Source organism: Ostrea edulis, chromosome 6, assembly GCF_947568905.1.
Source record: "Ostrea edulis chromosome 6, xbOstEdul1.1, whole genome shotgun sequence".
Lineage (NCBI taxonomy): Eukaryota > Metazoa > Mollusca > Bivalvia > Ostreida > Ostreidae > Ostrea > Ostrea edulis.
In genome coordinates, this window is record NC_079169.1 from 68,823,035 (window position 1) to 68,967,213 (window position 144,179).

Genomic DNA, 144,179 nt, shown 5'->3' on the forward strand with positions numbered 1-144,179 from the left:
CATTGTGCGCCAATCCAGCTAAAATGTTAACTGGACTTGTCTTCTCCGAGAGGAAGCCTTTGACTAAATATCATGGAAATATCTGTATCCATAATGAAAAAATCCCGGAAACTGTCTTGACCTATTTTTAGTCCAAAACTAGGTCAAGGATGGACCAATCCAACTGAAATGCAAACTGAACTTGTATTCTTCCGAGAGGAAGCATATGACTAAATATCAGAGCAATATTTGTATCCGTAATGAAAAAAGCCTGGAAAACTGTTTGACCTATTTTTAGCTGAAAAGTAGGTAGTGGATGGACCAATTCAGCTGAAATTCAAACTGAACTTGTATTCCTCCAAGAGGAAGCCTTTGACTAAATTTCAGGGCAATATCTGTATCCATAATGAAAAAAAGCCCAGAAAACTGTTTGACCTACTTTTAGTCCTAATGTAGGTCATGGACGGACGGACCAATCCAGCTGAAATGCAAACTGAACTTGTATTCCTCTGAAAGGAAGCTTATGTGTAAATTTCAGGACAATATCTGTATCTGTAATGAAAAAAAGTCCGGAAAACTGTTTGACGTTTTTATAGCCCTAAAGTAGGTCAAGGATGGACCAATCCAGCTGAAATGCAAACTCACTCTTGCAATTCTGGAGGGAGATATTGCGACCAAATTTCAAAGTTGTAAATGCATCCGTTACGGAAAAAAGTCCGGAAAACATGACCCGGGACGGACGGACAACGCCATAACATAATACTAATAACGGGCGTATAAAAAAGTACACATCCATTCGCAAATAATCTGGAAAGAAAAATTAACACATCTTTAATATGCATGATTTTTCTTACTATTAACATAATTAATTACATTTTTTGGTTTTCTTGGTTTTTTTTTATTTGATTATCATTATTTTTTCTTTCTTCTGTTTTGTTAATGCTACAAATGAATAGTCGTGGCTTGTCAAATAAATAAGACTTGCAAGAGCTCTGATATAAAACCCTAACCCGAATTACTTCAAAATTTAAAATACATGTAGCAGTCTGTGTGAGATTAATAGTAAATAAAAAGAGTAGACAAGGCAATGAGTAGAGAAATTAACACGATTTACAGAATGTGGAATACGTTTCTATTGGTAATGCACGGTTATTCACAAGCAAGATTTACAATCATTTGTAATTTAGCAAACTCGTGAGTGAACGCACGATCGTTGATATTGGCTGCTGCTGAGTTGCTGCTATATGTAGCTTCAGGCTAACGTGGCCTGATGCCGTTCCCTTTCAACAGACCTTTCCAGTTGAGTGGTATAATTTACTAAGGCGCGTTTTCTCTGTCTCTGTCCTCGGACTCGTTCAAGCAATTCCTCTTTCTAAATAATCAAAAACAAAATGTATTTATTGGCATAAGCTGGGGGAAATGCCTGTTTTCATTGACTGATTGTACGTGTAACGTCCTGCTCGAGAATCTTTCACTCACATGGGGACGTCTGCCTATTTTGTAACAATTCAAGGAGTAAATATAATGAACAAAGACGACATGTACTGATAATCGAAAACAATGCACATGTATAAAACTTCATACATAGAATGCGTTAGTGGTGCCTGAAGGTATCGTATCTGCAGCAGTTAGACTGGTGCGATCACCGGTGAGCATTAATTGGTTGTGAACATATAACCTTGTACCGGACCAGAGATTAAGGAGTCCCTGTTTCGAATCTGGTATAGTCATTTAATTTTCTTTTGCACAAATCGTGCTCCTATAACTGATAAACATTGCTGCCAGGAAAGGTTCTAGTATTCTCCGTGGATAGAAAACACGGGACCGAACATGGCGGATCGTTGTTGCTTAGATAGCTGGGTAATCGAGTGTATACCGACGTGGAGATTATGTGCACGACAGACTCGAATCTTGTTCTCTTTGGCCTTAAAATCTATGATTGAAAAACTGTTCATATTTCTTATAATTCGGCTAATGGGGAGCAGTGTCTTTAACAACTTTTCAAATAAAATAATCATTTAACCTTGCAGTTGCTTATGCCTGCTCGCTAGTCTTAATTCTCGAGCATTCTTATCTCTATGATATATATTTTTTTTCAATAGAGAGCGTTGTATTATTAAGAGCTGTTTTGTAGACCATTCTGTTTTGTAAGCCATGTATTTGTATTGTTTATTTCCAAAATCAGTACTGCTTATAGGTTATAAAGAACATACAAGTATATTACAATGCTAACAGAAATGAGAAGACATCAATAAGTTAGAACAATTTGTTAGCGCGAAATTTAGAGCATAAAGAACATGTTTATTGATATGTTGAGGATTATAAGACTCCCTTATGAGTAGCCATGAAATATAAGGTGATTCCACCCGAGGGTTGCAAAAAAGCGGTGAAACCCGAGGCTTTGCCGAGGGGTTTACCGCTTTTTTGCAACCCGAGGGTGGAATCACCTTAATATTTCATGGCAACTCATAAGAGAGTATTTTTCTCTCATATTTCTAGATTTTTTCGTTTTCCTTGTGCCTAGCGACGCCATTTTGAGAATTTTCCAATTAATTAATTTTTCGCTGTACATTAAAAATAACACCAGAATCGAATTCTACAACCTTCATTTTGGCAACTACGTTGCAGACAAAAAATCGGCCGACGAGTGTATAAGTGAATTGTATTAGAGTTATTCCTCTTTGAATAAATCAATAATCAGGGTGATGCGTGACGTACAGCGCTGCCTCAGAAGTATTCGCGGAAAAACAAAATGGCGGCATGATTTTTTTTAGATAGTAAATTAAAAAATGATTCACAGCTAGAATTCTTTGATTGTTTACTAATTTTGAGTTCTCTCCCGTACATGTATCACATGACTAATCATCTGACTAGGTGACGTACCAATGTTGTCGTCTGCTATTTTTATCAACCGGTGTTTTCCAACATGGCACGAAAGTCGAAAGAAATTAGCACTGAGCTTAGACAAGTGGTTGTTGATTTAAAACGGGAGGGACACAGAAATTGTGACATTGAGAGATTGTTGAATATACATGTATCTGAGTCAACAATTCGATCTATATGGCAAAAGTTTTGCATCAAGGGAAATGTGGAAAATTTGCCCCGTTCCGGGAGACCTCGAAAAATGTTACCAAACGAGCGGAGAGTAGACTTTTGCGCTTAGTAAAAAGAAACCGTGGAAGACAATTACGGGACATAACGAATTATTTCAACGATGGAGGTGCAGTAAATGTTCATCACAAGACTGTCCAAAGGATTTTACACAGGAATAAGGGAATAAGGTTTTTAGGCAAGTTGTAAGGAAGAAAATGGTAGTCAGGGAGGTAAACAGAAAAAAAACGACTTTCATGGTGTCTTGCGAGGAGAAAATGGTCAGTTCAGAATGAATGGAAGCAAGTTATATTCAGTGATGAATCACAGATTGTGATAGGACAGAATAATCGTGTGTATGTGTGGCGGTCTGCAAATGAAGCTTGCCGTCCGGAATGCATGTGTCGCACATTTCAGAAGCGAGTGACTGTAATGATATGGGGTTTGCATATCTTGGCATGGTGTTGGCACTTTATGTAAAGTAAACGGAAATATAAATGCTGTAAAATATCAAGAAATTCTCGAAAATAATTTTTGGCCTGTTTTAGCCCGTCATTTCTCCAGTAGAATTTATCGGTTTCTGGATGACAATGCCACTGTACATCGAGCGCGAATTATTGAGGAATACAAACACAATAATATTAACTGTTTGACCTGGCCTGCCCAGTCACCAGATCTAAACATAATTGAAAATATATGGCTTCGCATTAAAAGAGAACTTCAATATACCACCCGGAACATAAGGACCCCAGATTAACTTTTTAACGCCATCAACGAACTGTGGACTTCTTATCAACCCCAGTATGTCCAAAATTTATACAATTCACTTGCAAGGAGAATACTGGCAGTCATTCGCTCCAAAGGTTGCTTGACAAAGTATTAAAGGAAGTCTGTTTATCATTTTAAGTATTTATTTCAGCTCTAAACTTTGGAGACAGAGTTTGTTTACAACGTCCGCCATTTTGTTTTTCCGCAAATACTTTTGAGGCAGCGCTGTAACTCGACAGTCCATCAGCGCGAAACATTTTGAAAAACCTCATCAGAATATGAATCCACAAGTGCACGGTTTTTTTTTTTCTTAGAGGAGCATTGATATTGATATTAATTGAGCAGTTATTTAATGACGAGTGTGTGAAGAGAGATTCCAAGTGGTGAAATTACTTCAACGTGTGCAGTAATAGCCGTGTTTCGAGTTACTCCGGAACACCCGGGATTTTTCGTATTTAGCCACGCCGGTCACGTGATATGAGCAAAATGTTCCACAGGGGTACTTCCGGTTAATTTTGTTTACACTGGTAACAAAATTGTTTTTGACAAAATATAGATTTTGCGGCACAAACTGTCGCAAATCAGATAAAGGATAGCAAGGGATATATATTTACTTGGGAATATGTCAAAGTTTACCTTTTCCCAAACCCGGGAAAAGCGTTCACGCAGAGGAAACGATGGTGTCATTTGTGTAGAAAACCACGAGCAGCCGAAATTGAGTGCGATTATTACATTCCGTGAAAGCTGAACCAACAAAGAAACATCATTGTTCTAGCCAGTTTGCTTATATTAACTTTTAGGAAAACCAAGAGGTTATAATATAGACTGTGCAAAATCTTGTCAATCTTTAAGAATAGGTATACTTGTACCCTCATCCACATCTGAGTAGTGTATGTATTTTACAACGGTGTTCATATGACATTAAATAGAGAATTTCAATTATGAACTTATGGTTCAGGCTCATAAAAATTATGAAGCAATTTCACAAGGGAGTGAGGGGGGGGGGTATATATATCTGCTAATGAAATAAAATATGAGAACACCAGATAATATATCCCTACGGATCTATACTAGAATTTGCATGATCATTTATTCAAGCTCCATACTGATGGTTCATTCACTGCAAAATTTTGAATTATATCAAAGAACATTGATCTTTTCTCCAACTTTTAATACCAATCAAGCACAGGCAATATGCATCGCTTGGGGTCGAATTTACTATTAAAGAGTACTCTTTAATAGTAAATTCGAACACAAGTGATGCATATTGCCTGTGCAATCAAGGTACTTTACATGTACATCAGATATGTACATTTCCACTCAAACCACTTGTATACAAGAATGGAACCAGCTGAACATGAGCCAGGTTATATATTATATATTTGCTCTCCTACCCCTTTGATTCAGTACTGTGTAAGGAAATATACTATTGAGTATACATATTTTTTAAAAAGAATAACAAAGAACAACAATTTTCATTCATATTTTATTCAACATATATATACACAGGTTGAAAACAATGGCTGATCTGCATATAATGACTGCTAGTTATTGGCTGGTATGCAGTGAAAGGGAGCTAAAAAGGAGTAAAAAGTTCATATCAGCCAGGTGAGAATTAATTTCTTCTTTTTTGTGTGTTATACATATGTAATTCTTTTCTTTTGCTGCTTCAAATCTTGTGTATTTGAAAATTTTCAGTCTAATATTTGGCAATGTTATAGGTAGTGTGGTTTAAATAAACCAGTGTTAAGGAATATCCAGTAATGACATGACATCATGAGAGTTTGGCATACCGACATTCAGATGATTAATGATGAAACTGAAGACCTCAAATGAAAGGCATGGAAAATTATCCTGTTCCCATTAACCTGAAAAAGAGGAGGGATGCCACAATATTGATAATAGACTTTTGTCAATTTGAGAAGCAAAGATGTAAAAAAAAAAATAATAAAATAAATAAATAATGATGAAATTATAATTCATGTATTTGTTAAAAATACTGTTCACTGTACATACATGTATATTTTTTTAACTTATTTGGAAATACATGAAGTAATTCATATTAAAACTGAATGTATGAGTTTTCATGATTTTTATCAATAAAGCTTACCATATTTATTGTACATATATCTGATTTCCCCTATACATTGTAGTCATATGAGAGCTTGCTTGCATTCTGTATAAAGCCGAGTTAAACAACTTCAAAATCTACCCAACATGTTTTAAATGAAGAGAAAAGATTCTTCCTAATTTCTTTTTTTTTTTTTTCAATTTTGTTCATAAATTTATATTTAAGTCAATTCACCTTTTTCAAACTTTTGATGCATATGACGGATTTCCTCTGTATTGCTATATCTATCAGGCCCAGCACAATCTCTATATTTAGCTATATAGTTTTATAAAGCTATTTCAAACAGCTTCATTAAGCTAGTTTCGATTAAATTTCTTAAGTGCAATGACACATAACAATATACATGTACTTTGAACTAACCACAACACTATTCTAGGTATAGATCATATGTCATTTTAAGAATTTTCATGAAAAGAGAATTTCTTTTGTATTGATAACTGTCCACTGCCTTATGTGTGTCGAAGCTTTGATAAGTATATGATGACTTTACAATGCTGAATCTGTAACAACTTAATAATCCTAAACATTTGACAATTTTGAATCAAAATTCTTCCTAAGGTACATAGTTTAAGAAGCTTTTTTTGTTTACAGTGTGTTGTTTTAAGTACAAGGATGAAATATTTTAACTTAGAAATTCAATATTTATGCTTTAAAAATATATTTGATAGAAGATTTGAAATAGTTATATCAAGCAATTTCAATTAGCTTTAAAAAGCTATATAGCTTGATTAGCATATTTATATAGCTAATTATACTAGAGATTGTGCTGGACCAGTCTATGAGCACATAATTGAAATTATGTTGCTGAAAGGAATAATATTACCTTAATCATGATCAGATATATATTTTGTTCAGTGATATAAATATGAGCAGTAATCACAAATACCTACTGGATTGTGAAAAGTCAATAAAATTACTACAACAATAAATAGTCATGCTAAAAATTCTTCCAATTACATGAGTATATCATTAGAAGTCAAACTCCAAAGACTTAATTTGTAACACAAGTATTAGTTGATAAATAATTATTTTCAAATTCAATCTAATTAAAATTATATCTTTGATCCGCTCATGCAATCGCTACACAAAGGACTATACACCAGTTTCATAACAAGTGCAGTCTTTTCTTAGAGATCAGCTGAGCATAGTTAAAATTCAAGTAAATTAAAAGTCGAATCAATCTAATTAAAATTAGATCTTTGATCCGCTCATGCAATCGCTACACTCTGTGTAGCGATTGCATGAGCAGATCAAAGATCTAATTTTAATTAGATTGTTTCAAATTAGACAGCATATTGACTATACCCAAGTAGATAATTTTATCCTCACTCACATATGGCTATACCATTGCACTCAGAAACCCAGTCTAATTCAATCTAAACTAGCTTTAAATAATAAAGACATTTCAAATACCTATAATATTATAGCTAATCTATTACTTTTCACTGTGTATTGTCATTATCTATATTTTATATCAATAATTATCAGGTCCAGTCCAAAGACTATTTCTACCTAGGTAGCTATAAGTAGCTACATAGGTATTTAAACCTACTCCAGGTAGCTATTTTTACCTACGTTTTCCTTTACTTGCATTTCGTGGCCAAACGCAGGAACGGCGCAACATGGTGTGTACCAAATTTCTTGATTCACTTGTACTGACAATGAATACCACAAAAATATTGGACAAAAAAATGATTACTTTCAAATTTGCATCAATAACTGCACCCACTTCCATTCTCTAGGAACTTAGGATCAAAGATACATGATAAGAAGTCTAGAATGTTTTACAAATCTTTATTAATTTTAAAGTTAACATTCATGCACTCTTACATTAAAAGTTTTTGAGTCGATTTTTCATGCAATTTCCTCTACATTTTCCACCCTCGTAAAGTATTTAAATTTACACTCCGAATTTTGTCATGTACATGCACAACATGATACATAAAACGACTGACCTGTTTAAAAGATGTGCCTTAATTATTATTTATTTATATCTTTAAAAACATGTAAAAGTAGCTACTTTAAGTAGCTTTAAATACCTAGGTAGCTATTAATAGCTACGTAGGTAGAAATAGTCTTTGGAATGGACCTGGTTATATATGTTACATGTTTATGCCCATTTTGGCCCTGATTTGGTAACGTAAATTCTATTTCACATAGGCCCTATAGACTGTACTGGACCTAATGCCTGCTTTATGAAGCAGTGCACATTGTGTTTTGTTTAATCATATATATATATAATGTCGTCATAATTTTCATTTTACCTGTTTGATAGGTTTCAGTGAGTTTAATACGTTCTTTTCCTTTACCCCTCCGGTTACTAGACAGCTGGGCCTTGTGTGAGTTACACGACATCGTCTTCTTCTGTTCTTGACGAAGTCTTTCGTTGTATTTCGTAGATCAATAGTAGCTTATCAAACGCTCATAAACAAATATGTACCGCATACACCCCAAACTATTAAATGTGTATTTCAATTTCATGATGATCGACAAAATTAAGCCTAGGCCTAATACACGAAGTGTCGACTGTTGGTTTACAAAGGTAAACAACGATAAACCGGAAGTAACCCTGTGGAACATTTTTGACGCGGCGTGACTAAACACAGAATAAACACTGTGTTCCGGAGTAACTCGAAACACGGCTATTGTTCAAGGAATTTGTATTTTTGTGTCCGGTCACATACACCTGGAGATGATCAGGGACATTACAATCTGTAATTTTTTGTACAAGAGCTTTGCAGACGCTTGTGTTCGTCAATCGAGGCGAGGTAAGTTGCAAGCTAGTTGTGTATTGATTATGACGTCACGGGATATGTAAGATAAACGTCACGTGATATGAAAGATAGAAATATCTTGCATACCTTTCTTTCATAGCATATCTGTATCTTACATACGTAGATATGAGAGAAAACATTAATTCTCTATAATACCAACCGCAGTAGCTCAGTGGTTAAAGTCACGTGTTCGAGTGTCATGGCCCTGTCAAACCTAAGACAAAATATTAGGTAGTGATTGCTCCTTCCCAAAACGTTCGGCATTTAGAAGTTGGAGCTGCAGATGTTTGGTATATGTTTTTACCAAGGCCTCGTGTCGCAACCCGGGGTTGGCACATTTTTAAAAGAAGCCTCTGCAACGGAACTGAGCGGTAAGCATAGGTGTGGTACCTCACCTACAGCTGTTGACGTCTGATGATCATTGTACTTTCGAAGGGACGTAAAAACAAACAATGAATTTCCTATGATAGATTTGGTATTGTCACAGTCTAATTAGAATCAGACTTCTGAGATTCGCGCCGTATATTCTGCGTAAGATTGTGAGCGTGTCTGAGGATCTGATTTTAATTAGATTGGGTATTGTCACTGTTGTGCCACGAATGAATATAATTGTTATTAAATTTGGTGATATGACACATGGGTGTTTTGATTGATTGATTCTTGTTTAATGACTATCTCGAGATTTTTTCACTCTTATGGATACGTCACCAAGACCGGTGAAAGGCTTCGAATTTAGGCCTTTGCTCGGCGCTTACGACCATTGAGCAGTGGGGGTCCTTTAGCGTGCCACGCCTACTGTGACACGGGACATCCGTTTTAAGGTAATCTCTGAGGACCCGTGACATCCACACCTGATGCCGAGGGTTTGACGATGGAACTGTCACTACCTGTTTTAACGACTTAGGTCTGTCGCGGCCGGGATTCGAACCCCGGCCTTCCACATGCTGGGCGAACGCTCTAACCTCTAGACCACCGCATTGATTTAACCAAGATGTGCTCATGGAATGACACCATTTAAAATTAGACTACAGAGGAGACACAATGAAGTTATCCTTTCTTTCAGTGAGTCGTATCTCTTCCTGGTTGCTTCCTTTTCCTCTTTAGGTACCCTGAAGAAACTCAGCAACTCCGTTTTCCCTTCATTGGCTGTAATTAATTAATTATGAACAATTGTGTTATTTATTACAGATTTGGGAATAAATAAGGCGTTTTTGCATACTTTGTGCGATACCAGACACAATGCGGATATTTAAGCCTAAAGACGAAGTAATAATGCGAATTAAAGGCGTGATGACATGAATCAAAAGCATTATAACATGAAACAGAGGCGCAATAACACAAAGTTAACAAGAGTACCGCCAACGGTACATAATACGCCCGTAAAAAAGCTAAGGTGTTTTCTTGCACCATGATTTGTAGAACTTGGCTTCAGGTAGTATCAGCAATCATCAGGGTGTGACATACTTTCACAGACAAATCATGTACTCTCTATGTAATTTCACTTGGCATTAGATATATGTGTACCAAGTTTGATGATCTTAGCCCCAAATGTTTGGTCTGTATTCTGCTACTACGATCTTGACTTTGAGAAACAATAGACATTCTCCACTTGGCATAAAATGTATGTGTACTAACGTGTATGCCCCCAACATTTCGGTCTGTATACTGCCTAAAAGGTTCTCCTACTAAGTGATACTGCGACCTTGACCTTTGACCTTGAAATATAATAGGCATCTTCCTCTCATTATGGTGATCAAATGTACCAAGTTAACTTACGGTTAGGTCTATATCCTACCTACAAGGTTTCCCTACTAAGTGATACTACGACTTGACCTCTGACCTTCAAAAACAAAAGGCTTCCTCCACTTGGCATGAGGAGTATGTGTACCAAATTTGACAGTCCTAGCCCCAATAGTTCAGTCTGTATTCTGCCTAGAAGGTTTACCTATTAACCGATACTACAATCTATGACCTTGAAAAATAAGTAGCATCTTCCTCTCATCATGGTGACCAAATATACCAAGTTGCAATATCCTGGGGTGCATTTTACAAAAGAACTTACGACTTACGACCAACTTTACATACTGGAATTATCCCGTTTATTGTAAGATAAATCACTCCAATGTAAAATAGTAAAGAAATAATGTTGAAAATTAAGTTTCAGAAACGTTTTAATTCCCTCATTTAAACTAATAAGCGTGCATGTAATACAATTTAAGACTTGCTACTTTGTCGCAAGATGTTTTGTAAAACAGGCCCTTGGAGCTTACGGTTCTGTTTGTAGAAGACTTTCTTACTGTTGAGATGCCTTTCTCGGAACCTCATGAGTGCGTTCTTCTGACTTTCTTATTGTTGAAATGTCTTTCTCGGAACCTCATGAGGGCGTTCATTTATCTTTCTTACTGTTGAGGTGCCTTTCTCGGAATCTCATGAGTGCGTTCTTTTGAATTTCTTACTGTTGTAATGCCTTTCTCGGAACCTCATGAGTGCGTTCTTATGACTTTCTTACTGTTGAGGTGCCTTTCTAGGAACCTCATGAGTACGTTCTTTTTTTTCCAGATTGGCGCACTCCTTCTGAAGCTGCAGTACATGACTGACGTGATACTTTTGTAGCCTCTCTCTCAATAGCTACATTTAAAAAGCAATAACTTTCTATAACATCACTCTACCTACATCTTTTTATGCCCCCGAGATCGAAGATCAGGGGGCATATTGTTTCTGTAATTCCGTAATTCCGTAATTCTGTCATCATGTCTGAAACTTTAACCTTGCTAATAACTTTTGAACAGTAAGTGCTAGAGTTTTTATATTTCACACAAGTATTCCTTGTGACAAGACCTTTACGTGGGTACCAACATTTTTGACCCTGTGAGTTTGACTTACCTTTTGAAAATGTTAACCTTGCTAATAACTTTTGAACAGTAAGTGCTAAAGCTTTGGTATTTCACATGAGTATTCCTTGTGACAAGACGTTTCCATGGGTACTAAACCTTTCGACCTTGACATTTGACCTACTTTTTCAAAAAATTGACAACTTTTAAATGGTAAATATTAGAGCTTTCATATTTCACATGAGCATTCCTTGTGACAAAATCTTTCTAATGGTACCAAGATATGTGTCCTTGTGACCTGTGACCTTGGCCATCGTTGGAATGACCATTATCGGGGGCATTTGTGTTTCACAAACACATCTTGTTTTTTTTTAAATTCCGAATTCACTGTGCATGGTAGGGTATGCAGAACTTTACAACGTAAGACGATACTGTGACATTAAACAATTAAAAGTCATTCTAGGAAGAAAAGATTCCTGAATATTTTACCGGTATCTTGAATTTGACTTGAAATTGTCATTAAGATTTGCATGATTCGAGAAAAAATAAGGCTATATAATTGAAAAAATCGAACATGTTTCTTTTTTCTGCAACTAGAGAGTACCTGTAGTCTGAATCACCGCTTCATCTTCTAAATTTTGTTCTTTGTAATCATACACGGCCATTGTGGCGGAAGAAACCGCTGTTCTAGTTGTTCTGCAAAAGAAATAAAGAAATGCATCACATTTATAATCACGTGTTTATGTTATTCAAATGAGCATTTTGCTATTTTCAGAAGGCAATCTGGGGTATTTATAGATAGCAACCCAGTAACAGTGGACTTTTGAAAAACACTGTAAGAGTATACATGTAATGGCTAAGAAAGTAACAAAATGGGCAGGGATTAAAAAGAGAAAAAACCAGGCATCCAAAGTAATAGATCACTAAAATTATTGGATGGGACATGGAAGGGGGTACACGGTCAAGGTAAGACATTTCCCCTTGATGCAAATAACAGATATGCATGAATTAAAGGGGAAGGCAACCAAAAGATGTTTACATGATAGGATTAATTATATGATATAGATTTGTTATACTATTCTGTTGATATACAGCCTAGATAAGCTTCAGTCTAATTTGAAAACGTTAAAAATTGAAATCCCACTATCTATATCCCACTATCCATATATCGAGGCTGCCATGATGTGGAACTTTTGTATTCAATAGGTTGATGCCTTCCTGTTAAGCAGTTAATTACACTGATGCGAAGGGGAGATGTGAAAAAAGGTTGGGGGGGTCCCGAAATTCCCGACCCAACCAAATCATTTGAAAAGAAAAGACTACGTAAACTGTGGATCCATCATTTGCGTAATGACAAGTTGAGGTTCGAAACATTTGTACGAAGAATCTTTTACCGTCTGCCTCGTCTGCGACTTTACTGAACATCTTCTTTTCTCAATTTCTTCTTGCGAAAGAACGGGCTCAAATCTATACGGCTCCAAATTTAACTGTTCGTGACTTGTCATGTTTACAGTGTTGCTGATGAAATAAACAGGAACAGACGATGTGGCGTCATACATTAAACATCGATGGCCGCTCTCTTAGCGGCAGGTAATTTAAAATACATGATAGAATTGTTAAGCAAGGATTTTTGTTGTTAAAGACTCATTTACAGTATCAGTAAGTAATACTTTATTCATAAAGCAACAATGTGGTTAGGGTTGCCTTTCCCTTTAATATCACCCGAGGGCCTTTACCACTGACCCATGGGTCATACATTTAACAATTTTGGTAGCCTAATAATACACATAAATCATATTGAAAAACTAAATAATCATTGTCACCGATCTCGAATCTTTTGCCAACCCCCAGACCTATGACGTCACATCGCGAGCAATTTTTGCACTGATGTTATGAATATTCATGACACAAGACATTTACAATGCTTTCTTTTGTTTGTATGAAATTTATTGTACAGAGGGGCTTGACAATCTCGTCGCTGCGCGACTTGACTGCCACACCCCTCTATACAATAAATTCCATACGAACGAAAGAAAGTACTATAAATATAATATACCCGGTATGGTGCATTTCTTATGTTTTCATCATTGATTAATATATATTACAAGATTGTTGTTTTCTAGCTCTGTTCATAGTTGGGAAGTTGTAGTACGGTTCCGTGGCAAAGCTCCGCCCCTGGAAGTTATCTATGTTACATTTCTGCCAAATGTTTCCTGACTGATTTAAAGTATGGCTAAGATGAGAGGAAAACCATGACACAATAGGGCACATGCAAGCATCTTCAAGTATTGCAGATTAAAGTTTGTTCAAATCATGACCGCCGGGGGTAGAGTTGGACCACAATAGGGAATCAAAGAATATATAGAGAATTATCTTTAACAATCTTCATCTCAACAACAACAGGTCATATTATCAGTGATTTTTTGGGGGCCAAAATGCCACCGATATTCGACTGTTTCCTCTCACAAAAATTAGCTATTTTTTCCAAATTATATATATTTGTTTTCCCCGAAGAGTAAATACATTTTTTTCTTCAGTTTTATTCTCCAAACCACTGCATATGCAAAAGGTTTTGTAAAGAATATTTAAAACAATGGAGGCATCCATATAAGCAGATATGCAGCGTGGTATATAGTTTCCAGATACACTTTAAGCCATATTGGTGACACTTTCAGTTTGACCGCCATTATATGCATACTACCCATAGTCCTCTGCGTCTCCGCACACGGTTTGTGTGCAAACGTAGTCTCGTTCAGCCAGACACTCGGCTGTCTCCGCAAATCTCCGACGATCAGAGTCTGGTTAAGACCCACGATAATAACTGTTACCGCTAGGGAGCGCTAATTTAGTGTCGGTTTGATTCTCTATAACATAAATAGTCCATTCCGAGATTTCATGCTAATTAGTTGATCCTTCATTAGTGATACTAATTGGAAAATCATTACTACATGTACAATAGAAAGAAAAATTACGGTCTTTGTCAGCTGGAAATTGTACTTTCATTTTCGCCTCCTAACGTAATTTTGAAAAAAAAAAAAAACAACGGTTTTACCATTTCCCATGGGTAGAACAGCAAATAAATCCGTTCCTATTACAAAAGTTTTTATCAACACTCTAGCTGTAAATCCTTAAACTTAAACGGCAAATTCAATCTATGACAATTTTTTTTTCGGTAGGCGTTATTTTGGAGGTGTGTTGAATCAACCAATCAAATCAAAGACCAATATTTTGGTAAGCCTCGTTCTGACGTTACAAACGTTATCGCGTGTCTTTACCAGACTCTCTGCTCTACCGTGGACCATGGTGAAAAGATTCAGTAAGGCAGGGGTTCTAGATTTTGGAAGCGATCGGTCTATCTATTTTTCTCAAAAACAACATAAATGAGTTTTCTTTGTCTAATACATATCGCACGGAACGCACAGAAGTATTACGAAACAATATGCTCCATACTTTGAATGAAAGTAGTTATTCTCAAACACTTTTCAAGTGTTTAATATCGAGTACCTACGAAAATTCGCACGGATGTTTGCTTCATGAGCTGAATTCAAGATCTGAAACCATTTGAGAAAGAACCATGATAATCTGTAACAAGAATATAAAAAGACATCCAATTTCTTACTAAATTGGGATTCATAATAGTCTTTATTTTGACGAAATGCTTGAAAATGAAAATAACCCAGGGTGAAAAGATGAAAGATAGCGTTACCAAGATGACGGTCCACGGTGTGCTCGTCGGATATTTACGGAGAAAGCAGAGCGTCTGGTTGCACGAGACTTGTGCAAACGACCTCTGGTGGAAGTTTGTCATTACATGTAAATGTATATGGTCAGGCTAATAACAGGAAGTGGCCAACAGTATAAGATTTTACTAAAAACCGAAAAATATAAACAGGAGAGACTATATGTCATAAAGAAATCAATAGAAACAGTTTTTGCCCTTGGATTCAATATTTTGAAACGTGTCATTGATTATTCATCTATAACTTAGACTTTTGAAACATTTCATTTTTAACAGATTATATATCACCGTTTATGTACGTCTCATATCTTAAAAAGTGTGATGACCTATGTATTTTATTTGATAATTTGTTAGTTAAAACTCTAATGAATGAAAATAAATACACATTTTAAACTTATATCAATTTCATGAAACTGTATCTTCACGAAAATATACAAAATGCCTGTAAAAAAAAAAATAAAGGAAATCTATCACATAATAGACTTGATAAAGAAATCAATAGAAACAGTCAATGCCCTTGGATTCAATATTTTGAAACATATCATTGATTATTCATCTATAACTTAGACTTTTGAAATATTTCATTTTTAACAAGATTTTTTTTACAATAACTTTAGGAAAAGACTCCAACAAAATTTATGTTCCTATCATGCATAAATCTAAATAAATCATTGATGTTGCAAAATCTGATGACATCAAAAGAGGGTGGAATTACTTTAATGGGTCACGGGAATAGGTTGGGGTCACAATAGGAGATAAAAGTTTTATATAGGAAGTTACAAAACCAATTCTTTTCGAGTGGAGTGGATTCAATTTTTTTTAATAACCCAGTCCGAAACTTTTTAACCTTGCTCATGCATGTGGAATGGTTAGTGTTACGGCTCTCATATTCCATTTCTTGTGACAGTGCCTTTTCTTTGTTTCCAGGTGAACTAATAAAAAACTCTAAAATGAGATTATGTGATAATATATAACCTTAATTCTTTGTGAAAGCTAATTAAACACATTAGACAGTCGATTTTGATTATTTAAATTGAAAAACAAAAATTCAGGAAAGATGGTGAATCGATGTAAGCATTGTTATCAATCTGATGTAGTACAGCTTCAAATTTGTTCCAATTGTGGTCCCCGGGAATCAAAGCTATATATAGGAATATATATAATTAAAAAAAACATCTTTGAAAATTCCATACCATGATTTTTTTATCTTGTGACATTGTATCATGGTTTCTAGTGTGGCCCTATGGGGCTAGGTTGGGGCCACAATATGAATGATATTTAAAAAAAACTTTTTAAAATTAAAATATCTGAACAACAGCAGAGCCAAGGGGACTCATGTGAACAATGTGGCCCATGAGCCTCTTCTTGAATTTACATCCAACCAGTAAATTCAAAAATTACAATACGACACCAAGTTAACTCTCTGAGAAGGCAGTGTTACATTAATGGAGACTTCAGTGAAATCGTCAACATGTACTGAATAATAACAAGGATACCACAACTATGAATTCACAAGTAATGAAAGCTTTTATTAATATTTTACAGCCGAAACCCAGAGAAGGAGCATCTTTCCTGATAAGCGTACGTATCCATTCCATAATTCCGAGCCCTTATCCAAACTTTATCATTCTTCTCCATATTTATGATAGCTGTTGCGGATGCTGTTTCGTGATTTTTATAACATGTCCGTTTACATGGTTATAACCAATCATTCTACCGTTGATGACAATACCTGTGCTAAAGTATTTTCCAGCTACGGTTGTGATGGTCCATGTAAAGGAGTAGGTCCCATCCTCGGGCGCTGTGAACTTTCCTGTACTAGTGTCATAACCTCCTTCGATATTTAATGTTGCGTTCCCAAACACGACAACATCATTTAAACCCACATTTTGCAAAGTACTCGATGTTCGTGCATGGAATGCAATGACACCTTTAGGAAGAAAGATTTATTTTGATACTACTTCACGCAGTGTATTGATGATTTTTAAATGTTTTGAAAAGTATATTCTGATATAAACCACATTGAAACAAATGGAGAATTTTGAAACCATTGTAGCAAAATTGAGGAATTCACCAATAACTTATTGATGATAATTTCACGATCGAAACAACAATACACACACACACACACACACACACACACACACACACATATATATATATATATATATATATATATATATATATATATTAAACGTGGGAAATCACAAGTAGATAATATTGCATAGAGGAAGGACTTTTTAAGTGCTTGGTTGAATTGTTTCGCACATGAATTCAATGAACGATATCTTATACAGTAAATAAAAATTGATTATTAGGAAGTCATTTGGAGCTCCAAATTAAATGTTCCTTATCTAACATAAATGATCTCTCTCCATATTGAAAATTAGATAATCATTTTACGAATGCAATTGTAATCCGTCATGCCGAATAGTTGATCAAAGACAAAATGAACGGTCGTTCATAATTTCAAAATTTAAAACTCAGTATTGCGAATGTGTTTATAGGGGTAGATTTTGTCCAGTGCGACAATTTAAGGGCAAAATTATGAATACATGTTTTTTCTCGTCAAACGCAATAATCGAAAACATAATGCATTATATGAATGACAAACAGAAAAACTGCGACATTGTCAGGTAGTGTACAACCTAATTTCGGTAAAATGTTTTAATTTTAAAGTTATAAGGCGAAAACTTCCCAGAACAGTCCCGAACCATTCGATATCTGACATATTGGACAGTTTTCGACTTTTTACTTACTTTCAAGATGTGTGTCATCACAAAACATGTTCAACCAAAATGAAATATTTTTGTGGTTATCCATGTCTTTGTACATACACAGGAACCGGTAATTTTGTCTGGAATGATAATAGTAGAGGTCTATACTATACCAGCCCTATTATAGACCCTTACTATTATTATTTCAGACAAAATTACCGGTCCCTGTGCATGGTACATATCAGTAACTATTAAAAAATTATTACAAAAAAATCGTAACTTACCGGTATATAATCACGGAAAAAATTAAACACTTTATCAATGTGTCAGATCGTTGGTCTTGGGGAGGGGGGGGGGGCGTCCAGAGTTGAATGAGATGTATATTAAACTAATATAATTATCAATCTTCATAAAATGATAAATGTGAGCCTAGTCAAAACTATTATAAGTATAACTAACACCGAACACGTACAAAATTTTAACTTCACGGTTTGCCGGAAAGGCCTGCGATTGGTTGCAGACCTAAGCGTCTATAATGATGTTGCCTCGTTCTTCTTGTTTCGTTCTGGAAATTTCCATAGGCTGATTTAAGACTGAAATCACGGATTGAAAAAACGAACAGGCATATCTTATTTATTCAACAACTATCAAAACTTATTTCTTCTGTAAGATCAAAATCAAGTATAGATAAACAACGGATTTACTGTATCTTTTAAGTAGTCATCAAAAAAAAAAGGAGAAAACTGGCTTCAATTTGCCAAAGCGTCTCCCGCCAATCTACTTTCATTTTTCGTATATTAGGGTAGTTTCTCGAAAACGAAAATAGGTTTTGGATTAATTTTACGATGTTTACTAATCAAGTAAATTTCAATCATAGCTTACGGACTTCACCTCACATATGAAACAATAGTAAAGGTGAAATCAGTAATTCTGGAGCAATCCTATCGCAGTATATATATACATATATATATATATATATATATATATATATATATATATATATATATATTACACCCCTACAGCAAGATAGTCTAGTCAATCTACGCCAAATATAGCTTATATCTAAACAAATTGCAACAGATATTATTTCAACAGTTTTTTAATGTCAAAGCATAGGACATTCATATAGAAAAAGTCTAGAAAAATCGTACGGTCGGAAAAGGCCATTTTTGGGGTAAAAACCTTGATTTTGACAAAAAATCTGTGAAAATTGTGAAATTATTTAAAAATTCAAGTACGGCAGTACTTGACCCACTTTAATTTCAAAAACTAAAATAACAAGCTAACTACACAACATTTAATATTTCTGATAGTACAATTACCACTTCAACGGTGATTTTTGGGGTAAAAACACGCTTTTTTCTAAGAAAAGCACTGAAAATTGCGAAAATATCAAAAGTATTATTCAAAGGGAAATTCACATTACCAACATTTTTTAAAAACGCTTTGCTTGGTTAGAGACGAAATTCAGTGTGGAATATATACATGTCATATCGGAAGCATTCAAATCTATCATAGGCAGGAATGAAACCGAAGATTTACCTGGGTAGTCTCCTCTGTGGACCATCTGCATGAAGCCTGACCACATAGGTGTCGGGTATTTGAGAGGCCAAATAACTACTGACAGCAGATCAATACGGAGAGTCTTATCCGGTGTTTTTAAGTTCTTTAACTCTGCATATGTTAATTTAGCCATATTATCTGTAAGAGGTTTGTAACATTTAATCTCTATTTTCGCCAGTGCTTTGATTTCCTCAGTAGATACAGTAATCCTAGGAATCGCTAATGTTCTTTTAGTTCCAGGCGTTATTCTAGCTGCAGAACTGTAGCTCTCTGAAAAAATATTTTGACATAACAGAGAGCTACAGAGCCACCCCTTATAAAAACCTTCGATTTACGGCGCACAAAAAGCTGCGCACGGTTGAGGCCTTATATCGTTGTATTCTTGAGTTGCTGTCTCATAAATTTAATATAAAAAAATTCTTAACATATTTCTCTACTATACTTGTGTCTAAACATACCTTCAAATATTCATCAAAGCCCCATACGACCTGAAACAGTCCCAGCTTCAAATGATTTCGTTTGTTGACGTAGCCATGTTAGGTAGCCGGTCAATTCGTACCCTGTTGTTGTTGGTATATATTCATAAAATTCTTTATATATTATGTATTCACTCTTCATTTATTATCAATACGAATAATTTATAGAAATTAAAAAAATGAAGTTTTTCTAAAGGTAAAATAAGCTCTTGATTCATGAAAATGCTACTAAATTCCTTAACACTCGTGTGGCACGGATGGAGACCGGACCAGACTAATGAAAGCCGCATTGCCGTGAGTTTAGATATTTGAATAATTATTATTTAAGGGTACTGGGATGATATATTATTTAAAATATTTAGCTAAAATGTTTGTGGGGATATTAGTTCACATCTAGACGTTATTGTGCTAGTATGGAAATTAACCAGGATTCGAATTGACTGGCTACCTAACATGGCTACGTCAACAAACGAAATCATTTGAAGCTGGGACTGTTTCAGGTCGTATGGGGCTTTGATGAATATTTGAAGGTATGTTTAGACACAAGTACAGTAGGGAAATATGTTAAGAATTTTTTGATATTAAATTTATGAGACAGCAACTCAAGAATACAACGATATAAGGCCTCAACCGTGCGCAGCTTTTTGTGCGCCGTAAACCGAAGGTTTTTATAAGGGGTGGCTCTGTAGCTCTCTGTTATGTCAAAATATTTTTTCAGAGAGCTACAGTTCTGCAGCTAGCGTTATTCCAGCTATTATCCCCATGCCATGAAACGTGTTGAGTCCGTCTAATGTTGCTGTGTTATGATCAACATTATCTGCAACAAATTGAACGAAGCTGTTGCTTATATCACCTGGAAGGTCAACTCCTTGCACGGCTGCAGCACTTGATTCAAACTTCTGAACTTTGTAGTATGAGGAGCAAAACCCTAAGCTATTCAATGTGGACACCAGAAATCGAGATGCAAAGTTATGATGAGATTGTACTCCTAGACCGAGTTGAAGTGGTGCGATGAGTGCTCTAGGTCGTGAAGCTTGCATAAGGGCAGGGCTTAGCAGTGTTATCAGAATAAGCAGCAGTCTGATGCTTGACTCTATACATGCTCTGTAGCAGACGATATTTTGAACAGGGAGACTGGCATGATTTATCAAAATAAACTAAAGTTTTCCCGCATTTTTCTACCACTCTGCTCGATCTGTGAGGCACTGAAAGGATATGTTTTTACTTTAACAAAACTTCACCCTAGGAACTACAAGATGAATTCATCATTGTTTTATCCATGTCTTTTAAAACATGTAGTTTTTTGATAATATACACAAATATTGGTATATTTGATATACTAATACTTATAATTTTCCTCTTGGTACCTTTCAATTATGAGAAGAATTTGGGAGGAAATTGTAGCTGTGCAATGGAGGACATGTGCATAGAAGGATTATTAAGAAACACTTTGTCCATTATGATATTTGGAGACGTACTATCTGTGATTGTCTCTTTTGACATTGTAAGAGTCCAGTTTGAGAGTAATTTTAGAGTGATGGTTGAACAATTGGACATATTTGTCATCATTGATGAGAGACAATGGGAGTTACACAACTGGCCTAGGAGATTGTTGCTTAATCAGACAAACACCATGCTTGACATTTTTCGAGAAAAGGTTCCAGCAATCCTGTAAAACTCTGAAACAACGATCAGACTGAACAGTCCTAATGAGTTATTTTTATAAAGTTAACCAATTTTTTTAAAGGAATGCGATTATATATAATTAAAAAATAAAATCTGGATTTACCGATGATATATGAGTAAGTACTTTTTTTCCACGTTGTACAGTGATTTGATTACATGTTTCCATTGGTGCAATCCCTCTTATCTAGAACTAGACAAGCATGCTCGTGCAATATGTGAGTCAACATCCGGTGTAAACAATAACAAAAGATAATCACACCCACAAACTGCCAATCTCTAGTTTGAAATACAAATTTAGCCCTGCTACAGATTTTTGAGGCCAAAATTAAAACTTCATGAGAATTTATATCTAAAATAGATATGACCAATATATGCACAGTTATGAGGGGAACAAGCATACCCATTTTAAAATTTCAGTACAACAACTTAATCTTTATTTTTGCAAAATAAGTGCTGCAATCTGAATGTGACCAGAAAATTCATATATTCCACCATTTTCACCGATTGGCTGCTTTTATACCCAACTGCTGGCCTTTAAGCAGATTTGTAAATATTGTGCAGTGTACATTTATCATATATATATAGTCATTCTTCCGATTTGATATATTCATGATGTACATGGGAGGTGATTTTTAAGTGAATGAACCGTGTTAGAAAGGTCAGTTTTGAGTGTGAATGGTGATGGTGGATTGATATGATGAGATGGGATGGTTATTTCAACCATTAGAGCTTCATGATTTATTCAGGAACACATCATGGTCATCTCCGAGGACCCGTGACATTCACACCTGATGCCGAGCGTTTGGCGATGGAATTGTCACTACCTGTTTTAAAGGCCGGCAATTGGGTATAAAAGCAGCCAATCGGTAAAAATGGTGGAATATATGAATTTTCTGGTCACATTCAGATTGCAGCACTTATTTTGCAAAAATAAAGATTAAGCTGTTGTACTGAAATTTTAAAATAGGTATGCTCGTTCCCCTCATAACTGTGCATATATTGGCCATATCTATTTTAGTTATAAATTCTCATGAAGTTTTAATTTTGGCCTCAAAAATCTGAAGCAAGGCTAAATTTGTATTTCAAACTAGAGATTGGCAGTTTGTGGGTGTGATTATCTTTTGTTATTGTTTACACTGGATGTTGACTCACATATTGCAGGAGCATGCTTGTCTAGTTCTAGATAGGAGGGATTGCACCAAAGGCAACATGTAATCAAATCACTGTATAATGTGGAAAAAAAAGTACTTACTCATATATTATTGGTAAATCCAAATCTTATTTTTTAATTATATATAATCACATTCCATTAAAAAAATTGGTTAACTTTATGAAAATAACTCATTAGGACTGTTCAGTCTGATCACTGTTTCAGAGTTTTGCAGGATTGCTGGTACCTTTTCTCGAATAATGTCAAACATGATGTTTGTCTGATTAAGCAACAATCTCCTAGACCAGTTGTGTAACTCCCATTAATTGTCTCTCACCAATGATGACAAATGTCCAATTGATCAACCATCACTCTAAAATTACTCTCAATCTGGACTCTTACATGTGAACATTACAATGTCAAAAGAGACAATCACAGATAGTAAGTCTCCAAATATCATAATGGACAAAATGTTTCTTAATAACCCTTCAATGCACATGTCCTCCATTGCACAGCTACAATTTCCCCCCAAATTCTTCTCATAATTGAAAGGTACCAAGAGGAAAATCATAAGTATTCGTATATCATATATACCAATATTTGAGTATATTATAAAAAAAAAAAACTACATGTTTTAAAAGACATGGATAAAACAATGATGAATTCATTTTGTAGTTCCTAGGGTGAAGTTTTGTTAAAGTAAAAACAGCCTTTCAGTGCCTCACAGATCGAGCAGAGTGGTAGAAAAATGCGGGAAAACTTTAGTTTATTTTGATAAATCATGCCAGTCTCCCTGTTCAAAATATCGTCTGCTACAGAGCACGTGTAGAGTCAAGCATCAGATTGCTGCTTATTCTGATAACACTGCTAAGCCCTGCCCTCTTGCCATATATGCTTAATTGCTGTAGGGGTGTAAAATTTTCTAGGTTACTCCCGGCCTTTAACGACTTAGGTCTGGATTAGAACCCCGGCCTTCCTCGTGCGGGGCGAACGCTCTAACCTCTAGAGCACCTCGACGGTTTGTATTATATATACATATATATTCCTTATGGCAAGAATTACATTTCATACCATGATCTTTGACCTTGGATTTGACCCAAATGCCAAAACATCAATTAAACATTTAATCTAGCTCAAAACTTTTGAATGTTTGCACTCATACTTCAGATTTCTTATAACAAAACCTTTCTTTTGGTACCAAAGTTTTAACCTTGTGACAATGGAGTTTGATCTACTTTTTAAGAATACCTAACTTCTAAAGGCAATAGTTCATGAATTGTTTAAAACTTCATAGTTATTTCGGATTTCAAACATTTCGGTTGAGCATCACTAAAGAGACATTATTTGTCGAAATGCGCATCTGGTGCATCAAAATTGGTACCGTATAAGTTTTACATTAAGGTAGAACTTTCATATTTATATATAGATTAATTGTGAAAAGAAAATCACCTATTTATAAGAAAAGTTAACCTAGGCAATATCTCCTGAACTGTTTTAGGAAGGGTTTTAAGATTTTACATATGTATATTCCTTATGGCAAAACCTCGCATTTCATACCATGATTTGACCTTGTGACCTTGTATCATGGTTATGTCGTGAATCTTTGGGGCCTGAGTATGGGATCAAAATTTTTCATGGGAATAAATATTGAAAAAATATTTTGAAAATCACAACAGCTGAACAACAAGGTGAGCTAAGGTGACTCAGGCAAGCGGTGTGAACCATGGACCTCTTCTGTTTGCATATGTTGTTTTACGTCACATTCGAGAAGTTTTCACGTGTATAGATGAGTCATGACGTCACCAGTTGTTGCTGTACACTTTTTGAGTGGGGGTGGGGGTCTCAAAAAGTGTGCTTTTTGCACACTTTGGAAAATGGTTGACAATTATGGATGACCCCAAAAGATATCTATATGTTGATAGTATCTTTATTTGATAAGCATATACATCACCATGATTATATAGAGTATATTGTAGATGTACTGTAATGAGCCTAAAAAAAAATTGCAAACTGTTGCAAAAGGCCATCCTAAACCAGAAATAAAACACTGGAATTGTTTTACTTGAGTATGACTGTACATAAGCCCATTTGAGGAAATTTGGTTTAAGGTGGCCCTCTTGTTGAAAATGCCTAAAATATTTTTTTAAAATCATTCTCAAAATTTACCTTGAGATTTAGCAGCCTGTCCAACGTGAAACCTTTAAACATGCCTGGGCGGCCTATACTAGTGGTTTAGGTGCTCGGCAATCTTAAAGCATACATTCCGAGTTCAAGTCCGATATTTTCCCAATATATATATATATAAATATATAATATATTTTGCCTTTCATTTTTTGGGTCGTTTTCTTTGGGGTGTGGGTATAAATGTGATGCATATATTTTAACAAATATTACTCATTTTCATCATAACTTCGCAATTAAGTTACAACATAAAGAAAAGGAATTTATTCTGAGATCTCTGTAGTTCCATTTGTTTACACTAACCTGTTCCTGTGTGCACAAGATTTTCAAACCGTAATGTGGCTGACGAAAAGCTAAACAAATACTACAAGAAAAACTGCACAGTAATAAGTAAAAATAGGTCAAGGGAGGAAAAGAACTGTTATACAGATTGACTTCTCAAAAGTAAATATAAAAACTCATGTAGCAACTGTCATATAATGTTTAGGCAAAGCTAAACACTCGAATTATGAACCAAAGGCAAATGAACTAATGAAATCTATTAAAGGTGCTGCAGCCATGTTTGAAAAAGACAGTGAGCTAAGTAATGCCATATGTAAAAGGGTTGTTGTGTGACATGAATGCACCTATAAAAATATTGTACTGTTTATCATTCCACATAGGAACATGGTTTATTGACTAAAGAACGAAAACGTTGGCCTATATCTAAAAATAACACGCCAGTCTATCATTGGAAACCGGTGTTTTCCCTTCAGATTTCTGAGTCGGCCGTTTCGATCGTCAGCAGGAGCGCTATACCTCTTTTACAGTTTTTACCCCAAAATTGAGGCCCCTTAGGGTGGGTGGTCGTGAAATTTACAATTTCCAGTCTCCTTCATCTACAGATGCTACATACCAAATTTCGTCAAGATTGGCCCAGTAGTTTATATACCAGTTTGCGCAGATTGTTTCAAAACCCTGTGAGGGGATAGAAAACGCACGACTTGAAAACCACATTTTATCACATGTTTATTCCTTTATCCAGTGGATAGCACTCGTTTAAAGTCAGCATTTCGCAAATTCTATGGTCGTTATAACCACAGGGGCTAAGCCCGTTTTGGGCCCGAACTCTGTGATAACCATCGTTATAACCACAGGGGCTAAGCCCGTTTTGGGCCCGAACTCTGTGATAACCATAAATATATTTATGGTTATCATAGAGTGCGGGCCCAAAACGGGCTTAGCCCCTGTGGTTATAACGATCTAGTTTGCCAATACAACCTATCATTGGGTCAAATGCTGTCTGACGTATTTCATACCGATTGTTAGACCGTTCCTGTCACACCAATTTTGACTATGGATAACTCCGTTTACCTGATTAAGATGTAGGGCTCACGGCGGGTGTGACTGGTCGACAGGGGATGTTAACTCCTCCTAGGCACCTGCTCCCACCTCTGGTGTGTCCAGGGATCCGTGCTTGCCCAATTATCAATTTTGTATTGCTTTAATATGGGATTTATGAGATTGATTACTGTTCGTTATCTTCACCTTCCATTACATATATTTTAATGATATTAAACCATGTTTTTCTACGCCATTTGTGACGTCACAAATTAACATCAATTTTACATAGTTCGTTTACAAAAATACAGTAAGGTAAATTAATAACCGGGGGAGGGGGGTAGCATGTGATAAAAAAGAATCTCCCATGATTTGTGGTTTGTTATGATTTACAGCCAACTAATTGTGTGGTTTCTATCCCCTATCTAGGCCTATACATCACAGGCACTTGTTTCTGTAAATGACTTATTACCTCAGCTCTGTATACTAATACAGAGGTCATAAGTCATTTACAGAAACAAGTGCCTGTGCTATACATATATTCGATTGAAGGATTTAATTCAACAAAAGCATTGCATGCCCTGATCTATAGGTCTACAAATACGGCGATTCACAAGCTAACTCTGGAGCGCTCTTTGTCCACCTGTACGTTTTTAAGTTTTGATGTTTTCAGGGCCGTAAATTAACCTTCAATTTGGAGGAAGCAGGAAATTAGGCGGGGGTCTGGGGGCCGCCCAGGCCCCCAGACGCTGAGCACATTTTGTGCACACTGAACACGTTTCGTGCAAAATCCTTGATTCTAGGGCCTTCTAAGATGTTACTTGACTAACTCATTCTAAAAGAAAGATTTGGAATGCTTTTTAAGGGAGGTATCATGTTCTTAGTTATTGGAAACAACATAAATTCTAATGAACTTTAAATTTTATTTTTTTTGGGCTCAAAAGTTGGAGGAGGTAGCTGCCTCCTCCGCCTCCATGTAATTTACGGCCCTGTGTTTTTATTGATCATGGATAAATACATCGTGTTGATAAAATTAATCCGTCAATTGATATCAAACTAAATACTTTAAATATCTTTCAAATAACATCTCTCTTAGTCAGCAAAAAGACATGTATTCTGTTTCGGAGGCTACCATGACGTCACGAAGTAATATTATTCGTAGCATTGCTCGGCCTTTCCCGTCAAGTCGAGAAAATACTTTTTCCGACTTGAGGGAAAGGGTCGAATTATGAACGCAGAGAAGCTGTAGGTAAAGTTTTTGTTTTCGTGGATATGCAGGATAACCTCATCGGTCTCGGAAATGTTTAGCTCGAGATAAAAGACACTACAGAATCCTCCACATCTGCTTAAATTTGTACTTACATATTTTATTGAAAATTGATATTAATAACAAATCAACTTTATGACAAACGGGATGGTTAGAGTTTCTCCATCGTCAACTTCCCATATTTATGTAGCAACATTCCATTATCACTTGCATATGTTGTTTATATCTCTCGACTGATTCGATACACAAGAGCTTGTTCTAAGTATGATCAGTTTTTAAATCGGAACAGGCTACTGACAAACAAGTTGATGTTACAGGGGTTTCAACAGTTTTGTTTAAAGTCAGCATTTCACAAATTCTATGGTCGTTATGATAATTTAGTTTGCCAATACGACCTGCCATTGGGTCAAACGCTGTCGTAAGAGGCGACTAAATGGGGCGGTCCTTCGGATGAGACAGCAAAAACTGAGGTCCCATCAGGTGTGGCACGATAAAAATCCCTCCGTGCATAAAAGTCGTAAGCGCCGAGCATCGGGCTAAATTTTGCAGCCCTTCACCGGCATTGGTGACATCTCCATATGAGTGAAAAATTCTGAGGGATGTTAAACAATATACAATCATGTTTCATACCGATTGTTAGGCCGTTCTTGGCACACCGATTTTTACTACGGATTACTCCATTACCTGATATGACAAGGGGCTCACGGTGGGCGTGACCTGTCGACAGATGCTTACTCAACCTAGGCACCTAATCCTACCTCTAGTATGTCCAGGGGCAGGGCCGTAAATTACATGGAGGCGGAGGAGGCAGCTGTCTCCTCCAACTTTTGAGCCAAAAAAAATTAAAATTTAAAGTTCATTAGAATTTATGTTGTTTCCAATAACTAAGAACATGATACCTCCCTTAAAAAGCATTCCAAATCTTTCTTTTAGAATGAGTTAGTCAAGTAACATCTTAGAAGGCCCTAGAATCAAGGAGTTTGCACGAAACGTGTTCAGTGTGCACAAAATGTGCTCAGCGTCTGGGCGGCCCCCGCCTAATTTCCTGCCTCCTCCAAATTGAAGGTTAATTTACGGCCCTGCAGGGGTCCGTGTTTGCCCAACTCTTCATTTTATACTCCTAAGAGTTTTTTATGCGATTGGTCACTGTTCGTTATATTCACCTTTCTGAAGTGTAAAAGCCTTGGCATTTTTAAAATTGGCTACATTTCAAAACAACATTTCGAAACAGGTCTACATGTACACTAGGTCCAAGTTATCCTGCAATAGCAGTTAAGAGAACATTCCGATATTTTAAAGCTTCATTTCTTACTCAGCTTCCTGGTCTCGGTATCTCAGTGGTAAAGCGTTCACTACTTAACAGGGCGGACGTGCATAGGTAGTGATTGCTCCTTCACCAAACACTCAGCATTTAGAAATGAGAATCACGGGTCTTTCGGATATGACCTTAAAAAACAGTAGTCCCGTGTTGCGGGAGGCGTTGGCACGTTGGAGAACTGCTACGGCCTGAGCACTAAGCATAGGTCTAAATTTGTGGTGCCCGACCTACGACTGGTGATGTCTCAATATGAGTGAAATACTCTTGAGAAGACATAAAAACAAGTAATTGGAGTTGATGGATTGCTATTTCACATGTCATATTGCGTGGGAATGTCCCATTTAGCAGACCATTCGTTTTGTCTTTTTAAACCATCTCCATTTATTTTCTTTTACACCAATTCACACTGAATGATTTTCCACTATAGATGTTTCTTTGTGAACAATAAAAACAACAAACTTGAAAAAAGAATTATGATCATTTTATTTTATAAATATTTGTTGCAAGAAAAATATTACTAATATTCTCAATACATGAATATCTTGAGGGGAAGAATAACAATTTGTAGAAAGACAAGGACTCTTCATCATCAATACAAATACCACATCCAGGAATACAGGCGACTAATTAAAAACAGACAACGCAGTACAAAAAACAGTCAAAATATTGATCCTAAGAATACCCTAACCACACATAAAATGGATACACAGGTACAAAATGTTAATCATCAAAGGTAATTTAAACCAATACATAATGTTCTTACTGGAATATAAATTTACAAAGTCTGTCCTCTCAAAAGGTATCCACCTTGCTTAGGTATGTATCATTTTATCCAATACTCTGAACTAGTTTTACCCAATTCTGGCTTTTTTTAAATGATGATTAAAATTCACGATCATTGGAAAAACCGCCCCAATTCATTCTTGATTGACTCAATACAAATCTTTGGCCCTTTCTGTATTTCACTATATTGATTTGAGACAAACATCCACCAATAATTGAAAGTTCATTCCAAGCACTGATAAAAAAAAAAAAAAAGGACAAAAATAGAGTTCTGTTGTAGGTTATATATGTACTTTTACAACATACAACACTCCGCAGTGAATTCCACTCTTCGTTTCAAATATACCCTACTATAATTTTAAACATACCCTACTATGATTTTAAACATACCCTACTATAATTTTAAACATACCCTACTACAATTTTAAATATACCCTACTATAATTTTAAATATACCCTTCTATAATAATCTCCCTCTGTTGTTTCTTGATATTTTAACTCGATAATTCAAACACTTATTTTTCCTCTAATGAAAAATAATTTCAGTCTTGAATTTGGTGAATCGCGTAACACCTGGACATTTATATCAACTCTCTTCTTTGATCATCAACATTCAGTATAAACATCTGTGGGTTTGGTACTCTCAATTCTACTCTACAATTAGCCCCATATTAAGTAATTGCCCTTCAATATAATGAACTTGTTTACATATCAATTATGGCAACTTCTAAGAACAGACTTAGAAAATTTGCACTGTCCATACCATTTATCAGAAGGTACATTTCCTGACATTCATTTACATGTCACTTTGTTTTGAAACTAATGTTTCTAGCCAACAATATTCAAGCAACACTAAGTTCAAATCTTGCATGTGTAAAATATCAAAATGCAGACACAACCCTCTTAATGGTTCTTCTTAAGACTTCTACACCAATAATGTCAGCCTTAAAGGAGTATTCATGGGAAATAACGCACATCACAGACTACAGAGCAACACTTAATGCATCAAAAGGGAACCTGAACACATGAACTACACAAAACTGGACAAATGACAAAATCTCTCCAGCAAATGAACAAATACTCCACCAGCATTATCATCACTGCCATTGGGAAACGAGGGCATCATTCACAGACATGTGTTTTTGTACAAATTATTTCATGCATATATATTAAACCTATGAACTGTATGGTTCATGGTAATAAACAATACAATACAGACAATCCAAAAATAACACAGGACACAGAGGAACAGAATGTCTCCATGGAATCAGGCTAACATCAAATGCTGTTCAGAGCATGAGCTGTAGTCATAGCAACAGACACATGATAACGCACCAGTTTACCATAGCAACATAGAGATGGACACACAATGAACACAGTAGATTATCAGAAAGATCAGATACTTCCCTTCAAGAGAAAAAATCTAATCAAAGTTTATGTACATTATGCTCATAATATTATAAACCATTGCTCACCCGAGTTACATTGGTCTTTACTGAGAAATGAATATGATACAGTTGGGCCCCTTATAGAGGCTACAGATTGAGATAAGTCATATGATTTCACACACCCACAGTATATAAAAGTGATTCAATAATGTGAGGCTTTATTTTTCTCAAAGATCATTTTATCCTTATCCTACTGCTATTCCTTGCACCCCGGATTATGGCCCCTGGGACAATGTTTAGATTGAATTTAAAATCACAAACATTTCACATCTAAAAATTTACACTCCTATTAATGCCAGTCCCCAAAAACCCGTAGCCATGATTTGGAAAATTTAAATCTCACAGTTCTTAAATATTGCTCCAAATCAATTTGACACAAATTATAATTTTGCACTTCTTGTGAGGAAATTTTCCAGATTTTTTCCTTTCCTATGTAAAACCTTTAGACCAGAGTTTACATGCAGATGTAATGTGACAATGTAACCTTGTCCTTGAGAAGATCATTTATAAGACATTTTCTATTCATTTAAATTTTTAATTTTTAATTTAAGGTAGCAATTTCTACTTTTTATTTAAATAAATATTTATAAATAAATAAATATTTAAATAATTTAGCAATTAAGAACTTAAATTTTAAACTTAACAGCCATACCCTGGCCCAGAGAGTATTGGTTTGATTAGACTTAGATATTACTTTAAAACAGAGTCTCTTTATTCGTGCATGAGAGAAAGATTTAAAAGATTAAGTTTTCTATTCCTATTTAAAACTTTGGCTCCTTATCATGGCATCACAATTCACAGTCGGGATTCAAAGAATTCACCACATGACACATCCTATTTTTGCTGAATTTTATATTCTTATTTCCCTTTGAAGAGGGAGTGGGCTTTCATGTAAACAAATCTGAGTTCCCTCTACTCTTAACAATGTTTGGTGGCAAGATCAGACTTCAATCAGGAAAACTTTAGTCGAGTCAGCATACAACTAAACTTATATACAATTACAGGAATTCCCGGATCAATAAAAACGTTATGTGCTAAATAAATCAATTACAGGAATTCCCGGATCAATAAAAAAGTTATGTGCTAAATAAATCAATTACAGGAATTCCCGGATCAATAAAAATGTTATGTGCTAAATAAATCAATTTCTACATGGCCACTATACAAGATTCATTTTGCTGGAGCCAGGAAAATTATCCACAATTTTTTCCACATAATCAGTTCGACGATTCAGATTTACTAACACCTCCGTACACTGCAATAACAATAAAAAAAATTTACTGAGTTTAATATAAGAGAGTCTAAGACCTAGAAAATTTACAGAGTTTAATATAAGAGAGTCTAAGACCTAGAAAATTTACTGAGTTTAATATAAGAGAGTCTAAGACCTAGAAAATTTACAGAGTTTAATATAAGAGAATCTAAGACCTAGGAAAACGGGAAAATTGGGAAAACGACAGACTGGTTTTACTAAATGGTTTTTTCTCCATCTTTTTCTCCTTAAGTATGCTTGGAGTTGCCTTACATCCACAATGAGAGGTGATGCAAACAAACACTTTTTTTAATGACTAGTAACTGAAGATCACAACCAAGTTAGATAACTCTGTCTGAAAACTCTCTCTCCACTGGAAGCCAAGAGGAACTGGTTAAGACTGGATAGAATATTCTCGGACGATCCTCATCATAAAATGCAGCACTGCAATAAATGGAGTCATTTTTTGATTGAATATATTGAAATAAACAGAATTTTCAATCGATTACATAAATAGAATTATTACTCAAATTCAAATAAAACATACAGAAAAAAAAAAGATTTATCACAACTGGTATACAATACACAATGTGGTTTAGTTTCAACTTTTCAAAAATCTTATATTCATTCAACAACTGCAAACACATACTGTACTTGTATGATCAAATTAATATCAGCATCACTTCAAGTGTGAAAAAATTATCAAAAACAATTGAAATTATTGACATTCTATGCAAAGGTTTAAAACTGCACAAAGATAAAATTAGTTGTACATATATGAACACCAATGTGTAAGAACTCGAAAGTCCAAGATTCTGTGACGAAACCAATGGAAGCCAACTTCTGTTATATCACGCATTGAGAGTAGTACTGTTACTGTCTAACTGGGTCTCATCAAACGTGTGGAGATCACTTATCACACACACATTACAGAAGACACGAGTGATATCAAGTACATACCATGGAAGAGTTCTGGTAAAAATGATCATTAAATGTTACTGTTACACTTGTGTAGATTACCCAAATTCTACGTGTTTCACTGACCTCGTGAATTTTGAAGTATTACTTTACATGGTGGACTAGGCAAGCAATGAAAACTTACGCTTTCCTTGGATTTATCCCTAGGTTCTCGCTCTCGCTCGCCCCGTTCCCTTGGCCGACCTCTAGCACCTTCAGCAGCTGGCCTTTGACCCTGTGGTTGCTCCTGTTGCTGTCTCTGTTGTTGCTCATTGATTGCTCTCATTGCCCGCTCATCCTCCTCAGCTTGTAGTTTGGCTGCTAGTTCATGACTGGATAATGGAAATACAGGATGAGTATTGTATCAAGTCTGAAGAATACTAATAAACTGCTGCAGATAGTTCAAAAATATTTGTTTTCCATTTCTTTAATGTGTAGGGTATTCTTCATTTTCAAATGCATGAAGAATCATTAAATGTTCAGTTGAACCTGTCTCACATCTGTATATTCCGGATCACTGAATTTTCATGTCCTAATCTCTTTGTGTCATTTTCTGTACACTGCACAATCTAACGCCCTGTCTAACCCGACAAAAAACTTATCTCCCACAGACGACTGTTTTCACTGCACTAAATAATTAACTATAATAATTAAATGCATATACTAAAATTATTTAGCAATAAGCATTGTAAATTTTCTTTGAAATTACTGGTATGCATTATAACTAATAATGAATATAGAGACATGTATGTACTATACACGATCAAGGACAGTAACTCTTACTCTGACATTTGAACTTGTTGTTCCTGCTGCTGGCTGTGTTTCCATGCCAACTCTTCGTCTGTCATTTGTTGTTCTTGTTGTAGAGACATTGCCAGTAAATAGCTACAACACAACAAATTCACATCAAATATTACAAATTGTGTCATGTGTGCACCAGTTCCACTGATTTGTTTCATAAAATACTTCTGTTCACTTTTTTAAAACAATTTATAGAAATCCCTCGTATCTTAACTGTAACGATTATAACCATTCAACCACCTGGCCATCATTTTTAGTCTTATGATAAGTTGTTCAATGAAAGATATAGATGCAAAATAATTGGGGTTCAATTTTCATGGATTTTGTGGGTACTTCACATATTTCAAATCACAACGAAATGCAAAATTTATATGTTTCAATGTAAAGAAAGCATGTCCACTTATGTCCCAACAAAACTGTAAAATCTTGGTGATCCACAAAAATATCTTTAGAAATTACTATATTTGAACAGGAATGAACAGTCCTTTAGTTTTTATTTAAAAAAGATGGTATTTGTTAAAATATCTACAGTTCACTTTTTACGGCTTCAAATTGTACTTGGCCTCATTAAATGAACCAAAAGTAAGTGCTGTTGAGCAGCACAGCCTTTCAGCAGAACACAATAAAAAATAGGTTTGCTTTGTGAATGAAAATGTCACACAATGAGGTATTCCTGATTCAAAAAAAGTTCATATGTTCACCCACAAGCCCTCCAAACATCTGGGTAGCCTTGATATGTTAGAGCTGTCACTGTCCTTTTTTGGTACAGGGTCCAGGTCCCATTAGATAAATATCGATGTTTTGGGTCAAATTGGGAAATTTTACATTTCGGGCCTTGTCGAAAAGCACGACAAGTCATAAGTAAAAAACGAAACTAACACGATTTAAAGTTTTTTATACACACAATGTAACAGTTTGTAATATTGGGAATTTCCAGGTAAGTAAATTGGGAATTTTGGGTTTTTTTCCCAATTGGGAAGGGTCCGTTTATCGGACCCAATTCAAAGAGATTGACAGGCCTGTATGTATGATAGAGGTACAATGACATTCGATGGACCTTGTGTTAGCCTGTAGGAGCACTCTTCCACTACTTGTTATATGGTCCAATTGGAAAAGCTGCACATGAACATCAACTCTGTGATGGTGAGTGAAGAAACAATGATTTATTATAAAACCAAGATGTGTTTGCACAACACTGATTCCATCGTATGTCAGCAAGGTAGTTCTGGTACCCAAAGAAACGCTTTGTCACAAGGAATACACATGTGAATAGCCAATGTCAAAGTTTTTCAAAAGTAGGTCAAGGTCACAAGGTAAAAACTTCTGGTACCAGAAAGAATGGTCTTGTTACAAGGAATACACACGAGAAATGTGAAAGCCCTATCACCAGCCATTCAGAATACACACGAGAAATGTGAAAACCCTATCACCAGCCATTCAGAATACACACGAGAAATGTGAAAGCCCTATCACCAGGGCTGTGTTCAAGATTGTAGCGGCTAGCCTAGGGGCTAGGTATGGTGGCTGATTTATGCCATTTTACCATGTGTTGTCTTTTTGTTATTTTGAGGCGAAAAGTACAAAATGTAGCTGATATTATCATGTTGTCGTTTTTTCGTTACGTCGGGACGAAAAATCGCTAAATATCGTTATGTTGTCTTTTCGCCCTGAAATAAAAAAAAGACGATAAATGTAAAATGACACAAATCAGCTGCCATACCTAGCCCCCTAGCCTAGCCGCTACGATCTTGAACGCAGCCCGGCCATTCACAATACACACGAGAAATGTGAAAGCCCTATCACCTGACATTCAGAATACACACGAGAAATGTGAAAGCCCTATCACCTGACATTCAGAATACACATGAGAAATGTGAAAGCCCTGTCACCTGACATTCAGAATACACACGAGAAATGTGAAAGCCCTGTCACCAGCCATTCAGAATACACATGAGAAATGTGAAAGCCCTGTCACCAGCCATTCAGAATACACACAAGAAATGTGAAAGCCCTGTCACCAGCCATTCAAAAGTTGTGACCAAAGGTTTTAGCAGACAGATAAACAGGCAGACAACAGACCAAAAACTATATCCCGATTATGGGGACATGAAAAATCAATCAGCAGCGATATCGATTTCTATGATTATAGTTTTTAAAAAATTCATACTGTTAGTAGATTCCTAAATTGAAGCAAGCAATCTATTATCACGTAATTTATTATCATGTAATTTAGCAAGAAGCACCATTCTCGAAATAAAATTACTAGCCTTTATTTTCATAAAGTTGAAATATATGTTTAAAAAATTTATCATCTGTCCACTTGCAAATTCATGTTCTCATAATTTTATGTCTGCGAGTCATTTCAAGTTACCGATTACTCTAAGAATCTAGAGTTCTCTATCTTAGTCAGTTAACACTTGTTCAATTTAGTTAAAGTTCTGCTGAAGTCAAACTGACAGTTCTACACCAATGTCCAGCTCATTGTATTCAGTCAGAATGTTAACTTAAAAACTGACACACTCAGGAAGGGCCCTGCCCAAAACTTAATCCAAGTAATACATGTACTAGTGATAACAATACAGAATTCATTTTTAAAAATGTTTGTAATGACGGAGAAAAGTGATCATGGTTATTCCCAGATGTGCATCTCTCCAGGATCAACTATGTTTATAGGAAATATAAAAGCTGTAAGTGTAGTAAACTTAGTAGTCTGATGTAACCTTGACCTTTATCCTCATGAACACTAAAATAGGACTAAAATATATTATGTTTGTCTTTCCTTAATCTATTATATAAGATATAAAAGCTTTCTGTTGAAAAAATATTCAAGATACTGAGTCACAACAAATGTAATGATGGACAAACAGTCAGGCCAAACCTATAGCTTTCTTCCTCTGATAAAAACCACCTTTTTGTAGAATATGAAAGCTATATCTTGAAAACTTTTTGAGATATTGTGTCCCAATGAAAATGTAATAAACCTGGATTGAAGGTCTGCTTGGTCTTGACCTTTGACCTCATGACTCAAAAGATAATTAAATGTAGGTGTATCTTTTTAATAGTCAACTACTTTTGTGCAAAATTAACAAGAGGCCCACAGGTCTTAATAGTCACCCGAGTATTATAGCCCATACTGGGTGTCTCAGATTCGCATTTAAGCCTCACTAGAAATTTGGTGAAGCAACGAAAAACTTCACATTGAATTCTGAATACATACTCTTGATCTACTTGTTCCTCAGAGCCCGGGGGACCGGCGGGGGGTACCAGTGGTTCTGCGAGAGGGGTCGGTTTGGTGTAGGTGTGGAACTGTGCATCTACAAAATAACCATCTCCCTCCACATTGTTGAGTGTCTCCCAGACGACGTTCTTCTCACTCAGAAATCCCTGGTCTGTAACTAGCAGGAACAGTTCACTCTGTAAATGTACATACACATGTAAAAGTCGCAGGACATCAGCCTGACCTAACAAGAAGGAAACTACGGACTTTGACAACAAGAGGTGCATTGTATATGGGCCTGAAGTATCAGACAATGAAAACTTAAATCAGAAGTGTTGATGTGGGAATGAATGCACAATTCTAAACTCTGAAAACTGAATGATCAATGTCAATTTTTTTATGGTGATCAAATGTGCTGTTCTTTTGTGTGTGTTGTTTTAAATTATTTTTTTAAAGTCTCTCTACAACTAAATTAAGGAGACAAATATTTCAAACTTTATTCGTCAGTAAATATTGAGGTTTCTAGTCATAAACAACCATTTGTGCCCAGAATAAATTTCTGATACTTCTACAATACATAGTAATGGCCATAAGGAATGGTATAAATTTCTGATACTTCTACAATACATAGTAATGGTCATAAGGAATGGTATAAATTTCTGATACTTCTACAATACATAGTAATGGTCATAAGGAATGGTATAAATTTCTGATACTTCTGCAATACATAGTAATGGCCATAAGAAATGGTATAAATTTCTGATACTTCTACAATACATAGTAATGGTCATAAGGAATGGTATAAATTTCTGATATTTCTACAATACATAGTAATGGCCATAAGGAATGGTTTTTATTGTTCAACTGTACCTATGTAACTTATTCTGTCAAACAAAATCTGGCCGCACTATACCCCAATCTGTCAAATAAATCAGGCTGCACAATACCCCAATCTGTCAATTAAATAAGGCTGCACTATGCCCCAATCTGTCAAGTCAAATCAGGCCGCACTATACCCCAATCTGTCAAATTAAATCAGGCCGCACTATACCCCAATCTGTCAAATAAATCAGGCTGCACTATAACCCAATCTGTCAAATCAAATCAGGCCGCACTATACCCCAATTTGTTAATTAAATCAGGCTGCACTATACCCCAATCTGTCATATACATCAGGCTGCACTATACCTCAATCTGTCAAAAAAATCAGACAGCACTATACCCCAATCTGTCATATAAATCAGGCTGCACTATACCCAATCTGTCAGTTAAATCAGGCCGCACTGTACACCAATCTGTCAGTTAAATCAGGCTGCACTATACCCAATCTGTCAATTAAATCAGGCCACACTGTACACCAATCTGTCAGTTAAATCAGGCTGCACTATACCCAATCTGTCAATTAAATCAGGCCACACTGTACACCAATCTGTCAGTTAAATCCGAATAATCTGTCAGATAAAATCATATTGTACTGATTCTGGTCATGTGTGAATGACTGATTTAAAGTCTTACTAATTGTGGCCCAGGAATTGATTGTGTATACACACTTATACTGTACTTACAACAGCTAATGAAATTATTCAGGCAGAATCACTCTGAATGATGTGCCTTAAAAATAAAATACTTTATCTTAACAAAACCAGGAGCTGTATCACAGTACCTATCAACAAGGCAATGCTTAGTCCCTAAATGATATTAACATTGTAAACTTAGAGATTTCATACATGGTGCCTAATTTATTTAGCTAATTAAGAATCCCCTATGATTCTCCCATCCCCATCCCAAACCTTAAGTAACATATGCATGACTAGAGACACTTGTCCCTCTCTAAGTTTTCACATTGCAATTCAATTAACACATTACTCCAATAACAACTATTATTATTCATCTTCATAAAAACAAAGTGATGTTTTCCTGCCTCCTTCCTTAGCGGAGCAGCCCAGAAAATTTTTTCTGAGGCCCAATGAAGGTGAATCAGTGAAGATTAAATAATTACAATGTAAAAATATTCAACATCATTCCAATAATTTTCAAGTTTTTGTAGCGGTGAGTGACAGTTTTGAGTTTTTTGATTATGTAGTAATCTTTTAATTACACATTAAGTGTCAGCAGTATAAGTCATGGCAGAATTATAGTACACAAATGCAAATATTGTCATGTTCTCATTAACAAGGAGTGCTGTAAACGTTGTTACTTTCAATGTGACAGATAAAACGACATTTCGACTGCAGATTTCCTTGGTGACGTCGAGTCCACAGAAGACATGTGATGAAATATTTAGGACATGGATGGGACTAATTTTTCTTCCATTTTGTCTGTGATTCTGTGTGTGGTTCTTACTGATATACAAACAGGTTGGTAACTCCATTCATCTTTCATGTCTTATTAGGAGGCAGTCCACATATTGATATACATGACAATTGTATGTCTGTACAGTTTGATTTAATCACTGTAGTACAAAATCTGACAATGTCTATTCTAAAAAATAGCATATCTAGTGTTGATTGGCCATAAAATCTGAAGGTCATAATGATGATTGGAAATAAAAATGAGGCTTCCAAAAAATGAAAACTTAATGTTTAATGTCGTCAATTCAAAATATATCAAACATGATAAAATTGAATGTTATTCCTTTTTTGACATTGATCTTATTGGTGTTTAATATATGACCCCATGACCCTGACTTAGGTAGGTCATATCACAGTCATGACCACCTGAATCAGTGGTCAGTGAGTCACTGTACTACATCACACGGATGTGAATGTACAAGTATGTCTTATGAATATACATGTATTGATATTCTCATGACTTTGCATGGATTAGATCCCTCTTCTTCAAAACTAACAAAAAAATTATTGACAATTGGAAAGAATAAGACTTGTATTAATTTACCTGATCAGAACATGAAAGGAAAGTACAAAACTAGATTCTGTCCATGGATATCAAAAATATATTACAAAAATTCTGAATATGTTTGTAACTTAATACATGTACACTGTACTGTAGGATTAAACCTGATAGGCTAACTATAGCAAAATCTAGCTCCAGTAAGAAGTATTGTATCCAAGGTGCCTGTAGAATGTCAAAAAAATCAAAGTGAAAATAACTTAAAGGGAAAGTAATGGCAACCATTTTGTTCTCAAAATCTCTCAATGGCTTAGGAATATATGTTAATGACTACTAAAACATTTATGTCATACAAATACAAGAAACCCAATAAAATTATGTTAGATAACCGCTTATAGTTCAAAGAAATATAAAAGGAAAGGGAGGGGCTATGTGAAAACTATGTGAATTTAGTTTTTTGTCAGACATTGAACTTTTGATCTCGCCACTTATCAAAATGAAGTTAAAATAACTAACTCTGATTGTAACAAGTAGCTTAAATATTGGCTAACACCTCATTTTTTGTATGTATTACCATCATTTTAAAATATTAGAAGTCATTTCTGCTGGAAATATAAATGATCAAAATGCAACTTTTATCCGTAAAATTCCACAGTTTTTTCTGTGTATTATTTCAGTTGATGCCGGTAAATGCTTACAAGACGCCCAGCGCCTGTGTCTAACACAGTCAGCGGGACTGATCCAGGCCGTCAGAGAACGCAAGGCTGTCTGTAGGTGAGGCACTAACCTCACTTAATCTATCTTATAATTCATTTACTTCATTAATTTATTTCATCCTGAAACTTTGAAGGAATCGAAACAAGCACATATTGCTAGAAAATAAAGCAATGACACAGGGTCTTATGTTTCTCCTCACTCCATTACGAAATTATTTTTAACCTTTTATCATTGACCTTGACGGCTTTAGTTTAGGATCATGACACATGGAATCAACACAAGCAACCTCTGTGCTACGGGTGAACTCCTAATTCTCTCCAATACAAAGTTATAGCCTGGAACAAATACTTTGAACTATTCTTAACCAATGGCATTAACTTTGGCCAATGACCTTGGTCCAGAGTTATGACACAAAGTTTGGTCATAAGCAACCTTTTGTCAAGTACACATGTACTAGATTCAATTACTTTCTAGCGACCTTGACCTAATTTAATTGACCCCGATTCAACATCATGACATATTTTCTGGTTAGTCTTTGTACCTAGTATGCAGTTCTATATGTCTTCACCATACAACGTTGGCATGACCCAAACAGTTATTTCTAAGCCTTTTTAGCCACATTCAGGTCAGGTCATGTTGTCTCTAGTCACAAACAAGTCCTGTTCCAAGTGTGAGTTTCTACTTTCTCATGATTACTGTTATAAATTGCCTGCAACAAATATTTCAAACTCTGATCTTATGCCCTGGCCAAATGGAGGGGCAGGATGTGCAGATAGACTTAAGTCTTGGTGATTCCAAATTACTCCTCTACGCTTTGTTCTCAGGAGTACAATCAGGGAAACTTGAAGGGGCAGGTTCATTTTTAAACAGGATGTGTTTGTGAAACACAAATGCCCCCGATAATGGCCAATTCCAAAGATGACCAAGGTCACAAAGACAAATATCTTGGTATCAGTAGAAAGATCTTGTCACAAAAAATGCTGATGTGTAATATGAAGCTCTAATATTTACCATTTAGAAGTTATGACCAATGTCAAACTTTTTAAAAGTAGGTCAAATGCCAAGGTCAAAAGGTTTAGTACCCATGGAAAGGTCTTGTCACAAAGAATACTCATGTAAAATATCAAAGCTCCAGCACTTACTGTGCAAAAGTTATTAGCAAGGTTAAAGTTTTTAAAAAGTAGGTCAAACTCCAAGGTCACAGTTACAGGGTCAAAATGTTGGTACCCACGAAAAGGTCTTGTCACAAGGAATACTCATGTGAAATATCAAAGCTCTAGCATTTACTGTTCAAAAGTTATTAGCAAGGTTAAAGTTTCAGACAGAATTACAGATTTACAGAATGAGAGACAGGACAAAAACAATATGCCCCCCGATCTTCAATCTCGGGGGCATAAAAATACATTTATCATTGAATTAAAATCCAATTAATGTACAAGTTTTAAGAAACAAGTACATATATGTACGGTACTTTTTTCAGTGCCTATGCAGATTACGACTCCTGTATCAAAGCTTCCATTACCAAACTGGGGTGTCGCCTGGCCCCAAATGAGGCAGACCTGTACGAGATTGATATCACAAACATCTATACCAAATATCCCTATGGATGTACCAAAACAGAGAGTGGTAAAGGCATACATTGAGTTTAATATATCATACACAGAACGGATATATACCCGAGTTTTGTCCACACTATGAAGACTGACATGATTTTACACTTGAATGAAATGTACACACTGACATTCCAGTGAGTAACTCGTCTTTTTATATATATCTATTATTCACAGGTTGGATAGCATCACTGACAGCCAAATCATCAGTCACCAGGATGCTGTTAGTATCACGAACATCACTCAGCCTCATGACCATTGCACTGGGATTTATCCTGTGTTTATAACTCAGGTTCACAAACTGTTATTGTTGAGCTCAAACAGTTCACTGTGATATATGGTAATTCTTCAATGTTGTATATTGTATGTGTATAGATATATCAATGAAATCATAAACTAGTATTTAAATTTCCAATGTTTTTGCCTTTGAATCTTTATATATTGTATTGATAGCCATTTCCTTACGAATCTGTTGCAGTTTGTAAACAATGCGCATATGGATCAGTGATGGATATATGTCTCTTATAGTTCTGTATGAAAAAATATCAGATAGTTCCCAAATGGACCTCAAACTGTGATATTTTCTTCATACAAAACTGTATGAGGGGAGGATACTGACACGGTCTGCTATTATAATCAATATCACATAGCTCACTTAATATCGGACAGAAATAGGTAAACTCTTAGACTGAATGAACAAAGGAATGACTTCACAGCAATGTTTTAATGATAAACATAGTATGTCTACTTCACAAAGTATGCTGGTACGAAGCTTTGCATTTCATACAAGCATGTACCCTGAGGCTCATGTATTTTCAATAACAAAATTTATTTCTTAATTAAATTTCATTATCTGTGTAATGGCTAGTCCACTCAATTAAACCTGACACACTTTAAAACTTCTTTTTATTTTGAGTAATCTGCCCCTGATTCAACAATCACGGTGTGTTCATTAACTGAGTGCCCACTAGATGTACACATTGTTGGTAAAGAGATATCAATATTGCCTGATAATCTTGCTGTTGTGTGTTCAAATCCCGCTGGAACTTTTGTGTCAAGAAATCAAATTTAATTTCAAGAAAAAAAAATTCTTGCAAACAAGTACTGTAAAAGTGGTCATTTACATTGGAGGTTAACTACGTGTTTTTCCATGTCCATTACACGTGTGTGTGTGGGGGGGGGGGGGGGGGGATATGCGGTAACTAAATTGAATATATATCATATCAAATATATATATAACTCTACGCTTGGGGGAAATTTATGTGCTTATTACGTGACCGCGTAATTAGTGTAAATCCCCCCCCCCCCCCCCCCCCCCCCCACGTAAATAACCACTTTTACAGTACTGATGCTGTAGCTATATGTTTCTTTGTATATCCATGACTTATCAGACAAGGGTTTACCGACATAAATTATTCAATCAACGTACCAGACCTCCTTAAGATTCCAGAATGTGACTTAAACAACGTACCAGACCTCCTTAAAGGACTATTTCACGATTTCCCCCCAAATTTTGTTTTTCACATTAAACAATCAAAATCTACAGTCTAATATGTTTAGAAGGTTTCACAAAAATATCAAGGTTATTCATCACGACAGAAGCTCATTATAGAGAGTTAATTATTTGTTTTGAAAAAAATATTGATGTGTGTTATTGTTTACGAAGTTTTCAAAATAAATGGATATTGATCCAAGTTTATCATATATATCACATCTCAAGTATACTGTAGGTAAAATGTGTCATTTAAAACTTAAAATTTGTGATTGTGCAAAATGAAAATGCTTTAAATTACAGAATTAATGTTTCACTGGTTTGTTTGTTTACATAAAAAGACTCGAGTCTTTGTTTACATAACACAGAATCAAAGCTAAAATATTGCTCTTATCTTCGCATTCAGACGGTCCAAACTTTGGTTGTCAACATTCAATGAGTTATATTTTCAATTTTTAACATCAAAAATGAAAAGTATTTCTTTCTAACAACATGAACCAGTCCCTTTAAGATTCCAGAATGTAACTTTAACATCTGTAAAGCCCCAGATCATCTGCTGCTCAGAGAATAAAGTGCACCGCTGTGGCACATGACAAGCCCGTCAGATGTTTATTCATTATAAACAGATAAAAGTGCATGACACAAAATCATGTCTACCTTAATATTGGTGCAAAGATTGCACCAAATATCTTTGATTTTAGGTTATTCCTTGTAATGTGTTTATTGCACATTGCAATTGACTTGTCAATGTATCTCTTAAATTATTCAAATAACTAAAAGAAATATTCCAAAACATATTTTCATTTCATTACACAGATTTAGATGATTTCTTTCATACGGTATGAATTACTTATTTTGAGTTGTACAAAGATTGTATTCATTCATCTTTAACTGGAAAAATGTAATCTAGCTCTTATCAAAATGATCTTCGAATCCCCAGCTGAACTCTGAAACATCATGACTTACTCCCAAGGGGCTAATGGAATCTTAATATTGGACAGACAGATTAAACTTCAAACACCATCAGCTTAGATTATCATTCCCATGAGACAATTCCTGTATCTGTTCTGTGATGTGCTTGTTAAGTCTTTGAAAATTTTGTAGTAAAATACTGCACATATTTATATTATTAATGTTAGAAACAAAATAAGTATTCATATTAATTGTTATGTAGCTACATTTTATGAAAAGAAAAAAAAAGTGTATTTTCCTGATGAAATGATTATTGAACAAGGTTGAACATTTCTCTCAAACTTATGTAGGGATTACCTCCCTTAAAATATTGGGTTTTTTTAAATACTAAACATTTTAAAAGTTTTAACTTAATTGTAAAGTTGTAATGAGCCCAAAAAAGAGTTATGCCATATCATCTTAATTGTAGGTCACAATGACCTTGATTTAGGGCGCGACACACCTTCTTCTTAAGATGCATAAACTTTTTGATGATTCTAGATAGGATTTTACCATATTTGGCCATATTGTCTTAATCAAAGGTCAATGTGACCTAACTTTAAAGTGCAACCCACCCTCTACCCAAGATGTATCAGCTGAAAAAGTTTGATTACTCTAGGTCTCATAGTATTTAAGCTACAAGCAGGACACAAAGTGGGACAGACGGACAGACAGACAGACAGACAGATGGACGAACAAGATTGCCACACCATAATAAGTCCCGTCTAAAGATGGGTGTATAAAAATGTCTTCTTCAAAGAAAAGTCTACTGCTCAGAGAAAACGGAGTTGTTGTCTGTCATTTCTGAACACTTCTCAAAACTTAGAGTGTCCTTGGACAAGGTTTGTCAACATGACCTGTGACACAGGTTAATGCATAATAAATATACTAATGGTAGTTCATAATAATACATATACTGTTAGTAGTTCACCGACCTTTTGCTTGTACATGGTACTGAAATGGTTGTTTCTAAAGAAAACACACAGCTGGTTCTCTTTGACTGTGGAATTGAGTTCATACAGGCCGTGGTAAGTTAGCTGGGAGGCTGTTCTGTCCAGGAATGCTTCTGCCAGCAGAGCTGAAGGAGAAAATTACTTACTGAATGTCGGTCCAAATCAAAATTTCAAGAATCTCTCACAGCGTCATGAAAACATTTAGAGTCTTTTATCAATATGTCTAAAGCTACACTAACAGTAGTCCTACTAAACAGAAAACCTTAGAGAACCCTGGGGATTTTTAATTATTACTAGTGTGTGAAGTTTCACTACATAGATCATTAACGACCTAGTGCAAATGATAATCAAACTAACAAATTTCCATTCATCTATACCCCGTTTCATTCAATTTATTGAAGAAATGTGCTCTCCCTTCGCTGCAATTTTATTTCTGTAATCTGTATTCAAATATAAAATTGGAATTATCACGAAGCTTTCAGTTCCTTGATATATTAATTAAATTGGGATCAAGATTACAGAAATTAACAACCAGTAAAAGGAGAACAATAAAATGAAGAAAATGGGTTACAGATGGATGAAAATTCATTAATATGTGTAATATTATCGATAATCAATGTAGTCAAACAGTGTCCACACTTGTCATAATTAAAAATCCCCAGGGTTCTCTTAAGGGTTCTCTGTTTAAAAGGACCCAACTAACAGTATTCTTGTTCAGGTCAGGATTGAATTCGAGATATTTTATGTAACAGTTCACCACTCGACCAAAATTATTCGATTTGAACATATCATATAACATATAGAAAGGGATTGGATACAAGAACATTTAATGTCCTCTCCCTACAAAATTATATATAACATAAAGATACCATTATATGTGTGATATGCATAAGCAAAGGTCAAAAGCAGACTAATAAGAATAAGTTATTGGAGTGTATCACAATATTATAGATATGTCAGTGTAAATCAGAAAAGATCTGACTTGATGTTACTATGTAACTACAAAAAAGATATGTGGATGGGTGAATGAGTGGGTTTGTGCATGCATGTTCGTTTGGGGAGGGGGGGTATAATAATGTCAAAATTATTCAGTAGAATTAGTACAATACATTATTTGTGTTTCCAACAAGAATTAATCCCCTTTTATATGATGTGAAACGTATAAATTTTCAGCGATTTTTATGGTCTTTTGAATTTGTAAAACTAGTTTTCATAAACACAAATTCTTAAAAATACTTATGTCCTTTAGCAAAAGATTAAAAAAAATTTGATGCACACAACTAAGTTTTACGGCTATTTGATCCACATTTGCAATGAATAAACATACAACTTCATAAACAAAGTCAGTAGCGAATTTTTGCAATTCATCTGCTGAATGAAAATTATATTTTCACCTGTGTTATTTTCACACTGTTATGATAGGGAAAAAAATGTTTCTGAACTTTGGATAGAGAATTTATTTTCACTCACACAAAACACAATTTTAAAAAACAATTTGTATTTTATAAATACACTGTTGTAAATATATATATAAAAAAAATATTTTGTCCAACTTCTGAAGTAGATTAGATATATGACTGTAGTTAAATACCAAATGTTTACTTCCTTTAGCAGCTGATACAATATTTGATGTTATCATGAAAAAGCTCTCTCTCTTAATAGTCTTTACTTCTTGGTATCCATTTTAATTTCCCCGATTTCCTGATCACGTAAAAGGAATACAATTTCGATTCTCTACACTTAAGTTTTTAGGTGTTTGTACAATTATATCATTGCAATAAATACAGTTAAACTTCCATATCTCCAACACCAATATCTCGAATACAATGGATATGTGATTCGGAAGTCCCAACCTTTTATTCTTCATGTGTTTTACCCTCGATATCTTGAATCCTCGGATATCTGAAGTTTTTTCTTGGTCCCATCGAGATAACAAGGTTTGACTGTACTGATGATAGAGACTTCCCAAACATACCATTGTTCCTATCATATACAGTATAAACATTTCACAAAACCTTTCCACTTTCACACAATACACATATAGATTTACCCTTATCAAGTTTGATGGGGAGATCAGCTACTAGACGCTTTCTTGTGCACTGTTAGTTCAGATGTGTAGATTAGGGGTTAGTCTTGCCGTGGCAGAACTAAGACCTAACTGGGCATGTGCACCACTAAATGGGATTATTTCTGCTTATGACCTTGAATCCTTAACACTTGTCCTCGGCTGTACCTTGGTTAACCAGCTCTTCCTCCTCCGAGCTGCGATCACCAATGATTTTCTCCACCAGCTGGTTGTAGCTACAGTTGCCTACGGCCTCAACGGTTTTCATGTCCTGGGGGTCGACAAGCCAGCCATGGTACAGGGGAATCCCCAGCAAGTCAAAGATGATACACTCAGGGGTGTACTCAAAATCCTGGATCCTGAAATATTTGTCACAGCTATATTGTCTGCTCTAACTCATGCAAACTAAACCATATTTACATTTGAGGCAGTTTAAACATTATAAACCACAAAGTGATTTATAAATTATAAAAGAGCATAAACTGTTCCAACTTACATTATCTCATATAAAATGAGTAGAAATTACATTTATTACTTATAATTTAATATAGTAAAATGCATTGGATGTAATTTGATGAATAGTTCCACAGGAAATATTAATTTTACATGAGGTGGAGCAATATAGATTTAGTAACAAAATTGAAACAACCAATATTGTCACATAAGTCCCAGGACATCATACGGTGTTGATGTAGTCAAATGAACCAATCAAATTGCATTTTACAAATGAAATTAAATTTTTACAATAACTTGAATAAGGAGGATCATAAATGCTATTTGATAGAACAATGTTAAAATGATCTTTGTTTTCCAGTTCAGAAGTACTTATCAGGAAGGACTCCATATAATAACTGTCAGTCTTTCGGGGGGCCATAGAAATAATGAATTTTCTATAAATTTATTTCACAAGAAAGAACATGTCCATTTCAGTTTCACATAATTTGTCTCTGATAATCAGTTATCTTGGAATAAGCAGCATCAAAAGTAATGTAATTCTCAACTCCACTAAAATTTACTAGATAAAATGCTGATTTGTGAACATTTTTCACATGTAAAGTGCAGCTTTGGAAAAACAAAATCTTTCTATCACATAATTATGCACTGAAAAGATAAGTTATCAAGATACAACTATAAAGTTTGTCCAGGCCTTTATTAACACAATTTTTTAGATTACAATGTTCAACACGTAAACGCTTAGTATGAACTTCCTGTATGAATTAGTCATTTATCAGACCTACCCTTTAAATATAACATTTACATCTAGTATTAGACCTACCTTGTAAATTGAACATTTACATCTAGTATCAGACCTCCCTGTAAATATGACATTTACATCTAGTATCAGACCTACCCTTTAAATCTAATATTGACATCTAGTATCAGAACTACCTTGTAAATTTAACATTGACATCTAGTACCAGACCTACCCTTTAAATTTAATATCTACATCTAGTATCAAAACTACCCTTTAAATTTAATATCTACATCTAGTATCAAAACTACCCTTTAAATTTAATATCTACATCTAGTATCAGACCTACCCTGTAAATCTAATATTGAGTATCAGACCTACCCCTTAAATTTAACATTTACATCTAGTATCAGAACTACCCTGTAAATTTAACATTGACATCTAGTATCAGACCTATCCTGTAAATCTAATATTGAGTATCAGACCTACCCCTTAAATTTAACATTTACATCTAGTATCAGAACTACCCTGTAAATTTAACATTGACATCTAATATTGATCAGACCTATCCTGTAAATCTAACATTGTAATAATATTATCAGACCTACCCTGTAAATCTAACATATTATAACATTTATCAGATCTACCCTGTAAAACTAACATTGAAACATAACATTTATCTGACCTGCCCTGTAAATCTAATATTGTAATATAATATTTATCTGACCTGCCCTGTAAATCTAATATTGTAATACAGTGGAACCCCGTTATTACGTTCCCCCTTTATTACGTTAGTCCGCATATTACGTTGGAATTTCAAAGCACAAAACCATTTCTTAACAAACCTATATAAAATAGACCTCGTTATTACGTTGTCCTAAAATGCCGGGACTCGGTATTACGTTGTAAAAATTCCGACAAAAACGTAATAAACCCCTAATTATTCAATAATGATTCTCAAAATAATAAGCCATTCACACCTTGACTGCCCGAGGCAGTCACCACGTAAATTTCCTGGTCTGTTTGGGGATTAGAGACGCTCGACTGATCACGCTTCGATAGATCTAGTGACATCAATACAGGTGAATACCCCGTATAGAAGCCAGTGATAAACAATTAAATAATGTTTATTTAGAAATTGTACTCTATGAAATTTACTTCATTTTACATATTTTGATAATCAAAGAAATAATTTTTCAACCACCTGCGTGTTCAGCATAGTGTGATTACCTTCGCTATTAAAAGTCTATTCACGGACAGTTTTGGTACCAAACAAGAAAGATTTATCGTAGCAATGTTACAACCACTTGGGTAACTGCTTGGACATAGGTGACTAAAGGTGTTCAATTAAAAAAATTGTTCGTTGTTTGGACATGCAGCTTGGGTGTTCGTAACTCTCGTCCATACATACACCAATCTATCGGCCGACTCGTGCACGGCATTTACTTCAGTGAATATTTTAAAATCCCTTGATGCGCACGTGATTTTAGTGCCATCATTTAGCGTTATAAATGAAATCTTCGTGCATCAATATATTTTTTTTTATGTGGATTGCGCTTAAATTGTTCTCCGTGCATGTTTATCGTTGGTGAGAAGTGTGTAAGTGTTGGGTATCGTGTGCGTTTTGTGTCTATAGTTTTTTTTTTTTGGGTGGGATTTTTTTATTGTGTTGTGTATTGTGTAATTAGAGAACTTAATAAAAACGATGTTTTGTTATTTTTTTTAAATACGAATGTTGAATACGAACCGGAACGAGTTATTGAGAGAAATTTACATGAACGCATTGTTTTAAAGTTGAACAAAATGGCGGTCCAAACGAATGCAGAAAAAGCAACGTTTATCAAAACATCCTTATGTATCCTACACCGAAATAAAGAAAAGGGATAAGAACATGAAGAATTACGGACATTAAAGATAAGATGTAAATAAAACAAAGTATCATATTCTTTTAAACAAAGAAACAGTAAAGATATATTCACACACCCCTTCACGGAGTACCAACGGACGATATACAATTTCCAAATGATAATTTTAACGGATTTCACTGGGAACGTTTATTACGTTGACCCCGGTATTACGTTATTTTATCGTGACAAAATGGAAAACGTAATAACGGGGTTCCACTGTATAACATTTATCTGACCTGCCCTGTAAATCTAATATTGTAATATAACATTTATCTGACCTGCCCTGTAAATCTAACATTGAAATGTAACATTTATCTGACCTACCCTGTAAATCTAATATTGCAATATAACATTTATCATTCAGACCTACCCTGTAAATCTAACACTGTAATGTAACATTTATCAGACCTACCCTGTAAATCTAACATTGAAACATAACATTTATCTGACCTGCCCTGTAAATCTAATATTGTAATATAACATTTATCTGACCTGCCCTGTAAATCTAATATTGTAATATAACATTTATCTGACCTGCCCTGTAAATCTAATATTGTAATATAACATTTATCTGACCTGCCCTGTAAATCTAATATTGTAATATAACATTGATCTGACCTACCCTGTAAATCTAACATTGAAATGTAACATTTATCTGACCTACCCTGTAAATCTAACATTGAAACATAACATTTATCTGACCTACTCTGTAAATCTAACATTGTGATGCAAGGTGAAGATAACGAACAATGATCAATCTCATAACTCCTATAAGCAATACAAAATAGATAGTTGGGCAAACACGGACCCCTGGACACACCAGAGGTGGGATCAGGTGCCTAGGAGGAGTAAGAATCCCCTGTGATATAACATTTATCAGATCTACCCTGTAAATCTAACATTGTAATATAATATTTATCAGACCTACCCTGTAAATATAACACTGTAATATAACATTTATCAGACCTACCCTGTAAATCTAACATTGTAATATAACATTTATCAGACCTACCCTGTAAATCTAACATTGTAACATAACATTTATCAGACCTACCCTGTAAATCTAACATTGTAATATAACATTTATCAGATCTACCCTGTAAATCTAACATTGTAATATAACATTTATCAGACCTACCCTGTAAATCTAACATTGTAATAATATTATCAGACCTACCCTGTAAATCTAACATTGTAATATAACATTTATCAGACCTACCCTGTAAATCTAACATTGTAATAATATTATCAGACCTACCCTGTAAATCTAACATTGTAATATAACATTTATCAGACCTACCCTGTAAATCTAACATTGTAATAATATTATCAGACCTACCCTGTAAATCTAACATTGTAATATAACATTTATCAGACCTACCCTGTAAATCTAACATTGTAATAATATTATCAGACCTACCCTGTAAATCTAACATTGTAATATAACATTTATCAGACCTACCCTGTAAATCTAACATTGTAATGTAACATTTATCAGACCTACCCTGTAAATCTAACATTAACATCTAATCCAGTCTGTAACTTGTGTATAACAGCCATGGCATCATGCATGTTTTGCTCAAAATTCAGCTGAACATCCTCTGTGCTATTCTACAAACACAGTATAAACCTCCAATAAACATTATTTATAAAAAAAAAAAAAAACTACTCTGATCTAAAATTATGATGTCTAAACAAGGTCTATGGGCGGCAGCCACATTACTTTACATAAGCTGTTGCATTTTCCCAAGTTAAGCCTAAAACTCCCAAGTGAAATCTCACCATTTCCCTGGGAGTCAAAAGTGTGGACAAACTAAAATTTACACAGTCTGATTAAAACCAGACAATAGGAGAAGGGGGGCTGGTTTTAATCAGACTGAAATTTACACTACACGAGAATACTAGCACATTAATTTAAAATATTATACCCTTGTGGTTCTATATAAAACTTTGAATCCCTCTTGTGGCCCCATCTAGTGCAAAGAGTCATGGTGTGAACATTTGAATTTACAGTAATTAAGGACACACCCACCAACCTTTAAAACATTAATGCCTGGAATATTAGGCCAATTAAAATTAATTGATAGATTATCATCCCCACCCGACTCTCAAAAAAGGGCCTACCACGTTGTTTTTTTTTTTATTTTATCAAAAATTACGATTTCAAACAAACTTGCTTCCCAGTGACTTGAAGTTGAGTGAATGATTAAAGTCACAGAATGTTGGTTTTATATCTTCTACCAAGGATTCTTTGAATGTTAACTTGATTAACACTTTGTGTGATGCCTTTTGTCATTAATTATTTTTTTCTCTGGAAATAATAAAAATCAAAACAATAAAATCCTCCCACCCGCCCCATATTTTTTTTTGTGACCCCGGATGATAATCTACTGATCGAATTGGCCTTATTTCACTGCCTCTAACAAGCTCTGATACAGTGATTTACCTTGGGTGCATTTTGTAGAATGCTGTCTCCTAAGAATGTCATGATTTGTTCCGGAGTAATGACCTCCACACCTGGCTCTAGTATGACTTTCCCTTTTAATAACAAGATGTTCATGACAGCTAACAGAGGACAGGGTCCATTTTCATTCTGGGTTATAATGGGCACCTCACGAGAGTTAAAAGTGTTCCATTTTATATGATACACACTTGGTTCGTAGCTTTCATCCATCGGCATTGCAGTGGCACCAACAGTGGCATCATCCACACTGCCAAGGGCAGACAACTTGACTTTAAGCCTGGACTGGTCGCTGTTAGTCTGGCTTGTGTCTGACGAATCGTACGAGTCTGTGGTAGTGGTAGTTGACAGTTCTGACTTTTCACGACCTGGTGGTTCCCAGACTTCTGCCTGCTTTTCTGTCAATTCATCATCTTTAGACTTTTTGGGTTCTGATTGTGAATCTCCTTCCTCCACAAAAGCAGTATGTGGCTTGCCCACTTCTTCAGCTGATTTAGAAAATCACTTGTTATCTGTACATTTAGTCTGCAACTTACATTGTTTTCATTTATTCTAATAATATGACTAGATAATTCATAAGATTTGATTTGTTTGATTGGTTGCACAAGTTTAAGGTCCCTTTGAGAATTCTTTCACTCATCATTGCTCATAAAGAAATGTTTGAGTGTAAGTGAAGTGTCAAAAATTTTGCCATATGCTAAGCGCTCTTGCATGGCCATCTAGCAGTGAAGGCTCTTCTTAGTGTCAAGGCATGTGACACGAGACCTTGGTTTTTAAGGTCTTATCCCAATTTAAAATAGAAGTTAAACGCTTGGTAAAGGATAACTTGCTACCTGTTTCTACAACTCAGATCTGTCGAAGCCTGGAATATCAGATCTGTTGAGGCCTGGCATATATTGAACCTGGGCCTCCTGCACATGAAGTAGATGTGTATACTTTAATAACTGAGCTACCATTGCAAAACTTGATACAGTGAGTGACATTGTACAATGTTGGTCCTAACGCCAGTTGTAGCATTGGTCCTAATAAGCAGCATGTACTACATCATGTCAACAACTAAACAAATTAAATGGTTAGACTCTCTCTCTCTCTCTCTCATCCATAGCTGCAGAACTGTAGCTCTCTGAAAAAATATTGTGACGGACAGAGAGCTACAGATCCACCCCTTATAAAAACCTTCAATTTACGGCGCACAAAAAGCTGCGCACGGTTGAGGCCTGATATCGTTGTATTCTTGTGTTGCTGTCACATAAATTTAATATCAAAAAATTCTTAACACATTTTCCTACTATTCTTATGTCCAAACATACCTTCAAATATTCATTAAAGCCCCATACGACCTGAAAACTGACAGCTTTTGATGATTTCGTTTGTTGACGTAGCCATGTTAAGTAGCCAGTCAATTCGAATCCCGGTTCATTTCCATACTTGCACAATAACGTCCAAATGTGAACTAATATCCCCATAAATATTTTAGTTAATTATTTTAAATAATATATCATCCCAGTTCCGTTCAATAATAATTATTCAAATAAGTAAACTCACGACAACGCGGCTTTCATTAATCTGGTCCGGTCTCCATCCCTGCCACTGGGGTGTTATTAAAGGACCATAATGGGCTTTTGTGGCATTTTCATTTGTCAAGAGCTTATTTTACCTTTAGAAAAACTATATTTTTTAGTTTCTGGAAATAATTCATGTTGATAACAAATGAAGAGCGAACGCATGACTTATAACAAATTTTATGAATAGATACCAATAGGAACAGGGTTCGAATATGACTGGCTACCTAATATGGCTACATCAACAAACGAAATCATTTGAAGCTGTGAGTTTTCGGGTCATATGGGGCTTTAATGAATATTTGAAGGTATGTTTGGACACAAGAATAATAGGAAAATATGTTAAGAATTTTTTGATATTAAATTTATGTGACAGCAACACAAGCCTCAACCGTGTGCATCTTTTTGTGCACCGTAAATCGAAGGTTTTTATAAGGGGTGGATCGGTAGCTCTCTGTCCGTCACAATATTTTTTCAGAGAGCTACAGTTCTGCAGTTATCTCATCCGCTGATGACTCATACGGGGACCCTACTGTCACTGTGTTATGTTAAGACTTGCAATACATACATGTACTATTTCAGAAAGAAATCAGTAGGAATTTTCACTTCGTAACCCGCATTTAAATAAACGATAAACATGTTTCATTAGAATTTGGTAATCAAACCTTGTTTTCGTGCAGTCGATGGTTCATTCTCCTCGAACTCCGCCAGCAATACTTCGTCCATATCTGGGTCCGACTCGGATTCCTCGCTGTTTTCATTTGAACATGGGTCGTCCCCTTCTTTGGATGGAGTAGTCATATTTGCACCCTAATTATGCTTCAAAAGTCACAATCTAAGTCAAAGTTAATGTAAATATGCGAAAATATTTTCAAAACAAATCTGTGATAACCATTATTTTTTCGAGAACTCTTCTGAATATACTTGCGTGAGACTCTACCGTCGCGTTCGGTTTCTTCTACATACAGTAGTCTCATGCAACCAGACGCTCTGCTTTCTCCGTAAATATCCTGCTTGTCGGAGATTTGCGGTGACAGCCGAGTGTCTGGTTGAACGAGACTAAATACAGTGGTGTGCCGTGTTCTAGTTGATTTGAAATAAAGATATATTTCTTTTATCTCATGCGCATCATCTCAAGCTTTTTATCATTTAGTCACACTGTACCTGAAATAGGATGAATATATGGTGTACTGTATATATAGAAATCAATGAGTAGTGGTCACAACATATAGAAAGGTGAAGATAACGAACAGTAATCAATCTCACAACTCCTTTAACATGGAGCCAAGAGTATGCTTTCAATGTTATATGCAGGAGGTTGAAGACAAACATCAATTTCTTATTTCTTTGCCCAAAATATAACAATGAGAGGTTACAATAAATGGAAACCATCTCAAATTTTTCTCTTTGGACACCTACTGTCAGAGAAACTAATATGGATCTTAGATAATGAAAGCAAAGACATTTTATGTTTGCTTGGAAAATTTATAAAAGCACTGAAAAGGCCATGACAGTCACACTGTTGGTTACATAAACAACAAGTTGCACACACCACGAAAAAACAAAACAACCCAATAAACAACCATTTTTCTCAGTTCTCATTTTTGTTAACAATGTAGATTATTAATATTTGTCGGGGTTTTTTTTTTTTTTTTTTTTTTTTTTTTTGTAGCGTGTGATATTTGTTTATGTAATATGTGCGTCGAAAATTTGAGTTTTAAATAAATCAACAGTGTCGTGGCCTTTTCAGTGCTTATATATGTATATATTGTAATAGAATTATGTGTGTCGCTTGAACATGCTTTGTCAGCTATTGCTATTAATTTGTATATTCTATTGATTGTTTTCTCCTCTCTTCATTGTTGCAATATTATTTCTTTTTTATCAATTTTGGAATCCCGTGGGGCCCCGGGTTAGAATACGTCTTAAGTACCCCTTGCTTTTCGTAAGAGGCGACTAAATGGGATGCAGGGGTCCTTCGAATGAGACCAACAACAACAACAAAACCGACATCCCGTGTCACAGTAGGTGTGGCACGATAAAGATCCCTCCCTGCTCCAAGGCCACAATCGACGAGCATAGGCCTAAATTTTGCAGCCCTTCACCGGCAGTGGTGACGTCTCCATATGAGTGAAAGATTCTCGAGAGGGACGTTTAAGCAATATTCATTCAATCAATCAATCTATCTGTTTTGGACTCTGAATTAGAAATAAAGTCATACTAGTGTAGCAGGGAAATATATTTTTCCTTTCTTCAAGAAGTTCTGGTGGCGATGTGAATAAATTTCATGAACTGATATGTGAATAACAACCAGCTTGGCCAACAATGCCACCGGGTAATGCAATATGAAACACCAAGCATAAAACTTAGCCTTGAATGATCAAAGAACTTAACGCACCGTTATCTGTGGGAATAACTTGCGTGAAACTCCGCAGAAATTCCCTGGGGCACCATAAGGTGTTTTTTTTAAAAAATTCCCAAGGCTTCATACACAGAAAACATTTCATAACATTCTTAATCTAAAGTTAATGAAATTTCGGAAAACGATAAACAGACATTCATTAGAATCTGCATTACGACGTCAGTTTCCTGTCTCCAGAAGGTGGAGAAGTTTTGAGAATACTGTGAGGGAAACTGAGGGGGAACTAAAGTTTCATACAGGAATCGCCATCTTGTAAGAGTTCCCAAACTTTCTTAATTTTTGATCGGTATAGTTATTTTACCACTAAAGATCTTGATTCCACTGCTAATGGGAAAATCATTGGCAACGCAAACTGAATGGAAACAAATGAATTGAATTTGATGGTGTGAAATATTCAGAGTAGCCAGCACTGCTATCGAAGTTATCCCGATAATATAGGTCAAACGGGGAGCCGACGTGCAAGATCGGAGCCAGGATAAGTTTACTGTTCAGCGTGCAAAGGTAAGATTACAAAATTTCCTGAAAAGATAACGCTTAATGAAAATATTATAATTCAACCAGCACGTTGGTAGGGGGGAAACTTACAACCTGTTGCAATCTCTGGAGAAATAGGCCAACTACCATGACTAAAACCGAAGAAAAGAAAAAACAAATAAACAAATGGTACAACTTCTATAAATATGAATTTGAAATATTTCTTAGGAATAGCTATCAAGTAGGCTTTTAAACATCGTATCAAGAAACGATACATCGTCTGGCGTCACATTTTGTTTTCTTTTCTTTTTGATAAATATTCCCATAACATTGAGTATTGAAATCCTTGAAGACATTTACGTGATATAATTGCCTTTCCAACTCTCTGTATCAACATATACCAATGGGGGTAATGTAGGAGACAATCTTGATTGAAATGAAGTCGTGGGAACACCTGCTTTGTGGTGAAAATATTGACCAATGACTGCAATCATGGCAAAGTTTTTGCTGTTCCGTTAATCGTGTTGAATTTTTAAACATGGAAATATTTCATACATATTTGTAAAATCTGCAGATCACCTGTCATAAAACGATAAATTGTTGTTATAATGGTATATTAATCAATTAATGGAGTTTACAGAGTAGCATTTATTCACTAAGTTTGAGATCTTCATCTGTGAAACCTGTGTGATTGCGTTAACATGGTTGGGGAGGTGATTGGAAGAGCTATTAACTATTGTTCTCACGGTCTCCAAATGCAAATGTGAATTTCCCACGGGTCTGCTTTACGTTACAACTGTTATTTTCCCATCGTAGTGATGAAATGAAATCTAATTAACATACAGACAGGAGAATATTTTAAAACCAGAAACGGCTTTCAACATGGAATGGACGAATAATTTGGAATGTGCAAATCTGTGTGTTACGTTCAACAGTGGATAAAATACTTACTGCGTGTGTCACTCCGTCAAGTACTGTTTTCACCGCGGAATCTTTTGTCACTTTGTCCAAGTCTTATTCTAATGAACTAACATTGATTTTAAGAAAATGAACGAACAGCATTTATATGTTACCCAGGTAGGTTTGTACTGCACTGCGTTTATTTGGGTAGAATTGCTATGTTGAATGTACTTAGGGATTTGTCACTAAATCAATCTTGCAGAATAGTTTTGAAACTGAACTGTTTAAAGTGTTTGCTCATAATTTCCTTCCGTGGTGTAAAGAGGATAAACCCTCATAAAATTGGAACAAACTAGACTAGGTTGAGGCAATATCGGGAGCGTGGGAAATAAGTGGTGTTTATTCAGAAGTGAAACTTGAGAAGTCCAGATAACTCTGAACATTCCAGTTTGATTTAACTCTTACACCCAGATACTGATAGCAGTGTCTTGTTGGTGCCAAATATTTACTGATCTTATAAAAGCTATATGATATAAAAGTACTTGCCAAAATTGTAGATTTGATATATATCTAATATAGACTATATTAAAAGCATTAAACTGTGATATTGTACCTCTGCAAGGAGTGAATGAGTTTTGGGGTTTTCATGAGGAAAGATTTAAGATTATGTATGTTCAGTATATTATATATAGACAACTTCACTTAGAAGAAATTTAAAGATGATAGTGCAGTCACGGGTTAAACTCCACTACTTAAAAAAAAATGTTAATGTCCATTATCAGACTTAGTCCAGAGCAAAGGCTAAATTATGTTAATTATCAACTTCTATATACTCAGACAGTGCTGACCTTTTACTGGACTTTTAATATTTTTTTGGAATGAGTAGGCCTATAGAATGCTGTATGTATAGGAAGAAGTACAAAATAAATCGAAGCCAGAAAGAAAAAGTAGTGAAACAAGTTTTGTGAAGTTTGTATTAAAAAAGTAATGAGAAAAAAATAGTAAATTAAAATTTTTTAAAAGGTGGGACATTTTTTCTTGTGTCAATTAAAAAGGGAAGTTGTACAATATTTTAAATTCAGTCCTGAATGTATTATTGAAAGTTGTGCTTATTATATAAAATAATCTTAGTTTTGAAATGTAATTGTTGCATTGGAACAGTGTACATAAGGATAGCCATTACAAATATTCACAGCTGCTTCCCTAGTTTATGACTTGCATTTATGGTTATGAATTAGATACTTGCATTTATTAAATATGACAGTTTTTGTAAGTGCCATTGGTGTCCTGATAGTATTTCATGATGAGTATTGAACTTGCAGACTGCACCTCGGATTTCTTTGAGAATGGCATACAGAGGAGTGTGTGCATTTATATGAAGTCTGTGACCTAGTTCAGGGTTAATCTAAATTCATAATGCACCTTTGCCGGCATTTTGAAATCTCCTTGTCACCTATAGTGAAACCAGTTGACAGCTGCAGCAAAAACCAAGAATGACAGACATTGAATAAGATCACAGTAGTATTCTACCAGCTTGGACTAGTGATTCAATGCATATTATTTCATTGGATATTTTACAATAAGCAATATAATATATATATATATATATATATATATATATATATATATATATATATATATATTATTTGGCTTTCTTTAAAGGGACTGGTTCACGATTTTTGAAAAAAAGTAGTTTGGATTTTTTATGTTAAATATTAAAAATATAACTCATTGACAGCCAACATTTTGACCTACTGAATGCAAGAATAAAAGCAATATTTTGGCCTTAAATCTGTGTTATATAAACAAAGACTCGAGTCGTGTTATGAAACCAGTGAAACATGGATTTTGTAATATAAATCATCTTAATTTCGCATAGTCACAAATTTTAAATTGTAGATGACACATTCTACCCAAAGAATGCTTGAAATGTGAAAAATATGTCAGATAAACTTAGATCGATATCCATTTCTTTTGAAAATTTTGTAAACAATAACATACCGCAATCTTTGTTTACAAAACAAAATGAGCTTCTGTGATAATGTATAAACTTAATTTTTATGGGAAATCTTTTAAACACATAATCATTAGACAGTAGGTTTTATCATTGAAAGTGAAAAACAAAATTTTAGGGAAAATCTTGAATCAGTCCCTTTAACCTGTTCAAGAGTGCGAGTAAAAGGTGTACAATAACATTTATTTGCCGCGTTGAAATGATGAATTTTTTTTTTTTATTAAATCCAGGTGGTAAAAATGTAAAATGTGTGTTAAGTTGATATTTATTTTTTTTAAATGCATTCTGGGCCGTAGCAGTACATACTGAGTGTCTTTTTTATTTAGTTGATAATGTTGTGAATGCATGCTATACATGTTGTGCAGGGTTTGGTACACATGTTTAATAGACATGTTGGTCTATCTTGCTGTGAATTTACAACCTGCCGATTACATTCTTTCTCTGGCTAAGGCTATAATGCCTATCATTCCTGAAATATATTAGGAAAGGGTCTGTCTGCGCTTGCCAATGTGACATCTCTCTCTCTCTCTCTCTCTCTCTCTCTCTCTCTCTCTCTCTCTCTCTCTCTCTATTATTATTATTATTATTACATATATATATATATATTATAAAGCACTAAAATCCAACAAAAATCAACATCCAAATTAGTGTCGGATCTAATAGTAGATACAAGGTCAAATAAAAAAGGATATAAAAAGCACTAAAAATGACACGCAGCGAATTGTCAAATTTTCATCCTGTCCCTTCTTCAAGACGATAGAATATTTACAGAGAAAAGTAAGGAAACTAAAACAACAACTAAACTACAAAAGCTTATAACAAATTAACGAGTGTAAGATGTGGCAATAGAAAAGTTTGTTCCCATCGAACGTCAAGTCTAAATTGAACTAATCAGTCCTACGCTGGATCAATTCATGGTTTTTGACTTAGGCCAATTCAACTTGATTAGTAGATTATCATCCAGGGTCACCATAGAGTATGGGGCGGGTGGGAGGATTTTATTTTTTATATTTTATATTCTGAAAAAAATATTAATGACATTTGAAATGAGTTTTAGTCAACAGAAGTGCATCATTTAATGCCAGATGGATATCAATCTATGCTTATTTCACAGACGAATTCCAGGTTAAGCTTTAAAGGGACTGGGTTCACGATTTTTGATAAAAATATTTTTCATTTTTGATGTTAAACATTAGAAATATAGCTCATTTGATGTTGACAGCCAAAATTTTGACCTTCTGAATGCAAGAATAAAAGTAATATTTTAGCCTTAAATATGTGTTATGTAAACAAAGACTCGAGTCTTTTTATGTAAACAAACAAACAAGTGAAATATTGATTTTGTAATATAATGCATCTTAATTTTGCATAGTCACACATTTTAACTTTTAGATGACACATTTCACCCCAAAAATGCTTGAAATGTGAAAGATATAATAATACTTAGATAGATATCCATTTCTTTTGAAAATTTCGTAAACAATAGCATACCGCAATCTGTGTTTACAAAACAAATAATAAACTCTCTAAAATGAGATTCTGTGATGATGTATAACCTTAATTTTCATGTGAAATCTTTCAAACACATTAGACAGTAGATTTTGATCATTAAAAGTGAAAAACAAAATTTTGGGTAAAATCGTGAATCAGTCCCTTTAATTTCAAATACAGAAAGATACCAAACTTCTTCAAGATTTACGCCTGTAAGAACGTGAGAAATTAAGAAAACCATATATATTTTCTTCACGTTGCTTTACCGGAAATGTAAACAAGAAGTGTAAATACCGGGGTTGGAGAATTTTCCGGAAATCGCAAGTTTCGCAAAATAAAAATGTTTGGGGCGGGCCGATTTTTGAGAGGCGGGCGGGGATGATAATCTATCAATTAAGTTTAATTGGTCTTATATATTTAAAATTATAGTATATTTAAAATAGATCTTTCATATCTTGTATGTATATTTCTAATTGCAAGACCTTTTATTTCATGTCATGACCTTATGACTTTGAACTAGGAGTTTGACCATAATTTTTATACGCCCGTAGAAGACGGGACATAATATGGTATTGCGTCGTCCATCTGTCTGTCCGGATCTTGTGGGCAGGATACACACGGAACCTTAAGCTCCAGAATATTGCAACTTGGTACATTTGATCAATATATCTATATTAGCTTTTCACGGATGTATTATGTACTGTTGGCAGACTTACTCTTGTTAAGAAACATCGCCTTTTGAATATATCTGGAACTATTTTAGGTGGGGCTTTCATTATTTGTATATAAATTCCAAAAATAACTAGTTAAAAGTATTGTATACTGCATTTAGTATCTTCAACTTCCATTTTACTCATTTAAATTTTCACCAAATTTCATCCATAAATTTCAAATATTTCCCAAGACATTCGAGAATCAATTAAAATTTTTGAATTGTAGACTTTAGCTCGAGCATTCTTTCTTGTGCACACGGATGCTATTTGCAATCCAATGGACAAATGCATCCTATAACATTCATCCGATAATATTCATTCTGAAGTTGAAAAACTCGCAACATTTCAGAAATACATGTGTCAAATATAGTTCCAATGGAGAAAATTACCCCTTTTTCTCATTCAGCTGTACTGTACATCCAATGGCTATTTTCAAGTGTTCATGAGATCAAACCTTGCCTTTTCCTTTTTTTTTTTTTTTTTTTTTTTTATACAGATGTTTATGTGATAGCGAGGAAATTATTTGTCATTTAAATGAATATTGTTTGTAATATAAGTATGCATGTGTGCGTGGGTATTGCTTTGCCTGAAGTAATGGAGTAAATACTCAAGTGTTCATTTATTGACTAAGACAACCAGGTGACAATGCTTGATAATTGTAACACATGATAGCAGCGTAATACGGAAGTTCCGAGTTCCCCAAGAGTTATTTCCCTTTGTCGAACTCTTCCGTAAATTATGACGTAAAATATGATGACAGTGGGTACATTTGCTAATTACTATCGTTGTATTATTTCTTTAAAGATGATATCCAGAGTTTCTGAGACCATCCTATCTCAGGGGAAAGGCAACTTTAGTGAGTTTATGAGTATTGGATAACAAAATGGCTCCAACAAATAATGTTAATTGCCATCTTTCTTTGATAAAAGCGTCACTCATGTAGAAGAGGAAACGAATAATGATTTAATAACCAATTTGATGATCTTATTCAAACAGATTATGCTTGATATGGCCAGAACATACATACCAGTGATTGATATAAACAAAAGTTACGCTTTTATTACATTAATCGTACGTAATCGTTCTGTACAATGCCAGTCTATACATTGTGTACCCACCATACGTCATAAAGTACGAAAGAGTTCGACAAAGGGAAATAATTTTTGTGTAACTCGGAAGTTGCGTATTAAAATGATATGTGATATAGAGTTAATCTAGGTCTTTAGTAGGTTTGTTATTTTTGAGTTCAATAATGACAAAGACTCGTACATTGGTGTCTCTGTAGAATGGTTACACGTACAGCGTGGGGCCAGCCCAGTCCCACCACCTGATGAGTTGCTCCCAGCCACAACAAAATGGTCCCCACACCAGTCACGGCTTCATGCATCACAACAGCAATGCTGGATATACCCTCCACCCTGCGGAGAGGTCCTACGTTGGGCGACCTGACCCTGGCCCTTCCTCGAGGTCAGATCTAAGTGGTCACATGGCACACAGCAGTTACGAAAACCCGATGGACTTGTCCAGCAACAAGCCAGGAAGTTCTGGTCGACATGTGAAGGAGGAGGGTCATCACCATAGTTACCTTGCTGGTATGGGAACCACCCCTGTGTCAGTTGGAATTCCTGAACATGTGCATGGTAAGTGTTAATGAAATTGCTTGAAAGAGGGACAAACTGTAGGACGAATTTTTTAATATGCATAGCATGATACATATATTTCAACTGTTGTATACGACCATGTTGATAGTTATGAGGGTGTGAAATTGCTTACTATAGTATGAAATATATCCGGTATTCGTTGTTGTCATAGATTTTTCACTTCAATTGCCACAGTGTTTGGTTGATTATTTTTTCCCTTCAGTTTTATGACCTTGACCTCTGTATTTGGGTTTAGTATCCTAACAGTGTCCAGTTAGACAGTAGTCGGTCAAGACATAGCAAAGAACAAGGTCGGGAGATAAGTCAGTAGTGTTTAATCTGATGTCAGCGGTGTTCATTGTCTCAATGCATATTGTACTTCTTGACCTGGTTAGCTTTGGGTGACATCTTTACAACCAGGGTTTATCAGAGATGGTGAGGCCTATGGCAACAGAGAAAAACCCATGCAGTGTGTGTACTGGTGTCAGAAGTGGCTGTGAGATTTTTTTAGATGGTCCATGATGTGTTCAATACCTGAGAGGATGGGAATTATGGGATATGTACAGGTGTTACCAGATTATAAATAATCAGGAGATAACCCGACTGTGGCCCCTGATAAAACCACAGGACAGCTCACTACAAAAGTGGGTTTTGTGCATGGGTTGAAAGTTTTATGTTGTGAAAATGGGTTTTTTTCTGATGTGATCAATATTGTTTTATAGTGAATTAAAAAGAATTTCTGCCACAATTAATCAATTTAATGAGCTTGGTCCTGCTGTGATCAAACAAAAGTCTCTGGTACACCCTGATGAATATAGTACAAATAACAACTTCAAGAAAATCTATACAGAAATAGTGATTTTGATCAAGGCTGTACTTTTGGAAATCACAAATTATTGATGATAAAGAATATTCCGTCTTATCTTTCAAAGTCCTGATGTTACTATTAAAAGGAAACTTGTTCAACATATAGTGCTATGGAATCCTCACATTATTTGTTTGATGAATTTTCAAACTACATGTTAGTTGGTAAGTCTTATTGTTTTGTGATGATAGAAAGTTTATATCAATTTGATTTATTTTATTATATGAAAGTAGATTATTTTTTAAATAAAGATGGTTTAAGATTTTGAGGTTTAAATGTAATGGAAATTGAAGCTTGTTTTCCTTTGAAATTGAATTGAATTGTGCTCATTTTCCTTCATGTTAATGAGTCTGGGAATTGAATTGTGCTCATTTTCCTTCATGTTGAAGGGTCTGGGAAATGAATTATGCTCATTTTCCTTCATGTTGAAGAGTCTGGGAAATGAATTGTGCTCATTTTCTTTCATGTTAAAGAGTCTGGGAAATAAATTGTGCTCATTTTCCTTCGTGTTAATGAGTCTGGGAAATGAATTGTGCTCATTTTCCTTCATGTTAATGAGTCTGGGAATTGAATTGTGCTCATATTCTGTCGTGTTAACGAGTCTGGGAATTGAGTTGTGCTCGTTTTCTTTTGTATTAATGAGTCTGGGAATGAATTGTGCTTGATTTCCTTCGTGTTAAGAGTCTGCATGCAGTGTAGTTACATTGAAACTTAAATCATCAACTTCCTGTATAACGGTAATTTGTGTACATTTTGTTTGTGGAGGAATAGAATTTGCTGCATTTTGTGTGTGGAGAAATGGAAATCGCTGCATTTTGAACCACCATTTCACTGTTACAGCAATTGGTTTATGTACCAGTGTAATGTTATTTGTTATAAACATTGTCTCGAGACATTTCAATCATCTTTTTACAGACCCCTCGCACATTGTGGCTGGTTCCTTGACACCTCCAGAAAAGATCAATGGTGATCACTGTACCATGGCAACCACGAGTCCTTTGAGCATCGCCACAGTGACGCAGGCTATCCCAGCACCCCCCAGTCCCATCTCCACTCCATCACCACTTTATGCCACCAACAGTTACATAGACAGAGGGTGAGAGAGTGGACTGGTTTCTTCCACTTATTAGTAGGGCTTAGATTCTAGAATGAATATTGTCTGTGTTCCCATTTGGACCTGTGGATTAGTATAGTTAGGCAAATTGTTTTATTGTTTGGGCAGAAAATGGGGAATGGATACATTTGATGATGAAATATCACTTTTGTCAAACTCTTAATGAAACTTGAATGGCAACTTGGATGAGAAAAATATTACACACTATATTTGATATAGAAGAAAAAGAACTTCTTAGCAGTGATTTGTTTTTGAGTTACTTGATGACAAGCATGGTCAATTTTATCCATTTTTAATCTATTGATTATAACAATGGTTTAGTGTAGAAAAAATAAAGAAAGACCTCTATAAATCTTAGGTTTGTTGAAAAGACATTAATCAATATAAGAAGTGCAACAAGGTGTAGTATTACCTGTGGCTTCTTACAAATTCTGACATTTTGCAGAGCAGTTTCTGACGTAAATATACACTATCATTGCTTCAACAGTGATTAAAGGCTTACGGCCTCGTCAAATGTCGTGTAATAGTAGGAAAATTAAACAAGTGATCTGCATTGAAGACATTCCAAATGATAATAAATCCACCCCTTTGCTAGCGTTTCGTTTGATGTATGTGTGTCTCCAAATCTTTGACTCCGACTTGTTGTTGAGTTAATATAGAGCTGGGATACAGTCTTCGTTGTCAGATTTGTAATTATGCAGCATGAATTTGCAAAATTACATCATAAAATGATAACTGAATTTATGAATGAGTACAATATGAGACTGTCCCGACTGTTAAACATGACAAAGCACCATTTACTGCACACTTAAATGCTTTTCTGCACTTCTCCCAAAGATTTTGCATTGGTAATTTTAAAATATTTTGCATAATGAATTGTGTATAATTTGAAGCTAAAAAATGTGAATAATTATGTCAGATTGTAGTTTAACTCCGATTGTAATCGTAGCAGTGGATGGCCATCTCATGGTGGGATTAGTCAGGCGAAAACAGTACAAAGAAAATATTTTGTGTTCAGTCTAGTTTCTGTGGAGGGGACAACCTTTCATGCTTTATGAATTTTAGAATTGATTTTCCCATACTGTAAATATTCCGTGGGTTTAAACGTCTTACTAAAAGCAGTGGAGAGAAAAATTACACTTGCTATTATATTTCATATTCTTTGTGAATGAATTTAAAGATTAGGAAATTTGTTGAAAGGGGTGGGTTTATGCTGAGCCAATTAATGCTGGAAGCAAGTAGGTCATTTCCCGGTCAATGTTGCAGTATATTCTATTCCTTTATACAGGCATAGTTTCTTAACGATCGTGTTGCAGTATATTCTATTCCTATATACAGACACAGTTTCTAAACAGTCTTGTTATAGATTCTATTCCTATATGCAGACATAGTTTCTAAACATTCAAGTTCCCTTTTGCTTGAGAAATTAAGCAATAACAGCATCATATGAAAACAAGTTGTACTTGTAATTAGTACTTGACCTAGATCTAGTTATAAAACCTATAACAAGTGATGTACTGTAATGAGTGTGTAGGATGTAAGTATCCTATAAGTATGTACTGAATAACCATGTCACTGATGACTGTTAGACTGTTAGGCCACTCACATATTGTTCCATATAGCAGGCTGAGATGTTCCAATCGGAGGGGGGGGGGGGGGGGGGGGGGGGGGGGGGGGCAATTTTTGAATAATGGCCTCTGTACCATATTTATTAATTACATGTGTATTTTATTTTAATTCTATTTAGTTCTGGAATTTATTTTAATGTGATTCACCCTTCATAAATAGTTGTTGCTATCTTCTAAATTCAGGCAAACTGTGAATGGGAGCAGCTTTTCATGAAAACATGGAGATTCAAGCTAAAAAAAAATTAATATTTATGTTGTGTTAAATGTATCATGTGATGAATACAGGGCTTTGTTTAGGGTGATAATAGAAGGAATTACTGAACTGAAAAGCATAATAATCATTTTGTATGGTGTATTAAACAATGACAGAGTGGTCTGAAGATAAGTGGGGTTCTTTTTTTTCATTTCAGCAATTACCAGGACCAGAGACTGACAAAGTGAGTAAAAAATAAATAAAAACTAGAAATGTCAAAACGAAAGTAAACAAAAAGAAAAGTTAACAATAAAAATGGGAAAGGAAACAAAAATTAGAAGCAGTGAACGAAGTACTAAAAATCAAAGTGAAAGTAAACAAATGCGAAAGAAGTCAAGGTAAACAAAGCACTGAAGGAATGAGATAGATTCCTAGAAAATACTATTAGAATGCTTGTTGCATACAAGACTGACGAACATTGAGTGGCAAGAAAAGAAATATACAGCATTCATGATGCTCATCTGTTACAGTCATAACATTTGACATCACAATGCTAACTCAGCATGGATTGAAAAGATTTAAGCTTATCGTCACGCACAGGTGGAAACATTTTTCATTTTGAAATGCAACACATGAGGATTTGAATGAAAGAGCTTGCATTGAAAATTAATTTTTATGGGTTTTTCCTTTTAATTTAATGTATATTATATATACAATTTACACATATAATTTTACACAAGCAGAAATTTTTTGCGATAGCAATAATATACAGTTATTGACTGGGTTCGAGGACAACAGCTGTTTTATTTGACCCGAGAACGGGTCTGTTGCCTGAAGCCGTAGGCTGAGGGCAACAGATCCGTTCGAGGGTCAAACAAAACAGCTGTTGTCCGAGGACACAGTCTATAACTGTTTTGTGATACACTTTCAATTTTTAGGATGTTTTAATAGATGCACATGGTTTGTTGACTTTGAACTTTTAACATTACGTGACAGAGAAATTGTATACATTTATCAACGCATCCGCTAGTTTAAAAGAAAACCTACATAACATCCTAATTAATTATCAATAATTACATTTTTCGTGTTTCTTTTCTGCGTTCCATTTATAAATTCTTTATCTATATCGGTCAAATCAGAGAACCTCGCCATTACGTAAAGCAAAGCAACAGACCGAGAACCATGTGACTTACATAGCCAATAGAAATAAAGCAGACTATTGCCCGGTCAACAGTTCGTAAACTGTTGACCGGTCAATAGACCACGAGTGTGAGAATTGGTTTAACAGTAAAATGTTACTTCTAAATCGTTTTATTTTATATAAGAAATCTTTTTAGGTGTATAACAAAGCATGCATAAATGTATGCATGAGAATTATTCGTAAATCGTGTTCAATACAGACATACACCGTTTTCTTAAAACTTAACTATACAAACATGCTTTAGTGAGTATACGGGTCATTTGCATAGTTGAATTGCATTATAAAGATGTTGATCTTACATAGATATTTTGCGCATAGATTTATAATTCCGCATTTTTACAACCTCGAACTAGCTGCGTTAAAACAGGTAGTATTGAAGGTGAATTCAGTAGTCTTGGATAGTTTGTCATTTTTAAGATGGATTATTATAACCCCCCCCCCCCCCCCCCCCCCCCCCCCCCCCCCCCCCCCCCACCGAACGAAGTTCAGGGGGGGTATATAGGAGTCTGTATGTCTGTCCGGGCCATAACTTCTTTGTTCTTTGACATAGGCATACCATATTTGGCACACAGGTGGATCACCATGAGACGATGTTTCGAGTACCTTCATGACCTCTATATGACCTTGACCTCAAGGTCAAAATTAAAGGGTTTTTTACAATGGATTCGTGTCCGGGCCATAACTTCTTTGTTCTTTGACATAGGCATACCATATTTGACACACGAGTGTATCACCATGAGATGATGTGTTGGGTACCTCCATGACATCCATATGACCTTGACCTCAAGGTCAAAATTAAAGGTTTTTACAATGAATTCGTGTCAGGGTCATGACTTCTCTGTTCTTTGACATAGGCATACCATATTTGACATGATTGTATCACCATGAGACGATGTGTCGGGTACCTTCATGACCTCTATATGACCTTAAACTTTGACCTCAAGGTCAAAATTGATTATTGGGTTTTGACATAGTCATACCATAAGACATGGGTGTATCACCATGAAACTATGAGTCATGTAAATTCATGACCTCTTTATGACCTTGACCTTTGATCTCAAGGTCAAAATTATAGGTTTATACCATGGATTTGTGTTCGGACTATATCTTCCAATTTCTTCTACAAAGGCATACCATATTTTTACACTCAGGAAAGAGGTCATTTATACTTATTAACAACATTCTTTGGGAGATTGGGGTAAGCGGGGGGTATTCTTAGTGAGCATTGCTCACAGTACCTCTTGTTAAAATTGAACTAATAATTATGTTCCCTTTGGTTTAATCTCCTCTTACAGGCCTCATAATTTCGCTTTGAATATGTTTTACTAAATATTTGACATTATAATTCATTGATACACTAAGAGTAAAAGTAAGTGGATTGAAAATCAACTTAGAAATTGGAATTTCAATCCACGATGAAAAATAATAACCATATGCTGCAATAAGCTTATATCTTTTCAATCCGTCCCATTGCATTGTAACGTCAACAGATGAACATCACAGATGCTGTATATTTCATTTCTCGCCTCTCAATTTTTGCCAGTCTTATATGTTATAGTGTAAGAATGATTAGCTGCAATGTCTCAAGCAGCATTTAACTCAGCTCTTTATGTATGTATTGTGTTGTTGATAGAGAAGCCATGAGAAACTATCTGAAGGACAGAGGGGACCAAGTCCTGGTTATTCTACACGCCAAAGTGGCACAAAAATCATACGGCAATGAAAAAAGGTAGGTCACATTCGTGATTGGCAAAATACAAATGAAAGTAGTCGTGTCAAATTGGTGTAAAAGAAACAATGTTACAGAATTTGTAGTGCAGGTGAATGTTTGAATGCATTCTTCAGTAAGAACAAATTCAATGGCAAAGAAATGCACACAGGTAGAGATCTTGTGAGAAATATCGGGCTACTAGTGAGGACAGGGACTGAGTTGTAGAGAATTGAGAATCACCTATTAGGGGTGCTGAAATGTATCTCCACGAATTTTTTATTTTTCTACATTTTTTACAAGGGTCCTGTGGCATTCAAATTGGGAAAAATTGTCAACATTTCAGTCAAATTGGGAAAAATCAATTTTATCGTAAATAAGTTTTAAAATCATATCAAACATATCTTTGTTTTACACATCTAATTTTCTTTAACCGTCTAAAATTTTCACCTATTCTATCCAATTCCTCATTCCCATAACTCTTTGTTAAGTCTTATGTATATAATTTACATCGAATGTTATTTTTTTCAAATACATTTTCCTTTCATAGTTTTATCATTGGGGAAAATGCAAGCTAAATTGGGGGGAAATTGGCAATTTTTAAGAGGGGAAAGGGCCAAAATTTGGACCCAAAATGGGCCTTAAAAAATCACTGTATATGTACCTGAGATGGAACAAAGTCAGATCAGAAATTGGATCTACTCCACAATCTGTAAAAAACTACCCTTTATTAAACAGACATGGGTTTGTTGTTTTATTAACTTGCCTCCCAGCTCTCTACTTGTGTTGCTAAACAATCTAAGATTATTTAGAATCCAAATCTTAATGTGTTTTGTCTTTATCTGTAGATGGAATTACATGAAATTCTTAATTTTGATTTCATTCAAAATATCATAAGCAGTGGGTTTGTTGACAGATGAGAAAGAACTGTGTAAATTGTGGTAGTAAGTTTTGGATAAAATGATTAGAATTGTGTTCTAAAAAGGTTTTGATTAGATGAAAAAGGGGGGGGTGCTTTGTGGAAGTTATCGGTTTCTGGTTGCTCTTGTTCAGTGTGTTTTTGTGATTATACAGATTTTTCTGTCCACCCCCTTGTATATACCTCTTTGGAAATGGCTGGAAGCGGAAAAAGGAGGCGATCGAAGCAGAGGGGGGTACGGAACAAGACTCCACGACATGTGCATTCATGGGGATTGGAAACTCTGACCAGGAGATGGTGCAACTTAACCTGGAAGGAAAGGTCAGGGTTTAAGCTCATTTATGCCCTCTACTTAATTAGCTCACCGCCACCATGGGTTGAAAGATTTTCTGAGGTTTTTGAGTCATCTCCGGTGATCTATTGCAATTCATTGTCGTTCCTCATGCGTTAACAATTGAACATTTTTAAATTCTTCATCATAACTACTTTTCCAATTCTTTTCAAATTTAGTGTGAAACATCTTTGTAAATTTCAGACTCCTGCACCAATTGGGCCTTAGAAACGGGGCAAAGACTGCCCAAAATTGACCATTTTTCAAAAAATATCTTCTTCTCTACAACCACACACATGTAAGAAAAACTAAATGCATCATGATGTAGAGCAGGAAGGCCTCTACCAAAATTGTAAACTTCATGATCCTTGGGGTAGGGATTCTGACCCCAGGTTGAGGCCAAACTTGTATATATAGTGTTTATGTGTAAAACACTTAAATTAACATCTTCTTTAGTGTTATTAATACTAAATTGAATCTAAATGGGTATTTAGAAAGAGTAAGTAGTCCTTTACAAAAATTGTAAATTTCATGATCCTAGGGAGTAAGGGTTTGGTTTCAGGGTGGTGTCAAAATTATTATAATGATTTGAAGGACTTCTTTAAGTTTGCTGATACCGTATAAAATTTAAATGCATACTTAGGAATAGCAGAAAAGGATGTTAAAAAAATGGTGAATTTCACAACCCAGGGGTTTTTTTACTCTAGGATGGACCCAAATTAGTCATTGTTTAATGTTAATACATATATTATGTAAAGCCTTTCATCAATGTATTCTTTTTCGAGGGCATTCAAGTTTTAAGAATACAATTTGTTAGAACTTTATATTCAGTATGTATTTTACGAATGTCAATGATGTCGAGAGATTTCAATCTGAAATTACAAATTTAATTGTAATGATAGTCATTTCCTCATGAATGCTGTTGTAAATAATACTCATTTGAATCTTGACAAACATAGTACGTGTGTTTTAATGGCTGGGAATTTTGACAGAAATGAAAGTACATAAGGGTATGAACTTCTACGCTTCACGCTGGCAGACTTTGCATGAAGCGCTAATGCACTTCAAGAAGTAAGCCAGCATGAAGCTTCGCTGTTCATACCCTTGTGTATTTTCTAAAATTTGAAATTCATTTCTTATATGAACCAACTGATGGCGATTTTTCACTGCTTTATTTTTCGGAAATCAGAGGTTCAAATACAGATTGATGAAAAATCAGTTTTTCGGGATCTGTAGAAAATATTTTGTGTAAAATTTACTGACAACTCATTCCATCTCTCTAATTATTTTACTTTTCTTTTTACAGAATTATTGTGCAGCAAAGACTCTCTATATATCTGACTCTGATAAGAGAAAGCATTTTATGTTGACTGTGAAAATGTTCTTTGGTAATGGACAGGACATTGGTGTATTCAATAGTAAACGGATTAAAGTGATATCAAAACCATCAAAGAAGAAGCAGTCGTTAAAGAACGCAGACCGTAAGTTTAGTTCATAACAGTCTGACTTCATTTAGAGCTTCTTTCACATTTTAAGCAGTGACATGGGAGAATCATTTTGTCTGTGTGTGTCTGTCAATCTCTCACTATGTAACTTCACTGCCGGAAACACATAAATACAAACTACCAATTAAACTGGAACTACACAGAGAAGTCTTATTAGAAAATCTTCCTTTAGAACGTTAATAATGCACCAAAACATTCGGATATTGTACATGTAAATTACAAGTGTGTAATGACTGAACTCTAGATGTAAGTTACATTTAATTTAATGATAACTACACCAGATGTAAATTACATAGTAATGACTATGGTATGAATTGGTGATAGACTGATTATTGCTGACATACAAAAGTGGATAGCTGAAGGCCTCCTGATTTCGATTACTTTCCATAATCTATTTTTGGATAGCTGAAGGCCTCCCGATTTCGATTACTTTCCATAATCTATTTTAAATTAAAAGAAAGGAATACATGACATAAAACACAAAATGACTACAAATAAATTGATATTTTTCACTTCCTTGAAAACAATGTGGCAGCACCAAAGAAATAGAAGCGATTGCCAATGAATGATTTTACAAATGCTAACAAGAGTTCCAGCCACTCAGCAAACTTGTTGACATTGTTTATTTTCAGTTTGAAATTTTGCAAGTTGAAGTAAATGCATTTAGTTACGTGCAGTGTATTGATAAATCGTTGGAATCCGAATTGGATTTTATATAGAGAATGAAGAGTTCGATATAAAAGAAGTGGTTTTCGAATTTTCCGATTACAAATGTATCGAATTGATTATGACTTTTCGATTATTTCCGATGATTACTTAAGAAAATTTGTTTATTTTCCATCATTAGTATGGATGTAAATTACAGTATATTACTTCTGTTCTGAAATCGACATTTTTTATTTCTGGAAAAAATCTCAAACTTAAGTTGGAGTTTTCTTCTATTTGAATAGTCAAAATTTGAATAAAATCTCTGACTTTAAAGGGGCATGGACTCGATTGAGCTGAAAATTTTATTTTTTCTGTTTTTATTGTTTAGAGTGCTTAACTAATGCATTTGAAATGGTCAACCAAAATTTGAATATCAATTGTTGAGTTACAAGTGAGATACAGCACTCACAATTCTTTATGTAAACAAGGCTCGTGCTACATGTATATAGATTACTTGATAGAAAATAGCCTGTTTAAAACAAAATAAGATATGCTAAACACAAGAAACTATTAAAATATGTTCAGAATAAAATTATAAATTGAATAATCTGCTTTAAACAAACTTTTACTGATATATCTAGCTCTTAGGTAAACAAAAACAAGGCACGAGCCTTGTTTGCATAACTAAGAATTGTGAGCTTTGTATCTCCCATGTACCTCGCCAACCCACATTCAAATTTTTGCTGACCATTAGAAATACCTTAGTTAAGCAATTTGAACATTAAAAATGGAAAAATAAAATTTGAAAATTTTCAGCTCAAATCGTGTCCATGCCCCTTTAAAGGGAAAGGCAACCCTAACCACATAGTTGCTTTTATGAATAAAGTATCGCTTACTGATATCGTAATTGACAGTCTTTAACTACAAAAATCCTTGCTTAACAATTAAATCAATATTTATCATGTCTAATCGATCATGATCTGTGGTACGGGTCTTGACCTACTTCAGGACTTGGGCAGCTTCCCATGTGCTGTCTGTCGTACAGGTGTAGACAGCAATAGTATTTTCTGCAATGGCTGCAAGCACTGGGTGCACAAGAAATGCAGTGGGCTCGTGCGCCTGTCTGTGGACCCTGATTTCAGATGTTCAAGATGCAGAGGAACTGCTCGCCCTCAGAGTGATATCTAAGTTGGTCTGGACAAGTTGGAGGTTGTAGGCTCCTTCTGCTACCTCGGAGACATGCTTTCCGCAGCTGGTGGCTGTGACCTTGCAGCCACTACGTGTGTGAAGACTGCTTGGAAGAAGTTCAGGGAGCTGCTACCAGTCCTGACATCACACCACCTGTCGTATAAGACCCGTGGTCGAGTGTAAAACACCTGTGTATGGAGCGCTATGCTCCATGCCAGTGAGACCTGAGCACTGACCAAGCCAAATCTTCATCGCCTACTACGCAATGACAGGGCCATGATAAGACAGATCTGTAACATCAAGCCTGAAGATATGGCCACTGTAAGTTCAACTGAATTGCTGGGGCGGCTTGGCATCGACGACCTCAACCTCATCTTAAGTGAAAGGAGACTCCGCTGGTATGGACACATTGTCAGATCCAGTAGTGCAGTCAAGTGCGCTCTAAATATACAAGTTCCTGGGAAACTGTAGAGTTGGTCGGCCAATCGTAGAGAATGGAAGCTCTCTACTGCTGACCCTCAAGACCAGAAAGAATTGAGATCTGAGGTGAGATCTGCCATGTGTGCAGCCAGCCAGATACCTGGAAGGGGGCCCACTAGTGTGAACACTACCCGTGATACTGCACGGAAATAAAAAGGAACCGACAACAACAACAACATGTATTTTAAATTACCCGCCGCTAAGAGAGTGGCCATTGGAGTTTAATTTATGACGTCACACTGTCTATTCCGGTTTATTTCATTAGCAGCACTGTAAACATGACAAGTCACGAACAGTTAAGTTTGGAGCCATATAGATTTGAGCCCGTTCTTTCGCAAGAAGAAATTGAGAAAAGAAGGCGTTCAGTAGAGACGCAGACCAGGCAGACGGTACACGTTCTTCATACAAATGTCTCGTACCTCAACTTGTCATTACGCAAATGATGGATCCACAGTTTACATAGTCGTTTCTGACTTGGTTGAGTCTGGAATTTCGAAAAATAACCTTTTTTCACATCTCCCCTTCGCATTAGTGTAATTAACTGCTTGCCAGGAAGGCATCAACCTATCTATTAGTAAGATCTACCACATGCATATCTTTGATGATCTCGCAGGTGCTTGGGTTCAGGACACACACACACACACACACACACACACACCCCTGAATAAGCTACATGAGTTGATTTAATTAATTTTTTGTTGAAAATATTTCTAATGCATGTCAACAACGTCTTGCATACCCATAAAGTCCAAAATAATTCAAAATAAGCCCTTTTTAAAAAAAAAAAAAAATACCGTAGGCCACTGGTTATTATAAGTTCTGTTATAATAACCAGTGAGGGTATATTTTTTTTACGGACTTGTTTTGGACTTTATGGGTATGCAAGACGTTGTTGACATGCATTAGAAATATTTTCAAGAAAAAAATAATTAAATCAACTCGTGTAGCTTATTTAGGGGGAGGGGGGCTGAACCCAAGCACCTGTGGATGATCTTAGAATCTCATCAAAACTGAAACAGACGGTGTGACATCAAAATTATTGATTTTTGTGGTCTTGAATACAAATGAGTTATACATCATGGCAGCCTCTATAGATCGCGGGAATTTCAATTTTTGACGTTTTCAAATTAGTACTAAAGCATATCTAGGCCATATATCAACAGAATTGTATGACAAATCTTTATCATATGATTGATCCTATCATTTATCATGTAAGAATCTTTTGGGTTGCCTTTCACTTTAAGTCCATGTTTCAACTTAAGTTTATATTGAGAAATCCAGGCCTGGTGTGTATTATGGATGATTTGGTGTGTATTGCGTATGATTTGGTGTGTATTGCGTATGATTTGGTGTGTATTACGTATGATTTGGTGTGTATTGCCTCTGATTTGGTGTGTATTGCCTCAGATTTGGTGTGTATTACGTATGATTTGGTGTGTATTGCCTCTGATTTGGTGTGCATTGCGTATGATTTGGTGTGTATTACGTATGATTTGGTGTGTATTACGTATGATTTGGTGTGTATTACGTATGATTTGGTGTGTATTGCCTCTGATTTGGTGTGTATTACGTTGATTTGGTGTGTATTATGTATGATTTGGTGTGTATTACGTATGATTTGGTGTGTATTACGTATGATTTGGTGTGTATTACGTATGATTTGGTGTGTATTGCCTCTGATTTGGTGTGTATTACGTATGATTTGGTGTGTATTACGTATGATTTAGTGTTGATTGTCTCATTTTTAGTGTGTATTGCCTCTGGAACAAAAGTGGCACTGTTTAACCGGCTGCGCTCCCAGACTGTCAGTACCCGATATTTACACGTGGAGAATGGAAATTTCCACGCCAGCTCCACCCAGTGGGGAGCTTTCACCATACATTTATGTGAGTAGTACTTCCCAAATGGCCAACTTCTTCATTACATGGCTAGAAACTTAATTTTTATCAATAGCATTTGTGTATGTGTGTGTAAATGCCCATAAATTGTATGCTCAAGGTGACAAATCCAACTCTCAACTGATTGAAATCCAACAACAGCAAGCACCCAATGAGCAGTGACGTAAAGTCTGTGTACAGGTGTATGGAGTAGATTAGCAGTGATTGGAACAAGCACACGCCCAGTGCCATACTCACATCAAATTAAAGGGCTCATAGATACTGAAAATACTTTGACGTTGTGGCGCAATATCATCGATATACTTAGTTTGAACTTTCCCCCCACTGACTTCGTAGCCATACAAACTTTTAAACTTTTGAACTGTTCCCCCACTGAATCTATATTGACTTAGTGCTTGAAAGATCTTTTTCGCTGTCGTGCTCTGTAACAGTACAACTTTTTGTTCAATTTTAAGCGCAAGTATGACTTCGATTTCCTTAGTATCTAATCAAACTTTGAAAAGTTATTTGATTGGTTAATACCGTTGAATTGCAATTTTAACATGCACGGACTAAAGATGCCACTGAAAAAATCCTTAAGCCCGACAAAGGGCAAAAATTCCTTAAGTTTCACTATCATGATAAAGCAGTAGACCCTGTAGAAGCAGACGTTAAACAACAAGACTATGACAAGGAAGAACCTCAAAGCTGTATGATCCGATGTTCACGTATTATTTTTGTACATAATTGCGTTAAAGCAGATTAATTAGTTTTTAAAATTTTTAACTTTCCCTTAATTTCATGCTTGAAAACATTTGCATGTAAAAGAAAACAGTGAAGAGATTATTTGAAAAGTAGATAGTAGCGGGAACGCATAAATTTGCGTCTATAAATAGCCCCACGCGGGTCAGGGGAATCCCAACATGAGGTATAAAAATCAAAGGCAATTGTCGAACAACGCTGAAAGAGCATAAAACAACGAATTACTATGAGGTATTTGATATTTTTATTTGTCTTAAACTTATGGCACGGTACTGTTGTAATCAAATACACAGTTTTACACAGATAAGATCACAGATGATCTGAAAGTCTTAACTGGACATGTGACTGTTACTTGAAATGGCCAAGTGACGGTTGTTTGTAAACACCGATTTAAAATCAAATATTTCTGGTTAAAACAGGTGAAGTAACGTATGACATGCCATACAGCCTCATGAATATGTACGTGCGATGATTTAACAGCATTTTTACAAGGCGGAAAAAAATTGTCAAAATTGGGATCATACAACTTTAAGAAAACAGACGCGGAAAAATTCAAAACAAACAGTCGATTCAGTCAGTAACATTACCTTACACTAACAGTCTTTCAGTAGTGTTTAGATTATAATTTACTGGTCTCTCAGACTTTTTAATTGTCACATAAAAATTTCAATATGGTGATTTCATTTTAGAAATGTCACATTGACACTAACTGGTAACGTGCCATTATCACATTTAGCAATCTGCTTATTCTAATCACTGGTCTGGGTACAATATGATTGGAATGCGGTACCTTCTTCAGGATTCTGAGTCCTGTTTAAAATCAACCCAATGTATGGGATTTTAATAGCTTAGCAAGGCTGTAAAAACAATTTTGATATTAGATTTGTGGATGAAAGGTTTAATGTACAAGAGGCTGCTCAAATTGTTGATAGATTTATTTATCTTTAAGTGCCAGTTAAAAGATTTTAAATTTGTACAGTAAAAATTTAAACATATATATACATATACCTTTCAGTGTTTGATTGGCAATACATGATTTGGATTTATTTTAACTAGACACAATAAAGTGAAATATGAAGATGTTTTGTTAGAGAGGACCCATGTTTGTGTCTGGTTAGTGGTTAGATTATTAATAACTGGGCCTTTGTTTCAGTGGACGACAATGAAGGAGAGTCAGAGGAGTTCACGGTCAGGGACGGATACATCCATTATGGATCTACCATCAAACTCGTTTGCTCGGTCACTGGAATGGCACTGCCAAGACTTGTAAGCACTTCTATACAGCTCCATCTACTGCCTACACTTATTGATATACACTTCTATACAGCACCATCTACTGCCTACACTTATTAATATACACTTCTATACAGCACCATCTACTGCCTACACTTATTGATATACACTTCTATACAGCACCATCTACTGCCTACACTTATTAATATACACTTCTATACAGCTCCATCTACTGCCTACACTTAATATACACTTCTATACAGCTCCATCTACTGCCTACACTTATTAATATACACTTCTATACAGCTCCACCTACTGCCTTCACTTATTAATATACACTTCTATACAGCATCATTTACTGCCTACACTTATTAACATACACTTCTATACAGCTCCATCTACTGCCTACACTTATTAATATACACTTCTATACAGCTCCATCTACTGCCTACACTTATTGATATACACTTCTATACAGCTCCACCTACTGCCTACACTTATTAGGTCACCTGAATTCATTCAGGTGACCTATTGCTATCTGTTTTTGTCCGTCGTCGTTCATCGTGCGTTAACATTTGAACATTTTCAACTTCTTCTCTGAAACCCCTGAACCAATTTCAACCAATTTTGGCATATAGCATCTGTGGGTGGAGGGGAACAAAAATTGTGAAATTCGTGGTCCCTGCCCCCCTGGGGCCTGAGGGGTGAGGCAAAAACCATCAAAATGAGTGTAATTTTAAAAAATCTTCTTCTTTACTCCTGGACATCAAGAAGCCAAACTGTGGGCATAATTATAATGAGCATTGAGCCCTCTACCAAAATTGTGAAATTCATGGCCCCTGGGGCAGGGGTTCTTGTGTTAGGGTGGGGCTCTATTGGTCATATAGTGAAAATGTAGAAATTCTTTGAAAATCTTCTTCTCTGTCTCTGGGTATTAAGTAGACAAACTAATAGCATGGTAATGATGAGCAAGGATGCCTCTTTATATCCCCCGCAACAAGTTGTGGGGGGGTATACTGGAATTGGGTTGTCTGTCTGTCCGTCCGTCCGTCTGTAGACGCAATGGTTTCCGGGCTCTAAAGCATTATCCTTTCCACCTACCGTCACCATATCATATATATGGACTACCCATGGGATGAAGATGTTCCCTATCGATTTTGGGGTCAAAAGGTCAAAAGTCAAGCACACTGGACATCGAAGTAGCAATATGGTTTCCGGGCTCTAAAGTGTTATCCTTTCCACCTACAGTCACCATATCGTACATATGGACTACCCATAGGATGAAGATGTTCCCTATCGATTTTGGGGTCAAAAGGTCAAAGGTCAAGCGCACTGGACATTGAAGTAGCAATATGGTTTCCGGGCTCTAAAGCGTTATCCTTTCCACCTACAGTCACCATATCATACATATGGACTACCCATGGGATGAAGATGTTCCCTATTGATTTTGGGGTCAAAAGGTCAAAGGTCAAGCGCACTGGACATTGAAGTAGCAATATGGTTTCCGGGCTCTAAAGCGTTATCCTTTCCACCTACAGTCACCATATCATACATATGGACTACCCATGGGATGAAGATGTTCCCTATTGATTTTGGGGTCAAAAGGTCAAAGGTCATGCGCACTGGACATCGAAGTAGCAACACTCAGAAAAGAGGTAGTTTATACCTATTACCAACACCCTTTGGGAGATTGGGGTAAGCGGGGGGTATTCTTAGTGAGCATTGCTCACAGTACCTCTTGTTAAAAATTGTGAAATTCATGGCCCCTGGATCAGGGGTTCTGGTATTAGGGTGGGGCCCTATTGATCATATAGTGAAAATGCATTTTATTTCTTTGAAAATCTTCTCCTCTGCTGCTGGGTATTAAGTAGACAAACTAATAGTATGATAATGATGATCAAGGATGCTTCTTTCAAAACTGAAATTTATGGCCCCTGGGTCAGGGGTTCTGGTGCAAAGGCGGGGCTAACCACATAGCTATTCAATGTTTCTTCCATCCAAAAGTAAAATTCTTATATTTAAACACAAACCTAATTCAAACATTGGAAGGTTGTTACATGATACTCAGGTGACCTATAAGGCCCCTGGGCCTCTTGTTAATATACACTTCTATACAGCACCATCTACTGCCTACACTTAATATACACTTCTATACAGCACCATCTACTGCCTACACTTATTGATATACACTTCTATACAGCTCCATCTACTGCCTACACTTATTAATATACACTTCTATACAGCTCCATCTACTGCCTACACTTAATATACACTTCTATACAGCACCATCTACTGCTTACACTTAATATACACTTCTATACAGCACCATCTACTGCCTACACTTATTGATATACACTTCTATACAGCTCCATCTACTGCCTACACTTAATATACACTTCTATACAGCTCCATCTACTGCCTTCACTTATTGATATACACTTCTATACAGCTCCACCTACTGCCTACACTTATTGATACGCATTTCATGCTTTGTCTTCAATGAACTGATTATTTTTGTTTTCAGCAAATGTTCTTCCTCTTAATTCCTCGAAAGATTTCATTTAATGGGATAGTTTATAACTTGTGTTACTATAGACTGCTTAGGAGTGACTTTGAATATACACGTCTGTTTTGTTGTTACAGATAATCCGTAAGGTGGACAAGCAGACGTCGATTTTGGATGCTGATGATCCCGTGTCACAGCTTCACAAGTGTGCGTTTTACATGAAGGACTCCGAGAGAATGTATCTGTGTCTCTCTCAGGAACGAATCATTCAGTTCCAGGTAACTAACGAATGTTCCAGGTAACTAACGAATAATCCAGGTAACTAAGGAATAATCCAGGTAACTAATGAATATTCCAGGTAACTAAATATTCATCCAGGTATTTAACTATTCATCCAGGTAACTAACTTTTGACCCAGGTAACTAACTATTCATCCTGGTAACTAAGGAATTATCCAGTTCCAGGTAAAAAACTAGTTGAACATAACTTCCATGCTGTTTAGGAAACCTTAACAGAGTTTTTCATAAGATTTTAAGTAACAGTGACTTTTAATAAATTAGTGGGGTTCTGAGGGCCCTTCACTCCCTTTGTGTCACTAACTGAAAGTTTGAAGTTGGCATTCTAGACAGGAAGTATTTCCGAGTTAACTCCCCTGGAGGCAACATTACTATAAAATAGAATTTAACAAGCTCTGTAGACTTGAGTTTATCTAACAATAAGGAAAAGCAAATTAATTGTACTTCCATAATATGGTTTTAAAATAAACAAGTGATTTTGCTTCATCTAAGGCTACACCTTGCCCCAAAGAGCCAAACAAAGAGATGATAAACGACGGAGCCTCGTGGACAATAATCAGCACAGACAAGGCTGAGTATACATTTTTTGAGGGGATGGGGCCAGTCAAGTCGCCTGTGTCTCCAGTACCAGTGGTCACCAGTTTACACGTAAGTGTCATTTCTCAAACACTGCATTATCAAACTTTCCTTTGCTCTCCGCATTCTGCAAGTCAGTTCAATTCTGAAACTAAAATTTCACAGTTTGCCAGAAGTGTATCAACCATTATGGTTTTCATTTACTTGTCTCACCTGACCATAGCAGGACAATCAAACTATTTGCAAATTGAACACACACACCCCCACCCCCCAAAAAAAGATTTGAACCATGAACAATGTGAAATTATTTCAATTCTAAATAGATCTGAAATGAAGGTTTTGTGCAACAACTGTAAAATACATGGTTCCTTTTATGATTGCTGAAGTTTAAGGGGTAAGAACCTAAGTTTTCTACTAATAATTCTTCTGGAATTATATTTTTAGATCCTACATTGAATATTCAGGAAATTATGATTTAAACAAAAAGAAAAATCAGGGCCCATGGTGCTTGTTATTGAGCTACAGTGTGCTAAACTTGACCTTTTTGCACTTAAAATCTAGTTTTAACTACTTTGACAAAATATAAACAACACAGAATGATCATTGCATGAGATAAATGTAGTCATGACTTCTAACAATATAGATATGAACAAGTTTAATACTAGTAAATTAGAAATAAATAATGACCTTTTTGCACTAAAAAGACACAAAAATCCATCATAAAGAAATTTGGAGTTGATAAGAACAGAGTTGGAGTATTGTCAGTTTTCAAAATTGCACTTTAGTTGCTTTATCTTCATTCAAAATTGTAAATTGGGACATCAGAAAGTGTTGGTTCGAATTATTGGCGAATAAATTTAATTTTCAGTCCAAACAATGTTAGTGATTTTAAGAATCGGCTGTTGTGTTCAAGAAAATAAATGAATAAGATTTTTGTGAATAGCAAAATTGAAATACTTGTCTAGGAGTGTAAATATTGACAGTATATTAAATGAAATAGAAATGGTATAATCATGCAGATTGATATATGAATTGTAAACTGGATAGGGTTAGATAACAAATATATATTTGGGTCAATAAAATACCGTATTTTGCCGAATATAATACGCAGTGGTGTTTAATACGCACCCCCCACTTTGAGCCTAAAAGTTGGTGAAAAAACACACTTCGGGTGTATAATACGCAGCAAAAATTTTGACCAAGCGGTAATCTTTATTTTATACTTAGTGTTCATTTTCACTTAATATTTTTGCAGAAATAATGAATTCTAAACAACGCACAATAATTTGCAAACTTTTTGAGATGAGGTCTACATCGTGGTAATCTTCAATGAGAATCTTCAGGGAAATATCAACCCGGACAAGCCTGTTCATTTCAGCAAAGCACGAGATTTTGTAGCATTAAAGTCTTAACTGACTCGATATTTCCTTTGTTGAAACTTAAAATCAATCAAATAGCCGATGTTATAAAAATAAAATTAAACAATTAAACTATCGCTTATTTTACTGTAATCAGCACACCATGGTAGGTACAAAGATGCAAATTATCAACTCCTCGTTAACTACGATGACTATTAAAATGTGTGAAAAAAAAATTTGTTAGGTATTTCTTTACCCGGAGGGGGTATCTAACAAAAGCACAGTGTACACAACAATGGCTTCGTAAAACACACGCTTTTACGCAAGAATAGTTATTTCAAAGATTCAAATTAGTATTTCATTAAAAATTAGGCCTATTCATAAAACTTACAGTAAACCAACTTTTAGCAAGTGACAAAATTATTTTCCAACAATTTTAGCACGTGACAAGGCATTATTGTGTACACATGCCTTCAATAATGGTGGCATGCGATGTAATGAATAGTCAGATCCAATGCAATTTGATTGGCTGTTTGTTTCATGATAATTGAATTATTTAGATATTGTAAGTATATATATCACATTTTCTGCAATTTTACGTTTCTGTAGTAATTTTCTTGAGGTCGAATTTTTTAGTTAATAAATAGGTGAACGTGAAAAGGCGTACAGTATCCGAAGCCTTGGTCTTTGAGTGAAATATTACACTACTTAATCGCCGAGTTTCATCTGGAAAAAAAGGTCAAAAACCTATTGTGGTATATAATACGCACCCCTTTCTGGCACAAAAATATTCTCTAAAAAATGTGCGTATTATATTCGGCAAAATACGGTAAGCATTAAATCAATACCTAAATAGTTATAGCATCTCGCATGGTTGTGGTCTAAAGCTGAGAACGTATCTTCCTTAAGCATAATGGAGCTTCATGAAACACAACTTATTCACATCCAGAACAGTCGATTGCAAGATATCATCAGATTTGTACCTCTTACATGCCATTACATTACCAGGGTACTATGTTTTCATTTTTCAGCTGAATGGTGGGGGAGATGTGGCCATGTTGGAGCTGAATGGTGAATTCCTGGCCCCGAACCTGAAGGTTTGGTTTGGAGAGGTTGAAGCAGAGACAATGTTCCGCTGTGAAGAGAGCATGTTCTGTGTAGTCCCCGATATATCGGCCTTCAGAGCAGGCTGGAGATGGGTACGCCAGCCTCTACAGGTACTTATGTTAGCAGTTCAAATCAACTAACTCAGATCAGCTAACTCAGATCAGCTAACTCAAATCAGTTAAAACAACCAACTTAAGGATACACCAAAGGTTTTTTTTATGATTTTCAACAATTTAGAGATTTTTTTGTGTAGGAAAAAAAGCAAGTCATAGCTTTATAATGCATATAAAATTTCTACAAAATGTGGAATGGTTTTCTAATTATTTAACATTATTGAAATATAAATACCAACACATGTGAATGTGCCGTTATTGAAGCTTCTGATTGGGTCTGTAACTACTAGCTGATAAAAGGAGCAATAAATCACTGTGACCACTTGGGAAATTGGGGGTCAATTAATCTGCCATTATACTGCCTGTATAAAGATTAGCATCAGTAGGAAATTGTTAGCACATCACAGAATTTTCTTTAAGAAGATACTGATTATAATTTTCAAAGAAATGCTGAACTTGAAAGAAGAATGAGTTATAATGAATTATAATAACTCATAGAAATCAATGTCACAGATTCCTTTATTTTTTCTGCTTTCCACAGATGCCTTCAAATTCTCAATGAAATTGTTTCCATCATACCTAAAAGCAATTAAGTATTTAAAATACATGTAATCATGAATGATTATTCAGTTGGGAAACGAAACTTTCTAAGAATATTTTCATCTACTATTCACAGAATACATGTATATGCACATGCATTTATGCTGCCATGTAAGGAGTGTGATATATTATTATTCTTTGATATATAATTGTTCATCTGTATGTTACATATATATATCTCTCTATTAATAATCTCTGCATTAATTGTCAAAATGTATCATGTAAATTTACCCTGCATCCTGGATTTGCTCCTCCATTTTCGCACTTCACACAGATGTTATCAGTTAATCAAGCAATGGGGCTTCTGGTCAAGAGTGGGAGACCTAACGGATCACTGATGACCATAAAATAGGAGGTGGAGCTTAGCTCTTGTCATTTTACCGGGAAATCTCTCTGAATCAGAACTCAACCCGTTTTTCTTAATTAAAAGCATTGAAATACAGAAAAGAACCTCCCATTCTTGTGAATATGCATAGGAAATATGGAGAATTGACAGGTATTCCAAGCTGAATCTCCAAGGTGTCATATATTTCTAGCTTTGGCAGATTTTGTTGTGTAATGGGTTTTTGCTCTCTACTGTAAAGTAAGATCAGACAGTTTGTGGTATGATTTCAAAGGATTCAGCTCCCTTATTTATTGACCAATTTCTCTGAAAATTGGCTAGGTTGCTTCTCAAATGTGTGTTCACAAAACCGTATCTCAGATTTTTGATATCTTGTTTAGTTCAAGAATTGTTGAGGGAAATGTTAAATTAGGCTTGTAAATTGGTAACCTTGAAGTGTAAATGGGTATAACTTTTGAATTAGAATATTTATCAAAAATCTGAGATACGGTTTTTAAGTTCAATCATTAATCTACCATGAGGCAAAATGACCACTTTGAGAGATGATATACAAAAAAGTTGATTTGAAAAATATTAATACACTTAAATTTACATAAAAACTTAAATATTTTTTTTATGAATTACCAATTAAAGTTTAAGTTAGGATAATTAGATTGAGAATTTAACAAGCTTTCAAATGATATATACTTTTATTTTGTTATCTTTGATAATGAAAGAATTACATGCAAATTAAATTCTGACATTTAGAAACCTTTGGTGTATCCTTAACACACTCAAATCAGCTAACTTAACAGGCAGAATAGCTAACTTAACACAGGCAAAACAGCTAACTTAACACAGGCAAAACAGCTAACTTAACACAGGCAAAACAGTTAACACAAGCAAAACAGCTAACTTAACACAAGCAAAACAGCACAACTGAACACAGGCAAAACAGTTAACTTAACACAGACAAAACAGCTACTTAACACAGGCAAAACATCTATTAAACTTAACACAGGCAAAACAGCTACTTAACACAGGCAAAACAGCACAACTTAACACAGGCAAAACAGCTAACTTAACACAAGCAAAACAGCACAACTTAACACAGGCAAAACAGCACAACTTAACACAGGCAAAACAGCTACTTAACACAGCAAAACATCTATTAAACTTAACACAGGCAAAACAGCAACTTTTAAGAATGTATGCTACACCAGAGAAATTCGATATGTTTAAAAAAAGGAGGATATGTACAATAATATTTTGAAATTTAAAACATTCAAATTTATTGTATTTAGTCAAAAACTGCAGTTTTAGTACTTTAGCAATCTGAAAAAAATTTAAAACCCCTGCTGGACTAGAACCCACGATCTTACAGTTCACCAGTTGATGTGCTAACCTACTGAGCTTTATATTTATATTTTCATCCATGTTTTAAAAGGATATCAACCATTATGACTATGTAGAGTACCTCCTTAATAAAACATAGTCAAAACAGCAACTTAACAGTCGGAAAAGCTACTTCACTATGTTTATGGGATAGGCTTATTCTGTAAAACATGAAAACAATATACTGCAAGTTTCGCCGGGGGGGGGGGGGGGGGGGGGGGCCTTGGGCTATAAAAAAGATTGGAAATGTGAATACAAAAATAATTGCTAACTTTGGAGGTTATTTGAGGTTTCTCCATAAGATGGTGTTGGTCATCTCATGTGTCTGACCCATTCCAGTCTCAATCAACCTGTACTATTAATCATACAACTCCAGATCTGTGGAGAAGATTGCCCAGTAGAAATCGCATGTATATACACAGTTTAGTATCTTTACTTCTGTTTATGAAAACATGCACATATATTGATGGATTGTTACACTTGTTGAATGTCCAATAAGAGGTCCACTTATTGGTCACATGACATATACAGAAACATCAGCACTCCATTCTCTTTGCCAGGTGCCTGTTTTGCTGGTGAGAAGTGATGGGATTATTTACTCCACTGGTCTGACCTTCACCTACACCCCTGAGCCTGGGCCTCGGCCCCACTCCCGGGAGGCAGATCGGCTGTTGCGGCCTGGAGTGTCCAGTCCTGACTCCACGTCTACACCAAACTTCACCAATCCTCTATAGTGCCTTGTCCCATCCTGGTCATGTGATCGGGTGAACATTGAAACCAATCATGTGATATTTTTTATTCATTCAATTTGACTATGAAATGTGTACTGTGCAAACACTACGTACAACAGTATATGTGACTAGTGACTGCCAGCCAACCCTATCAAAATCTTTCATCATCTCGGATAGATGCATTTGAATACTGCCTTCATCTTTCTTTAACTATGAGTACAGAAATACCATAAAAAATCCATTTATTTTTTTTTTGACTGATGAAAGAGATGCCAAAGTGCTTATTGAATCTATTTTTTCAGGGTTTTCTGATGTCTATCATAAGTTATCGCAAGCATTAACTAATTATCTAATACTGTAGATAAAACCAATTAAGATGTACAAAGTGGTTTGTTTTTTACATGTGTAAATTTTATCATCAACAGCATTTATTGTTAGTTGAGTTAGCAATTCACATGTATGTATGATGTGCTTTAATTATGCCAGTCTTTTTTATGTATTCTGTGCTTATATGTTGATAGTGCTTTCAAACTGTTACCATAGAAACCATGTCACAAAGTGACAAGTGTCTGACGTTAGCCTCACCCCACTGTGTGTCTGAAGCGTGCCAGTATTTACATGAAGTCATCTATTGCAATACCACAGCGTTAAATCTTATTGTGTCATTTATCTTATCCATCCTGATTCAGTTTTTTTTTGTTTTGTTTTTTTTTTTAGTTTCAATAGAAAACCCAGAACAAATTACAAATCTCTTCAGCAAAATTTTCACTCTCAAAAACAACCAGTGTGATTTGAATTAAATCATTGGATATCAGAAGCAGTTCTTGTTCATCAAGCATATTTTTTGGTTTATACTATCATAAAGTAACACCCACTCACCCCCATTTAAAATCGACATTGTTGTTTACGTGGGAATTTTTATGAAAAAGATTTGAATTTGTTCTGATTTCATTATTTATGCATGAATGAAATGGGCATTGACTATTACAACCAATATTATAATTATTGAGGTAATTAGGTCTACTTTGCCATCAGTATAAAATTGCCATGTGTATGTGACAACTGTTCAGAAGTCCTTTTAATATCTCTTTGTGGCAGCTCTATCACCGTCAGCTTGTTCAAGAGAATGAATTTGTCACCGTTTTCTTTGTTAACTACATGGAGTCCTATTTGTCAAACAGAATCCAAGAGTTTTTGGGGGGTAATATTATTATTTATTCAGTTTTGATTTTAATACTTTGTACTTTTTATTCCCCAATTTTTATAAAAACCATTAAATAAAACCATACGATGTTGTGATGCATCCTTATTTCCTTGCCGATTGATTTTTTTCCTCTGATGTGATAAATCTGGTGTGAATTACGGCTTTAAGGCCAAACTTGAAGCAATTGTATGAACAATGGCAATCTAATCTACTATCTGGCATACAAATCACACTTTACATGGTAACAACTAATATAGTCTATCTAGTGTGTTTTATTGGGGCCAATTCTCATAGTTTTCAGATTGTGCATTTTTTTAATATATATATATATATTTGTCGGCAAAAAATAGATATCAAGATTTTAACATCTACATGAAATGTTAACTTTTTGCATATGTAATTGTATTCTTAATTTGAATAGGGATACCAATTTTTTAACGGTCAATTTTTAGTTAACCTGTAATGGAAAGAGGAATGATTCCAAAATTAAGTGGCTGAACCTGGGACTTGAACCCCGGACACCTGCATCATTAGTCAGGTGCTATACCGCTGAGCTATCCTGGTTGATGTTCTTGGTTCATCTGCCACCTTGCCACTGCTCTTATGACAATCACACATCATTTTCTCTTTCATTTTATGAACATAATTTGTAGTGGATATAATTTTGGAGTGGATCACTGCCCCCCACTCTCTAGTTCTCTGCAAGTGGCAGTGGACGGTCGTCGATATTTTGTCCCAGTTTGAGTGGATCACTGCCCATTTTCTGGTTTCAACATGTTTGTGTTTGTAATTATTTTGTCCCAGTTTTCCGGAAGTGCCAGTAGCAACCACGTGATTTGTCAGTTATCGTTCTCTGAAAGTGAAAACAGACAAATTTCTGTTCATTACTTGTTTACTTGTACATTTGATTGTAGTTACTGAATAAATACCTCAATTATAAATTGAAATAAACTGTTTGTTTTCATTAATTAGGATTACGGTTTACCTATCAAACTTTTAAGTTGTGTTGAGACCAAGCTACTGCATTTAAAATACGAGTTGTCTCTCTTGAATTTCCGATTCTACCAATCCAACGCGGAAAATGACAGAATCCATGATAACCAAATGTCCCAAACACGTACAACCATGCATTTCTTAAACTAATTAGAATTAAAAGGTTAATCTAAACCCCATTTTACCATCAGTAGCATGGAGTAGGGACTAAATTATGTGCAGGCATTCGGCTGTGGTGTACAGTGCCAACATCTGTTGTGGTGGTTTGGGGGCTCCTCGGGAAAAATTTTTTTTTTAGAAGCACGCAATTCTTGGTCTTGAAATTTCACCTGTTGTACATCTTCCCTGGACAAGGGTCTTTAAGCAATACAAGTGTAGACAAAACTAAGTAGATGGTGAAATAACATATTTTGGATAAATTATTGGTTCTGTATAAAAATTATTTATTTTAAGAAAAAGGGGGGGGGGGTTATACATAAGATCTCCTAGGCACCTGATCCCACCTCTGGTGTGTCCAGGGGTCCGTGTTTGCCCATCTATCTATTTCGTATTGCTTATAGGAGTTATGAGATTGATCACTGTTCGTTATCTTCACCTTTCATCTATACAAACTACCCACACTTAAGGTGCCTGTGGATGCAATATCTCTTTTCACTATCCCTTAACCGAAGACTCGAGTTTGTTCAAACCATGAGACCCAATTGAATTGTTGAACACATATTTCACGGAAGAAACTATCATAAATCATCTACAGAAACAAAATTAGCAAGTCATAGGGGCCCAAATGGATTTCATCCAAGAGTGATGAAGGAGCTGGCACTTTGCATGGCTATACCCGTCAACATCATTAATGGAAAGTCTGTGGACCCCAGACACCTACCGACGCAGCGGAAGCAGGGCCAGGTTACACCCATCTTTAAGAAAGGGGACAGAAGTACACCGGGCAACTATAGACCCGTGAGTTTGACGTCGGTTCTCTGTAAGGTTATAGAGGGCATGGTGTGAGAGATGCAGTGAGGCAGCATATGACTATTAAGTTTTAAGTCACGACTTGTTTTGTGACGAGCTACGCGGGTTTGTACCAGGACGCTCCTGAATGACACAGCTGTTAGTGTGCCAGGATGAGTGGTCAGAAGCACTGGGTAGAGGAAACCCCCTTGACACAGTCTGTCAAGATTTCAAAAAAAGGCTTTTGATAAGGTTTCGCACAAGAAACTACTGAACAAGATTGGAAGCTACATGGCATCAAAGGCAACATCGGAGCATGGATAACCAACTTCTAAGAAGGTTGTTTCATCAACACGTCAACAACGCTGTAGGAAAAGCCAACGGAGTGTTGGGGGTCATCAAAAGGATATTCACTACAAGGGCCAGCACGGTCATAAAAAAAATGTATACAACGATGGTTCGTCCAACACTTGAGTATTGCAATGCACCTCGGATACAGCACTTAGCAGGTGATATCGATATGTTAGGAAAGGCACAGGGCTAAACCCGTTTTGACCCGAAACTATATTTATGGTGAGGAACGATACAGAGACGAGCAACGAAGATTTGCAACGACATCAAGAATCTTCCCTGTGAAGAAAGGTTGTAATCAGGGGCGGATCCAGGAATTGCGGTTACAGGGGGTGCCACTTTATGAGGCAGGGGGTCTGGGAGCAAAGCCCTGGTGGGGGCCCACGGGGCGAAGCTCCTGGATTTTACAGATTTTATAGGGCTTGAAATATATCTCCTATTTAGTCTTTTGTACCATTTTCTATCATTTTTTATGAGGTGAAATTAATAAAATGACGCAAATTTTAAGGGTTTTTGAAAAAAATTAAGTTCTCCCAATAACTTAATTCAAGAAATCAATAGATTTTGTCATTTATTTCTCCGGAAGTGGAAGAAATTATTGCTTCATACATCGTTTAGTACATTTTTCTAAACAAGATACCACGATTTACCTTAAGTTTGAAAAACTTAGGGGGGGGGGCGCCGGCTGCGCCCCCCCCCCCTTAAATCCGCCACTGGTAGTTGCCATCCCTACACTACAGGGAAAAACGGGGCGATATGATAGTGTACAAGATCTTGCTCGATGGTGTTGTTAAAAATACACAACCACTTGAACGTTAGAAAGTACTCATTCACAATAAGAGTCGTCAACGATTGAAACAGTCTACCTGATTAGGCCGTGAATGCGAAGGACGATTTTAAGACCAAGCTTGAAAAGTGCTGGAATTACGAACAGTACCTGACCAGACCCACGCATACCAGAAGATTCGAGCGGGAGTTACAGGCCTAGGCTTTTTCTTGTAGTTGGCCAGGGTGGGGTTATATCTTGAGGTCGAAGTCTAAGTATATGCATTTATGGGGGGAATTCTTTAGAAGTATTCTCGTTAAGATGATCAACTGAACAATTTGTCAAAATGATTTGCAGGCAACAAGTGTAGTGTATTTTCAAGTTAGTGCCAACCCGAAATCAGAGATGGGCAACAGCAAATGTTCTAAATTTTCATGCAAATGTGTTTAGGGAAATTCTTTTTAAAATTCTAGAGAATCAAAAGGATACAGTTTGTCTGTTCGAATTTTTTTTTTATATGAAACAATTTCAAAAGTTTGATTTGTATAAATTAAAATATGTTCAAATCATGATCCCTGGGGGTCACAATGGGGGTTTTAAGTCGTGCATACCGATGTATGAGTTCTATTTGTTTAGATCAAGGGTAGAAGAATTAATCGGTGTAATATACAGGCAACTTTTAAGTTAACGCACTGAAAATTGGCCAGTTTTGGAGGGTCATAGTAGGCCTGGGTTAAATATTTTTATAGGGAGGTTTAGGACCACAAGAATACAGTTAGACTAGCTAATATGAAGGTGTTCTTACGCGTGTAGATTCACGTTCATAGTGAGCTCTCTGGAAAAGTCTGCTCCGTCCCAAAATTTTCCCAGAGAGCTACAGATTTACAGCTAGCCCATAGTAGGAGTTCAAAGTATACACATGTATATATACATGATGATTGAATATTCTAGGACTAGATTATATTACTCAGTTTAAATTACAGCTCTCAAGATTAATATTATAATTACTAGTAGCGGATCCAGCGCCGGACACACGCCTCTCCTCTTCACAAATATGATCCATTTTATGTCCTAAGATATATGTGTATACGTCATATTTTTAAAACTCCGTATTATCAATGGTTTCACCCCTGGACTCCCACCAACAGTGGCGGATTTAGAGGAGGCGCAGCCGGCGCCCCCCCCCTCCCCCCTAAAATTTTCCAATTTAGGTAAATCGCGGTATCTTGTTCGGAAAATGTACTAAACGATAAAAGAAGCAATAATTTCTTCCACTCCCGGAGAAATAAATGACAAAATCTTTTGATTTCTTGAATTACTTTATTGGGAGAAGTTAATTTTTTCCAAAAATCCCTTAAAGTTTGGGTCATTTTATTAATTTCACCTTATCAACATGATAGAAAAAAAGTACAAATGACTAAATAGGAGAAATATTTCAAGCCCCATAAAATCTGTAAAATCCAGGACCCACTGCCTCAAAAAGTGGCGCCCCCCTTAACCGCAATTCCTGGATCCGCCCCTGACCAGGATTTCGCCTTGGACGCGCTGGAGCCGCGGTGTTTAAATTTGCCGATGATTTGGTAACAAATTCATCACAAGAATTGTTTTACATATTATATCACTGCATTTTATTCCTCTTCAGATCTACACCTGGGGACCTGTTACGAAATTCCATGAATTTCTAATAACTCTATAAAAAAAGGCAAACATTCCGTGACAGGTCCAAGTGCTTATACGTAAAGTAAAAGCCATGTTATGTTTAGAGTTAGTCTCTCTCTCTCTCTCTCTCTCTCTCTCTCTCTCTCTCTCTCTCTCTCTCTCGTTCGTAGTAAATATATATTGCATTGCTCGCATGGAATGTTGGACGACATCGCATGTCTCTCATCTATTGCACCCGTTTGGCGCTTCCTTTACAGTTGCCAATGACCATAGCGGTCAGCGACACCACGTCATCGATTTGCACGCTGTGTCAGTGTACTATGCGTTCCTGGTCTGTCTGAGATATGCCAATGTTCGATTGATTTGTCTTTCCATGCGTTGGGCTTTACAAGTTTGGCAGTACAGTGACCTATGTTCAATACCTTTATAAATACGGTGGCGTTGACTTAATCTGGACCAACGACAGTCCAGTAACTTTATCTAATCGAGAACTAAGTCTTTTTTCTTTCTTTTTTTTCTCTCTCTATTGCTGTGGTTTTGTTTACGGATTTTAAACGTTTATGGAAATTGTTCAGTTTATGAATGCGCACGGCCAGATCCGTATATATATGTATCTTCATTCCCAAGACATGTACATACATCCGATGTAACATGTCTTTTCACAAATACAAATATATCAGTGACAGGTGCGTTCACAGAACTGCCAGTTTCACAAAACTAACTTACGACTAAGATCTAACTTAAGACATAATTTTTTCCTAAGTTCATTCCTTATCCGTTTCACAACAAATGTCGTATCTTAGGATTTTCATAAGTTCTTTCGTAACTTTACGACAGGTAAGTAGGTGTCTTAAGTCCAAACTAAATATGGCGGCGGCCTTTATTTTGATGTGTCATCGTCAACTTAGACGAGAAAGACAATTCAGAGATGGAAAGAATCCTTTAGATTATATGAACGACATGGAGATTGATCATCGACTTATGCCAAATGATGGAAAACGATTTGAAAAGACACACTCGTAGGTCCCAATCATTGCCAACATCGTTAAAAGTCATGGCTGCCCTCAGGTTTTATGCCAAGGGGAATTTCCAATTGGTGACTGCTGATCTCCACGGCATCAGTAAGTCCAACGTTTCCAGAATAGTTAGAGATGTTTCTTCTTTACTTTCAAACATGAGCCCTAACTACGTCAAGATGCCTGAAGGAGATGCAGAGGGCTTAGTGGAACTTGAAGGTTCCTTATCGAAAGTATCAACCCCACCCGAAATCCCAGAAACGCACGTGTTTCCAATTATAGCTTGGATTTTATCCTCTATTTGAGTGATTTCTACTTCTCTGGGCAGGGGGCCACCGCCAGTTTTTCGCTGTTCTCGTCTATTCAACGCCATCTCTCTTTTCGTATCGCTCGTTAAGCAGCTCCATTTTTTTAGCTCATCAACTGTTCTTTCTTGGGAGGTATTAACTACGTTTACCTTTGCTGTAATTTCTTCCCATTGTCTTTTTTTAGCTGAATTTGTCACGCTGGAGTACTGTTTGGATATAACACTTCTTTTCTTTTTTCTACCTCCTCAGTTAAGATTTATATTTCTGCCGTTGAGATATTTTGATTTCTTTTTGACTGCGACATGTTTACATTTCGAGCACGGCATGGGTTGTGGGGCTCGATTTATTCGTTGAATTGGATAGTGAGTTGAACAATAAAATCATTGAAACATGACAGACCGTCAATTATTGGAAATGTGTTGAATTTCTACATGTATTTGCAATATCGGGCTGAAACAGGTGACAGCCCCCCCCCCCCCCCCCCCCCCCCCCCTCTCTCTCTGAAACTATGTACCTATGTCAAACTTAATTGCTTGTATAGTGTGTATCTAATAAGGTTTTCTATCAATTATCATTTTTTAATGATTAATTTACACAAGCCATTTATTCACTACCGGTATTTAAACTGTTAATGCAAAATCTGAAAACACTGCTCACCTGTTTTGATTTACACATATTTAAGATATATCTTAGGAAAAGAGATTTCTTATGAACGTTTGGTAAAACAGTTGTGGATATTCTTAGGAAATTCGTAAGTTAGAACTTAAGAATATCTTACGACATATCTTAGGAAAGTTTTATGAAACTGGACCCTGCACTATGTAATTATTTATCTCACTAGATCAAACTTCATACAATTCAAATACGTATTTTGGGGTGGGATTTTGTGGGAAATGTCACTTCGGGGGTTTGGTTGTAGGGTTCTGGGGAAGGGGGTACCTCACGGAGTTACCGATTTCACGGTAGAGTTTTTGGGGGAGGGGGTACCTCAAGGAGTTACCTATTTCACGGTAGAGTTTTTGTGGGGAGGGGACACTTTGAACAGCCGTTCGATTGTAGAAAGTACAGCTATTTCGTTCACTAGCTTCAAAATATCTAAAAGAAATGTTAAATTTTTATCAAGCATTCGATGACGTTCAGCAGTTGAGGAGATCCTCATTGGAGAATTAACGATTCTAATGAAAATAAAGTACAAAATAAATAATTAATAGAATTTATGATTTATTTTTATTTTTACAGAAATGTATTTCGATGTGCATTTATAAATACCTACACACGTCAGGGAAAATACCAGGTCATACTCCAAACTATTTTTTGATTTTTTGGCGTCAAACTTGATTTTTGATAATAGTACGAAATATCAATAATTTTCATTTATTCTTTAAAATATATTTTAAACTCTTGTAAATGACTACATACAAGACACTCTTATATATCTCTTACGGTGTTTTACAACTAACAAAATACGGGGAAAACATCTGCAATTTTTCCGTCTCATCATTTGTCAGTCATATTTAATTTTTGGGTGCATTTATTAACACATGACACCACTGGCGGATCTAGACCTTACGGGGGGGGGGGGGGGGCAAAGGGCCGAAGGGGGGGGGGGCATGGGAGGGGGTTAGCTTTTAAAAAGATTGATTCAAAATGGTGCATTTTAATGCATTTTCGACTGAAATTCTTGCTCCTTTTTCCTTTCATTTATAATCACCACATCCTTTATAGGTTCAGGTATGGTTAAAAAAAAAGAGCGAATTTTTTTTTCAAACCCCGTCCCAATCCACCCCCCCCCTAAATCCGCCCCTGTGGTGCCCAGCACAGGGTGTAGAAGGTGTACACCAAAAGGTGCACTTGATTGCGGAAAGGTGTACACTTCGTGGTCAGTGTAGACAAACCAAGAGGGCCCATATATTTGCTGCATTAGGAGTAGACATAGCTGCAGAACTGTAGCTGAGGAAATATTGGGACAGATCAGTCTCAGAGAGATAGTAGAAAGTGAACATTCCATTATTACCCTCATAATATCGAACGGATATTGACTGTCGTGAAGTCAGAAAGGTTCAATACTCTAAGTATATTTTGAAAAGAAATGTGTATTTTTAAAGATAATCTCCCCGGACACTTCGTACAAGAGCGTTACGAGGCGCCACCATATATAAACACGACTTGTATACATACATGTTATATATACGGGAATTCCTGTTTAAGACTAAAAATAATAAAAATAGATCTTGCGACAGTGTTTATTTAAACCTTCGAAAACAAAATAGGGCAGTCACCGATCATATGAGCCTGCATGTACTCCTTGCCACTTGTATATAAAAGCACGGTCACTGGAGTGTAAGCATAGACACACACAAAAGCTGGATTTCCATTTGCGCTCCTTTTGTGACTGATAATTGAGATGCAGTCTACCAGTTCTACTACAGTTTTCTCTAACGTGCACACCGATATGACAGATCCCGAGGGCCCGGTCGCGCGCCCCCAGCATGGCAGTGATTCAGGGAAGGAGGCGTACTCTTGTCTCTGCAGCTCCTTTATCTTGGTACTTTGTACCGTCCTTGTTATTTTTGTCATTGGAATCGTCAAAGCCAGGTTAGTCGAATTTTATATACATGTATACTTATTGCACTGTTGTGACGAGGGGTTTTCATGTTAGTCGAATTTTATATACTTATTGCACTGTTGTGATGAGGGGTTTTCATGTTAGTCGAATTTTATATACATGTATACTTATTGCACTGTTGTGACGAGGGGTTTTCATGTTAGTCGAATTTTATATACTTATTGCACTGTTGTGACGAGGGGTTTTCATGTTAGTCGAATTTTATATACTTATTACACTGTTGTGATGAGGGGTTTTCATGCATGGGGTTAGTCGATGTCCGCGAGTGACAACACTACTGGCACCAAGTGCCGCACCAGTGACACGAAGGATTTGTAAAAATTAAAAAAATTATCACTGTTTTTAGCGTGCGATGCAAATTGAAAGTGGGAATCTGCACTCTGCACCGATCGATGTGTCAAACCAGTGAGAATGGATAAATATTTATTGATTAAATTATTCATTGATTACCGACGAATTTTATTTGTCATTAATTAGGTAGATGCGATGTTTTGTCTTCGTCAGCCATATAGTGTGTTATTGCAAGTCCAATATAGTATCTTTTCATTAGAAATCCGAGATTTCTGAACAAGGGTTTCCCGTTCCATAAATAGATCAAAGCAAGAAACGTGACTTTTTATAGAAGAAGTACACATATAAACTGCTCTCTCTCTCTCTCTCATTCTCTCTAAACATTGTCTCTTTCTCTCTCTCTCTCTCCTTATCTCTGTTGTCACTCTTTCTCTCGTGTCACTTTCTCTCTCTCCGTTCTCTCTATTCTCACTCTCTTCCTCTCTCTCTCTCTCTCTCTGGTGGAGGTTTTGTCCGTTATGGATCAATAGATCGAGGAATAGCTGACGTATGAAGGAGAGAATGGGATATCGGATGATTGCATCAGGGCACTGACCTCTGGTCTATATCGTATCCCTAATCCACCCCATATAATTAGGTGAAATGAATACACATTGTTCCCGGAGACGGTATAAAAGGCCGTACAGATCCAAGAACCAGAAATACGCCATTCGCGGTCGTCGACACAGTTTTCATTTAATTCAGACCAGCGAGGTAGAATTTCCGTGGTTAATGTCCAATTTAAAGCATACAATGTATGTCGGAGGGCTTGTTTCACTGATTATTTCATTGAATTTTTTTAATTTGTTGGTAATATCAATATTTCCCCTTAAACATGTTTATTTCTATTTTCTTTTTATAAAGTTTTAATCCTGTGTCATAGAGAGAGATTCTGTTATAACTCTGGTTTTATTTTTCAGTATGGCGGATGACGGGTATGCGTTGGGTAATATGGTGTTCATGGGGCTTTGTATCGCCATTATAATCATGCTGATTTTTACCTCGTTATCCTGTCTGTGTATGTGCCACAAACGTTATACTTATGTGGAGGGGGACGGGATCTCAAATGTAAGTATTTGTATCAGATTGTGTCAGTGGTGTGTGTGTGTGTGTGTGTGTTGTGTGTGTGTGTGTGTGTGTGAGAGAGAGAGAGAGAGAGAGAGAGAGAGAGAGGTATTGTGTACATCCTGAAGAAGAATTCGCCTTTCATATACTATAAGTATCCCATTCTTTTCAAAGAACCTACCCTCATAACATGTCCTACGCATCGCGACTTAGTTTTAAAAAAAAAAAAAAACCAAATTAAAACTTAGTCAAGTAGCTTCCCCCATTTTTCCAAACTTCTGAAAATGTCTGTATCCGCCTCTGACGTGGGTGATCTTAATAAAAATATATATTGATGTGACTTTTCTTGTACTCATGTGTGTTTACAAATCATGCTTTTTTTTTTTTTTTTTTTTTTTTTTTTTTTTGGTATCTATGCTACGCCCCCAGTGGGACCATGATTGGCAAATAAATCTATTCTGTATTCTATATATATAAAAAAGTACATGTTTGCGCAAAACCGGGGTATACAATGGTTGTGTTGAATTGTTACATCAGACATAACGAGTGGTGAGCGTGATAACGGGTAGCTAAATAAGGAACATGGACGCGATTTAAGCGGAATCAAATTTTATTTTTCTACTTTTAAAGTTTAGAATGCTTAACTAAGGTATTTCTAATGGTCAGCAAAAATTTAATTGTTAGTTGTCGAGGTACATGTGAGATAAAGAGTCCACAATTCTTTGTTATTTAAACAAGGCACGTGCCATGGTTTAGTTTATATAGGTTAAATATAAGTACATGTATAAGTAAAAGTAGATTTATTTTTTTTCAGTTTACAAGTTCATTCTGAACACAAATAGTTTTTAGTGTTTGGTACTTCTCGTTTTGTTTTAAACATGCTATTTTTTATTTATCCATCTTTTTGTAAACAAAAACATGACACGAGCCTTGTTTACACAACAAAGAATTGAGTGCTGTATCTCACTTGTAACTCAACAACTGATATTCAAATTTTGGTTGACCATTAGAAATACTTTAATCAAATATCATAAACAATAAAAATGGAAAAAATTGAATTTGAAAATTTTCCTCTCAAATCGTGTCCATGCCCATTTAATAATGTCCCCGAGCAATAATCAGGAAATAACGTTATCAAACTTTTGATTTGTAGAAGACCAGTTCAAACAAAGGCGGTGCTTATTACATAGTGGCCTGGAACATGAAGATTTTAAAACAATCGGGTAAGCACACCGTGTATTGTACTCTGATGTTATAAAACAGAAAGTTCTAAATCTCAAGTGCACCCGCTTGTCCACACGCTGTTAAAACGTGATTCTTGAATGAAATCACCGGCTGTAAATTTAACTTCACAATTAGCAGAATGTGTGTCAAGTGCACAGAGAAATATAGACGAGAGCATCTTCTCTAGCTAAGGATTTTCGGGTCCACTCGATCCGCTCCCATGTTTAGGATATTTAGGCCTATAAATAAAACCATCTACTTATTCACAATCTATAAATAAAACCATGTATCGCGATTATATGATTCATCATCATCTGTGTCTTGCCTGGGTTAACAATACTACATTGTACATATTGCTGTTAATATTATTTCATCTCCATGTAGGTGTAACAAATCCTGCTTGAAATATATGTTATGCCCTCAGTGGGACCATGATTGGCAAACAAAGCCTTTCTTATCACTTAATTTAAAGTGTGAAAAGACTAAAAAAGAAAATGTTCTGAGGAAGGAAGGACCCAACAGGCGTTATATTGCATGAATTGTTTTTAAAGAACGAAATGTGTATATGTCTATAGCTTCATACTTGTAAAACTTCAAAGTGCATTTTGATTTAAAAAAAACCCTGGCCCCTCGACCAGTCGTAGTGTAGTGAATAAAGGGCTATACCTGTACGTATGCGAATACCTGTTAGTTATAAAAGCAACATACATATCTTATTAATCTCTAGACAAACCACAGTCAGAAACATACAAACAGCTCTTGTATATCATAAAAAGCGGAGTTTGCTTCGTTCTCAATGATCCATGGTGTTTAAAATATACTGATACCTGTACTTTTCACAGTTACGTCATTACTTTCTTGTATTGTAGGTACCGATTGTCCAATCTGTTGGGAACAAATGGACTCAAAGCAAGAACTGAAAGCAAAACTCGTCTGCCAACATGGTATGTCATATATATATATATATATAGAGAGAGAGAGAGAGAGAGAGAGAGAGAGAGAGAGAGACAGAGAGAGACAGAGAGAGAGAGAGTTTAGCACATAACATATTCTATTTCTATTCTTAACTTTCTTTGTAGTTTTTCATTACCAGTGTTGGATGAAGTATTCCCAGATGACAGACATCCCTTCATTGTGTTGTCCCCTCTGTCGAGCCACGCCCATCAAATTCCCGGGGGTAGAACGGATTAAGTCCGACTTAAAAATCTTCGTAGATCGCTTCCGATGTTTTGTGCAACGCAGGGAACCCCCAGACTCCGAAACACGTAAGTTGCTTAATCCCCCCCCCCCCCCCCCCCCCCCCCCGTGAGGTTATGTTACAGAAACAATGACATTTTCTATGAACATATTGTTGTTTCTGTCTAGTTTTAAAGGTGACTAACATTAAATACTAACACACGTAAAAAAGGGAAATACCAAAATGTGTTGCAAGCACTTCAAATTTCTTCATATACATGTAAATACCCCTTTAAGAGATCAATAACATAAACACATACAAATATCATCGAAAAAAAAATAGATTACAATGTACATGCTTTAGAGAGGGGTGGGGTGCATATCTATATGCTACATTACCATGTCCTTTAATTGTTAGCGACAACTGGACATTTCCATGTCCGTTAATTGTTAGCGACAACTGGACATTTCCATGCTGATATCATGTTTTATTTTAATTAGCAGGAGTGGCAATGATTGACGTCTAATCCCGGTCAAGCTTCAGTATTCGCCGTTTACTGGTCTAGTCATCACAAGGATGAGGGCGCCTACCCCCTATATCTGACCTTTCTGTAGGCAGTAGTAATATTGCATGGTGCTATGCATATATCGTTCGACATGATAAACTTCATATCGCCATACAGCATCTTTAAATTCTGGGAGTCACTGTCTTTATAAATAGACGTTGCGACAGAAATGATCGGAGAGATGGGTTCATGTGTTCATACGTTCTGGTTATGCTCTCTTGATCTGATTATTCAAGACTGTCCGTCTATGTTGGTGAATTATCCGTTTGAAAAACGTTCAACAGATGAAAATATATACATATATCTGGAAGTGAATTGACAAAAATCAGCATTTTGGGAACTTATTTCCTTGGATTTTATCAGTTTCCGCCTCTTCTTGTCGGGCACGTGGTGGTTACTGTAGATCGCCGTTTGGCTGGAATGGTGTCGCTATCCTATATATGTGCAGACCACACTTTTCATTTAAGGACAAAATGCCCCTGGAATATTTGTGACAGAGTCCTTCCATGCCGACCACTGTAGATTACGGATATACATATATATATATATATATATATATATATATATATATACACACATGCGATGTTGTTTTCGCTGTATTTTTAAAACTTCCATTGTCTACTCGAGACCGGTGCACGTTTTATGTAAGAAACATACCAGTGTATATTACAAGGTACTTATAAACACTATACCTAGAATTGATGTAATCAATATATTATACTGCTTGCGATAGTACTCAAAACAGGACGTTTTTAGACAACGACTGTTGTGATAGTCAAACAGCCGTTAATGTAGAGATTATCGATTGTTCCAAACTTGTTCAACTTTTGATATTATTTTTTTTTTATATAGATCATGGTTGTAAATCATTCCATTTAAGTTTGTTATTTATACACTGTTATCAAGTTTTTCGAATAAATTTTACAACTTTTCAAAGAATTATCTTGTTGTTTGTTCGCAAGAGTATCTCATGTCAAAAGATAAACGCAAGACATCTTTCCTCCTGAAATGTTCAATAACACCCACCTACCCACCCACAAGTCTGGTATCAACACCCATCCCCACCCACAAGTCTGGTATCAACACCCATCTACCCACTCACAAGTCGTGTGAATCTCGTAAACTGTTGTTTTTATAGAGCTCTCGCCTGACCTTACACAGGAAAGAACTGTCTGGTTTGTTTGTATTTTAGGTTTCAGCAGCAGGAACATGGGGTAATTGTAGAAATGACCAATTACCTTTACTTCCATTGTGTATCAGTTCAGTTTAATACAGCCACCTACATGTAATTAAAAATCGTAAAATTTCACCGCAATTAACACACTATTAACACGTACGATAATACTGCATGTACAGAGGTCACACAGCATGTTATGTACCGCAAGTATATCGATATACATGTAAACTTGCTCAAGTCTCTATGTTGTTTTTATTACATGTACTTTATCATTTCGTTCAAATTTCTTTGTGTTTCAGAAGTCTAAATATCTGCTCTCTACCATACTTACTAGTAATGTCACCAAACAGAGATTATTAAAAAGTATTAAAGAGAGCAATGATTATTAAACATAGAGACTTGAGCAAGTCTACTATACATGTTGAACATTTGATATACGTGTATGATATAATCATAGCATAGGATGAAAATGAGTATACGCACTTTAAGTATATAGATTGTTATGTCTTCCCCTCCCAGAAGGTCATTATTTTAGTGTGAATTCTTCTTCTTCTCGTGCAAAGTTTGTCCGGGTCTCAACTTTTTTTGTCTTTTGATATACCAATATAAGACAGTGTCAGGTGCCATTTTTTATGACCTTAAAATAATAGAATTTTTGGGCTAGGCCTTTGATATTTGGTATGGTAGTATACCATGATAAGACGGAGTGTCACATGTCATTTTTTAAGATCTTTGACCTTGACCATTAATGTAAATGTCAAATGATAGATTTTTTGGGGCTAGGCCTATGGAGTGCCAAATTAACATAAACTCAAATAATTGAAGATATCTTCAATTATTTGAAGATATCATCAATTCATTTGATGCGCGCAACAATTTAATTAAAGATCTCTTCAAATAATTAATGATATCTTCAATTCTGAATTATTGCGCGCATTAAATTAATTGATGATAGCATTAATTCTTCTGCTGAATTGATGCGCGCTTTAATTGAATTAATGATCTCTTCAAATGATATCAACAATTGAATTGATGCGCGCTACAATTCAATTGAAGAGAGCAATAATTGATATAATGCGTGCATTAAATCAACTGATGAGAGCAATAATTGAATTGATGCGCGCATTAATTCATTTGATGAGAGCAATAATGGATTTAATGCGCGCATTAATTCAATTATTGCTCTCTTCAATTGAATTAATGATATCTTTAATTCATTTGAAGAGAGCAATAATTCTTTTAGAGAGAACAACTAAATAATTAAAGATATCTTCAATTCAACATATCCACAATTGAATTAATGATCTCTTTAATTGAATTGTTGCTCTCTTTAAAAGAATTGATGCGCGCATTAATTCCTTATACAAAAGCATTGTAAATAATTAAAGATATCTTCAATTGAATTAAAGAGATCATCAAATTATTTATACCGAGCTCTAAATCAATTATTGCGAGCAATATTTCTACGAAATTAATGCTCTCATCAATTGAATTGAAGAGAGCAATAATTGAATTAATGCGCGCATCAAATCTATTATTGGTCTCATTAATTCAATTGATGCTCTCATCAATTGAATTGAAGAGAGCAATAATTGAATTAATGCGCGCATTAAATCAATTATTGCTCTCATTAATTCAATTGATGCGCGCATTAATTCAATTGATGAGAGCAATAGTTGAATTGAAGCGCGCATTAATTCATTTTATGAGAGCAATAATTGATTTAATGCGCGCATTAATTCAATTAAAGAGAGCAATAATTGAATTGATAATATCTTCAAATAATTGAAAATATCTTCAATTATTTGAGTTTATGTAAATTTGGCGCTCCATAGGCCTTCGATATTTGGTATACTAGAAGACAGTGCTTCGCGTGCCATTTTTGCTGACCCTTGACCTTTTATGTAAAGGTCAAATAATAAAATTATTGGAGCATTTTTTGTCTTTTGACATAGGCCTTTAATATTTGGTATGTTGGTTAGTTTAAATTACTATCATATGTTCACAACACTTTTCCTTGTTTAAAGCACACAAGATAAGTTTATTCCAATTTTGGGCCCAGAGGGCATAACAGTAAGACCGTTTATAAAGAAGGAAATTCAAAACAGAAAGTTTACAACATTAACGACAGGTTACATAGACTGCAAACTGCATGTGGATGCAGCATGTTGGGGAAGCAAGTACATACATATATGAATTGCTAATCATGTATCTATACAAGATATATATATACATTATATATACACACACACACACAGACGAATGTTATGTACCGCATGTCTTTAATTTTTCACTAGAAAGATGATCCCTAAAAATGTTTTTTAAAAAACACTATGGAAAATGTCTCATCAGTTTTAGTTTAGTGTGCTAAAACAATTCTTCCTAGTTGTGTTCTGTTTAACTGAACAAGCAGTGTTCACAGCTTAACAGGTTCATACGGCCAGTAACCAGGCAAAGTTACTGGTCCTGCACTCTCATGGGACCTGGTGATTCAAGATCCTATGTAATATACTTTTACTTTAAAAAATTAATAATTTTGATTCATTAAGAATATGCAGGGATATTAGACAGTGATAAACCATAATCAGCCATTCTTTTTTTCTACAACAGTCGCTCTTTTTCCTCTATAGTGTAATCGATGTCGGGCGACAGAAACTGAGCGTTTACCCTCCCTTCCCCCAACTATTTGAATTTAGATTTTTCTTTTGATCTAGCCCTTTAAATAAGAATATATACAAGAAATTCACTTTATTACATGTAATTGAAGATATCAGAATATCAATTCAGTATTCCCCATATATCGGAAAGCATTCAATGCTTACATAGCAATTTATTCCCATTCGCGACTGAGAAGCAATAGACGATGCTTGACGGTTGATAGTCGGATAAATGGACTTTATTTCTAGTACACCTTAACAATAGCGAAAAGTAAGACCTGGACAGAGTTGCTGCTAAACGGTAGGGTTCTAATTATCATTTTATATCGAACTTTCGAAGAAAATTGCAAGTAATGCAGCTTATTAAAAAAGGAAAACCAGGATGACACGGCGTGACATAGCTTGTGAATACATGTAGTTTTAGGAATACAATTTTCAGATTATATATATTAAAAACGTAAAGTGCCTGTGACCTAATCATATCAAATCTGTGTCCATATTAACTTCGAATATTCCTCCACTGTTAAGTAGCAGCAGACAATTGTTTTTACCTGGTTCAGTCCATCGTCGGATACCCACGGCTGATCTCGTCTTCTACTCATCATGATGAGGAGACGAGATCAGCCGTGGGTATCCGAGGATGGGGGCCGGGCCAATCATAACATACTGTGCCTGTAGATCTTTAGCTCTCTGGAAAAATACTGGGACAGAACAGACTGTCCCGGAGGGCTACAGATGGTCATACTGTATCGTTGCATCAATTATAATTTGCAAGCCTCTAAAGTATCTATAGAGAGTTGTGACTTGAATGCAAGACTCCTTGAGCTAATTGTTCAGGACCAATACGTATTGTCTGTTCCACCTTTATGCATGCCAATTATAAACTTCTAATCGCATTTCATTCCTTAGAAATCATTCCTTGCTAAAGGTACAATGATCCCAGTGTTTTACAATATTGGGAGCGGAGATGCCTCAAAGAATTCATTTCATTTATGTCTCTCAATATTGGGAGCAGATATGCCTCTCCAAGAATTCATATACAAAGATCTGCATGTTTATGTATTTATTGCACAATACTATATTCTTATGCAATCTATGAATTAAAAGTTAACACCGATATCTGCCATTTTTTCTAAAATTTACAGGAGATAATAGGGATGTGAAGTAAAATACAGTAGCCAATTAAAATGGACATAAAACGATCAAGGATAGTTTTAACAAGGTAAAGCTGCCATTGTTTGCATGGGGTGCTGTCTAACAGATCTCCCCAGCATACCACTAATGTACACTTGCATGAATTTTGTTGACTTATCAGAAATACAAAATGCATTGAAATTGACAAATGACACCAGCATTGAAGAATTTAGGGGAGATGTTTAAAAATGTATGCATGATATCAAATAAAATAGCACATAATCTGTAAAGTTACAACTTACATTTTACTATACACAGCTTCAATAGTAATATGAGATTTTTGAACTGTTAAATTGCATTAAATTATTCTACATAACACACCTAGATAAAATTTTCAGAAAACTCAAATGATACAAGGTTTGATGACAAGGTATTGATTTACAAAGACTACAGAAGTTAAAAAATGTTTCAAAAATATCACAATGTTGGTTTAAGCTTATACAAAAATTCAAATAACTGTAGAAAAATGAAGGGAAAAAAATTCACATTGACAAGATGGTTTTAGCTGTAATGACACTGTTGTGCCACTGTAGTACATACTTATATTGCTTTAGTACATACTTGTAAAGGACGTACTCCCAATCAATCATACAACATACACAATAACATAAACTGTTGTAGTACCACTATAGTGGGAATTCACTGGACTCAGCAAATCAGTCCAAACCTAGGGCCTTTGTCTATGTATATGTCCCCAAACTCCTCCGGCTGGTGTACCTCAATGGCCTGGTATTTCTTCAGAACTAACAGTGTGTAAAATTTTGAGCATGCCTGTTTTCTATGTAAGTTCCTAGACATTTCCTTAAAGCTGAGAGTGTTCTTGTATCTAAATGCAACATCCAGAGAGTGCTGCATCAACTGTGTCCGCTTCGTCCATCTTTTCTCTTCTTGTTCCTCATTTTCAGGCATGGCATCATTGTCACCCTCTGCTTCTGCATGGAAGGACTAGAGAGAGAAAAAAAGGAAAAGTCCATGAGCTGTTTTCAAAAGTATTTTTGTTATACATGTATTTGGCCCTTTCAGTTAGAAACAATCCAAATTTGCCATGTGTGACCAAACCAGTACGAAATGAAAGGGTATTTTACAAGTAATTTTAAAACAAGCCCTCAGTACAATATGAAAACTGAATACCGGTGTCAAACCCTAATCATAAACGCAGAAGACTTTCCTTTATCTGTCATCAACAACAGATTTGGAGACTGCAGAACACGTGTGTAACAAATAAATACAGTAACTGACTATAACTGATTCATTTAGAACACAGGCTATAATATATTGCTTCGGTTTGGATTTACTATTAAAGAGTGAAGGTATGGAACTTACATATAGGGTACCTAAGTTCGCTGTGGAAAAACCTAATCACAACCATTTTGACCAGGGCCACTAATTATCCAACAAGAGTACCAAAAACAGTACAACATACACCCATTAGACCTTCTGTGTAATATCTGTATCCATGATGAGAAAAAGCCCAGAAAACTATTTGAACTACTTTTGCCCTGCACCAATCCAGCTGAAATGCAAACTGAAATTATAATCCTCCGAAAGGAAGCTTGTGACTAAATTTCAGGGCAATATCTGTAACGAAAACAAGGTTTTTCTACCAAGTGATACTACAACCTTTACTTTTAACCTTGAGAAACAACAGGCATCTTCTGCTTATTATTTGGAGTATGTGTACCAATTTTGAAAGTCCTAGAACCACAGTTACTCTGTATTTTCCTATGAACTGATTTGACCTTGAAAAACAATAGGCATCTTCCTCTCATCATGTTGATCAAATGTACCAAGCTGTAAGGTCCTGGAGCATACAGTTCATTTTGTATCTACAAGGTCCGGACGGACATACAGATTGAGTCATTCCATAATATATCTCCGTAAAAGATGGGTGTATAAAAAGATGAAGGGCCCAAAACAATTTATAGGCTTCATTTTGAAAAAAAATTCAATATAATACATGAATTATGCTAATAACAAGTCCTTATAAAGAGACATAACTCTTATCATGTCTATTTTTTATCCAAACCACATTAACATTTTGTAACAATGAAGTCAATTTGGGTAATTAGTGGCACCATTTAAAATGGTTGTGATAAGGGAAAGTGCAGACGGTATTACAATTTTCAGTCACTTGGAGCTATTATGGAACCCAGTTTATAAAATTGAAGTAGGAAGTTCTTTAAAAGTAAATACGAACCCAAACAATATACTGGTCCATAATTTGGAAGTCACAAAGATGTAAGAGAATTCCGAACGCAAAACCTACGTAAGCACATTACCAACTTTTTATTTCATTAAAAATTTGATAAAATCAGCAATGCAGCAACCTCAAAATGGATGTGTTCGGGCCTGAATACTGTAATTTCAACTTCATTTGGCCTTAGTTACAGTGTAAGACAAGTTTTCCACAGCATGAAATATGATCTTTAAGACTAGGTAGAAGCTATATAGAACATTACTTACTGGTGCATCCTGTGGCAATACCGATGGAGGAGGAACAGATGGTGGTGGAACACTGGGGGGAGGTACTGAGAAAGGAGCAATAGATGGGGGTTCTGTCTCGTAGGGATCTAAATGTGGATTCAGTAATGAAGGTGGTCCCCCTGGTAAGTCTATAGGTGCCTCTGTGAAGGTGTTGGAGAACTGAGGGTTGGTGTTATTCATTAACAAGTCTGGTTCCTGTGATGGTGTGGGGACTGGCTTAGGAGACTTCAGGGACTGCCTCTCTTTGCGTTTTGTCCGTGTGGATGTGGACTCCTCCAAGACAGATGGTTCCTCAAGGATTGTACTGACTTCCTGAATAGGTGCTGCAGATGATCTCTCTGTAAATGACAAAACACCCACTGAAGAATATATATCATATCCTTTTTAACAATATATATAAATTGATATTTTTATGGTATTTTCCCCCCTAATAATCTATTGCATACTAAAAATGTTTATCCTTCCAGGAAAGGATGTCCAAAAATGTACATATGCAAGTTCTAGTTCTCTATTTTAAAATAAAGTAGAAGTAATGATGAAGACCATACCATTACAGTGATATAACTAAAATCAGACTCACTATTCACTTCAAATTAAACTGCATTTTTTGTTTACGTTTCTTCGAATAAAAAATAACAATCCTGTCAATATCACACCTTCATATTAACCTTAGTTTGTGAAGAAAAACAAAAAAGTATTATATTAATACATGTAATTACCAAAATTATGACCAAGTTGCACAAATATTCATGCTAAAATGCTTTTTGCAAATGCATGATTGCAGTTATTTTCATTCATTCTGTAAATAATTGCCAAATGTGAAGTTTGTAGCCCATAGCTTGTTAATGATTCCAGCAAGCTATAAGTTCCAAGGTATTACCTTTATTCTACATTATATTGTACATCTATACACATAAATATTCTTTTGTTCATATATTTCATTTTTATCACTTATTTCTTAATATAAAGGTAACTCAATAAATCAAAGTTCAAGGGACCTTCATAAAACGTCAAGCGTTCAAAGGTCAAGTCAAATCTGGAAATTTAGGGTCTGACCATTATGGTTTAGAATTTTTAGTAACCAAATTGCATACATGTATTTACAATGTCCTGAGATTTTTTTGGGACACATTCAAACTGACCAATTACAACTAGAACTGTCCTAGTGGGACTAATATCCCCTGCAGGGCACATTGGATGGTTGGAAATAGTGAATTTGTGCTCATTGAAGAATAAACACATCCCTTTGACCAAAGTATTGTTGAGAGCAATTAATGTAAATGCAAGACTATCAACAATTAACTATCCACCCCAAATGGAAGCAAATTCATCTTACAATGAGAATAAGTGTTCATCAGGTTTTTGAAAATAAACCAAGGAAATGTCACTGAAACATGCCCCTAGGCAAAAGTATTGGCATTATTGGACAACAAATGAAGTGTGTAAAGAGTTTTATGCAAAAAATATATTTTCAACACACAAGTTTTTGGCAATGGTTCAGTTTCATGCAAAATAAATGACTTCAATCACTAAATTTTGATCAACCATTTGGCAAAAAATTCGATTGTTGTTTTTCCTGTTTTAGTTTCATGTCTTATTTAGCCAAAGTAAATAAGATGTTGTTGTTAATAACTGTGATTATTTTGCAAATTTAGGACTACATGTAGGTTAATATGCATGCACTAATTACGACTTTCACAGACATGAAGCAAATTTTGAGTGTTTTTCGCTAGGAATATCAATGTCAGTGACTTTCCACCATAAATTTATTTTTAGAAAAACAGTAAAAAAAAAATTTAAGATAGGTATTCTACAGTATTTCTAAACTCTTAACATTTCTTTTAAATGCTATTTCAAAAACATTTAAGTATGAAACTTGAACATGAATGTAAAAGTGTCCACGGACCAGAATATCGTTATAAAAATATTTTTGTACACTGGTTAGTTCAAAAGCATAAATTGGTGGTATCAAGGACACATCTATTACAGAACAAGCTAATACACAGATTTCTTCATTCATGTAACATGAATTAAAAAAAAGAAGAAGAGTCAATTTGGATGTGGACTAATTGTTCTCAATGGGGCACTTATAATTGGTGCCCACTTGCCCCTTCAAAATTTCGGCAAATTTTCATCCCTGGTATTGATTGGCTGTTCAAGGTATCAATTCAGCCATATCCAACACCGACTGAGATAGTAGTGAGTCATTGGTCTAAATCAAATTAAAATTTTTTGTGTTATCAGTTTGTATATTATCACTTCTACATGTATCTGCGAAACAATCTTTATGAGAGCTCTTCTCCGTTTATATAAATACAACTTATGTGTTACGCTGCAGATACCAGTTTCTCCCCAAGAAGTTCTGTGACCTGTTCTAATTCGATATTTAAATTCTCCTGTACTAATTCGATATTGAAATCTTCCTGTACTAATTAGATATTGAAATCCTACGGTACTAATTAGATATTTAAATCCTATCATTCTTTATGCTGTATTGATACCATACCCTGTTCCTCTCTCAGGAGCTCAGTGGCCTCCAGATCTAGCTTATCTTGGTCAGATTCCTCCTCTTCCTTTACTTGTTGTGTTTTCAGATTCCTCGAGAACAGCTAGAGCAAAATACATAAATAAATGTACTGAAAGTCATAATGGAATGAGAAGCAGATATGCATGACAAACAGAACTAATGCTAATTGCAGTCTTCACAAAAACTCAGTGGTCCAAAGACCGAGGAGAGTGAATTTTACGGTCGGGTCAGTGAAAATTAAAAATCAGGAAGTCCGATGGGCTTGTAGACATTTTGTAAGTCACATAAAATATAATGTTGGATTTAGATATTCTAAACGTCTTATTTGCTTAAATTTACCATCAAAATGAAAATAAATAAAAAAAATAACACATAAAGTAAGTGTTTGGACATCGTGGTTTGTTTATTTCGTTAAGAATGATAACTATACTTGTAATTGTCAAGATAACTTGTACGTTGATCACGTGAATATTAAACGAACAAGTTGTTGAAACAACAAAAATGACCGCTTTCAGTATTGCACCGCACACCGGTAATTGCTGCTTTATTGCATTGTCCAATTAAAATGAACTTAGTCAATTGCAGGTATCTCTGATCTTATGCAATTTCTATAGTTTATAGAATAAATCAATCGTTTACATTTGATGTTAGTAGAGAAGGCTACTTTGATGTTGGTAAAGAAGGCTACTTCCTAAGGAGCGCTCGGGCTGTTTTCATGTTTGTGAAAAATACGTGAATTTTTAGTCTTGTTGTTTGGGGGCGAAGAGAGAGAAAATACCGTGTATGGTGTTGTTTTTCTGGTATTGACAGAAAGGATGTCTTAGGGTGGATATGAATACGAATAATAACCATAGTTTCAGTAAATTAATTGTACAATTTCAAGGTTTGACATTAACTTATTTGAGCACTAGACCAATCGGGCTACTTCAAATGATTTTTGCTAGACCTGACATTACATCCACTAGCCCTGACCAACTTTCCAGAAAAATCTGATAGATTCTCCATACCTAAATACTTAATTGTCTCAAAAACATCTTTAGTCTCGTCATTCAATTTGATGCTTTTACTTTCAAACATATTTTCATTTTTTTAAAATTCTTACCGGCACGGAAATTCTTTAATCCATTTAGAATAAAATGACCTCAATGTTTTTTTTAATGTTTCTATTTCATAAGCCCTACTTTGTTTCCTCCCAGCGTTTTCCTTTTTTCTCTTTCTTGGGACATATTTTGCTTTCCTTGAGGATGAGAATTCGTATTTGAATACAGACATTCCCGCACATATGTAGGCTAAACACCGAAAAATTGCTGTTTACGACGTAATTCATTAATTTGATAAACACTTTCTTATACTCAATTTAAATGAACTGGGGTTTTTTAATGAAAAGGAATTCAATAATTCTATTTAACCAAAGCATAACTTTACACACATTAACATTGTGTAGATGTCGTAGAGCATCACTTCCGACCGCGACTTATTAGAACTAAAAATAGAGATTATGTCATCATGCGGTTCAAAATTGCTCGCAAACTCTTCAAAGTTTTTTTTTTAAAAGAATAAAATATCTAGATTTAAAGTAAAGTTTCTTAAATTTGTTTATTTTTTAAACACGACCAGTCGGACTAGTAAATCGACATTTTACCCGACCGGACATATCATTTAGTAGACTCGGTCGGTTGGACGTGCCTTAGTGTCAAACCCTGAATTTTACAATGCATTCCATAATATATGTGATAAACATATGAAAATTTAGGGGACCAGTAAATTTCACTGTGGGCCAGTAAATGCAGACAATTCACTGGTCCTACTGGCCAGCAAGTTTTAAATGTTTTCGTGAAGACTGTAATTGTAACAGGTATCATATTAAACAGATGTTCCCCCATCTAAAAAGTGGTGTAATTTGTTTTAGCAAGTTCCATTGTATCATTCAATACACATTATATACAGTAAAGATTTCATTCAATACACATTATATACAGTAAAGATTTCACTGCATTTCCTTCTTTTATTAGAGAGCTATACAAGTTAAAGCATAATCTATGTATGTATGCACTTCCTGACAATGTCAATCTGCCAAGTGTCTCGGTAAATAATTACAATTTTTACAGGAATTCATTGAAAAACCAAGAAATTCATCTACGTTTTAACTATTATCCAATTAAAATTAAGTGCACTTGCATGTACGATAGCAGTGCCTTTAACAAAGCTACTAAGTGAAGCATTTCAATATATACTTATCACAACTTTCAGACCATTTCATTAAAGGGGCATGGACACAATTAGAGCTAAAAATTTTCAAATTTTATTTTTCTATTTTTAATGTTTGGAATGCTTAAATAAGGTATTCCTAATGTTTATGTCCAAAATCATGTTTAAAACAAAATGAAATGTGACAAATACTAGAAACTGTTTGTGTTTAGAATTAACTTGTAAATTAACAATAAAATCAGCTTGATATCTTGGAATCTATTACTAGTATACTTAACTTATGTAAACAAAAACATGACCAGCCTTGTATGTTACGTTTAATAATGAAATTCATGTACTATGTCAGGAAGCTGCAAAGTAAATTTAAACTTTTCTGGCCCAGTTTTTCTTGAGAAGAAGATTTTTTCAAGATTTTCCCTATATATTTGCATGTAAAACTTTGATTGGGCACCCTACCCAGAGGGGCCATGATTTTAACAAATCTGAATATGCACTGTCGGGAAACTGCAAATTTTAATTTTTCTGGCCCAGTGGTTCTCGAGATTTTCAAATGACCCCATCTTGTTTTTACACTTTCGTGATTATCTCTTTTTTGAAGGGGGTATGGCCCTTCCTTTGTACAAACTTGAAATCCCTTAACCCAAAGATGCATTTTGCCAAGTTTGGATGAAATTGACCCAGTGATTCTGAAGAGAAGTTGAGAATGTGAAAAGTTTACAGTCAGTCAGACAGACATGATCTGAAAAGGCTCACTTAAACTTTCAGCTCCGATGAGCTAAAAAGTGTCATAGAAAAATAACTAGGAAGAATTGTTTTAGTACATTAAAACTGATATCTCCCCTCCCATTTTCCATACTTTAAAAAAAAAAATTTCTTTTAAGGGATGGATCATCTTTTAAGTGGAAAATTAAGACTTACGGTACATAACATTCGCTTATTTGTAAATGAGCTTAAAAAAAGGAACAGTGTTGTGAACATATGACAGTAAATTAAACTTGCCAACATACCAAATATCAAAGGCCTAAATGTCAAAAGACAAAAAGTAATGATCTGGACAAAAAATGCTCCAAAAATTCTATTATTTGACATTTACATAAAAGGTCAAGGTCAGCAAAAATGGCACATGACAGTGTCTTATCATGGTATACCCACATACCAAATATCAAGGGCGTATGTCAAAAGACAAAAAAGTTAAACTTTGACAAACTTTGTATGAAAAGTGGAAGAAGAAGAATTCACAATAAAACAATTATGTCCCCCTTCTGGGAAGGGGAGACATAATAAAATGCAGAAAAATAATGTTCCCAAACAAACTTTGTTTGGGGAATGTAATTAGAAATCGTGAACCCAGGTAACATTCTAAAACTTCAAAGCTAGGTCCAGAGGAATGGTGGTGACAGCAACTTTCCCTATTTGAAATATTTGATAGAAGTTCTCATAGAAATAGAAATTAGTTATAGATTGTTTTTTTTTTTGGCTCCTCCCCTTTCCATGACTTCCTATAGGCCTGACCATGAAATGAATACAAGTGCATCCTACCTTTGAGGCAGTTTTAGAAATAATAGCCCTTCCGGGGAGAGCAAACAGTTTTTCCACACCACCAGTTTCCTTCCAGTGCATAAGTTTTTTAGTGGGTGGTGCGAGATCCAGAGTGGTGATTATGTCGGAGGTATCCGATAGCTGAAGCTTCATCGTTTCACTGGGAAACCCTTTCTGTTCATCAACGATCAGTTTCCTCTTCCTCTTCTTTTTCTCTGCGCCAGGAAACAGTGTGGCATCCAAGGGAGGTAATGCAAATGCTTCCTCTTCATTATTGATGAGTGTTGTTTGCTCTCCCGATGTCCCTGGGGCATTGTGAATCATGGTAGGTTCTGTTGCCGATGTTGTGTTGGTTGTTTCATTGTTCTGAGTATCCTTTGGTTCTACAGAATAGGACACTTTGTATTGCATGTAAAGAAATGTAAACTATATGTTTATTGAATTGAATTTTTTCTCTAATCCCACAAAGGTTGATTTAGTTTACCAAGATAATGAAGATGCAGTCAACAATCTCACATGCTTATTAAAAAAGATTCGTACTTGTATGCATTTTACTTCTATGAACAATTTCTAAATTCTATTTTACATATTCTCAAAACTTTACATCACATTTAAATATTCAGTTCAGTTTAAAGATTAAAATGTGGGAATAAAGTCAATTCATAGCTGTTAGGTCCAATGCCCTTCACATACACTAAAGATATACGGTAAATTTGCAACTTTGAATTATACTCTTGCTGCACTGCTTGAGCGAAAGAAAACCTAGGATTACATCCAAATAAAGCAGTCTTTCATCAAACAATGGCTCTGACAGTGGCAGACTATGTGAAGAATTTAATGTAGGACATTTCATACATACGATAGTTGAATATTGATTTAGCACAGTATCTGTCTTATTTTGTGCTTGCTAAATTACCACTGCAATTTTTAACTTGGAAAAACAAATAGGGCCAAAATTTAAAAATTCAAGTTGATTGGTGTTGGCAGCCTAGCCACTAAAATCGTTGTGGATCAAGGAATGTAATGGTGAAAGACGTGCACTTGTAAACTACTATACCATCTGGCTTTTGTGCTTCTACTGGAGCTGGCATGGAAACCTCCCCTACCGGTAAAGGAGCATCCTCAAACAGGCCTCCACCATTCATAAAGTCATTGCCTGTACAATAAAAAAAGAGACACTCTGTCAGTGCCACCAGACCAGAGGAAGATAAACAGGTAAAACACTTAAAGTCCAATACACAAATATGAAGTAGTTTATATGATAAATTATATATTCAAGTTGCAAGTTAAAGTTATGGATCACCAGAGTTTGCAAAAACTCTGTGATTTTGCTAATGGTTATTTTGCATCAATTTCACAAACTGATTTTTAGTGATTTATTTCCCTATAAAGTGAAAGTCATTATCAGCGTGATATAGTGTATCTTGTATGTCCGCCATTTTAGTTTGGAAAACAAAACCAGAATGAAATGGGTTTTAATGATCCATAATTTCCCTTTCAAAAACAGACATGTCGAAAATGGGCAGTCTGGTCTGTCATTTTTAAAGTAGACCTATACACGGCCTACGTCACAATCAAATTTAGTAAATGCGGAACCACGCGTACATTTTCCGAAATGTGGTATTTTAAAGACATCGGTTTGATTTTTACATGGCGATATGATTGTTCGATATTGATTCCTTCCAAGGCGTTCTTATCAGCTGTGGTCAAATGGTGTATTTAAAATTTTAAAAAGGGGGGGGGGGGGGGGGGGGATGTGTGTGTGTGTGTGTGTGTAAAGATGATTCAAGCTTTAGAAAAAAATCGGTTGGAGAACAGACAACATTTTGGCGGATGAGGGCAGCCGTGAAATACATTAACTATTTATGTATGTAAAGGTTTTACAATGATCCATGTTCAACATATGGAATTACGCGGACATCAGAAAGTCGGAGAAACGGATGGGAAAGAGGGACCAATTTATATTTCCACCAGCATCATAATATTATTTCTTTTGTGAGGATCCGGGTTAAAATAGGTCATCAGTATCCCATGCTTGTCGCAAGGGGACGGTCCTTTGGATGAGACCACAAAAACAGAGGACCCGTGTCACAGCAGGTGTGGCACGCTAAAAATCCCTACTCAAAGGCCGTCGGCGTCGAGCATAGGCCTAAGTTTTGCAGCCCTTCACCGGCAATGGTGACGTCTCCATATGAGTAAAAAAATTCTCGAGCGTAATAATTGCTAATTCAAAACTACGCAGTTGTTGAATCCAAATAATCATGAACAAATACATGGTAAGCTTGTGTAAAAATAAAAGTTCACACTTCGCTGTTCCAGTGACCACAGATATCGTAGTTGTGTTCACTGCTCCAATGTTGCAGATATTGACGCAAGTTTCAAAGAACGGCTGCAAATAATTTGTTTTATTTCACCGACCGTCATAAATTTGTCATTTTTTCCTCATCCCCTCTCCTTTTTTTCAAAATTATTGGGGCGGCATCTGTATAACACGATTAGTTCCTTATTGAGATTGCATCTACATAGATCGACATAAGTGTACGTGTACATGTACGTATGTCCAATTTATGTACATGCAAATTATTTCATGATAAAAGATATAACACACATTACACACATGCATTAATCATAATAGCAAAACTATCAAAATTTAGTTTGTTACTTTCGTTTTACATTCACATTGTGAATACCCTCTTCTAGAATGATTTGTTTTCAGATAAAATGTTAAATCTAATTGCAAACCAGATGTATCTATAATACTCATAGTTCAAATTATCATCCAAGGTTGTATATACTCAAATTTCACATGAAAATATGATAATGTTTTTTGGGGTGGGTGGGTGGGTGTACTTGTTATAGAGCTTATAGCTTTTAGTCGTATGAAAATATGATAATGTAATTCGAGATTGGGGGGGGGGGGGTGTACTTGTTATAGAGCTTATAGCTTTTAAAATGATACGTCAACATATGATTTTCTTATGCATATCCCTTTTCTGAGATAATAATCTGTAAAATTAGAAACAATTTATTCAAGGTTTAGTCCATAAAAATTGGGAAAAGACCAATATTGAAATTAAATGACATTTTCAACAGTATTTCTTTTAACATGTTTGGGCTCACAAAGTGTACATTATGAAAATAGTTATTCAAGTTTATTAAAATAAATGATAGCATATCACTGAATAATGGGTATATATTCTATGTTGCTTATTACAGCCCATTTGTTTTGGAAAAATAATTATTATTAAGAAAGATAAGGAGGAATACATTTTCAATAATGCTGATTATATGTGGATGGGGTACTTTTGAGAAGCAATAACAATGAAATTAGCATGTTAACATATATATTTTTATATTTTTCAATGTTTATCTATTACTGGTAAATCTATCTTATAAAGGCAATTTTTTCATGATTGAGTCCATTTTAGGCCGAGTATAGGTTTACCTTAATAAAGGACCAATTAAAAACATGTAGCCATCAGTCCTATTGGCCAACTAGGTTTTGTCAATTTGCATTGTATCTTTGTAGATTTTCTACAGACTGGGATCGTAATTTGCATTTTCTCACATGTTTAAAAGCACCAAGACGGTGACCTCATGGCCAATATGGTACACAACGGGGGCAAAGCCTGTTGCAAAATGCAAGCTCATTGTCTCCATGGGGAAAACATAAAGAGTCTGAATTTTTGTTTTTGTTGTAAACTTCTGTTCCTTCCAGACCAATTTGGTGAGATGTCACACAAATTGATGATGTTGCATCTGTTTTCGTGTGATAGAACGTGAGTAAACTGGTGACAAGTACATCATAATTTTGGAAAATCAGCATTACGGCAAATCTAACCACGATGATTAAATAAATTCAAAGATTAGAGTACAGAAATGGGTGTTGAACTATTAAAGTGGGGGTATTTTTCCAAGATGGTGACTTTTGTCCATGATACTACTTGCAGGGTCTGTCATTTAAACAATAAATAAATTACCAATAGGTGTTGACATCGATAGGGGTGCAACGATACGCTTGCCTCATGACACAATAAGTATCATGATAAAGACCTGACGTTATGATTCACAATATTTTTAAGATGCTATGAACAGTGGCGGATTTAAGGGGCGGGGGCGCGCAACACAGCCGACTTGTCTGTGTCTCTGTTTAGTCTGTGAAGATAAAATTAAAAAATTTTATGCACCCAAAAAAATCTCGATTTCAAAATGACTTGAAAGGGGATTTTTAAAAAAAGGATGATATTTTTATTTCATTCTCCACAATCTGGAAGACAAGCTCCTGTGAAAGAAACGTGATGACCTGCAGACTTTGAATTTTCTTTTTTGAAATGTTTTGAAATTCTTCCGGACTGACAGAAAATGACTGGTATTTAGTCCGTTTGATGTCTGAAATACTATTTCTCACTTTCAACATGCTTGCATAATAATTCAACCATTTAATTTCAATATAAACAAACTATTTTCCCCACAAATGCTGGGATATATGATTTTTCATAACTAAAGCATGAAATTGTTTGATAAAAACTGCAGTTTTACGTTTCAGATAATCTAATCCAGAAATGAAATGAATCAATTTTCCTGATCAGCATTTACATGTATCTTATACTTTGACCTTGCCACCCAATGTTTTCAATTTTGATCTATTTACTGTATGGAAAGTTTATTTACATACAATTTTTTAAAGTGATCAACAAAGCATAAAATCTTCAGGGTTTTCACTTCCTTTTCATTGAACAGGCCTATAAAGGATTTGAGGAGGCCCAAAAATTTTTGGGGGGTCTGAAAATCAGGACGCAAAATCCTGCATTCTGGCATATTCTGAGGGTAAATTTATTGTTTAAAATATGTGAAATTATATATCTTTTTTCCAGGTATTTCAGCAAAGTGCATAAAATATGACATTCAGTCGTCAGCATTCAAATTCAGACCTATAACAAAAAGTTTGTTTTCAAATAAAAATGAATCATGATCAATTAAGTCCCAGAAAAATTTGAAAATCAGGAACGCAAAATCCTGTATTATGGCCCATACTGAGGTTTAAAATATGTTTTATTTTTAACCTTTAGATCGCTTCGTTTGCTTGCTTTGGATTTGAAAATAGTCTTTAACTGTTCTTTTCATCACGGCCAGTTCTTCACGTTCATCTTTTAAGTTTTCTATCAGTGTTGTGGGTCAGCGTGGTACATTTGGGAAGATTCCCGTTCATTCAAAACGCAACATCGACTCGGAATTTACAGCCCATAAAAATCCTTCATAGATTATACACAATATTCGCAACCAATAAAAATCCGCGATACGTACCGCTTTCAACAACGAGGAAGCGATATGCACCGTCTATATTTAACTAGTAAACACAGTCTATTTTTAACTAATAAGTACTGGTTATTTTGATGAGAATAATAATTAACTTCAAGTTAAAAAAAAAAGATGCAATAATTTTTTTTTTTCAAACACGATTTGAACCGGCAACTTAGTTGTCTGAGGCGGTCAATTCGGCCGGTGGCCGGTTCCTAACGAAAACACTGAATCTTAAGGGGAAAAAAAGAAAGATGATTACTTTTTTCCATGTTGGACATGAAGACCAGCTATTACTGAACTTTTGTCGGACATTCACAGTTTTTGCCTACAAATCTGACAAAACCACCAAGTTTCACAAACTCAGGATCACTAAAACTATTATGAATAGAGAATACAAACATACAAATCACACAACCTCAAATGTAAACAGTTATACATAAGGCCAAGTAAAATTAATTAGTAGATTATCATTCCCGCCCGCCCCTCGAAAATCGCCCCGCCCCAATTTTTTTTATTTTTTAAAATTACGATTTCCAGATATTTTTATGTTCGGTCCGGTATCGTAAACATACTTTGTTTCACTTTGCCTATTAGAAACCCAAATACACATGTAATTATGATTTATAAAGCCTTTTCTCAATGAGAGAAGGCATTTTCGAGGTCAAGAATACCATGGCGAAAAATAAAAAATAAAATCCTCCCACCCGCCCCATTTTTTTGTGAAGTTTGAATGATAATCTACTAATTAATTCTACTTGGCCTAACATAAAAATCATTAATGACATCAAATTTCAAATACAACTTTAAAGGGACTGATTCACGATTTTACCCAAAATTTTGTTTTCACTTTTAATGATCAAAAACTACTGTCTAATGTGTTTGAAAGATTTCAAATGAAAATTAAGATTATACATCATCACAGAAGCTCATTTTAGAGAGATTATTATTTGTTTTGTAAAGAAAGATTGCGGTATGCTATTGTTGAAGAAATTTTCAAAAGAAATGGATATCGATCCAAGTATTATTATTTCTTTCACATTTCAAGCATTTCTGAGGTGAAATGTGTCATCTAAAAGTAAAAATTTGTGACTATGCAAAATTAAGATGCATTATATTACAAAATCAATATTTCACTTGTTTGTTTACATAAAAAGACTAAAGTCTTTGTTTACATAACACAGATTTAAGGCTAAAATATTGTTTTCATTCTTGCATTCAGAAGGTCAAAATTTTGGCTGTCAACATTAAATGAGTTTCTAATGTTTAACATCAAAAATGAAAAATAATTTTATCAAAAATTGTGAACCAGTCCCTTTAAAGCTTTTATTGTAACTGCAAGAATTAAGTTCTTTCATCTACAAACGTCTCTCAAATTAAACATAAACCACTAAAACCATATCATGACATTTCAGCTATTGTTCATGATATTCTTCCCTATTTCATTTTTTTTTTTGGATGTGTGTGTATGTGTGGTTGTTTGTAGGGCTGGGACGATTCAGGGTTAGCTCGATTCGGTTCGGTTTCGATTCAGAAAAGCATGGTTCGATTATTTTTGATTCAGTTCATGTTAGGTCCAATTTATCTAATGATAGCACAAAAATTAACAATTTTAATGAATAGCATATTTGATTTTATTTTATTAAAGTTACATAACTATATGTTGTCCTTTGTAAACATCATATCTATTTACAAGAGGCCCAAGGGCCTAGAATCGCTCTTCTGATAAATTGTACAACCCCACCATTTCTATTCTTAGCCTCTTAGTATTCTAAATCTTTAGTAAAATCCTAAGAATTCAAAAAAAGTAGGTCAATGTGACCTACTTTTTGGTTTACACATTTTGAGAACCCAAGAAATATCAACTGACAAAGTTTGATGATTTTAAACCAATTAGTATCTGAATATTGAAATATAGCTGTCAAATTCCAATCGTAGGTCATGGTGACCTACTTTTTGGTCAGCGAACTCCGAACATGCAAGACCCATCAACTGACAAAGTTTGATGACTGTAGGTCAAATAGTATCTGAAATATATAAATATAGCCGTCCAATTCCAAAAGTAGGTCAAGGTGACCTACTTTTTCGTCAACACCCTTCATACATGCAAGACCCAACAACTGACAAAGTTTGATGACTGTAGGTCAAATAGTATCTGAATTATATAAATATAGCCGTCCAATTCCAAAAGTAGGTCAAGGTGACCTACTTTTTGGTCAACACCCTTTGAACATGCAAGATGCATCAACTGACAAAGTTTGATGACTGTAGGTCAAATAGTATCTGAAATATATAAATATAGGTGTCCAATTCCAAAAGTAGGTCAAGTTGACCTACTTTTTGGTCGAAACCCTTCGAACATGCAAGACCCATCAACTGACAAAGTTTGATGACTGTAGGTCAAATAGTATCTGAAATATATAAATATAGCCGTCAAATTCCAAAAGTAGGTCAAGGTGACCTACTTTTTGGTCGACACACTCCGTTGACTCAAGATGCATCAACTGTCAAAGTTTGATGATTGTAGGTCAATTAGTGACTGAAATATATAAATATAACTGTCAAATGCCAAAAGAAGGTCACAGTGACCTACTTTTTGGTCGATACACTCCGAAGACTCAAGATGCATCAACTGACAAAGTTTGATGATTGTAGGTCAAATAGTGTCTGAAATATAGTAATTTAGCTGTCAAATACCAAAAGTAGGTCACGGTGACCTACTTTTTGGTCGACACAAACCGAAGACTGAAGACGCATCAACTGACGAAGTTTGATGATCCTAGATTTTACAGTGCCCAAAATATGCATCTAAAATTGAAAATGTGAAATTTGAATATCTGCAAAATTCAAAAAGGAGGTCACTGTGACCTACTGTTTTTATAAATATGTTTCAAGGCCTCAAGATGCATCAACTTACAAGATTTGATGATTCTAAACCTCTCGGTATTTGAAATAACAACTTAAAATATATCTATAAATGATAAGCCATAAAATTCAGAAAGTAGGTCACGGTGACCTATTTTTCAGTTGACGCATTTCAAGGTCCCATGATCCACCAACTGACAAGTTTTGATGATCATAGGCTTCAAAGTGTCCAAGATATGCATCAAAATTAATTTTAAAATAAATACCTGCAAAATTCAAAAAGTAGGTCACCGTGACCTACTTTTGAGACAACTTGACACAAGGTCCTAAGATGCATCAACTGTCAAAATTTGATGATCCTAGTCCTTATAATGACTAAAATATCTAAGATTTAAGGAATAATTTTTTTTTTTAAATTTAGGTCAACTTTGAAGTGACCTTGAGACCACGCCCTTTGCCCCAGGGTAATGCCTTGAACAATTTTTAATCTACAACATATCCTCATCCTTATGTGTAAGTTTGGTGATAATCTGCCCTGTGGTTCTTGAGAAGAAGATTTTTTAGCAACCACTACTTTTGTTTGTATTTTCCTGATTATCTCCCCTTGTTAAAGGGTCACATCCCTCTATTTAGTATGTATGAAAGCCCTTGGGCCAATGATACCCTGTAACAAATTTGAAAAAAATTGGCCAAGGGGTTCTTGAGTTATAGCCCTTTTTCTAAAAAGTTTACGCACACCGCACAAATGGTCATAGCATTAGCTCTTTGAGCCTTTGGCTCAGAAGAGCTAATAATCGCATTGTATAACTTTAGAGAAAAAAGAAAACACTGACAGTCTATTAAAATTTGTTATATTAATGTGCTGCATAAGTTTTGGATTATTAAACAAATCTAGAGTGAATCTAAAATGTATATGATATTGTTTTCATATGTAAAAATTCAACAATTCTATCAATTGAGAGTCTTTGAAAATCTCTCCTTTTTTGATTTACTTCTCTCATATTAACTGTCAAATCTGTGTCATTACCTATGATGTTGATTTCGCTCCACCACTGACAGAAATGCTATATGCCATGTAAAGATAAACTGCAATGATCTTACGGACCATATTCTGTTGGTATCTGAGTGGTGAAAATGCTAACTCTCAACACAGTAGTGATTTAAATCCCTGTTGCATAAAAAACACATGTTCTGCACATCACTCGGACGCCATATTTGTTGTTTTGGTGTATGTAAAATCTAAACCGAACCGAAATCCGGAATTTGTAATCGGTGCATCGAATTGAAATTGAATGGTATGAATTGCGGTGCACTGAAATTTTTGGTGCACCGCACAGCCCTAGTTGTTTCTGTATGTATGTTTTGGATATTGGGGTGCTGATTTAACAGAAAACTGTATTTTGTCAACAATGTCATCGTTATGTGATGTGATAATATACAATGGGGACCAAGACGTATGTGTGTGTTGATGTTAACCTTTTCCCCTACAAATCTGTTAATTTATAAAACCATGACGGTGTTATTTACAGAAAATGTGAAAATCATAATTCATGAAATTAATCCCATTACAGTATTCTTCCCATCAATAACATCAGATTGATGTTGCTTGATCAAGACAAGATCACAAGGTTGGATGAAAATCTAAATCTAATCAATGGGGAGGGGGGGTGTTCTTTGGAACAAATTAACTTTTATATGCATGTTTAATGACTATATGTGAATATACAGTGGAAAATATATATAAAGTGTTATTAGTACTTTATAAATGATTTCATCATAATTAGTTTGAAAGGGGTTGGTGGTCCTTGATGAAAACTATATGAATCTAAATTTTTGGGAGACATTGAACATTTCATCTTGCCCTTTAGATATCTGATTTTTTTCTAATTTTCTTTTGCTACCATCTTCAACAAATGACACATTTTCTTCTGTGAAATGAAGATAATGGTCTGTCACATTTCTCTGAAGGATTAACAATCCTTTGCTTACCAAAGAATTCTTGATCGACTCCACCTCCAAATCCCCCATCATCATCATCATCATCATCATGTTCATGGTCGTCATCTTTATTCATTAAACAAACCAACCATTAACAATTCAAACTCAACACAACAAAAAGAAATTCAAAACAAGAGCTACTGTGATTAATGCTCACTAATAATACCCCCCACTTACCCCAATCTCCCAAAGGGTGTTGTTAATAGGTATATATTACCTCTTTCCGGAGTGTAAAAATATGGTATGCCTTTGTAGAAGAAAATGGAAGATATAGTCCGAACACAAATCCATAGCATAACCTATAATTTTGACCTTGAGATCAAAGGTCAAGGTCATAAAGAGGTCACCAATGTACATGACAGTCTCATGGTGATCCACCCATGTCTTATGGTATGACTATGTCAAAACCCTATAATCAATTTTGACCTTTTGGTCAAAGTTCAAGGTCATATAGAGGTCATGAAGGTACCTGACAATCGGATCACGCGCTCGTCTTTTTCCGTAACCGGTAAGAAGACTCGGACGTGGATAGGCGCAAGAATTGCATCAAATCGATGCATTTCTTCGCAGGAAGCGCGCCCGTGGATGAGAGTTAAAAGGCCAGAACCAAATCCCTGAATAATATGTTATTTATATTTTCACCACAGATTCAGTTTTGGTATCATTAACATCTTATTCACTCTAATACATAACATGTAAGTGGAAATTGATAGTGGTACAATACCTTAGATGTGTATAATATCTTAGATGCATTTGAAAGTTCACGTGTCATAGTGTAACGTACGACTGTGACGTCATAGTTACGTTTATGTATACGTAACAACCAACTCTGATGGCGTCGATTCACATACGTTTGCGGTTACGGAAATAGCCGAGTAGTTATGATCGGGTACCTGACACATCGTCTCATGGTGATACACTCATGCGTCAAATATAGCATGCCTATGTCAAAGAACAAAAAAGTCATGGCCCTGACACGAATCCATTGTAAAAACCTTTAATTTTGACCTTGAGGTCAAGGTCATATGGAGGTCAAGAAGGTACATAACACATTGTATCATGGTGATACACTCATGTGTCAAATATGGTATGCCTATGTCAAAAGAACAAAGAAGTTATGGCCCGGACACGAATCCATTGTAAAAAAAACCCACCCCATTAATTTTGACCTTGAGGTCAAGGTCATATAGGTCATGAAGGTACTCGACACATCGTCTCATGGTGATCCACCTGTGTGCCAAATATGGTATGCCTAAGTCAAAGAACAAAGAAGTTATGGCCCGGACACGTATCTGCACACAGACAGACGGACAGACAGAGTGATTAGGTCATGAAGGTACTCGACACATCGTCTCATGGTGATCCACCTGTGTGCCAAATATGGTATGCCTAAGTCAAAGAACAAAGAAGTTATGGCCCGGACACGTATCTGCACACAGACAGACGGACAGACAGAGTGATTCCTATATACCCACCTGTACTTTGTTCGGGGGGTATAATAAATGAACACTCAATTTAACTGTTCAAGAATGGCAAATCAGAGTTTGGTTTTTACCTATTATTGGCATAAAATGAACAGAACAGAACACGAACTTGATTAAAATCCAAGAACAAACGAAAGACACTAACCCATGAATCCACCATCAACAGCCCCTCCAAAGTCGTCATTTTCTACAGTGGGATTTAAATCCACATCCATCGGCTTCTCAGAGGTGTGTTCATTTAACGTTTTCTCATCGGGTTCAACCGGTCGTATGCTGCTGCGATTGGTGTACAAGGAATCATCAATTCCAGAGGCATCTCTCAAAATTTCTCTGTCATCAAACCCAACATCTCCTGAAAAAGAGGTGAAACAGCACATTGACTTCCTTACTTAATTAAAGGAATCCACACAGAAAAAAAAATATATACATGTATGTATCTAATATTTCGAAAATTCATAAATTTTGTAAAGGGTGAGTGCAATGAAAACAAAATGCCAAAGTTAATAATCTTATGAATTTTAATTATGTGAAAAAAATAGTTATTAAATTTTTCTCAAGTTCCATTTAATGATCATGAAAAACAAAAACCCTGATGGTTAATTCACATTTTAAACTGGTACAGGAGACAATAACTGCAACACCACAAGAGTCTATGCTATTGTTGAAAATGAATTTGGTCCATTTCATGAATCAATTGGCAACACGACAGGGAAATATCCACGGTAAAGTAGATAATAGTCAGTGTTTGGATATTTCAATGCACTAAATACCAGCTCCCAGGGTAAAGAAATACTTAACAATTTGTTTTCCACACATTTTATTAAAGCGAGGAAACTTTTAAAAAATAAGAATGACAAGCTGTTTGATTTCCACTCGTTGGCATACACTATTACATCTCCTTTTGCCGTAAACGACTTGCATCTGGTTACTTTAAATACCCATCTTAATGCAACAAAATTTATTCTTTGTTTAGAATTAATTATTTCCGCAAAAATATTCACTGAAAATCACTGCAAAGTATGTGTTAAGATTACCGCTTTGTCAAAATTTTTGCTGCATTTCTCCCCTAATTTTCAGGCCCAAAGTAGGGGGTGCATATCAAACCACTGTGGATTATATTCAACAGAATATGGTACAAAGTATCTCCCCTATGGAAGGAGCATAGCCCTTGGTTTGAACACACTTGAATCCCTTCACCCAAGAATGATTTGCACCAAGTTTGAATGAAATTGGCCGAGTGATTCTTAAAAAGTTTTTAAAAGATGAAACATATTTTTAATTCTTGATTATCTCCACTTCAACTAGCGCATGGCACTTCATTTGATCAATCTTGGCTGAAATTAGCCCCGTGGTTCTGGAGAAGTAAAAAATATTAACAGTTTAGAGACAAATTGCGTTTTGACTCCCGTTCTGTATGTCGCAAGTATTTCAAAACATCAACAGTTAAGTTTTCCAACTTAGAAGTACAGATTTCTTTTTCGAATGGAAGTACAAATTTTGAAATCATGGCTATAGCCGATCATGAGAAAATTAATCTCTGTACTTTGCATACATTACTTTGAAACTGTTCCTTTATACAATGGTTTTGCTCAAGTGAGCTATTTTGATAATTTTTTGTCCAGTGTCAGTCCGTACATCAATCTGTCTGTAAACTGCAACACACAGACTGAAAAGATCTAAGTGTACCGCTGTGCACTTATTTTAGTAAGTGTATATTTATTTATGGTGGGCGGGCAGAGTATACATAAAATAAACCCAATTTTCAAGATGATTCTGTGAAATGGATCTCCCTTCTGCATTTCTAATACAGAAATTGCAAAGTAAACCATCCATTAGTAAATTAGAGTGACCAGCCTCTTCTTCAAGAAACCAATCCTTTCTTTTTCTATCATGTCTTTCATTTTAAATTCCTGGGACAGTGTGATCTCAATTAGTTATTCTTTTCAGAAGGAATTTTAGAATTTTTGAAATCGGTTGATATGTCGATACCGACTTTTTCTGAATGTAAATGAAAATGTTGACCTCAAAGCACAAATTGAAATCCTGGATTTTCACATCTATTCAAAGAACCCAATGATTTGTTTTCAGTTACTAGTATTACAAGAAACAGTACTCACATTTCGCAAAAACATGCAATGCCTATATCTTGCAGAAATAGTTTTGAGGACAAGTGATTTAAAGGATCAAATAGTTGTGGATACCTTCCATGTAACAATTACCAAGAAAACAAAGATACGGATGCCTTCCGTTATAAAACTTCTTACCTCCAAATATGTTCTTTAACATTAAAATTAATATAAAAATTGATATCTGATTTTTAAGACCATGAAAAACTCCACCTAAATGAAAATAATAAAACATTACTAAAGATATTCTGGTATCTAATTATAAGATATAAATCATCAAATTCTGATTTTATTGTCTTCAAATGATAGACCTTTAATTACTAGGATCATTCTGGCTCTGCCCTGGAACTAAAACCCAGCCCTACCCCTGGGATAATGAAATTTACAATTTTGATAAATGACTCTCTCTCTTTCAAAATATCCATTTAGTTTCAATTTAGTATCAATAAGTTTTATTTAAATATTATACACATGAGGCCAAATAAAAAAAATATGTGTGTTTACGGTAGTCCGACCGACCCTATTTTGTAGCTGTCGACCCATGACTTCTTTATTGACAAAATCGGCAAAAAAATAATAATAAAAAAATCTGGAAATATTTTTTTTGGTCTGTATCCGAACTTGACTTTTACTTTCTTACACCAATATGGCGACCTCCGGTGCGGCTGCAACATGTGGTTCGTCTGTTCTGTCGCTCACATTTAATGAGTGTACCCATTCTAAGGAGAAGAAAACTGTAATAGCTCCATTCAGGGACTCAACTACATTTGTTGAATTTTTTTTAAATATATATCATGACTATAAATTAAAAAAACAATGAATGTTCAGTGACAACAAAATCAGCGACATCGACAGCGTCCGTGACTCCATCATGTGTAGATCCAGTATTACTTGCTCATTTCCAGTCGAAGTTCAATACTACAGTAGTGGTATTGGCAGGAATGACATTTGTTGCATATGTACTAATGACAATGCATCAGTTGATGTGGAACTCAAAAGAAATTCAAAACTGTATTGCCATTGTGTGACACATGTAAATCTGAGGGGAAACAAGGCGTAGTGGCAAGGCCGTTCTAAAGTGTTCATTAAAATCAAAAAAAAAAAATTGACCTACCGACACTATTTTTTTCCAGCAGGTTACAGTAAACACACCTATTGTTTTTTTTTGGCCCGATCACTATATGCTAAGTTTGGCTTTGTTCTGGAGTTGGAATATATAACCCTGGTGATCATGAAATTTACAATTTTGGTAAAGGTCCTCCTGCTATACATCACTATGCATTTAGTTTTTCTTTTCTTACAGATGTACAGTTCCATAGATTTTTTTTAAAATTGATAAATTTTGGGCAGCTTTTGCCCATCCTGAGGGTCAGAGGGTGCTGGAGTCACAACATTTATCATTTATATCACCCGTGTCCCAAAGATGCTTCATAACAAATTTCAAAATATATTGGAAGGGTAGTTATGAAGAAAAAGTTAAAAATATTCAAATGTTAATGGATGATGGTGGATGCCGACCGATTAACTACAAGTTGTTGAAACATATAATGCTCAAATTGTTTTGCACCATCTCTTTGAAGTTTTCAGTTACTCTTTTTAACATGCAAATTGTCGATTTTTTAATTGCATATCATAGATTGCGTCAACTCTTGCATTTGTTCATCCCTTACCAATCAAAAAGCATGTCAACTCCTGAATTGTTTGTTCAACTCTTGCAAATCATGTTTGATCTCTTGAATTTTACACCTATAGTCAATGATGTGACATTTCACCTCAATTGAATGCACCCATTTTCTTAAATCCTCTTTTCTCCTGATAATCAATACCCATGTGCACCTTTCAATTACTAATTCTTCAAAAAACGAGATGTTTGTATAACACATATCCCCCCCCCCCCCCCCCCCCCCCGTGCAAAATTGAAAAGGGTTATACACACACATCATTTAATTGATGGTAGTATCATCAATTCAAATTATTGAGCAGACAATATCTTCCTATGTCAAGAGTGAATTGACCATGTGACCTAAAAATCAATAGGGGTCATCTACTCCTTATGCTGTACCAGTGTATCAAGTTTGGTGTAAATCAAGCAAATAATTCTTAAAATATAGGAGACAATATATTACTATGTCCAGTTCAACTATTGACTTTAGACCTCAAAATCAATATGGGTCATCTTCTCCTGAAGATATACCAGTGTACTAAGTTTGATGTCTGTCAAGCAAAAGGGTTATCAAGATATTGAGTGGACATTATATTACTATGTCAAGTTTGACCCTTGACCATGTGACCTCAAAATCAATAGGAGTCATCTTCTCCTGAATATACACCAGTGTATTAAGTTTGATGTCTGTCAAGCAAAGGGTTCTCAAGATATTGAGTGGAAAGTATATTCCTATGTCCAGGTTGACCCTTGACCTTTAAACATGTGAACTCAAAATCAATAGGGGTCATCTTCTCCTGAAGATGTACCAGTGTACCAAGTTTGATGTCTTTCAAGCAAAGGGTTGTCAGGATATTGAGCGGACAGTATATTCCAATGTCCAGTTTGACCCTTGACCTTTGACCATGTGATCTCAAAATCAATAGGGGTCATCTTCTTCTGAAGATGTACTGGTGTACCAAGTTTGATGTCTGTCAAGCAAAGGATTCTCTAGACATTGAATGGTCAGTATATTCCTATGCCCAGTTTGATCCTTGACCATATGACCTCAAAATCAATAGGGGTCATCTACTCCTTAGGATGTACCAGTGTGCCAAGTTTGATGTCTTTCAAGCAAAGGGTTCTCAAGATATTGAGCAGACATTATATTCCTATGTCCAGAGTAGATTGACCCTTGACCTTTTGACCTGAAAAACAATAGGGATCCTCTTCTACTCATAACCAACCCACATATGAAATATCATTATCATCAAGTGAATGGTTCTCAAGATATTGAGCAGACATGTGGTCTACTGACCGACCGACCGACAGGTGCAAACCAATATGCCCCTCTTCTTTGAAGGGAGGCATAAAAACTGTTCGCATGACATGAATGTCCCCACCTGCAGTAAAGTCAAATGTAGGAAATCCATCGAAGTATATCATTAAATGTGGTATTCAGATTGCATGTTGCACTTTATGGCAGGGACATAAAAACACTAATAAAGAATAATATTCAATCTTCTGAGAGAACATCAACATCATGGCATCCACCAGAACAAAGAACAAAATGGTAAAAAGGTCAGTTTGGTCCCAGGCCCCGACTTACTTAATTTTTACCAAGTGTTTTAATATGTGTCAGTAAAAACAAACTAAATAGGTACTTCCGCTTTTATAGAAATTTATGTGATAGTTTTGGGCCGAAGCCATTAGTCTTTTATCAACATTTTAAATTGTTTTGTTAAGTTCCTGTTCCCTTAAGATTTGAAATTCATTAAATATATTCACTCACATGTGACCATATATTGAACAACTTGAGTTTTAGCTTACTCTGATCCAAAACAATTAAATTACGCAGTCAAATTTTTGGAAGAAAAGCAAGGATTTTGCAATTGGGAATGGGAATGTAACTTGGGACCTACACTGAGCACTGGAAAGTCCTTAATATGTTCTGGAAAACTTGATCTGCAATTTTAGGCCCACCTTAACCCCACAATCCAACACTGGTGAAAAAAACAACAACACCAAACAAACACACCCCCATCCCCCAAGCAAGAAAAGGAAAACACAAAACAAAACTTGAATCCACTCAACTTGGGAATGTTTGCATGTCAATGATTTAGCGTGGCACTGCTATTCTTGACCCCCCCCCTTTTTTTTTTAAAATTTCTAATATACATTTCCATGTACTGTACAACTTTGAATCCCCATTTCAGCTCAACTCTATCCCAAGGGGCCATGACTTGATCAAATATGTACATTACACGTCTCTATCCAAAACTTTGATCCCTTTCCTGTGACCCTACCCTACCATCTGGGGCAATGATATGAACAATTCTAAATCTACACCCATTAAGGAAGCTTTATGTAAGCTTGGTCTTTTCTGGTCCTCTGCTTCTCGACATTTTAAAAAGATATCACCATATTTTCACTATTTCTTAATTATCTCCCCTTTGAAAAGTATGTGACCATTCATTTGCCCTTTTCTCAAAGATGCTTTATGGCAAGTTCAGTTGAAATAGGCCCTATGGTTCAGGCTCCGGGATCATGAAAGTGTCTTAAAGTTAAGTCAAAATTTTGACTTTAAATTAAGATTTGAACTTAGCTAAGATTGCTGACTTAAATGGATCACAAAACGAACTTAAGCAAATCTTAACTAAGATAATTGTCTTAACTTAAGTCTAAGTCTAGAAACTTAAATTGCTATAGCAACAAGGAACTCTTTTGCGTAGAGGTAGCGAAAAGATATAAAAAATAAATGACTTAAACAACATAGTCAGTGTCTAAAACGTCTAGTTTATGATCACTAATGCTGACGCAGGCACATACATGTACCAACACCCCCCCCCCTTTATTAAAAAGAAACTTATTTTCGTTATTACATACATGTGCATACAAATTTTGATCTATTGACCCCGTCGCCTCCCTCTTTCTAAAAGTAGTAATGAATGAAAGTGGAAATGTAAGAGTGACCAAAGCGATAATTTTATTAAATTCAATGCCTTTATTTATTTTGTCGACTGTGTACGTACATGTAGCAAAGAAGGATAACTCTAATTAATTTCAAATTCGGGCTCGGACTGCACATTATTCGTGTGCAAATGCAGAGTGCAAGTAATGATTGTTTTCTTCTTCCACATATTGTCAACAAACTCAGTCAGGTAAATACATGTACTTTTGTAGTCGTAACTTTTTAGTGAAACGGTCGTACGTGCTACTTTCACATTTACATCTACTTTACGAGCTACGATGAGGCAGTGGAACGGACAATCGGGAGATCAATCCTGCGATATTTTGATCACATAAGTCATATTTATGCCTACATATTTGAAAACGCCCGCTCTCAATTTTTCTAGGCTAGCGTTGTTACTTTTCGATTACATGGATTTGACTTTTTTCCCCTGTAAACAAACTTTATGTCAATACTCTGCTAATAGAAAAACATTTTTTCCCCCATTATATGATTTTCAACGTCAAGATCCTGTTTTCGATCTACCGACAGTCTATTGTTTCTTGAATAAATGATTTGTCCGCTTCATGGTAAGAACAGACATCTTCAACGACGGACATCACGTTAATTTTCTCTTACTCGCCTCAAAAATGCAACCAGCACGGCCATTTTGAACGAACTTAGCGATAGTCTTAGAAAGTTAAGACAGCTCCAAGGCAGTCTTAAAATTTCAGACAAAATACCAATCTTAAGCCTAAGTGATTTTTTTGTGATCCACTTTAAGACCAGTCTTAAAGGACACATCTGGTGTTTTCAAAGTATACAGAATTATATGCATTTTGTCTTCCTTATGCTTATAGAAATTAATTGTAATAGTTCGTTCGCTGAAGTATTGCGATAATTTGCCACAATACGGACTTAAATCTAAGCCCCGATTTCTAAAAGCCTAGTTAATTAGATAGGTAGTCACGTGGTACAGTGACGTCATATGCGACCTTCGTCGATCAACTTGTTGTAAAAGTAGTGTTAGATATTTTTAAAAACTCGGGTTTTAGGGGCCTAATTTATTTACCATGGATAACATTTATTTCGATGTCTTATATCTTTTAGCCACCAGTGCATACAAATAGCGACCCAAATGTAGCGAGAAAAGCGAGTATAAAATCTGCATAAATTTGTGAGTAAATAATGTTTACATCGGATCCCTGTCTAAACACAATTTGGTAATGCCATTTCTGTAAACAACTGTAATTAGCGTTGTTGCTTTTCTAAAATAAACAGTGCAATTATTATTAAATTTATTTTTGGAGAAGTTAGATAGGCCTAAATTATGATACGATTATGTATATCATTGACAAGTAGGCCTACTGTCACGGGTGCATTTCGAAAAAGAAAAAATAATAATAATGATCAAAGTTATTGTGAAAATCACAATACTTTTAAATTATTTTATTAAAGCAATTTTATTAGGCCTAATCATTATTTTTTTGTTATCAACACGTTGTTACGTAGGAAGTGGGAGCGCGGCGTGCTGTTGTTGTAAACACATACGCATTCCTAAAAAAAAATGAAAGCATTATAATTCAATTCAAAGTCGGGAAATATTATATTTTATTATTTATAATTGAAAGTTCAATTATCTTTAAATTTCTTTTTTAAAACTACCAGTTGGTAGACACTGCTAGCAAAGTTCTGCCTATGTTGTTACAAGGTGAAGGTCAGTTGGTGCGAGTGTGTATTGAATTCGAGAGCAGAACGGAAAGCATATGTCGTAGGCCTATATGTAACCGTGCGTAGCTTCGATAGAACCACTTTCTCGCAGTTTATCTACGTATTTGTCCAAGTGCTTGTTAGAAAAAGTACAGGGACAAATTTTACTGGGGGGGTTTTATGGCAAAGTCGGTGTGCCGACAAAAAATATTCACGTCTTGTCCCTCATACCTTCCTTCGAAAAATTGATAAAAACACAGTCCAAATCCTCTCTACTGACAGCAAGTACACCCTTAAACGGCACAAAACACCCTAATGCAGTGTTATTTACAAGCTTTTAATGTGATAATTGTTTGTTTGTCAATTAAATCTAATCTGTTTATGAAATGGCTATCAACTGTTTTCAAATCTTCTCGCTTGAGGTCGCATATGACGTCACAGATAATGGCGCGTAAAATATAGAAGAAAATATGCATATCGCAAGATTTGAATTTCATCGCTTTCAAACTCGAAAACTACGCAAACTGTTTCATTTAAAACACATGTAAAGTAGTTTTAGGCATGAAATGAATTAATTTTGCTGAAAAAATTAAAAAGTTTAAAAACATGCGATGTGTCCTTTAAGATTTAAGTGCAACTTTATTGATTTAAGACAATCTTAAAGTTTAAGACAGTTTCATGATCCCGGAGCCTGGAGAAGTGAAAAATGTGTAAAGTTTACGGACAGACAAAAGGCAATCAATCAAAAAAGCTCATTTGACCTTATAGTTTAGGTGAACTAAAAAACTACTATTTCAAAGGTAAATGAAATGTATACTAACCAAATCCATCATCTCCCACAAAAGCAATACTGGAGAGATCTTCTCTCATTGTGATGTCTTCTGGGCGACTCTGGTTCACAGAAAACTGTGCATGCATATCCAGGTCACTAAAAGGGCAAAACAGATGCATACAAAAAAGAGTCTCTTTTAAACAAACTTTCAGGCTAAAGAAAACCTCTCATTTTAAAAACGTAATCTTAATGCCAGAATTAAAACTTCTACGAAGATAAGATGAAAGGCTTCTTCCTAACTTTATAGTCATATTGGTTATGATGATGAAATTGGCATAAGGGGTGAAACAATCCACTTCCCTCACTATATGAAACATATCATATGTTATTAAAAATAAGATTATTCTTCATACATTTTCATCGATGGTTTTTTGATATTTCACTTCGATAACAACATAGTCCCTGTATTCAAAATTGTAATGAAAAGAATAGCAACACCAACTATGTAAACTTAATCTGTCATACAAATTGACTAGGATGAATTGATTCATTTTTTTAAAATCCCACATTATCTGGTACTTAAAGAATATATAAGAGTGTCAACATTTTCTGGAGACAACACTACTTGCTGTGTGTTTGCTATATCCCAAAGGATGGACATATACACTTGCCAATGCGGCTCCTAAACTCAAATTCTTATAACCCACTCATCGACCTTAAAATTCCATTTTAATTTTTGAACTTTTAACTCCAAAGTTTTATTTAGGGCTATTCCAGAAATAAATACATGGGTGTGTGTGTGTGTGTGTGTGTGTCGGGAGGCACCTTTTGTATATACCAAGCACCCATAAAAACAAAATAAAAAATTACCCCATGACCCATCAAATTGATAAACTCATTTTACAATGACCCATCTAATTAAAAAAAAAAAAAAAACTAACCAGACCCACCACAAAAATATTTTTAAAAATGAAAACGGTACAAATCTCGCGAGGTTTTCGGGACAAACATTCTAGTCAATGACGCGGTAATGCCTGTGCGACATTGTATCACAGTAGTTCTGAAGAAACGATGTCACATCAACAATCAAAGGCATCTATGGCGGGAATGTTGGAAAGATTGGGAGTCCAAACGATGCTATCATCATGAAATGGGTATGGATATGTTTTTCCACGAATCGTTCGTCTTCTAATGGAGCCCGCACCCGGAGGCCTCTATATCACCATCACACTGACTGATAAATATAACGCATCGGTACCCTCGTATAAATCAACTAAGGTTTGCCAATTTTTATTAGAAAACGGAATACCTATTGGTTTCAAAATGTTCCCAAAATCGATGCACTGTAAACTGTAATAATCTACAGAACAGAGTTCGCCGCCATCACGTCCAAAGGGACCCTACTAAACGCGCCTCTAATTTGAAGAGTGCCGTAATGGAAAGTTATGCGCTGCAAAGAGCGACAACTCGAATAGTTCTATGTTACTTCCGATTTCGAAAGCAGCATTTCGAGAGCATGTTTTCAATTTTGTAACCAACACGACAAGAGCGACAATAAAAATATTCTGAAAACCCAACACCCACGTGGCACAAAATAAAACAATAGAAACTACCCACTACCCATAATAAATATTTTTTTAACAGTCCAACGACGGACCAAATAAAATCTGAAAAAATACGACCACCCACACAAAAAAATATCATTTGCCGCCCGACCCCCCCATTTGATCATTTCTGGAACAGCCCTTAGTTAAAGCAAGACCCTGCTGCTAATGAATCTACAACTATTTGCAACTTTAGGACTTGGCTAATACGCATGCGCTAATGAGAACCTTCAACTTCTGTATCCAATATGGCACAAATTTTGACGGTGTTTTTTAAAAATAACTATTTTTTCTTCGCAAATAATTTAAGAAATAAAGATTATGAATTTTAAATGTCAATTTGGATGTGGGGTTATTGTTTTTAATATGGGCACCTAAAATTGTATATACAAGCTTTTTTTCCTCAAAGATCTTGACCTTTGGACCCCAAAAAATCAATAGGGTTCTTCCTCCTTTGATAACAAATCTCCATGTGAAGAATCAAATCAATAAAGCAAAAAATGCGGCCGGTTAAGGGTGCAACAAGTCACCTTAAGACAGTATATCAAGGTAACATTATGCTATGGTTTGATTCATGATACTTTACATTACACAGCAGTTCAGTATAGTATTCCCAGTCCAGATTAATTTGAACTGTCAAATTTAAAAACATGTTGTAACAAGATGTGTTTGTGAAACACAAATGCCCCCGATAATGGCCAAGATCACAAGGGCAAATAACTTGGTACCAGTAGGAAGATCTTGTCAAAAGAAATGCTCATGTACAATATTAAAGCTCTAATAATTTACCATTTAGAAGTTATGACCAATGTAAAAAAAATATTAAAAGTAGGTCAAATGTCAAGGTCAAAAGGTAACAGAAAGGTCTTGTAACAAGGAATACTAATGTGAAATATCAAAGCTCTATCACTTATTGTTCAAAAGTTATTAGCAAGGTTAAAGTTTTCAAAAAGTAGGTCAAACTCCAAGGTCACGGGGTCAAAAATGTTGGTACCCACGGAAAGGTCTTGTCACAAGGAATACTCATGTGAAATATCAAAGCTCTATCACTTATTGTTCAAAAGTTATTAGCAAGGTTAAAGTTTTCAAAAAGTAGGTCAAACTCCAAGGTCACGGGGTCAAAAATGTTGGTACCCAGTATTGTACCGAGAGGCAAGCATATTGTTGCACCCCAGAGGTGTCTTAAAAGCTAAAAAAAAAAAAGAAAAGAAAAGAAAAACACTAGGTTCCACATTGTGTATCAAGCTCACAAAATAATCTGTGATGAATTGAAACCTTGGTGAATTGTTTCACCCCTAATTGACAAATTCTAAAAGCTATATTTGCTGTAATGTTTGTCAGACTTGAACAATTTACTTGAGATCAGCTAGAGTAGTGTCAAAGTCGTGGAAGTTTTCCTGTAGTGTAATGGCTGCTACGGCAGCCTCTCGGTTCTCCTCTGGCAAGTCCACCACTCCAGGACGGAAGGCCATCTTAATCTTCACAAATGCCTCATTGCAGTCTGCCAACAAGTATTTGGCCTTACGAGAATAAATTCTTACCACTCCTAGCAATAAGTGACCAGAGGTCCTCAGTGCTAATTTGACCTACAATGTAACACACATATATATATATATATATATATATATATATATATATATAAAATTATTCCAATGACACATGCGATAAAACTAAAACATTTCTTTCAAGTGTAGCAGTAAATGACTGCTACATTTTTTTCTTTTATTTTGTTCCCTTTTATATATGATCCAGAATTTGCTGTCAAAGAAATTCCCTTGCATATGTCTAAATCTCAATAATTTGAGTTTCACGCTTTTTGTGAATGAAGAATAAAATGATGTTGCTAATGATCATACGAGTCTTCACGAAAACATTGAAAACTTGCTAGCCAGTCGGACCAGTGAATTGTCTGAATTTACTGGCCCCCTAAATTTTCACATGTTTATCACATACATTATGGAATGCATTGTAAAATTGTACAATTAATATACTGAAATTATGGTTATTACTCGTATTCATATCCACCCTAAGACATCCTTTCTGTCGATACCAGAAAAACAACACCATACACGGTATTTTCTCTCTCTTCACCCGCAAACAAGACTACAAATTCACGCATTTTTCACAAACATGAAAACAGCCCGAGTGCACCTTAGGAAGTAGCTTTCTCTACGAACATCAAATGTAAATGATTGATTAATTCTATAAACTATAGAAATTGTATAAAATCAGAGATAACTGCAATTGTCGAAGTTCAGTTTAATTGGACAATGCAGTAAAGCAGCATTTACCGGTGTGCGGTGCGATATAGAACGCGGCCATTTTTGTTGTTTCAACAAGTTGTTCGTTTAATATTCAAGTGATCAACCAGGACTTGAAGCTAACTTTTTATGTCACCAGTCCAGCCGGACTGATGGGGTATAATTTTAATCAGTTCGCAGAAAAAATTACCAGTCCAACAGAGTTTTCCAGAAATAATCAAATATATTTCGTTGATATTATTAAAATGAAATTTAACTCATTATGCCTCAGACAATAGTGTAACACTTAAATGTGGGATTTATATTTACGAATCAGATTCGTCTGATTGATCAAACAGATCGAAGCATGCCAAATGTGTATGAAATTTCATATTAAGTATATTTTCCAAAATGATGCTTAAGAAAATTAACCAGTCCCATCGGACTGACTAAAACAAATGTATGTCAGTCTGCCAGACTTTTAGCCAGTCACAGACTGACGGGCATATGTTAATTTCGAGCCCTGTCAACATACAAATTATGTTAACAACAAGAGGTACTGTGAGCAATGCTCACTAAGAATACCCCCCGCTTACCCCAATCTCCCAAAGGGTGTTGGTAATAGGTATAAACTACCTCTTTTCTGAGTGTTGCTACTTCAATGTCCAGTGCACGTGACCTTTGACCTTTTGACCCCAAAATTGATAGGGATCATCTTCATCCCATGGGTAGTCCATATATATGATATGGTGACTGTAGGTGGAAAGGATAACGCTTTAGAGCCCGGAAACCATATTGCTACTTCAATGTCCAGTGCGCGTGACCTTTGACCTTTTGACCCCAAAATTGATAGGGATCATCTTCATCCCATGGGTAGTCCATATGTTTGATATGGTGACTGTAGGTGGAAAGGATAACGCTTTAGAGCCCGGAAACCATATTGCTACTTCAATGTCCAGTGCGCTTGACCTTTGACCCCAAAATCGATAGGGAACATCTTCATCCTATGGGTAGTCCATAAGTATGATATGGTGACTGTAGGTGGAAAGGATAACACTTTAGAGCCCGGAAACCATATTGCTACTTCGATGTCCAGTGTGCTTGACCTTTTGAACCCAAAATCGATAGGGAACATCTTCATCCCATGGGTAGTCCATATATATGATATGGTGATGGTAGGTGGAAAGGATAATGCTTTAGAGCCCGGAAACCATTGCGTCTACAGACGGACGGACAGACAGACAACCCGATTCCAGTATACCCCCCCCCCCCCCCCACAACTTGTTGCGGGGGGTATAATTACAAGTATAGTTATCATTCTTTACGAAATAAACAAACCACAATGTCCAAACACTTACTTTATGTGCTATTTTTTTTAATTTATTTTTATTTTGATGGCAAATTGAAGCAACTAAGACATTTAGAATATCTAAATCCAACATTATGTTTAATGTCATTTACAAAAAGTCTACAAGCCCATATGACTTCCTGATTTTTAATTTTCACTGACTCGACCGTAAAATTCACTGGCCTCAGTCTTTGGACCACTGAGTTTTCGTGAAGATTGTACGAGATCCTTTATTATGAAAATTTCCAATACTGTATATATATATATAAATATATAAATTGTTTTTGTTGCACATTTGTGGACATATCATTACATCTATCACATAAGATGAGGTAAAGTATATTCCTGATTCATCAAAACTGCAATTTCATGAATAACAGTTCACTTCATAATTTATGTTATCTTTAATAAAGTTACAAAAATATACCTTTGGCTGCATAATTGCCTCAACACTGCTGTCTATGTTGGTTTCAAACACATGGGCTTTGGTTAATTTCTTATCCCAATGTGCAGCCAACCAAATTCGAGCCAAGGGACCCTTTTTACTCAGGACAAAGTGAGCATAAAACATGTTGCTATTTACAGGATATCTTCACTAAATCCTGA

At 35.4% G+C, this 144,179-nt stretch overlaps 5 protein-coding genes and 2 long non-coding RNA genes across 14 annotated transcripts in view; 4 read left to right on the top strand and 3 right to left on the bottom strand.

Moving 5' to 3' along the window:
* The first annotated feature begins 4,065 nt into the window (after positions 1-4,065).
* LOC125673221 (uncharacterized) lies at positions 4,066-5,956 on the top strand. Of its 2 annotated transcripts, none has more exons than XR_008795987.1 (2): positions 4,066-4,649; positions 5,347-5,956. It is a non-coding gene; the product is annotated as an uncharacterized LOC125673221 (long non-coding RNA). The 2 variants fall into 2 exon arrangements; XR_008795988.1 differs by having other exon boundaries at positions 4,066-4,364.
* LOC125673220 (uncharacterized) lies at positions 5,310-8,610 on the bottom strand. The gene is made up of 2 exons (XR_008795989.1): positions 8,233-8,610; positions 5,310-5,705 (listed from the first exon to the last, which is right to left on the bottom strand). It is a non-coding gene; the product is annotated as an uncharacterized LOC125673220 (long non-coding RNA).
* Positions 8,611-29,456: 20,846 nt separating this feature from the next.
* On the bottom strand, positions 29,457-58,585 carry LOC125683100 (ubiquitin carboxyl-terminal hydrolase MINDY-2-like). Of its 3 annotated transcripts, XM_056140621.1 has the most exons (11): positions 58,465-58,550; positions 58,216-58,256; positions 55,874-56,372; positions 53,632-54,134; positions 52,690-52,796; positions 48,255-48,445; positions 46,004-46,146; positions 37,449-37,645; positions 34,214-34,315; positions 33,576-33,762; positions 29,457-32,917 (listed from the first exon to the last, which is right to left on the bottom strand). In XM_056140621.1, the coding sequence occupies exons 3-11, from the start codon at positions 56,007-56,009 to the stop codon at positions 32,903-32,905; spliced, it is 1,581 nt and encodes a 526-aa protein (XP_055996596.1). In that variant the 5' UTR covers positions 56,010-56,372; positions 58,216-58,256; positions 58,465-58,550; the 3' UTR covers positions 29,457-32,902. The 3 variants fall into 3 exon arrangements, with proteins under 3 accessions (XP_055996596.1, XP_055996597.1, XP_055996595.1); XM_056140622.1 differs by having other exon boundaries at positions 55,874-58,256; positions 58,465-58,585; XM_056140620.1 differs by lacking the exons at positions 58,216-58,256; positions 58,465-58,550 and having other exon boundaries at positions 55,874-56,027; positions 56,133-58,041.
* Positions 39,357-43,040, top strand: LOC125683101 (uncharacterized). Of its 3 annotated transcripts, none has more exons than XM_048923889.2 (5): positions 39,357-39,497; positions 39,660-39,805; positions 40,976-41,072; positions 42,496-42,641; positions 42,803-43,040. In XM_048923889.2, the coding sequence occupies exons 2-5, from the start codon at positions 39,736-39,738 to the stop codon at positions 42,910-42,912; spliced, it is 423 nt and encodes a 140-aa protein (XP_048779846.2). In that variant the 5' UTR covers positions 39,357-39,497; positions 39,660-39,735; the 3' UTR covers positions 42,913-43,040. The 3 variants fall into 3 exon arrangements, with proteins under 3 accessions (XP_048779846.2, XP_048779847.2, XP_055996598.1); XM_048923890.2 differs by having other exon boundaries at positions 39,362-39,497; positions 39,683-39,805; XM_056140623.1 differs by having other exon boundaries at positions 39,405-39,805.
* Positions 58,586-58,814: 229 nt separating the features above from the next.
* LOC125683099 (recombining binding protein suppressor of hairless-like) lies at positions 58,815-91,673 on the top strand. Its single transcript, XM_048923886.2, has 13 exons — positions 58,815-59,181; positions 64,508-64,862; positions 66,643-66,823; positions 68,880-68,906; positions 71,497-71,592; positions 72,646-72,811; positions 74,128-74,302; positions 78,391-78,528; positions 80,435-80,547; positions 83,158-83,298; positions 83,809-83,964; positions 86,282-86,467; positions 89,348-91,673. Exons 1-13 carry the CDS (start codon positions 59,152-59,154, stop codon positions 89,519-89,521), a joined length of 1,938 nt encoding a protein of 645 aa, XP_048779843.1. The 5' UTR covers positions 58,815-59,151; the 3' UTR covers positions 89,522-91,673.
* Positions 91,674-99,000: 7,327 nt separating this feature from the next.
* Positions 99,001-104,689, top strand: LOC125647893 (uncharacterized). 3 transcript variants are annotated; one of them, XM_048874726.2, is made up of 6 exons: positions 99,001-99,358; positions 100,640-100,787; positions 101,938-102,007; positions 102,878-102,952; positions 103,088-103,273; positions 103,686-104,689. In XM_048874726.2, the coding sequence occupies exons 1-6, from the start codon at positions 99,168-99,170 to the stop codon at positions 103,709-103,711; spliced, it is 696 nt and encodes a 231-aa protein (XP_048730683.1). In that variant the 5' UTR covers positions 99,001-99,167; the 3' UTR covers positions 103,712-104,689. The 3 variants fall into 3 exon arrangements, with proteins under 3 accessions (XP_048730683.1, XP_048730686.1, XP_055996599.1); XM_048874729.2 differs by having other exon boundaries at positions 103,689-104,689; XM_056140624.1 differs by lacking the exon at positions 103,686-104,689 and having other exon boundaries at positions 103,088-103,664.
* A 3,943-nt stretch (positions 104,690-108,632) lies between these two features.
* LOC125683331 (double-strand-break repair protein rad21 homolog) overlaps positions 108,633-144,179 on the bottom strand; it is a 38,504-nt gene continuing 2,957 nt past the window's right edge. The window contains exons 2-11 of the mRNA XM_048924375.2: positions 144,001-144,175; positions 141,342-141,571; positions 138,431-138,537; positions 129,327-129,533; positions 127,689-127,763; positions 118,594-118,692; positions 117,537-117,919; positions 113,769-113,871; positions 111,242-111,600; positions 108,633-109,723 (exon numbers count right to left, since the gene is read on the bottom strand). Coding sequence (XP_048780332.1) covers positions 109,427-109,723; positions 111,242-111,600; positions 113,769-113,871; positions 117,537-117,919; positions 118,594-118,692; positions 127,689-127,763; positions 129,327-129,533; positions 138,431-138,537; positions 141,342-141,571; positions 144,001-144,144 — 2,004 coding nt within the window. The 5' untranslated portion in view covers positions 144,145-144,175 and the 3' untranslated portion in view covers positions 108,633-109,426. The remainder of the gene's footprint in view (positions 109,724-111,241; positions 111,601-113,768; positions 113,872-117,536; positions 117,920-118,593; positions 118,693-127,688; positions 127,764-129,326; positions 129,534-138,430; positions 138,538-141,341; positions 141,572-144,000; positions 144,176-144,179) is intronic.

What these genes read in the sequence shown, in the direction of transcription:
- LOC125683101 (XM_048923889.2), top strand. Translation starts at nt 39,736, where the DNA reads ATGGATGGGACTAATTTTTCTTCCATTTTGTCTGTGATTCTGTGTGTG. An exon ending in GAACGCAAGGCTGTCTGTAG is followed by an intron (nt 41,073 to 42,495) that starts GTGAGGCACTAA and finishes TACTTTTTTCAG; the next exon opens with TGCCTATGCAGATTACGACT. An exon ending in ATGTACCAAAACAGAGAGTG is followed by an intron (nt 42,642 to 42,802) that starts GTAAAGGCATAC and finishes TATTATTCACAG; the next exon opens with GTTGGATAGCATCACTGACA.
- LOC125683100 (XM_056140622.1), bottom strand. Translation starts at nt 56,009, where the DNA reads ATGACTACTCCATCCAAAGAAGGGGACGACCCATGTTCAAATGAAAAC. An exon ending in GTACCATGTACAAGCAAAAG is followed by an intron (nt 37,646 to 46,003) that starts GTCGGTGAACTA and finishes GTACATTTACAG; the next exon opens with AGTGAACTGTTCCTGCTAGT. An exon ending in GAGGAACAAGTAGATCAAGA is followed by an intron (nt 34,316 to 37,448) that starts GTATGTATTCAG and finishes GTTGTGTTGTAG; the next exon opens with CTATTTACTGGCAATGTCTC.
- LOC125683099 (XM_048923886.2), top strand. Translation starts at nt 59,152, where the DNA reads ATGAACGAACAGCATTTATATGTTACCCAG. An exon ending in CAGGACCAGAGACTGACAAA is followed by an intron (nt 68,907 to 71,496) that starts GTGAGTAAAAAA and finishes TGTTGTTGATAG; the next exon opens with AGAAGCCATGAGAAACTATC. An exon ending in GGGTACGCCAGCCTCTACAG is followed by an intron (nt 86,468 to 89,347) that starts GTACTTATGTTA and finishes TCTCTTTGCCAG; the next exon opens with GTGCCTGTTTTGCTGGTGAG.
- LOC125647893 (XM_056140624.1), top strand. Translation starts at nt 99,168, where the DNA reads ATGCAGTCTACCAGTTCTACTACAGTTTTCTCTAACGTGCACACCGAT. An exon ending in AGGGGGACGGGATCTCAAAT is followed by an intron (nt 100,788 to 101,937) that starts GTAAGTATTTGT and finishes TTTGATTTGTAG; the next exon opens with AAGACCAGTTCAAACAAAGG. An exon ending in AAAACTCGTCTGCCAACATG is followed by an intron (nt 102,953 to 103,087) that starts GTATGTCATATA and finishes CTTTCTTTGTAG; the next exon opens with TTTTTCATTACCAGTGTTGG.